General features: G+C 43.0%; 1 protein-coding gene across 3 annotated transcripts; it reads right to left on the reverse strand.

The window, feature by feature from the left end:
* Positions 1–28,758: 28,758 nt before the first annotated feature.
* epha4l (eph receptor A4, like) lies at positions 28,759–84,916 on the reverse strand. 3 transcript variants are annotated; one of them, XM_084350853.1, is made up of 18 exons: positions 84,656–84,916; positions 82,993–83,060; positions 79,868–80,531; positions 60,823–60,978; positions 53,605–53,940; positions 48,051–48,175; positions 47,748–47,907; positions 46,282–46,387; positions 44,314–44,372; positions 43,712–43,825; positions 42,958–43,143; positions 39,357–39,418; positions 37,641–37,850; positions 37,377–37,526; positions 36,779–36,975; positions 34,543–34,701; positions 32,068–33,311; positions 28,759–30,347 (listed from the first exon to the last, which is right to left on the reverse strand). In XM_084350853.1, the coding sequence occupies exons 1-17, from the start codon at positions 84,750–84,752 to the stop codon at positions 33,197–33,199; spliced, it is 2,964 nt and encodes a 987-aa protein (XP_084206979.1). In that variant the 5' UTR covers positions 84,753–84,916; the 3' UTR covers positions 28,759–30,347; positions 32,068–33,196. The 3 variants fall into 3 exon arrangements, with proteins under 3 accessions (XP_084206979.1, XP_084206978.1, XP_084206977.1); XM_084350852.1 differs by having other exon boundaries at positions 44,314–44,369; positions 46,282–46,393; positions 84,656–84,915; XM_084350851.1 differs by having other exon boundaries at positions 46,282–46,393; positions 84,656–84,914.
* Positions 84,917–144,179: the final 59,263 nt, after the last annotated feature.

Genomic DNA, 144,179 nt, shown 5'->3' on the forward strand with positions numbered 1-144,179 from the left:
AGATGTGGTTTCATGTTTAGTTTGGATCCGCTCTGACAGTGATTTACTTGGCTTCTGCTCAATCTCACATAGTTGTAATGTAACGGGATGTGAGTGCTAAGGTCAGTTCGTTAGCGCATATGTCTGCATGTTTTCTCCTTTTTTTGTGTATCTTTATTGTCTGCCTGTATATTTATGTGTTTACGTGCTTGTTTACATTGCTTTTTCACTTTGTCTCCCTAACCCCGAGTGTTTGTGTGTTTGCACACTTGTGTTTGTGTGTGGTTAGTTGAGGATGATGAGAAACCCAGTGTTTGGCAGGGGAGCCATTGTGGCCGCTGCTCTGTTTATACAAGTTTCTGGCAACGGTCTTTGTGTAAAGCATACCGTCCTCCTCTGGCCTTACAAACAGCAGCATACGCACACTCCTCTGTAGCTTTTCATTTTCACATCATTCACCATTGTAAGAATCCGCTGTAAAACCTGAGTTAAAAGCCAGTCGGATCAGGGCGAAGGAATTAGAATTAATCAATCTTGTTAAAACCGCTTATGCTTCACACAGCCGCAGGCCTTAGTCAGCGAATGAGTCACTCCGTTGTTTGTTTGATTCCACACGAGCTTTGCTGAAAGACTGAAGCAGGAAAAGTATTTAACATCTGCTGCATAATAAATGACAGCATCGTACTTCGCTAATTAAGTAATGGTCAGGGTTGAGTGTTTTAGAAATCAGCGTGACTCACAAGTCGAGATTTTAAAGACGCACTTATATACAAAGGTGTAGAAAGACATATGGGGGCTGCCACGGCTTTAGTTAAAAAAATTCAACGTGTGTTAATAAAACATATAAAATAATAATAACAGTCCATAATAATGTATGTAAAATGTATGTACTTTTGGTGTTTTGGGAGAAAATAATTGTAAACCTATCAGCTTCTTTTGGGATCGAAGTCTGCAACCAATCAGTCTTCTTTTCGCCCCTTTAGACCATAAAATCATTACTTATTCAGCTTCTGTTTGTGTTTTAACTGAATAATTTTTTGTCTTGTATAGTTTTATGTACCATTTCAGGAGGCCAGGCTTAGATGTCAGATACAAAGTCAGAATCGCATCTAAATATTTGGCTCAAAAACAAGACTTGACTTTCTTAATGTTTAAAAAGTCACTAGAAAAATGAACAAGGGAGTATTTTATCTTTGATTCCCACTATCTCACTTTAAAGATGTGTTTCTTGTCCAGTGCTCCATGCAAGACAAACTTGGAAAAGAATTCTCTACGAAGATTCAACTGAGAAAAAAAAAAAAAGACGTAGACGCCAAACAAACCCCTATCGTTGTGAAAACAACCGTCTTGCGCAAAAACGAGCAATTTTCACTCCTCATTGAATTCTCATTGGCTGTTTCTGGCTTCTGTTAAGAGTTGTGACATATCAGTTATTATACAAATCAAATATGTATTATTTTATCATAAGTAGTGTATACAAGTGACCACTGCAACCGGTCCAAACCAGCACTATCGTTGTCTAAACTGGAAAATTAGCTGCTGCTGGCCAAATTTGGTCAGAAATCTGACAGAAGCATGCAGAGCGTGTTTCTTTTAGCACTCTCAGCCCAGAATGAGATATTTACTGTTACAGAAAGGTTAAAAACTGTTTATTTTGGCGTTGGACTGAATTCAGATTTAAAGACAAGTCCAGAAGTAAATTCACTCAAGATGTACCCAGCATCTCGTCAGACAACACTGATGCATTCGGTGTCACATAAATGGAAATAAGCTTTGTCGTGTGGATCCAACCAGGTGACAGGCAGCTTAGTAAGTAAAACCTTGTTGTCAGTAAGGGGATTGTTGAGATAATGTAATAATCAGGACAAGGTGTTTACTGGCTTGTTCTTTTACAGCATGTAAATATTAGGAGAGGGAAAGACATAAACAGTGATCTGTGTTCTGGCGAAGAGAGGAAAAATCCAATTTCACTACGTTGGAGGCAGATTTGAATGTCAAGTAAAAATGTAATTCAGCTTAACTAGACACTGTCCAGATACAATACAAGATGTGCGCTCATGCCAGATAGAGAGGGGGATAATTCTCGGGGAGGAAGTGTTCTGAATCAGGAGCAAGAGCTCAGTCAGTACACATATATGAAGGCAGCATATTACAGTTTAAGATCCGTAATACGGAGAGAGAACAGTGGAAAGCTCTGTAAGCAAGGGCGTAATTTCCACTAGTGACTGGTGGTGTTTGGTGAGGCTGACAGCAGCCGACGTGTCGACCTCCTCTGTGTTTTTGAGGGGGGAAAAGACTTGTATTTGGATGCACAGTTTACAGTTTGTTACCATAATATGCTCCTAAAAGATGCAGTTTACTGTCAACCAAAGATAAGGCAGTAAGAGAGTTTTTATTTAGTCAAGATGTATGAAAACATTATTTATTATCAATTATCTGGTCTCTATTAATGAATCTAAATGGGATTTTAAATTCTAATATTGTAATATAAAGTTGGTTGTTTGATGTGTTGGGTGACGACAGTTAAGACTGCTAATAAAGACCTTATAATTCACACTGGAGGGCCAGAGAGACCCAGTGATGAAAGTTGAGTCTTCTGCAGTTTAGTTCTGATGTAATGTGCTACTTCAATTTAAGAGCAGGAACAAGAACACATAATTTAAATCAGCAGTGACACAAACTGCCAGAAGCACAGATGTGATGCAGAACAGATAAACAGATTTTGCAGTTTTATAAATATTCTACGACCGACAATGTTACAAGCACTAAATCCTAATAAACAAAGCCAGGAATGCAGCCTGACAGTCGTTTGTCCAATACTGTCCATCAATCCAGACATTAGGCTCACACTTATGCAGCATTAGCTGAAAAGGAACAGTATGTGGTGATTAGGCTGAGAGACAGTGCCAACTCCACTGTATGGAAGTATATTTGCACCCACCTATTTGGAGTGGAAACACTGAAAAACACTGAAAACAGGTCCACATATTGCACAACAAGTTTTTTATGCTTGGCTGAGGTGGAGAAGTTGGTTGATCAATAAAAACAAAATGTGGTGGAACCAGACAAATAAATCATGAATTTACAGGAATTATTTGCCACTGACGCTTCAGTTCTGGAGAAACAAAAGAGGTGCAGCAGACTAAAACATCAGATTTTAGTGGACTAACCCTCCACAAATTTATAATAAAACGGAAATGTCATATTTTCATAATTTCTTACGATATCAGATTTCCACTGGACGATTATCGTGGCCGCGATATTATTATGATATCTATAGATTTTTTTTTAAAATGTTGTAAAATGAATTTTTAAGTTTGTTGTCTATTTTGTCTCTTTTTATAAAGACACTCTTAGTACAAGGGTGGGGAGGTGGAGAGATCTTGAGTAGACAGTGAAAAGGCAACCAGAACTAACAAACAATGGGCCAAGAGCCCCTGACATTTGCCATAAATACAATCCCAACTGAAACAAAAACACTCCAGGGGAGGAGGGCACAGCCAGTTTGTGATGGTCACAGGCTGTAAAATAACCACTCTGGTGTACTGCGATGCTCTCACGTTCTTCTCCACTGACTCGAACAGCACTCACTTACCTGAATCCTGAATCCCTGCCTCGTTATCACTTCTTTGATCCTGCCAAACAGTTAACCAGGAGAGAGAACATGTCCAACGACATTACTTAGCTTTAAAAAGACAACTAAGACCTTAATTTAGCATTGCCCATGTCTGGGCCAGCAAGCTAACTGCAACATGCTCTCTCTGCCAGGGTGAAATCTGCAGGAAGGTGGATGAACAACAAGTTGGTGGTATTTCCCCTGCAAGAACAGAAATGATTTAAGAGGCACTGGATTATTTTCACAATATTATCAACGCAATATATCAATATTACATTTTACATTTTAAATATTGCTTATTGTCTATACCAGTTATTTTTAAAGCCCGTAATTATATTATATTTCCTTAAGTCACATTGTAATCAGTGTTCCTTTAGTTTAAATGCATTTATTTATTGTATATTATTTATTTAATTTCCACGTCCTGTAAACATTATGAGCACTGATGTAAGAATGTAGCCATCATCGGGTATGTGGTGTGTACTGTGGTTACAGGTGATCATGTATCTTTCTAGATAAGCTCATAAGAAAGGCATTGTGTAACTGTTCTGTCATGTCTGGGCTATTTTACAGTCCAATTTTAAGACGTTTTGTCTATAAATTTGCTTCCCTTTCCCTTCTATTAAAAATAAAATAGCACTGGGGAATCATAACAACCCTGGTTCATGTCCATCTTGTGACCTTCGTAGACTCTGTCTACAATTATTACCTGTCATTGCTCTTTACTGTTTATGCCTCTCTCTATAATAATGGCATGCGTTGCTCCCAAAAGAAACTGGCTAACATTACTGGCAGAAACATAATGTTACTGAAATGCAAGACGCAGCTTGTTAGTGCAACAGGTCAAATAGGTGGCAAACTGAAAAAAACACTGCGCAACATTCTGAAATGTCACAAACGACATGACAGAAATAAAGACATTTATGAACTCAGACATAGTGACATAAGACATTTAAAAGGGAACTTCATCAATTTTACACATTAAAGGTGCACTATGTAGTTTTGGGAAATCATAAGAGCAAAATGTCCACTTGTGTATACTTGCAGGAACCTTGTAAGTAGCCACCCTTTTTTAGCTTCAAGCTGTGTCCCAGGGGCCTTATGCTCCTTTGACAAAAGCCTTTTTATTCAGTTGTGCACACACCTTATTAATATTAATAATATTATATTACAAGGGTTTGAATTTCTTTTCCAAAATACATAGTGCACCTTTAAAGTGTGTTTACTGGTCTTGTAGTACTACTGCATATGTGGGAAAAGTAGTATAAAACCTTTTGTGGCTCCAGAGGAAGCTGCATGATCTGATAAATTGCCTCCAATGATGTCACTGGCTAAGTTGCATTGTGGGTAATATAGCACTATTGGAGTCATTATGGATGATTTAATGACGAATGATACAGCAGAACCAGAGATATTGTCTTTTTTTATTCCGCCCAATTTATCAGATCACTTTAATGTTTCAAATCGGTGGAGTTACCTTTTAATTATCTCCACAGATCTCTAAATGCATCAGAAACAACAGTCGGACGGTACAAAGGCTTTCATAAGTGAAAGACAAAAGCACATTTGAAGTGCTGATGATGTTATCAGCTGACAGGAGTGATCAGTAGCCTTTAATCCCTCATACATGATGTTGAGCTGCGGAGCGACTCAATCCGGCTCAGCAACCTCAAATCTGCCCCTGACCTCATTTGGATGAAAGCAGAAGTTACAGTTGTAATTGAACTGGCGCCCGCCCAACCTTGCTTTGTAAAACTGAAAAGAGCAGAGCTTATTAAATCGAGTCAGTTCGCTTCATGAAACACCCCCTCGTGTGTTCAGCCATGTAACGATTCCCCTGCCTCAGAAGCCGCTCGCCTTCTTCTCAGAAAGTCACCTTTCCTGCCTGCGCTGCTGACACACCTGTTTGTAATTGCCTCTTATTAGGGGAGTAATGTTTTGCACCTGTGCCACTCGGCAACACTCAGTCATCCGGCCAATCGGGGGCAAAAGTTGTAAAAGTCAGCCTATGAGGGACAGGGCTTGTAAAAGTCGATTAGACATGAAAGAGGAGCTGGGATTGATGCCGGCCCTTCAGGGGAGGATTTTGGTGAAAGGCTCTCAGAGCAGAACAGCTTGGATTTATTCCAGTGGTGAAAAAGATACGCAAGATGGGACAGATAAGTGTTTTGTCAGATGGATGTAGCTGAAAACACGATACTAGGCTGATATAATATTTCATATCACAAAGTTCATGTTTATTTCTCTCTTTCTGCAAGTGACTTTCAGATAGTGGCGGCTTCTGTCTCTGTCCGGTGTGTGTGTGTGCGTGTGCACGTCACGGGGGATTAACAGCTCTGAAGGAATGACAGCTTGGTGACAAGACTGAAGTTTGACTCATCTAACTTGCACTGTGATCAGTACGGTATATAAAATGCACACACAGAACAGAGATACACTATCATCATACTTCAATGGACCTTCACCCACACAGATAAAAGGGAATGTCCCACACACACACACACACACACACACACACACACACCCTCCTGATACGAGTGTGTAACAATCTGACAATGCAGAGTTCAGGCTCCTTCCCTCCCCCCCTCTTCTCTTCTTTCCTCCCTCTCCCATTCCTCCCTCATTCCCTATCTTCCCCCCCAGGACAGGTTCAGGGTGAGGGCAGCTGAGAGAGGGAGAGGATGGAGGGATGGAGGAAGTGAAGGTATGGAAGGAGGTGCAGCAGCAGCGGCAGCGGCAGCAGCTGTCCGCTAATGAAGTGCCTGGTTCCCACTATAAACCACTACTGACAGATATAGCCAGAGGATGTCCTGCGCTGTATGTATGATTATGTGTGTTTGTTAGTGGGTTTGCATCAGCGTGTGTATAAGTGAGTTAGCATGTGCATGAGTGGATTATGGGTGGACTGTGAGAAAGGAGGAAACGGAAGAGTAACAGAATGACCGCATGTCATCGGTTAAAGGAACACAAGCGTTGTCGTACAAGTATTTCTGACCAAATTATGTTGAGTGTGACAGTTCTTGTGCTATTGACTCTGCAGTCGCACTCCGTGTCCACTCCAGAGCTTATAAATAATTGCTTTTGGAGCCAAAGAGGAGCTATTAAACGTCAGAGTTAAGCTTCAGTCGTCAATGTTTAACACCAGACACCAGGCAAAAAAGTCTTTGTATAGTTATAGACCCTAAATTTAAACATACACAATTACAACATCGTGTATGTTGTGTTCAAAATGTATCTAGAGTTAAAGAACTTGTTTCTTTGCAGGGCTCGCTCTATTTTTAATAGACTCGACTGCTGTAATGGTGTCCACAGATCTCCCTGACGAGCAGGTCTCAGCTCATTCAGAATGCTGCTCTTCTGTATTATTTTACTCTTTTTAAACTATTTCTATTTATTGTTTACATTACTCTGTGTTTCTTTTATATGTTGATGTAGGTCTTATGTGCAGCACTTTGAATTGCCTTGTTGTTGAAAGGTGCTGAACCTTCATTTTCCCTTCAAAAGTGATTTTGGCCTTTTTCAAAATGTATTTACAATAATTTGACATTAACCTTGACAATGGTCTTCATTAGCAGATGGAGTTAAAAAATAAAATATATCCCGTGCAACTTCACATAAGTAGTATCACTGTGAAAGGCAACCACGATGGTTGTATGCTTAGTAGCTGCAACAGAAAATGTGCAAAAGTGCCAAAAAACATATAACATTACAAAGTTACAAAACTATTTGTTACACAAGACAAGACACAAATGAAAGTAGGATAATTTATGAAATAACAACCACAAGGAGTAATTTGCAGAAGGCCTAGATGAAAGTGGAGTTTCGGGTTTGGATGCGTTGCAGGTTTATGTAAATCATAACATGCTGTCAGTGGAACCACACAAAGAAATCCTCTTAAAAATTTCCTGGACAGTTGGATGGGAGCAACGTTGGCTCTGAATTTTAGCATGAAGTAGGAGGGAGGGGGACTGAAATCATTATCTTGCTAACAGTGAACAGATGCAGAGACAGAAGACAGAGGGCAGAGAGCAGAGGCACTGTTCTTACATTCGTGATTTCGCTTCTTATCATATTCTGGCAAACTTGTCAGCTAATAGAAGACCACTTGGACCAAACATTTGGACCACTCGCCTTTGATGTGACTTGCCAGATGCCTGAATTGCCTCCAAAGTGGACCCATAATTTCAGAGATTGTTCTTCTTGTGTGTTCAAGAATTGAAGAGATTAATTTTCACAGGCCTGCTCCCGGTCAGAGAAGAAGAGGAAAAAATAAGGCTCATTGGAGAAACACAGAATTCAATTATAGGACTTTACGCAACTGATGTTTTTAAAGAAGAAAAGGTCAGATGTAACTGACTGCATTGATACGAAAAAATCCTTAGTTTGCTCCATAGCGTAGAAAAAAAATAATAAAAATATCTGCTCCTGTGTAAAGAAAAAGAAACACAGGAGCTGATTCTGCATGTTTTCCCCTCAAAAAGTGAAGGGAAAGACCCAGAAGGGAGGTGATGGAAGGCAGAGTGAGGCAGACGGAGAAAAGGCGGTCACAGGGTAGCGGAGGGGTGTATATCACAGCGCTAGGTGCATTTGGAATTTACAGCGTGTGGTCTCCTGCTCTAAACGCAGATATTAAAATCATTACCGCTGTGTGTTAGCATAAGCTTTCCTCTGTGAGAGCCAAAGGGCTGTGTTTTATGGCTCTTTTATTTAGTAATCCACGGCGGTTTCTATGAGGCACAGTTTCCCCTCTCAGCCTCCCATTCTGTCTGCGTTCCTCTTATCAAAGAGAGCCATTGTGTACTTATTATTGAGCCTCTAATCCAGTTATCAATCCTGGCACCGGGGAAAAAAGTACAAACAGTTAGTTCTGAAGGTCGGCTCGCAGGCGAAAATGATTTAGAGACAACAGCATACGGAAAGACAAAGAGATAAAGATAATGGAGGAAAGAAATATTTGCAGCAGAGGAAGCATAGGCATATACTGTATGTATACGTACAATACAGAAACACACCCATATGTACACACACATGCCCAGACACCTTGTCCTCGGTTTAACAGCCTTGTAAAGATTATAAATAAAATGTGATGAATTTAAATGCTCCAATTGGTGTGTGTGCTGGTGTGAGATGGCAGTCATCTGATACAAGCAGCAGCACAGCCTCGGAGGGAGAGCGGCTCCATGTATCTGGCATTCCACTGCAGGGTAAATACTGAGTCAACGCTGCGTTTTATGTCAGGCCAGAGAAATTCATTACGTCTTATCACACATTCAGGTTTCAGGGTCAGTAGCAGAGCATAAACCCACACATGTACTCAATGTTTATTATTGTGCACTTACATTTATTACACTCCTACGTTTTCATAACTCGCATACAGGGCAAAGGCCTAGGCTGAAACTCTGTTTATTAAATAGGCTGCTATGCAGGAGTCTGCATGGAAAACTCATTGCTGACGGTCCCCGCGCACAAACAGAAGAAAAGAGGCAGAGCAGAGAGAGAAGTAGGAAAAAAGTAGCGGTAAAAATTGAAAGGGTCTTTTCAACCAAATTACACGAAACCCCCCCACATTTCCCACACTGTCTCTTTCCATTAGTGGTATCTAGTCCAGTATCAATACAAAGGGGAGGAAGGGAATTGTTTCAGTGTGTTTTTAGCGACACTACTTACGACTACAGAAATAGCTTAGAAAAATGTTGAAAGGGTGTTCTGTGGATCATCCAGAATAACAGGCAGCAGAGAACTGACATCTGAAGCCAGTCAGTTGTTTGAAACACAGCCCGGCTGAACGCGTCCTCTGATTCAAACAACCAAATACATCATTTGTAATTACTTTCCTGAACGACAAGACGACAACTTGTCCGCGCCTTCCGAAACTATTATACATCACAGTAAAAAGGCAGCGCTATGGTTTAAGGTGCCCTGAGGTTCATAATTGCACAGTACCACTGGCAACTGTCAGTCAGCGGATTAGCATGACGCTGGTGAATGGCGTCTCCTGCGTGATCACACAAGCATTTCCTTGTGCATGCATAATACAAAAAGATAAAAATAAAAATACAGAGACTAATGGTGAAACTCCAATGGGTAACTTGAAGGTTTGGAGAGGTTAAGGCACAAGCGACTTGGTAAGGGTGAGATAAGAGAAACTGTGGTCATGGGTAAAAAAAACAAACAATAAACACTGAGTCGCATTAGGAAACAGTGTCAAGTTACTTCCTCCACTGTTCTAGTCTGACTGCCTCTAGAAAATAAAATGTTTTAAGGCATTTGCTGGAGTGAGTGATACTGTGTTTTTGTGATGTGTCTGCATCACTCTAAAAACCTCTTTAAACCACCAGCTACTTAACCATAATTTAAGATCATATTGTACTCACTCATAGATAGCAACCACCTAAATATGCCAGATTTCAAATCAAGATCCATGCACTATTCCCTGAGAAATGAATGAAAATGTCCAAAAATGTCTCGCAATGTTAAAGAAAAAGAGAAAAAAAAATCCTGCATTGGTCCCTAGATCCAGATCCTCACCAAAAGTTAGTGGGTTCTCTTCTGGGCCGAGACCCATCCTCCATCCAAGTTTTGTGTAAATCTGTTCAGCAGTTGTTGTGTAATCCTGCTGACAAACTAACCAATCATTTAACCAATAAACCAATAATCGGAGGTAATGACCAACCCTGAACCTGACAAAACATCCAGAACTTGTCCTACTACCTTATTCTCTGATGGAACCTGTTGGGGTAGAGTTTGAGAAAATGATTCTGGGAAAAAGTTTTGAAAGTCTTAAATGAAATATTTTTCCAGTACTGTTGAAACAACAATTGAAGTTACATATCTCCTATTGAATTGCAGTAGAAGCAGCTCTTTCCGAGATATATATCTCAAAACCTGGACAAATAAACCCCCAACTCTCTGCATGACTTTAGGTTAGTGAGAAAATGGTTTTGTAATTTGGGTACCCTGACCCGTACGGGAAAGGAAAAGAGTGGGAAAATGAGATGCTGAGAATGAAAAAGAAAGAGATCATTTACAAAAGGCTTATTTCTCAGAGCATTCCAGACGTACCTGTCTGCTACCATCCAGACTGCTTCTCTCCATTGTTGCCGGTAAATGGTATGCTTTTTTACAGAGAGAGGCACTCAAGGCCACCGTAAGGAAACAAGTCTACCTACATTTCCCCCCTCCCCTCAGCCTCAGCCTCAGCATTTTTTTGAATTTACCTTAATGATCAAAGGATGCCAAGCTCCACGCTCCTTGACCAGCACAGCCTTGTCTTTTCTGGGTTGGAATACTTCTGAGACATCCTGCATTGATGTAATGGATCCAGGTCTTAGAGTTTGAAGGCTAAGGAGAAGTACTGTACTATTAGATACACTGCATTATTTGCTTGACTGTCTGTTGCATGAGGTAATTACTCCTCAAACTGCACATTAAGACCTCCCCGCCCTCAGACAAACACCCTCTCTATTGATTGAAACTGCTCACCTTGTGTCTTGCTGCTTGCGCTCTGAAGCCTCCTCCGTCTCGGTTTCCCTCGCACACACCGATAACTTTCTTGGCCTAGAAATTAGTTTGCTCTTCTGTGAATAGAGGCTCCCTTGTGTACAGGATGGCTTTTCCTCTGACTGCAGCAGATACCCTTGGCCCAGTTCATCATCGCATGCACGTCAACATGGCAGCCACGTAGGCCGTTTCATGTGCTGCTGAACATTACTGACTTCTTCATTCACTCGGAAGCAGGAAAACGCCCAAGGTATCGGACTGTTAAATCACACTGTAGTTGAATTAAAAGGTTTATAACTTGTATGTGTAGTTCACTGCTGGTGACCTCCTTAATGTATTTGTTAGCTGCTAATTATTGGTTATGGGTTCTACTCTGCAGTGAGTACTTCAGTTACTGGAAGCGCTGAGTGTTAAGGGGAGTAGAATTGGCAGAGATCTGCAGCTGCAGAGGTAGAAAGACAGGAGGAAGGGAGTATTTGTGCAAGTGTGCACTACTGCGCATGTGTGTACACGCTCCCTGACGTGTGTAACTGTGTGTTCGGTGAGCTGCATTCTGTGGTTTGCAGCTCCGGTGACTGATGTCCCGTCCTTCCTGTCTGCTGGTGTGGATTGATGTGCCCGACTGCACCGCACTCAAGGCCGGCACCGCTCTCCCCAAGCCCCTCCCTGACCCTCCCTTAGCCTGGCTTAGCTCTCATTAGCCGGAGGTGACCCTATCCCAGCACTGGTTGACCCTCACCGGCTCTCCTCAGCCGAACCCGACCCTCCTCAGCTGGGCCTGGCCTGGCACAACGCAGCCCAGCGGCTCTTACTGGGAAAAAGACGGCCGACGCTGAACCTTGGGGCCAGCAGATATACGAGCCCTAACTGCTTTTTCATTAAGCTGACTGTCAGTATGAAAAAGCCCTTTCTTTTACCTTGTTTTCCTTCTCCTTCCTTCTCTCTCCTCCTCCTCCTCCTACGCCTCGTCTGTCTCCCTAATACGTTTACGTTCAAGGACGGAGCAGTCGTTTGGTGCTTTACGGTGGAGAGGAGCCGGGCTGAAATGACGGTCTGTTCTACTTTGTGTGTGTGCGCGCGTTTGTGTGTGAGAGTGCACTTCACGGGGGGGAGTCGCAGAGCTCGAGGAGATAGATGACGAGAGAGGGATGGCCGTTGCGAGGTGATGACCTCAGTAGTGTGGAGATTTAGTGAAGTGTGTAAGGGCAATGCGTTCTTTTGACAAATGAAGCGGTGTGTATTTCAAGTCCTGAGACAGCACCCGTTCCACCACTACAGAGGCAAACAGAGTGTGTATTGTGTTGAAAGGAGAGTCCTCGGTTCATGCTTTCCTCTTATCCAAAAGTGCACAAGCAGCCTGACTTGAGTTTCAGTAACTTCATCCCCGCCAGTAAAGTTGTTGATGACTTTCAGCTCAAATATTTGATTCAGAGCCGTGTGCATGCGTCGCCTGTGCTTGATTTATTCCACAATCCAATTGGATGTAATGACGGTTCGATGAAAACCACACACGTGCAGCAGCATCCACTGCAAACACACGCTTGCGCGTACGACTGCCTCATCCCCGGTCGGCCCCCTCTAAATTCAGCACACATGCGAGGCAGACAATCCTCCTTGACATCTCTGACATGCTGCGGCTGTATAGCATTTTTATTTTTCTTCTGTCCCAAACAAAGACCATAACTCAGGCACCCTTTCCACTCCAGATCGTAAAGGCTGGGTGGAAGGAATGAAAGGTGGGGGGAGCTGTTTTACGGCTGGGGAGTGAGATGTAAATCCTCCGGGTCGTCAAAGCAGGGGCGGCTGGTCTGAGGAAGGCCTCCACGACTCTGGGGTACAACTCTAAACAAAGGAGGATCATTAAGGACCCCCCCTGCTGGTGCACCTTTATTAAAGGGCAGATTGCACTTGCAACATGGTGCACGAGCATGCATCTGCACTGACTCTGAATGTATACAACTTATTTAAGACGGAGCAAGAACAGTATATCACCCCAATGTTTGCCTCGAGTGCATCCTGTCTTCCTCCTGCATCTCCCCACTTCCTCTGCTAACTAGACGCGTTGGGTGACCATAAGTGCTGAGACTGTGCTGACGAGCGGAGTGACTGTATTTATGGCTCTTTCATACGTCCCGCATGAATTATGCATGAGGTCTCATTGTGGCGCGCAGAGGAGCGCAGGATGTAAATCGATAGGTGTTCACTTCGACTGACACAAATGATATCTCCCCTAAGCAGCTCCCTCATCTCTCTCACTCTCTCTTTCTCCCTCTTCCTCTGCCTCTCTGTGTCTCGCTGTCATTTTACACCTCGTCCCGGGATAATAATGTTTACCAATGCAACAATGCTCGCGCTTACAAAAACACATGTGGGCAAAACACGGGATTAGTACGGCTTTGTTGAATGCATTCATGTGTCGTTCAGAGGATAAACAAATGAATAAGTAAATTCTATCCATTGCTTGAAGGAAAAGAAGAAGAGAACAAGCTTTGACTGCAGCTCTTTTTTTTTCTTCCTGTCACAATGTAAGTAGAGTGTGTCTCCTGAAAGGGGAGAAACTGATGTAATGGAATGCAACAACAGTCCAATCTTTGGGTTCCAACAAAGGCTGAAAGACGTACTTAAGACCCTAATAACTGTCAAACACAAGCTTCTTGATAAGCTTACAGCATCTGGGAGTGGCTTCATGTCTTCTCTCTGACCAGCAATCTTCATCTCATGCACCCTTACACTGGCTTTACTTGAACACTTAAAGGTGCATATGTTGTTTTTATCTTTTCTTTGTTGGGCGATTTTTTGAGAGGGATTTAAACTCAGAACAGTAACATTTAGAATATTACTGTCTATACGAAAATGCCACGTGAGATTTGGCCTTTCACATGTGAATTATAATGTGAAAATGTGAAAAGAAAATAATGTCACTTGTGAATTTAACATTTTCACATATGAATTACAAACATTCAACATTTTTATGATAATGATGCAGACTCAAAAATACTTGATATTTCCGTAACTGAATAAACAAGCTGTCCTCAGAGGGGGGTAAATTCCCCAGAGCTGTTTCTGAACCTTGAAAGGTGGCTACTGAGAAGGGTGCTGCAAATATATACAAAGTAAAACAGTAAGAATTTGTGATATCTATGTAGTTTATTCAGTTTATCCATAAAAGACTGATAATCAATCAATCAATCAATCAATCAATTAATCAATCAAGATTTTTCTCCTTTCTCCAAAACTACACAGTGCACCTATAAAGCCACACATCATACTGTATATGTTAGGGGAGGGAAGTTGCTGTCTGCCACTGTGTGTTTTATCACACTGCCAGTGGAGGCAGCAATTTGAAAATGTTCAAATTGTACATGTGGTGGCTTTAGAATTGCTTTGGGAAATCATATTATGCAACACTTTGTTCGTGTATGCTTATATATGAAGTCTCCAGCACTATATCATTATTCTGCAATCTGTTTTGATGCAGTACTTCATTGTCTACTCTCTGCACTGTAATTCTACGACTTTTACGTCTTTGTATTCCGTTCATGTGGCTACTATTTGTTTTCCCAGAAGGGGAAGATCTCTCTGCTGTTGTTCTCCAAGGCCATTCTCCCTTTTCAGATTCCTTCTATGTCAATAACGTCTCCAAATATTCAGGGGGTCATAAACTGTACAGATTGTAAAATCTGACACAAACCACCAGCACCAGACAAACTACATTTAAAACTGCATTTTTTTTTTCTTCAGCAAAATCAGTTAATTCTCGGTCAATTAAATCTGTGTGATCTGATGAATCCAGATCTTAATATAGTTCAACTTTGTTTTCATGTGAATACACTGTAATGACTGTGCTGACCTGATGGAATGAAGTCCGAAATAGAGGCCATTATTTTACTTGGGTCACACTGTGCACATTTACTTAACAGTTTAAACACTGAGCCTTTGTGGAGCCGTTTTTATTGTGTGATTTGCAGACAGTTACAACAGAGGAGTCCATGTGACAAATGTGTTTCTTGACAAACCTGTGTAACCCACTGTCCAGGCCAGGAGTATCTTGACTGAAATTACAGACATGTTTGGTTTTACACTACGGGGCCAACAGGAAATGTTCACTTAGCAAGTCTACGGTATATTTAATTTCAATCTTTCTTCCCAGAGTTCAGTCAATGGAAACTTCTTTCTCCAGTGTTTATATGTATCATTTGTTTCCAGCACACAAAGGAACTCTGTGGGGCCCTGCTGACACACCTGTTTTAGAGGTCGGAGGGGTCATGACCTGCAGAGGAACTTTTGTATCTGTGAGTTTTATGCCTCATCCCATGCAGTTAATGCTGGGTTAGTTTTTCTAAATAGAATTGAGTCAGATTTTATGTTTTGTGTTTTATTTTCCATGAAGGGCCAGTGGTTTGCCTTCTTTATTTTGCTTTCCTTTGTTTAAGGCAGAGTTTTTATGCCTCTGCTTCTCATGTGTTTTTCTGTTCTCACACACGCACACATTCATGCCTCACACACACACATGCACGCCCACACACACACAAACACACGCTCCTAGCTTCTTAAACCCATTTCGAGCATTCTCACAGAGGCGAGTTGTCCTAATCCACCTGGCTTTGGCTCTCAACTTCCCAAATGCCGACATGAGAGCTGGTCATAACTCATCACACACACACACTTTCTCACACACACACACACATGCCCACACAGCGGCCTCTACTCCAGAGGGCTTTCTTTGGTGAGCCATCGGCGCCGTATTACATTAAAGGTCAGTTACTGAGTTTCCATTTTAGCTTCGCCTTCCGCCGGTAGCACACTGTGAGCCAAATAAATTGGAGGATTGTCTGTCAGGCCGCCTGTTTGATTTTCTCGGATGGCTGGGAGTGTTTGGCTTGGAGGTAACAACCTCTCTCAACCTCTCCACCCCCTCGACTCCTACTGAAGTTCCATTTTAACGCCACAGGAAAGTGTCATTATGTACGGCAGCTTAGCTCTGAAGTGTGATCGCGTCAATGAGTGTGTGAGGATTGAAATTTGACCATAATGATGTGATGGCTGTATGTGTGTCTGCATACTGTCTCTGTGTGTTTCTGGATTACACCATCAGGGCAGATTATCACTCAGTGCTGGTTACAAATGATGCATGTGTTGGTTAACACTATCCATCTATGATGTCATGGATAGCTTAAACTTAAAAAAATATGTTAGCAGTCAGTCAATCAGGATGGGTTGTCTTTGGGTTAGCATTATCCTGAACTTATTGTAAAGGTAGATTTTAATGTGAATTACACAGATTCACATGTGATTGTTTTTTGAATTTCCACATGTTGGAAAAAAGAAACATAGCACATGAAATTTGCCTGTGCCACATGTGAACTCCACATTTTCACATATTTTCCCATGTGCTATGCTATTGTCACATGTGAACATTGAACAAATTTAACATGTAAAAATAAAATAATGTCACATGTTTACCATATATTTTCATTTTTGTCACATATAAATGAAAATTTCCACACATGTATGGATAATGTGAAAAGGCATTTGTGAGTCTGCTATTTTATAGATTACATAATTAACAAAAATGATTTTAAAAAGACATAATATTCTATAAAACTAATGCAAACATTATCAATTGAAGGTTTAATTGTTAAGTTACAGCACCGGTTCATACACCACAGGGTTGTTGGGCCCCTCAACTAAAAACGCTGAGAGACAAGTCAGGGGTCTATTTTTAAGTGAACTGAATTCCACACAGCGAGCACACTTTCTTCTTCCCTTTCTCCCTCTACTCGCTGTTGTCCCCAATGGGCACGTTAATCTCCTCTGTTTCAGGGACTGAGTTACCCCTGCAGACACTTTATTTAGACTAGAGAGAGAATAAGCAGAGGTCGGAGGGAGGAGAGAAGTGTGGGTGACGGAGGTGAAGGGAAATACAAAGCAGTGAAAAAGAATTATGATGAAATTCATCACACTGATTAATCCGTGTGTGTGCATGTGTGAAAAATGTTAAAAGTCAAGTTTTCGACAACTAAAGAGTAACGTGCTTGTTTTGTGTATCCAACAGTGTTTTTAACAGTGTTTCATCAGCTCGAGGGTCACAGAGCGTTCTTGACCCACAGAGGAACAACGTAATCCTTCAAATGAAGAGAAAATCACCAGAACTTCAGCTTCAAGGCTTTCACATGACGACTGAAATAAAAATGAACTCGCTCACTCACTCACTCACTCAGCCATCACCTGGTTTACTGTAGGCCCATCCAACCCCAGCTCAACACAAGCCTGATTGTAACTTCAGATGTAAAGCCAACATGAATTGCTCCGTGGTAGCTGGTTAGCTACCACAGAGCACTTTGATCAGTCGCACAATCTCTACTCATGCTTTGGCTGAACTCAGTCAACTGCAATCCACACAATGTTGCAGAAAGCGATGTTTCAACTTGTGCACCTTCTTGATAAAATTGGAAAGAAAGCCGCTGTGAATAAACAAACTCGGGAACATATGTTGCACAGCATTCGTCCATTACCTTAATTGCTCCTGTTGAACATGGATGTTTGAGGAGGCGAGGATGGCTGTATCACAAATCTTCCTTCTTGGCGGAAAATATTTTGCTGAAGTCGACACCACAGGAGCACAACATGTTTCTGTTACAAGCAACCGAGTGTGGTGTCAGCAGCAATTCCCATCTCAAGTGAAGGCAGCGTAAAATTACTTGTGTGCCCTGTCTACGGAGCTGCACATACATGTCAGTGTCATCATAAATATAAAGGGATGTAGTCTGTCACAGGCAATGTAATATTTTATTTAATATTTATTTTCTACCATCTTTTTTACTATTCTGACCTGACAACAGTTTATAAGGGTATTGTGCAGCGGTATGGTGCAGCCCGTTTTAGCTAACTGCAGAGTGTATTGTGTGTGTGTTTGCATATGAGTGTGTGCGCCTCTGTTTGAAGTAGAAAAGCAGTTAAATATCAGACAGCGTGATGCTGTTTTTGACTTCCATTAATTGGCGGCATCTTCTGTAATGAAGGATCACACACAGCGCACAAACATATATTAATGTGAGAGCAGTGTGGTTGGGTAAAATTTGTACCTTTTCCTCCATCTTTCTTTTCTTTCTTCCTCAAAATGTTCTTATTGAAACCTTGTCCTCATACTTTACTGGCAAGCTGTAGTTGACTCTTGGGTTTTTTTTAAGAAAAATCACAATCACCCACGAGACCGAGCGCGGCCGTTGGACCCGAAGGGAATTGATTGGACCTCCGTGATTTGTTAAGGAAGATTTCTTGACCTAGTTTAATTGCCAATTAATAAGAGCAAGACTTTGGTTTCCCTGGTGATAGTCTAGCCATAAGTTCCCTAGATAGGTCCATTGACCTGCAGTAATGATGGTAGATATACAGCAACAGTAGTTATTAATAGGTGCATAGCCTTGGGGTTAACCAGACTGGATGCAAAGCTGAGCTGAAAATAAGATTTCACAAACTTTAAATCTTCTGGAAACGGTGCATTTCATGGTATTTCATTAATGTCACTTGAAATGATTAATGCCCTCATACTCCCAGGTAAACCTCTACTTGTTGTGTGACCCATGCCATGTTTGCTATCAGCCCTTTTATAGCTACTTAATTGACTGTGCGATTAGTGTCACAGGTTCATAAAGCGTTAGCAGGCTGACCGCTGAACCAAAGCATGACGCACTTCATTCAATTAGCCTCAACTGTAACCTTATTATGACCAAGCCCTGACTCCATCCGTACATACTGTGTGGTCCCACTGAATTTCAGTCAACCAGTCAAACTCGTCACAAAAACACACACACATTATTCCCACACCAAAGAGCTCATGTAATGTGCGTCTGCTGTCGGGATTCGAGGGCAAACACGAAGCTGAAAAAAAGTCGTGCTGTGCTAAGTCTTACACAAACTCGCACTCACTAGAAATACACAAACACACACTCCCCCATTACACACACACCTTAACTACTCAAAGGGTTTGCTATTTTAAACTTTTATACCCGCAAGCACATTTTCTCACAAACATACACAAACACACTGTTCCTCATTCCTGCACACATATTTTTACTGAGTCTCCTGGGCTGATTATACATGCGCGCACACACACACACACACACACAGTCACATACACACACTGCAGCCGACTGGCCAGTCAGCCCTTAGTTGTTTTTGGACTCCGGAGTCTAGTTAGCAAAGGCTAGTATCAATCATTTAGCCAGTGGAGAGCAGCTCAGTCGATGGGGTCGTGTATGGGTGAAGAACCAGGCCCGGCCCTAGAATCGCTCACTTCGAAGGGGCTTAGAGGAGCCCTGGTGGTGGGGGCTGGAGTTCAGAGATTGAGTGATGTCTTTAAATAGGGTGTAAGGAGGCAAGCTGAGAGAGGCTGGATGAAAGAGCTGCAAATAAATATGCCAGCAAACACCAGCCCGCGACTAGCCCTGCTTATTACACAGCTTTATTAAGTACTCAATTTTCACTGTCTAAAGAACGCATGCTGAGCTTTGTTATTTCTGAAAAACACACTCCTGCCTCACATCGGATTGTATCACTCTGTTGTCTCTAGTTCAGTAGTTTTTGTTGACTTTTAATCAGAACGAAAGGTGAGGAAAATGGCAGGAAATGCCAATTTATTAAGTCATTATTTTTCAATTTATCAGTAAGGAGCTGGAGCCAATCCCAGCATGCATCAGGCAACGGTAATATTCAACCACCCTTGAGAGCTGTAATAGTTGTAATAATATGTGTTATTTAGAGTCTCTGGTTAATGTAACCTGGATTTTTATGGATTGCTGGAGGATACTGGAGTGCATGAAGGAAACCAGACTCCAGTAAAATGAAGCGTTACCCACATTAAAGGCTCCATTAAAAGATATGCGTTATTGGTAATGATTCAACCAAGACCGCCCTCCCTCAGGCAAGACGTTAACGCTTAAGGCCGACCGGATAGTTACAAGACTCACACTCAGTTTCATATGAGGAGAGAACATGCTAATTGATGGATCTGAATGTACTAGCAGAGTACTGCAGGTTTGTCAACATGTGCATTGCTGACTTCAGAAAGCTGCAGGGCATTAATGTATCGGAATTTAATGAAACAGGAAGAATAACTTATAGATCAATGCAGATCAATTACCGCCCATGCTTCAGCCAACTTTTGTTGTTCTTGTGATTTAAATGAATCTGCTTGCTGGAAGGCCCTCTGTCTAAAAGGCCCATGAAACTCAATTTCCACCAAAATACAGTCAGATGACCATGTGCTCTGTGCTTGGTCCCAAAATGCGAAACAGACAGGTATTTTCATTACTTCAAAAATTTGCTACACCAACCAGTACAAGCGGCACTCCAACAGTTAGGTAAAGCAGAATGAGTGGGTTTATGATGTGTAATGCTTACATTTTACATTGCATATGTTTTGCTTTATGCTATTTTAGTTGATTATTATTATTATTTCATTTAATGTCATTTGCTAGCTCCACGCTCTATTTAATCCCTTTTACGTCTGTAGGTTATTTGTTTGTTTGTCTGTTGTTGTCCAGGTCCGAGTCAATGCTAACGTTGATGCTAGCGTTAACGTCAACTTTAGCATAAAACATACAGCGACGCAAGCGAGCGAGCGAGGAAAAGTGATTAGAATGTGTACTTTTCTATCAGCCTGTCCTGAAGAGCCGCGAGCGATATCGCTCCGTCCAGCGATGTCGCTCAACCCTGAAAAAATCGCTGGCTCTGTCTCTATCTGGACGACATTTCGCGGCGGTGTCCCGCCCCTAAACACTTCTTATTGGTTGAAAAGTACACACTGCTTCCTGTTGACAAGCTAGTTAGCAGAGAGAGGAGAACAACCGACTGACCAATAGAATATACTCGTGACAAAATCGTCACGCTGCATATCAGGACACCTTCGTGCGAGTTTTCGTTGCCGTTTCGCTCGCTCGCTGTATGTCAGGACGCGGTGTTACAGTGGTTTCACGTCAGCGAAAGTCAGAAAAGTCACCTGTAAATATAATCTTCCATTAAAAAAATCTAAATCTAAACAAGTAAAGGGCGGAGGGATTCAGGCTGCCTACTGTAATTTATCCTTTTGATCCAGCCCTAAGTATGTAATGTGTTTATTGTTTTATGATGCAATAAAAACCAACATAACCAAGAGTAGTATTAGTATTGGAATTTCTATGGGTATTATTGCATGGTTGTAATACATTTTTAATGTGAAATACAAGACCACATTATCTTATATCATGCAAACACACATATCCCTTGTTAACAAAAACCTGCCGGGCACGAAAGAGCTCTCACATACAGACGAGCAGGCTGTTTCATACTATATTTCTCTCTTCGTGATCTTATCACGAAATGTCGAACCAAAATCCCCCGGCATGGGTGCTATTTTAATTCCATTCTCCAACCTGCTGAAAACAGAGGATTAAGACTGGTTGGACCGAGTGTGCATTTTCATGTATGTCCACACGTTTGCATGTGTGTGTGTGCGTGTGTGTGCTGGCTTTCATGTGTTGCAACCCACATGTGAGCAGTGATAGGAATCTTATTGCTGTCAACGGTCCAAAGGCCAACGCTGCGCTGAACAGAGAAAATCCCTGAGCCTGAGCTCTCTGTCTCCTTTAATCTATACTCCTTTTTCTCACCGTGGGGCTGAAACCAGCACATGATGGATGGCCGTTACGTTACAAGAAGCCTTTTCTTTCTTTCTTTCTTTCTTTCACTCTGTCATTCCCCTTTATTTATTTTTTTTACTTTTTTGTTCCAACTTTTCAAAATAAAATAAAAGTTAGAAAAGTGGTTTGGGGGCAATTGGAAAGAGTTTGAATTGAATCACCAGGCTGTCTCCAAACTTCTGCTTTCATCTACAGGTTTCTTTTCACTTCTCCTTTCCACTTTCCTCCCTCTGTCTTTCTATGTATACATAACTGTCTGTCCATCTCAGTCTATCAGGCAGTTATCAAGGGGATTTTGAACACTGCTTTCACTGTGATAACCAGGTTTCTGCTTGAGCTGATAGCCTGCTGGACCTTCATCAGGCCGCCGTCCAGACACAGAGGGGGAGGAGGAAGAGGAGGGTGGGGGTTGACTTGATTAACCTTCATCTCGCTGCCGGAGATGGGAGCCAAATCCACATCACCCACTCGCACACACACTCTCCCTCCTTAACTCTTCCAGCTTGTGTAGAGAGGAGTCCAAGACAAGAGACCGGGTGGCTAGGGAAAGTGGTTTGCTCTAGAGATTAGCATGTTTGTGTGTGTGTGTAGATTTAGCTGTGCTGTGCATGTGTGTGATCAGCTAGGTCAAAGGTCAGCCTATCAGGTGGAGCCAGCACTGTGGCCAGTGGATCTGGATAAGGAGCAATCGAGTGGTCAAGTAGGTGACCTCCCTTCGCCTTCATTCGGGAACAGGCCACCCTGCGGGACCCTTTGGCCCGGAGGTGAGATTAGTCTGGTGGGGCTGATAAAGCTCCACGTTCTCCCAACAGACCAACAATCACTGAGGATTATAGTCCTGGAGAGGGACAGTTTTCCCACACAAAGCAGGTGGGGAGAGACGCAAAGGCCGGCTACTCAAAGGCTCTTATTGTAGTTTGGTTTGGTGACTTTAGCCTTGAGCGAAAAAACAATTTAGGTTTGCTGCAGTCGTCACTGAAGAGAATAAAGTTTGGTTTTCCCAGAAAAGCAGCTGCAGTATGCGTTTACTGGTTGCGTGTTAGACCACTACTGTCTGGCTTTGTCGCATATGTGTTCCCAAATGTTGTCCTCCTAACCTTTAGACAGATGTTCAGGACCATGACGTCTTTGAAAACAGTCATGTTTTATGAGGTGCTGACTAGTGAGTTCATAAACAGAGAAACCCTCTCTCCCACCTCATCCAGATCTCCTCTTAAATCCCTTTATCATCCCTCCATGTCCAACTCCCAGTTTGGACTCCCAGCCAGGAAGACAAGAGTCTACAGCCATGGTAGCAGCTCTGTGAGGCTCTACCTAGGCAGTGTTGTTTTGAGAAATATGGTCATAACTTACTATCCAAGGCAGTATGTGATCATATGATCCCACAAATCCAACTTGCCAGGCTTCAAGCTATGTGCTTGCGGCGGAAGACAGTGGTTGAACCAATCAGTTACCTTTCCTCAGTGTGACGACCAGGAGTTTATCATGTTATAGTAACAATTGAAGGCTTTTCTCGATGGAAAAAGATGATTTCGCTATTTTCCCGACTGGCTTCGGTAAGCGCTTGATTTACCAACTGCCTCTGCCTCTGGCACGTCAGGTCAGGTCAGGTCAGGTCAGGTCATAAACCAAGTATTGGGCAAATTTAAGTCTTGAACTGATGATGGTGCTCGATGAAAGGTCAGAGGAGAGGTTTTTAAATTCATCATCTGGGGACAATGAATTTCTGTCGCAATTTTTTGTCACACTCCATCCAGTAGTAGTAGTTCATCAACATGAATGCCTAATGGTTTTGGCACTGGAGGAAAAGTCAAGGGATCACTGCAGGTGTTACAATACATCGTCTGGGAGCCGTGAATATACCAAATTTGATGGCAATCTGTCAAATAGTTTTTTCAGTGATCAACAAACTTACCGACCATCAGACCTATACTGCCATGCTGCTAACAAAAAGTATCGAGAGACAAGTAATTTTGAAAGTTCTTGATACCAAAAACTCTACTGGGACATTTTATTTCTTCAAGATGCCCTTGCAAAAGAAAGCACAGCTCTCCTCCGCTTTCTTTGAAAAATCCTCATTGAAGGTTCTCAAATAGACATCTGTTAGGTATGTGTTTTTATTATTTTCAAGCATCCTTGAATAAATCTTCTCAGATCTGCTGCCAATTACTTGTTCTCAACTCAAACACTTTCTTTGCTTTGTCTCTACAGTTGTCACCCGTCAATCTTCACTCACTTTCCTCCTTTATCTCCCTTTTCGCTGTTTCTTTGTCACGCTGACTCAGAGTTCTGTTTTCCCATGTTTGTTTTGTTCCTTGATTCTCATTCGTCTCCCGTTCATTTCCATTACTCACAGGAGACTCTGGGGAAAAAAAAAAGTTGCCTTTAGGCCGGGTTGCATCCAAGAGAAGGTGCTTCTCCCGTAAGTGCTTTTTCATGTTGTCGGGTGTTTGCCTGCGATAGTTTCAGCCTCTGGTGTTTGCTGAACCAAAGCTGCGTTTGACGGCTACACAGACACCGTTTGACTCTAAACCGAGAGATTTCAAACACGGCTAAATTAAGACAGATCCTGTCATGCTGCCAGAATTTACTTCTCTTTTGTTCCAACATAGACATTCTTTAGACCCTTTATGGGTATCGCTGCATATGTGTTGTCCATCAAAAGTCCTCCGAAGTAATACCTCACAGACCAGACACAAGGTCAACTCTATGCTGGAAGCCTCTCGATCAATATGCTCAGACGTTTGAGAGGCTCTGCCGAGCTATTTTCCCACTGAAGCTTTCAGCTCTTGTTGTTTTCTTCCCCCAGCTTTTCTCTTTTTTCCCCTGTCAGATATTTCCCTGTACGTCATAACAGCAGTCAGTTTTCCTCTTAAATTGTCCTTCACCACAAACAAAAATGCCAACCATTCACCTGGAGAGTTAAGAAAAAGAAAACTCAGAGCTGTCTGAAGCATCTGGGGATTAAGATTGAAGCGTTTGGATTATGGATTATAATAATGTGTGGATTTAAGGCTGTACTTAAGAACGACAACACAAAGGACAGAGTAATCATAATGTCAGTGTGAAGGGTGTTGCCCCATTGTGATTGGCTTAGAGGACGGACCAGGAGGGGTTTTATCTTTCGAATCAGGAAATTGAATTATGAAAGAAAGTGACCCAATGAAAAGGGTTGAAGTGACAGTACGGAGCTTCCGGGGTTAAGCCAGTTTGAAGGGCTGGCACTTCACCTAAAGGTTTCTTAATTAGATTGCTTGACAAAAGCACTGAGGCTTTTAACAGCGTGTATGTGTGTGCGTGTGTGTGTTCAAAAGATGATCTGAAGTGATGGTATTGTTGTCTCTTGACTCGGTCTTCATTTTAGCCCCTTTGTGTGGCTATAAGTGTGACAGGGTTTAATGAAGCTTGATTGAGATATCACAGCTGAGACAAGTTTTAGACGACGAAACGAGATGAGACGATCTTGAGAACCAATCCCAAAGTGCGTTCATTTCTATGAATGATGTGCATCAACTTGCCTTGCATCCAGGCAAGAATTTCAATATTGTATGATTGTGCAAAACCCGGGATTACATTCAATTCCAGTCATTTTCAAATTCTTGTTTTCTAGTTGCACATTGCAATTATGTAATGTTTGAGGCTAGGGACAAATTGTGGCACTGGCAAATAAACTATCTGGTTGCAATGTGGTCAGTAGGGATGTTCCAGTCAAGTTTTGTTTTTTGGCACTGATGCAAGTCTCAGTCGAGCTACGACCTGAAAATGAATGATAGAACTCATTTCATCCTGAGAGATTTCTTTTTTACCCAGTATACAAAATAAAACTATATCTGTATATACATAGCAGCATAAGCTATGCAATCATAATTAAAGAAGATGTTAGGCACATTGGAATAACAGGTGTAGCATACCAAATTGAGTATGTTTTTCACAAGCTGCTTCAACCAAAGGCTGAAGGTTCTGGCTCAAAATCTTAAATGTACGCTTCTGGCATGGCTTTTATTAAACTGTAATAACTCATCTCTATTCATCAAAATCATATATTTTATTTTTTCCATGAAAAAATAATTTCATGCCTCAAAGGGACAGTGAACTCCAAAATCAAAAACACATACTGCACTTCTCCTTTTACCTCTACCTTTGACTGTGTTGGTTTGAGCAGCCAAGCTTCAGAGATGTCGGCCCAAGAATTGTCTGCCTTCTTTTTATTGTAATGGAAGTAGATGGCACTCGGCTTGTGGTGCCAAGTAAATACATTTGTAAAACTCAACAGCAATGTCCCTTTCTCTATAATGACAGACCTTGTGAAGTTTCATGTAGGAGGTATTTTCTTTCTAGCAAACTACACCAGCCAACCGTTTCACACACAGAAGGAAACATGCATCTAGTCATTGACGAGAGGCATGGGTCGTGACAGCACAGGATGGAAACATTAATGCTGTCCTCCTCGGCTGAGCTGTAATGTTAGCTAGCATAGTTAACTCTGCTAGCCTTCCATCAGTGACATTCCTCAACATCCACAAACATCCTGTCAGCATTGGACATGAATCATGTTACTTGGCAGGCTATTGATGACTAACATTATCTAGCACACTGCGGACTTGTTGCACAGTCAACTGATAAAACACAAGATAAGGTAAACTTAGCAGTTGACCAGCATGGCAGCTCGAACTCTCTGTATCCGCAGGATAAGTGAATGGAACAGTTTCAGGCTTCAAAATAAGTTTTGTGGCAAAACCAAAATGTAAAACCTTCAACACAGTGCTCTGGAAAATGGCAACTGCAAACCCAAATTTTTTCCTATCTTAGATTTGCAGAAATTGTCCGACATGGATGTAATACTAGGCTCGCATAAGGCACATAACTGAACCTACCTTGGCATTGATTATAGATCTGAAGGTTCACATCAGGGGTAGATCAGCTCAGCAATTATCCAAATAGTGGATGATCTTTTTTCCACCGTCTGCGCTGTATTTGTACCCATTAAATGAGATGATGGACTGGAACGCGAGAACATTTTCTTGGTTCATCTCGCTGAGAGATTGAGGTAAAAAAGAAACGTTTTACTGACAGAGGTGTTGGATTGTGCTGATTTTTGAAGGCTTCATTCCAGCTGAGTAATGGCCACTACCTGAACTTTCAACATGATTCGGCTTACTTTGGTTTGCCAAGTCAAGCATACAGCCAGCTTTTCCTTTCCATGTGACCTGCACTCAAAGTCTCCGTCTGGGTTTCTTCCTCTTACTTTGTCTTTTTCTGTCCTCCCATTTTTATGTGCAGTCAGAGCTGAGTTTAGCACTTCTCTTTGTCTTGCTCTCCCCATCTATGTCTTTCAGCATAACATCCACTTCTTCTATGCAGAAGTGCTAGCAGCAGGCCTCTGGGGATGAAATGTTGGTGTGTCAGTCTGTTGTTGGGTGGATTGGTTGGTTCACTACTTTGGCATCAGACTGAAATATCCGCAGGACGGATTGTCATCAAATTTAGTACAGCCATGGATGGACCCCAGGGGACAAATACTTATGACTTTGGTGATCCCCTGACTTGTCTTTTAGCACCACCATAAGGATTATATTTGTGGTTCAAAGCAACATATCTCGACGACTTTGGGATGGATTGTCGTGAAATTTTCTGCAGACATTGAGGTCCCTTGTGAAACATTATTATGACTTTGGTGATCCTCTAGTCAGTCTCTCGCACCTTTATATCTACAAGATGGACTGACACAAAATTTTGTACAGACATTCATGTTTCAAACTACTGTTTTTCCGAGGTGCATATGAAGAATGGGCCTGCATGCTTAACATAACCCTTGTCCATATATTTTTTTATTACCTCCACCAAGGAGGTTATCTTTTCATCCGTGTCCGTTTGTCGGTTGGTTTGTCAGCAGGATTGCACAAAAATTACTGAATAGCTTTCCACAAAACTTGGATGGAGGATGGGTCTCGGCCCAGAATAGACCCCATTGATTTATGGTGCAGACCTGGGCAACTACAGGAATTTTCTCACTTTCTTTAACATTGCGAGGAGAGTGTTTTTCAACATTTTCATTAATTTCTCAGAGAAGAATGCATGGATCTTGATTTTTTTTTAAAAGCAGGTGTATTTACCTGGCTTGTAGTTATTAATTTCTGAACATTCACATACCATGCTAAATTGTCAACAATCTAAAAACCAAACTTTCTCAGTTGGGGGCAAATTTATCAGCCTTGCTAATCTTCTTTCGTCTTCCCCTCTAAGCTTGCCAACAATCTGTGAAGGAGGCACACTTTCCCGTCGAAGCTGATAAACATCTCCCACTAGAAACTTCAGAGCATTAATGTATGCGTGCCTTGTGCTGGTGAGTTCTCAGGAAATGTGTAAAACGCCATTTGGCTCAACGTTCGCCTGAGCTCCATTTCTAAAACTGTCCTTTGCCCACAACCCCCCTCCCTCCCGGGCTCTTATCAAAGACTTAGGACAATCAGCGGTTTATCGCTGCTGGAAATGAGTGGAGGAAGCAGATGCTGTTCTGATTAAACACACACACACATCAGCACACACACATGCACCATGCCAAGTGAGTGGCGCTCACTGCTACTTCAAGGACTGACAGGAGATCGGGGGCCAAGTCTCGGAGTCCGCAGTCATGATAACTGCTGAGCGTGTGCTGCAGAGCGGACTAACAGCCAAAAGACTGGCCCTTTCTTTATTTTGCGCGTGTGTGTGTAGGTGTGCCTACCAAACACAGAGCGACAGTGAAAAGTAGAAGGCAAAAAGGAGGCCAAGGAAGTGATTGATGCGCTACCTTTGCTTCTTCCTTCTGTTACGTAACCCTTCCATTATATGCAATCACATAATGCAGTAATCAATGCATGATAGTTAGGTAATCAGATCTCCTCTACAGGCATAATGACAGCAATAACTGATGGCAACGCTGATGGTCTTTGCAACAGACGCCCAAGTGTGTGTGTGTGTGAATGAAAGGCAGGGAGATCATCATATGGTTTCTACTTTATTAAGAATGCACTTTGGCACCCCTTTATTTTCTTCACTTTAGGCTATTATTTTACAAACTAGATATAAAAGGACATAAATAAATGACATAAGTTACATGTACCTAGAGCTCCTTGACAAAAAACAAAATAAAACCAAAAAAAAAGGCCAAAAAAAACATAATCATGTCAAAAAAAGTACAAAAAAAAAAGATTGAGAGAATGTTAGATCTACATGGCTAGATCATATGGCATCGGAAGGCATACAATGACAAACATTAACTCTTGCGTTTTTGTTAATTTTTTTTTTCTTTTTTCAAATCGTCCAACATTTAAGTAAAGGAAAAAAGTATTTTACAGTACATTCTGGTTTCCTTCTCCTTCCCAACATGTCTTGCATATTTCCAAACAGGTCCTTTTTCGATAGATAAAACCCAAAAGAACAACGCATTGCCAAAAAAAGGAAAGAGCAGTAGAGCTGTATTAAGGACGGAGGTGTTTTTGTATTATATGAAGCGTCACTTACGAGTTCAAAAACATTCACATAAGTATAGTTTAAAGAGATAAAGGAACAAAAAGAATATAGTCCATTGGGTTAAACCTGTAGCTGTATGGTGCTCTGGAAAAAAAAAATCAAAATAACCAAGTTTTCCCTTCTTAAACCCCTTTTCCTCACTTTTCCGATCCTTTGTCGTATACAGATGTGCCGTCTTAATCTGCTTCTATTTCCACAAAGGAGAGATATGGTTCTGACTTTTCCTCCTTCTCTTGTCATCAGCTCGGAGAGTCCAAACTCTCACCGGTGTTCGGTGTGTTTCTACGCACAGGAGGCCTTCAGTCACACGTGTCCGTCTCCGTGTGTCCATTTGCAAGCCGTCGCAGAAATGGGTTGCATTCCAGAAAGCTGCTTAATAAATGCTGTTTGCTGAGTGGAGTTCGCACAACGGGAGCAACACACCTCACATCGTTTTTTAAGATGCCACAGAAAGCAATAAAAGTCCAAGGTTTTTCTTTTTTATGTCAAAAACAATACATCTCTGTTATCTCGCCTTCCTCCACAGTGGCATGAAAACAGACACGATTACTGATAGTACTTCAAAGACATTGTCACTCATACAGCTAGACACACACACACACACCCTCACACACACACGTCATCACATTCGCACGCTCAATTCAAACGTTTGTTACTTTACATGCAGACAGAACGAAACAAGTTTTGAAAAAAACAATCAAAACAAAAAAAATCACAAAATAAAATGAAACTTTCAAAATAAAAGTACATCATCCGCTGGAGCAGGGCTTCTCAATTATATTACATTCTTCTTATTGTCTCTTTTTTATGCTGTTAAATCATTCATAGTCATTCCAGTACATTGCTGGGTGGCCACAAGCACGCGCTGGCTAGTTTGTCAAGCTGAAGTGTTGTGACGGCGGATGTCCCAGACGCTTGGGGATGGATTTGTCATCTCGGTGTCAGAGGAGACTCCAAGTAGAGGAGGGAAAAGCAGGAGGAGGAAGACAAAGAGGAAGAGGAGGAAGAATTCTGGTCGGAGCGAGCAAGGCCGGGATCCTGTTTATGATGGACGGCAGCAGCTGGAGAGAAAGAAAATGGGGGAGGAAAAGAGAGGCTGCATCAGTCATGGTGGTTTTGAATATAAACATTTCTACTTGGCGTCCAGACCCGACCAACAATACAGCTCTCCAGCTCCAGCGCTGATGGAACATTCGGCTCATCTGCTAAACAAAATCGAATGCCAGCATCCAGAAAACTGCAAAGGGCCGCCCCACAGGGGGAAAATATGGATTTCGTGGCAACGATGTATTAACTTGTGCGCACCACATGCTGTTGTGTATACATAATACGTGAAACATGCCCTTGACTTATTGGCACACATCAGAAGCAAAACCAGCGGACATTAAACTAGCTTGAGTATTTGATGAATCCTGTATTTATGGATTCAACAGCCAGTACAACCGCACCATGCCAACTGAAATAAATCCTTTGTCTCCAACATTCCTCATGCAGGGATATCGTTTAATTAAAGCACATGAGCATTCCATATGTATTGTTTCATGTTTATAAAAAAGCCTTTTTACAGCATACTGTATTTTGTATTTTTGAATTACATGAGGTAAAAGTATAAATTATAAAAGACCGACTGCTTTATACTGTTTTTTAATACTTAGTCAATCGGCTTGATATAAAAAGGATTTAAAAATTATTAGAAATATGTTGATAAACGATTAATAGTGTCATTTTTCAATTGGAAATGCCAAAAGTTTGCATATTTTAGTGTCTTAAATAAAAAGATTGTATTCTTATTTGTAAATCATATATGATAATAAATTACCTTTGGGTTTTGGACTATTGGTCAGATAAACAAGCAAAATGAAAACATCGCCATGGCTCTGCAAAATTCCAAATGGGATTGTTTACTATTTAAATACATTTACATTTAAAACATTTAATCAACAAAACTCGTGATTGAAAAAATACTTAATGAGGCAGATCAATGAGGATAATATTAACTGCAGCACCTTTCAACACCATCACAAAGTACAGCCTCCAAAATGACAATAAAATAAAATGTGAACCTCTGAACAGCAAAACAGATCAACTGTAGAGCTGCATTGATTTTAGCCAGTTTTACAGTACCTAATTAACCGGAGATCAAGTTTTAAAAATAAATCAGATAAATCAATGCTGTGGCATAAATTAAACTAATTATAGAAGTGTAATGTGAGATCAGTCTTGAACTTGCTGAGTCACTGTGTTCATTTGTGTGTAAAAATGATGATCATCTACTCTGACAATAAAAAAATCTGGATCAATCAAACAGTGAGACAATATGACTTCTATGGAAGACCTTCCTGCTGCCATGACAACATATCGGTGTGTTGGCTCAAGACGCCCAAAAGCAACTTCTTTACTTTCCTTGAAGGTGTTTCCGAGCTCTGGTGGGCTCTGTTTGGCTGACTGGGAGTCAGCAGCTGATTAATTCTTCTCATTAACATGCCAGCAGCATCAGGCCTGCAGACTGATCACAGACCAGTAGCTATTGATCTGCTCTTGCTGCCTGAGGTGGCGCGACCCGCTTGTTAATTAACACAGTTTCTAGAGCTGAAGGGCCAGTGATGAGAGTGAGAGGGGGTCTAATGAGTCTGTTAGGCCCTCTGTGGCTAGACGTAGTTGTTATTAGAAGCATACTGCAATAATAAAGGGAGGTTTAATCCAGTATCTGTATCTGTTTTGTTTTAACAGGACTTTTCTGTGCTGAGTCTAAGAAACAAATAAAACATTACTGATCCTCACCTTGATGACGGTTTGAGTAATCCTGTGCGTGTTTTCTTGTTATTTTCTTGGCGATGATGATGATGCTGATGATTCTGATTCATTCTGCATCCATATTGCCTTTGTTGCATCCTTTTGTCCAGAAAATCCTGCCAATAAATTCCTTCATTGTGGCGTCCAATTTTAGAAAGCCAATTCAAATGGTGCAAACAGCTGTCCATCAAAGACGGAGAGGAAGAGTTGGTGGGTCCGACAACAGCGGGGCGCTGGGGGTTTGACTCAGATGGGGAGATGAATGGAAGAATCCAAATTGTGTGTTTATCTGGGGTGTAGGAGGGCATTTTTGGGAAGACAGGGGAGTGGGAAGGCTCCTCCGGAAGATCAAAGACATTCTCAGCAACGTCCTGAGGGCAACAAAATACAGCGTTCTGGGAGAAAAACAAGGCCAGAACAGAGCAAAAAACACAAAAAGCTCCTCAAAATAAGCCCTCCCTGCACCCGTCTCCCCTCGGAATCCAACCCTCAACCTCTCAGAGATTCACTGTTTATATGTGACGGTCAGGATCCTCCATTTTGTCTGTGAGATATCAAACAGATCCAGCTGAGAGAGAACAATGGTGGCCGGGGCAGCCAGCGAGTCCCACAGAAACAATTCATGTACAATAAACATAGTCACAGGAAATCAAAAAAATCTGCTCCACGGATTATTCCAGAAAGAAAGTTCCAGAAACAACACTCTGCCCCAAGAAGAGGAAGAAAAGGTACGATTCCCCCCTCCCTCGCTTCTCCTTCCAGACCATTAAAGGCACTCCAGATTGGCCTCTCGGAAGCACTTTTCCAGCCGTCCCTCCATCTCTCCATAAATGCTGCAGACAGAAGCGTCCCATTCTCCAAAACAACAAAAAAAGGGCAAGGTAAAGGTCTGATTTTTTTTTTTAAAAAAGTGCCATTTTCACCACTTTTTTTCTTCTTCATCAACATCTTCTTTTCTTTTAGATCCAATTTAAAGTGCATGGATGAGGTAAACTATTTCTTCATAGTTTATTTGTCTCTTTTTTTTAATATTTAATCTTTTTTGTTATTTATTTATTTTTTTCATAAGAAACGAAGTCGATTTGCTTCCTTTTCCTTTTTTCTTTGTTTAAATCTCTCAGACGGGAACCATTCTGCCCTGCATCTGTTGCATTTGGGACAGCATTCCCTGGACGCTGGTCAGGATCTTGTTCTGGTGTGCTGCCGAGGAGATGCCTATGCGAGCCATGTCCCTGAAAAGGATGGGGAAAAGAAGCCTTTTAGGACCGGGGACAACAATAACAAACACACGTAGGCCTGATCCACATAATGAATTTTACAGCCTTGCAGTGGAAACTGGCCTGACAGTTTAACTGCTGAATAAGGAATTTCACCTGCCAACACAGCAATTCTAATCCTGTAATCTTAATGGGTGAAGAATGAAAATATTACAGACAATTGACAGACTGAGAAACAGTTAACGCATGTAGACTTTGCAAAAGATGTCAGAGAGTTCATTCTGCTCTGATCATACATTTCAGATTAATTTATTTGTCATTATGCAACACAGGATTAAATACAAAAAAATGATACAGACTATTTAACAAAAAATAATCAAGTCACAAAAATGGATTGTTCATGGTGGAGGATGAGTTCAGGGATCTCACAGGAACTGAGGAGGAACCAAGCTGCTCTGTAGTCTGGTGGTACGGCAGCAGATACTGCTGTATATTTTGCCAGATGGCAGTAGCAAGGAATAGTTTGACATGTCGGGGAATACACTTATTTGCTTTCTTGCTGAGAGTTAAATGAGCCAATCAATACCGCTCTCATGTCTATAAGCTAAATATGAAGCTAGAGCCAGCAGGCCAAATACTTTAGCTTGGCTAAAGATTTGAAGCAGAGGTGAACAGCTCGCTACATGCTGGAACTATGGACGGCACTTAACTCTCTAAAAACACTGCCTGCTATTTTTAAAAAATGAAATAAATAAAAACAGAGATGCCCTTCATGTGGACAGGATCTAACTGGTATCCACCTTATTCCTATAGCTCCTGTGATACCTTGTGCAAATTATGGGCACGACTTCCAGCACGTGCTGTCACTGAACCAGAACCAGCATTTACCATGGCAACACGACGCTAATCCCCTTTTTTTAGTGCGATCAGTACAGCATATCATTCATTCATGAAGATGAAGGGTTAGCAACTTACAAGCTACTCCTAACACTATCATTTATAAGTGTAATACTTTGAAAGTGTTGAAAGCCTGGAAAGTGTCGCTGGTACATCGTTTATTATGATACTTTGTTATGAGGCTAGTTTCGACTACCACCTTCAGTTTCCCCAGTAGCCTCCCTAAGTGACCTTCCCAGAAAACCTGTGGCTACGAAGAAGTGTGTTGCTGTGCTGGCAAGCCTACAACTACTCCTTTCTTCTGCCATGCTTCTCCCTTTCTTCTCTCACATTCTCGCTCTCTACTCACTCTTGTGTCATGTGGACCACGGCCTCTGGAGTGGTGTAGCCGGCGGCGGTGAAGTTGTCGCTGTATCTCTCCATGCCGATGGCCTGCAGCCAGTCCTCCACTGTGCCCATGGCCGAGGACGCCTCGGGGCTCCCAGGCTCCAGCAGGGTGGTTTTAGGCCTTGCGGGTGGAGGAGAGAAGAGTGGAGGATTAATTTCATGAACGTTTCTTAGGCCCTACAGAGGTCGTCTCAGCTGCCAGCTTGGTTCTGCATTTACAGTCCGGGATACGCTTTAACCCACAACTTTAATGTGTGCAACTGTCTGTGTGAAGAGAAAATAAAAGTCACATTCTGTTTAAGTGCTTTGACTTGAAAGGTAATGATCCACTTTCTCCCACAGCCTGGAATACAATTGATTCATGACAACTACAGCGACGACAGCTCTCCGGGAATTAGACTTTCTGTGATTCCTGACTGTGGCGCTGTGCAGTAGTATCAGGAGTGCATGACATATACACTTTGTGCGATGACAGAGAGCTACCAAACTGTAAAATGTTCCATGCTACATTTCTCTCTAGCTTTTCCTCCTGGATGGACTCGGGTCAGGTTCGGCTCTGTTTTGTGTCCCTGTTTTTCAGGTCCTAGCAGAAACCCAGCCAAGTCAAACACAGTTCCTCCTGGGTGTGACCGACACAGTTAGTTAATCCTTATTTTACAGAAAACACACAGCCGGGCACAGCTCGGTGAATTTTACCGCACAGTGGAGTTCCTCCTCACGTTTAGATATTCACCAGCAGAATAACCTCCCTATTTTTTCACTTCTTTTCCCCCGTCCTTCCATTCTGTTGAGCGTTGCACCAGCGCCGTCAGCCATGAAACATTTACTTGGGGCCGGCGAGTCTGAGTCGGTGGCGGCCTCGTCCTGCTCCGGTGCCTCTCTCACTCTCACACACACTCTATCTCTCTTTACTGTTCACTCTTTTTTTTTAAGTAGGATGCTGAGTTGAACTGTGAGTACAGGATGTCAGACTCTTTAATAAGTCATCTCTACTCAGTAGGTGGAAAAGATTATGCGTAGCGATCCCTTTTCACAGACACCTCACACACACACACACACACACACACACACACACGCTCTACTTTCCCCTTCCCTCTTGTAACTGTAAAAGCTGCATTTATAGGATTCAGCTCTGCTAATTACTCCACAAGGGCTCCCCTCTCGCTCTCACTGTGTCACATTAGGTGTGTGCGACCCTCTCGCGTGCACTCACACACTCGTTAAACTCAAACAGACTCCCACTGGCCTGCGTAGAGTCTGTAAACACACGTAGGTCATTCTCAACACGTTTAGCCGCTCGAGAGTAATGGTGTCGGAGCTGCAGGGTCATGTTTGTTTTTAACTCGGCGTTACATCGTAATTCTCCCCCCTGTTAGAGCGGCTACATTCCTGAGTGTACAGCACCATTAAAGCTAGCTTGCAGAGAAATCCATTATGCAGGGTGTTTGTGCTGAAAAGAGCCACATGTTGCTGGTAGATAATGTGTAATGGTGACTGTAAACAGAATGCGTGTGTAATTCATTGTGCAGTGTATAGGCTGCGTATGTGTGCCTATGCAACAACTTTCGGTTTGAGAATTATTTCTGGCAGAACAGTCATGCTAACATCACACTAATTAATGCAAAGAATATGTGTGATAAACTTGTATAATAATCATATTCTTGAATAATGTGACCCAACACAACACATAAAACCTTCAGAGAATTTATCACAATTTAAAAGTTTGTGACGATTACAACATATTTCCCTGACTGAATAAACTGTAGTTGTATCCAGCCTTATTATTATAGGGACTATTTCTTCAGTGAAAAGGTATTTCAAAGAACACTGTTCTGCCCCAAATAGAAGCTGTAGAAAGTCATACAGGCATTAAGTGGAATTAACATATATTTTCTCATTACCTAAATGTAAATATACATATAAGTTTTAATCATTTTAAATACATTTTTTATTATTTGAAAACTCTCCTGAGACACTTCTTTTTCGTAGTTTGAAGAAAACATGGGAACTCGATGTGTGACTTTTAAAACAATATAAATATATATTTCAAGTCATTGTTGTTTATTTTTACAATAAAGAAGACTTTACCCCCTCACACTTGTAAACTGTAAAATAATTAATCAGGAATGGTGTTGTATCTGTCACTCTCCTTTTCACCCTGTATCTATCCTGCCTGTGTCTGTATCCTGCCCTCTCACCTGACAGCGCTCTCTCCCCCGGTCCTCTTCAGGGTGTTGGGGTTGCGGATCAGCTTGTCCAGCATGTTGACGATCTGCCCGAACTTTGGCCGGTCGGCCCTCTCTCTCTGCCAGCAGTCCAGCATGAGCTGGTGGAGCGCGACGGGGCAGTCCATGGGCGGGGGCAGCCGATAGCCCTCATCAATAGCCTTGATCACCTAGACAGGACATCAATCGTTGCTGTAAGTCACTTTGTTTCGGAGTTTGTTTGTCTCGAGCTTTTTTCCACGAATTTTATATCCATAGCTTAATTTTTAATTACCTAACTTTTGGCACCTACGCAAGATATTTGCTTACGCACAAATAAAATTCTTTATCATCATTAGTGGAGCTAGAAATTTAAATTCAATATGTAATGAGAAGAGGGAATATACTGCTGCTGTTTTATCACCCCTGCAGGTAATTTGATTATATAACCCAGTTAAAATGATGAAGTATCTTTTAAAAATGTTTGACAGTACACACACAACTGGGAATTATTGTTTGAGCTCTAGTATTCCACCTAATCTATGCTGCGTGCTATTTATGATTGTCTGCATATAATTATATTCATACTTACGTCTTGGTTACTCATGTCCCAGTATGGTCGCTCTCCATATGACATCACCTCCCACATGACAATGCCGTAGCTCCACACGTCGCTGGCCGAGGTGAACTTCCTGTAAGCGATGGCCTCCGGGGCCGTCCAGCGGATGGGGATCTTCCCTCCCTGTAATTGAAAAGATGGGCCGATTAATGAAAGCTGACAAAGCCGACAAGTAAGGTGACACGCAGACAGACCACTGACTCAGTCAGACACATGCTCGCCTGCACACACACTCACCCTGGTGGTGTATGCCGCCTCGGGGTCGTCCTCCAGCACTCGGGACATGCCAAAGTCGGACACCTTGCACACCAGGTTGCTGTTGACCAGGATGTTGCGAGCTGCCAGGTCGCGGTGAACGTAGCTCATGTCTGACAGGTACTTCATACCTGATGCAATTCCACGCAGGATGCCGACCAGCTGGATCACAGTGAAGCGACCGTCGTTCTTCTGCAGGAAAAAGGAACGTTTAAAATTTTGTACATCATATCTTGTTGTTTTTGGAATGTAACATTTAATTGCAAATGTCTCAGTAGCAACACATCAGCAAACTCAGTTTTATTAAATGGTTCGTAACAGACTGTGATATGCTATGAAGACGCTTTAAGAAAATACACAAACGTGGAAACTTAATTACAGCCTAGATTGTTTGGGGGACCGGGACCACCAAAGGGCGTTGAAAAATTAATTTCCAGGGGTCCCCAGATGGATGTGGAAAAAAAATAAATGACACATTTTAGACTGGGGAACAGTTTTTACATTACATTGACTGTACCAGCGATATCATTTGCCTCATGTATATTTGTGAAAGTCAACCTTCTTTTTTCATTTTGGCCCTTTTATGTTGTGAGTAAGAAGGTTGAGAACCACTGGTATAAACAGTTAAGGAGGCTCTATATTTTGTAGCAATTTATACGTATTAATAATCTTTTTATTGGCCCTATGTGAGCAGGTTGCAGTCTCTCAGTTGCCTATACAAGCCTGTGGACGATTTGTTTAAGTCGGTTAATGCTGCTGGACTGTGGATTTCTTTGTGAAGGGGTTCGGGTGAGACAGTCCCAAGGATGTGACTTCAGGCACGTTCTCGAGTGTCTCGTCTCATTGCCTCTCTCCGCTCCGCTAACACAGAGCAACAGTAGCTAACGTTGGTTTAGACATGGAGTCCGCTAATATAAACTAACGGCTAACCGGCTTCCAGCACAACATAGAAGTTCCAGAGAGGCCCTTTGAGGAGAGGACTTCAAAACACAGTGTTACATACCAGTATAAATACACTGAGAAACAAATCCTTAAAGTGTGCTATAAAACATTTATAAACTGTTTATAGTCTAATATAAACAATAATTCTAATAAATGTTTTTTAACACACTACAGCATATTATAATGTAGCTGTAAGCAACACTTTTAAGTTTACATTTATTTTTGTTAAATACACTGTTAAGATTTTATTAATGGCATTGAGTTATAAAGCATTTGTTGACTGTCTACTTGCCTGTACAAATCATTCTCAGGCAGGTTTACAACTGTTTATAAATGTGTTCAAATTTATATGGAGTTGATTGATATATAAACGTCCTTACATCTGCTTACACCTACGATTGTGCAACGTCATTTATTCCAAGACTACACAACTTTTCAAGTGCCGCATATTCATTTTAACATTCCTCTGTTTACTCTAACACTATATACAGTATATTCATTGGATAAAGTAGCTAAAGCCCAACGCGTAGTGAACCCTGGAGGCACCGAGGTGAAACCTGCGCCAACCTCCTTGTCGGAAAAACAGTAAGTCGATCAAGGAGAGGATAAAGATTAGGGCGAATGTTTGTGAACGAACGCTTGTAATTTGGGGGGGGGGGTGACATTACAGCGATAAGATGGGATCAGCACAGCTACAGTCGTATCACACACTAACACACATGCACACATGTGTGCAGACAGAAACGCATGACTGACCCTCAGGAATGCATCCAGCGATCCGTTTTCCATGTACTCTGTGATAATCATCACTGGCTTACCTAGAGAGAGAGAGAGAGTCAGAGAGAGAGGGAGGGGGGGAGGGAGGGAGGAAAAGAGTGAGAGAATGAAAGGCAGATGATTATGGAGGTAAACGATGCACATCACAGCCCGACACAGCAGGGGGGTTCTCGGGGGAATGAGTGTATGTGTGTGTGTGAGCGTGTGTTAGGCCATCCATCTCTGTCCCGTAGTGATTTAATTAGCTCAGTGTTACGGTTGCCCTGACGTCCCTCTTCTTTCCCTGCACATGCAAAGGCATCTCCACTGAAACAAAACACCACTACATACACACACACACACACACACATACAGACAGACACCATCTTGTGTTTATGCAAATATGAACTGACGTTGGGCGCATTATCCAAAGTCTCATCACAGTCACCCACCCAGAATCTCTCTGACTCCCTATTTATGTCACTCGCTGTCCCTTTGCCCTCTTTCTCCTCTGCCAACTTTCGACGCATCTGTCACTCTCCTGCTAGCTCCTCTCTATTGCTCTCTCTTTTTGTCCCCCCTCTCTCATACTCTCTCTCACTCTGCTTTCCCTCCGATCTCTGCCACTCCTCTCTGGCCTTTTTCACCCCATCCCTCTGTCTTCTCTCTTGGGGGAGCGTCTGTGTCTTTATCTGAGTCGGGGCAGGCGGCGGGGAGGGTGGACGTTCCCTGGTGGGTCTCTGTCTGTCTTTGTCTCTCAGGATGAGGGGGAATAGCAGGCATGAGCAGAGGAGTAGAGAGATAGAGAAGGAGGGAAAAAAGCAAAGCAAGGGAGGGTGGCTTGTTTTTGTCCCAAAATGGCAGCAAGCTGGTGCCTAACCAGCCATGGCAACAACACATGCCCAAAAGTGCTGCCACAAATTTCTCCTCGAGCAGCGCTGTTCTTTGCGTTCCATTTCAAGTGGCACAGTTAAGGTAGACTTAAAAGCTTATTGCGTCTAAGAAAAGTGCTGACTTAAACCAAACGCCTTGAGGGAACGTTGTGCGAAATCTCTGGTGCGCTCCAGCAGAATGCCTGAAGCAGCAGAGAGCCAGCCGAGCGGTTGGCAGCTGAGGTCTTGAAGGTGCAGTTCCTCCACTCCACAGCAGGCCTTTCGCCATGCCAAGAGGCCGTCAGTCAACGCCTTACCCGCCGCGTGATTGGCACCCCATTAATTATGGGGTGCTCCGGCGATGCCCCAAAAAGAGGAAGTGGAGTTAAAGTTGGGGGAGAGCTGGGGCTCTCTTTGTCAGCCATCTTTGTTCCCTTTGTTGCGCGCCTCTGCCCCGGGGCCGTCGGTGATTGACAGGTCCCCAATCAAGTCTGAGGAGCGTCTGACCTGCGACCTTAAACTCTCGCCTTCCCAGCCCCGCCCTCTTCCTCCCTTCCCATTTGCATGCTAATTCCTTGTTTACTGAATACGCCCCGCCGCCTTTGGCAATGAACTCTGGGCAAGGGCCCCGCCAGTGGGCCGATTATCACCTGCCAACAAAACAGGAGAAGGGGAAAAATGCAACAGGGGGACAATATTGGGGGAACGCTGGGCAAACGCTCTCCAGAGGCCCCGACGTTTGCGGCGAACAAAGATCTAGCTTTTAAACGCAGATCTTTTTTAAAATTAGCATACTTACATGCTTACTTTATGTAAATTGGCTGTTAAACGTATCACGTCTGATTTCAAGCTCTAATGGAGGCTGGATTTTAATTACACACTAGCATGATAGAAACATTAAGTATACAGGCTCCAAGATGGTGGACTACAGCCAGCAGTCTTCAGCGAGAGATTTTTGCACATTTATGTATTTCAGTGCCTATTTGGAGTTCCTCCATAATTAATAAGGCTTAATTGGCTCTGTTGGACATGCCAGCAAACGGAGGCCAGCTTGAGAATTCCTTTTAACTTGATTGTAATGGAGAGGGGAGTGCAATTCAAATAATGGATTTTTAATAGATTCCACTGACACACTCAAGTGTAAAGGACTAATTTGCCCAAACCTCATGTCAGGCTTTCAAAAGTTAGAGCGGAAGGAGGTGGAGTGGGAGTTATCGGATGATCTTCTTGCTTCTTGGCTCGCCATGCTCTCACGTCGGCTGCTGTCACCGCTGCGCAGCTCATCTGCTTCTCCTTCATCTCTCGCCCTCTGTCTCGCTCCGTCTCTTTCTCTTCCAGCCTCCGGTTCAGTAGTTCCACCACCCTCTGCTTTCTCTTTCTGTCGTCCTCACTGTTGTTCTCTGTCTTTCCTCTGATCCATCAGCTCCTAACCACCTTCCTGTCTCTTTCTCGCCGGATCTCTATTTGCACCTTTCCCTGTCTGCCACTCAATTCCTTCCCCTTCCTCCTGCCCATCTGTCCGACTTTTCTCTGTCTTTCTCACTCCGTCTCCGCGAGGTCTGAGAGGTCATTCCCCGTGCTGAGAGGTGTGAGAGGTGATAAGCAATTCTCTGTGCTGCTGTTCACTTTCAGCTCCGACTGGGCTAAGTGTGTGTGTGCCTCTATCTGTGTGTGTGTGTGTGTGTGTGTGTGTATAGTGTCCAAGAGCGAGAGAGACAGTGTTATCTAGCAGGGATAGGGCCAGGCTGTTGTGTCACGACACATTAAGGCACTTCATCCGTCTAACCCGAGCCGAGGCTGGCCATCAGCTATGGTAACACTCACGCACACATGCATACAATCAAAGGTGCACAGACGCCCACATGTGCTGACAAGACATTCGCACATGCACACACACACACAAACACATGTAGCCTAACAAATAGCACTGGAGGGTGGTGTAAAAGGTTGACAGAAAAAGAGAGTTGGAGAGGAGAGGGTGCCAAGGGCAGAGGGAGGGAGATCTGGCTGGTGTTTTGTGGCCATGCAGCAGCAGATAGAGGAGGGATAGGGTATCACTCCCTAACCCCAAACACATTTACAGCTGACACCATGATTAATGAGCCCGGTGCCGCGCTACAGGGCCTGTTTCTGGACCCATTAGACCCCCTCCCAACTGGCCAGCTACTTCTCGCACCGCCCCCCCCTTCCCACCAACGCTAGACCTCGTCCATCTGGACAAAGCCCACCTGGGGATACCCCGGATGGGATGTCCAAAAAAGACACATGTGCACAAATACAAAAACAGGTACCCTTGAACATACGCATGCATAAGTAGTTGTAGGTTTTTAGACTCTGCAGCTATGCAAGCACTAAAACACACAACTGCACACACACCTTCGGCTAGTAAAGATCGGTTTGTCCCCGCACTCGCACTTCCCCAATGTCACCCAAAAACCGCAGACGTGGTTTGTAATGATTTATTGTTACATTTTTTAAGGGACACAGGGGACGGCAGAAATAAATGTCCTTTCCTTGTTATTATAATATAATAGTCATTGTGTGTAAATGGGTTTGTGTGTGTGCACGTTGAGTATTATTGCAGTTTCCTGTGGCAATTTCATCTCTCCTAAATAGTTGCATTATTCACTCAATTATGTTCTTTCCATCGTTCATAAATTAAAAAAAATCATTCCCAGCGTTCACCTTCCTGTATGTATAAAGTGAACAAAATCACATGCTTGACCTACATTTGGTGACCACGCCCTCGAGGTGAATGATGTTGGGGTGGTCGAACTGGCCCATGATGCTGGCCTCGGACAGGAAGTCCCTCCTCTGCTTGTCGGTGTAGCCGGCCTTCAGCGTCTTGATGGCCACGCAGATCTCTCTCTTGCCCGGCATCTTCAGGCGGCCGCTGCACACCTCGCCGAACTCCCCTGAAAAACACACGGCCGGGTTGAAAATGTGCAACGATGATACGCAAGCACTCTGATACTAAACTGCCCCGGCTATTAATCACATCAAAGATGAAGTAGGCGATGGTGTGTGTTTGTGCGTGTGCAGGTTAGAAGGGGTCCACTTCAAACATTGATCAGGGTCTTTAATCCCTCACTCCCCTCCTCCCCTCAGCCACCGGAGCAGAGAGAGAGGGGAAATGGATATTGATTCTTCCTCTTTATTATTTTGTCATTGGATGACTTTTCTCTGGCCGTGGACAACATATTTAGCCACTCCTTATTTATTTATTTTTTTACTCGCTGACCTCTCTAGAAGCAGACCAAATGTTATTGTCCGAGTTGTCCTGAGTTTTTATTCTCAAGGAGTGTACATGAGAGCGGACACAAGCATGAATCACTGAGAAAGAAGCAGAATATTTGCATGAAATGAATACCAAATACACTATTATCCCATTAGCTTGATGCTTTTATCCAAACTATGTTATAATATGCCTAACTCCAAAATCTCCCAATGACACTGCACTCTGGAAAATCAAAAGCTCCTCACCGATGCCAATAACTTTCTCGATCTTGATACAGGAGGCGTCGATCTCTTTGGCAAACTCGCGGACGGCTTGGTTTGGGTCCTCATAGGTAAAGGGGTCAACGTATATCCTCACTCCTGAAGAAAGAGGTTTAGAAAGAAAGGGAGGAAGGGGGGAAGGAAGGAAGGAAGGAAGCGAAAAAAAGAAATAAGGGAGTGAAGCAGTGAAGGTTAATTCATTCTGGCAACTACACTCCATCTGTTCTTTATTTCCATCATGCTGCAAGCTACACCGCCTTCCTCTGGAACCTCTACTCCTCCTTCTCCTTTCTTCTCTCCAGACCTTGCTTCTCTACCTTCATTGCTTTTCATGTCACCATGGCCGACTCCGATAAAGATGGAGCTCATTAACTTGAGATTTTTGTGGGACGCATATAAAAAATGCTGATGACTTGATAATGAGGTGTTTGGAGCATGAGGATGCAAGTACATTAACTTCAAAACAGTTTTTCGCTCCATTTTATGGGCTTCATTTGCGGTTTAGAGTGCACGCACATGAGCACACCTGACAGCGCTAATGTTGTTCAATTAAAGAGCATGTAGGCGGAGTGTTATCTGTGAGTTACCTTGATGTAAGTGCTTCTCCTCGTCAGAGTCCTGCTTGGCCTTGCTGTACTTACTCCTTCTGGGGGCAAAAAAAGCAGGACGGTCAGTCACAGTGGCAGCAGCAGCACAGGTTTCAGGTTTGTCAGGGAAAATGTGTTGGAAAAAAACACAGCTGAGCATCTGCATCTCATGTAAAAACAAAAAATGACTTAAAAGAGAAATGTGCTTATTATCTCCATTATTAGGTTATGGATGCCTGGATTTTGTAACTGTCTAATAAGAAGGGGTTATCTTAGCTTAGCATAAAGGCTGGAAACAGGGGGAAACAGCTAGCCTGACTATGTTCAAACCTCCAACGCTCACTAATTAAGATGCTATATCTCATCTGTTTAATACAGATGAGTACAAAAACTGAAATGCAAAAATTATATTAGGTGTTTTTCAGAAAATCCAAAACTGCTCATTTAATATAAACTATATATAATCTACATATTAGTTTAAATTAGCTCCTCTTTGACCAGCTTCATCATTAAAATGCTGTTTACATTGGGATGCACCAGTAATAATAATCCTGAAATGTAACATATAAAAGCAAAACGAGTACATTTACTTTGATAGTCTAAAAATATTTTCTGTGATGATAATTATGTGCTTTAAAAGTAAATTGATCGCCTTTTACTTGCAGTGGGGTATGTTTACATTGTGGTATTACTACTTTAAGTCAAAAGTATCCTTCAGCACTGAAGGTTTCTGAAGGGCACCGAGCATATAGCAGCAAATCAATCCCAGAGAAGATGCACTTAAATCCCTCTGAATCCCCCAGGCAGCCTGACACCTGTGCTTATATTGATGTGTCGGGGTCAGTGGTGGAAATGACCAGATGTGCGAGACATTGTCCTCCTCTATGGTTGTGTAATGATGGTAAACGGCTACGTGATTACAGTCCCTGCCCACAATCACAGGATGGCCGCAGCAGCACAATGACAGTGGCCGTCACATGCATATAAAGAAGGCAGAGACAACCACCTGCTTGGCTGGGGAGAGAGGCAATCACATGGAAACGGGAGGACATACACACACACACACACACACAATCAACAGCCCCCTTCACTCGCCATCATCCTCAACACCAATACACACATGCAAACAATGATTTGGTTTCCATATAAAAAGGCACACACACATAAGGGGATCAGCAAACGCCATAAAAGCTAAACACACATGCAGGAATCAACACACAAACCATTAACATTCCCCTTCGCACAGTGCCGCCACACACATGAAAACAACACTTTTTTACATAAGGATATGCACACACATATACACCCCCAACATGCACGCACACACACGAGGGGGAGTGTGGTTAACACCCTGAGGTGAGGCAGCCCCATCTGCATGTAATCCCATCTGTGTGACGGTGCTTTGTCCTGCTCGCTGGTTAACACCCTGAGATTGGGTCACTGCAAATCCACCTGATGCCTCTGTGTCTGTCTCTCTCTGTATTCTATCTCTTACTTTTCATTGCCTGCTTATCTCATTGTCCACCCTCCTAGCCCTCTCCCTCTCTCCCTTTTTTCTCCTCTCTCTCTCTCTCTCTCTCTCTCTCTCTCTTTCCTCACGATGGTCAGCAAGGCGCAGCGGGAGAAAATAACCAGCGGCCGGGATTACAGCCACAAGCTGAGAGATAGAGGGAGAGGGATGCGAGGACCGGGGATGGATGCAGAGGACAGGGAGCGAGGGGTCGCTGATTGCATCTCTTCAGCTGTCGGAGCTGTCAATCACGTCTCCGGTGTGGCGAGTCATCACTCATCCGACGTGAGCCAGTTGCACTAGCTGTCTGGCTGAGTGTGTTTGTGTGTGTGTGTGTGTGTTTTCAAGTGACATCCATCTCCTGACAGCTACTTTTCCCGGTGCTAAGCAAGACGTCCCTCATCTGGGAGAAAAGAGGGAGAGACAGAAAGCAGACGGGACAGAGGGATGAAGCTCACCTTCGGCTGATGACGAAAGCGCTGATGAGGATGATGAGGAGGACCACACTGCCCACCACTGACACCAGTAACACTGTGGAGTTGGCCCCATCGCCAATGATGGGAGCTGGGACTGAGGGAAAAGGAAGTAAAGATGGGGGGAGAGAAAAGGAGAGGGGAGTTGAGCGAGGGAAAGAAAAGAGAGAGGGAGGAAGGTTGGACGGAGACAAAAAGCAAAGTCAATATCACTGCGCTCGATCGAGTCGCCGCACATGAAAGAGCCAGTGTACATTCTGTGTTTGTCACTGACGCCCTCCCACTTCCTCCCCAGGTCTCTCTCCCTATATGATCGAGAGACAATGACTGCTCATTAGAATGTGTGCTTGACCGTGTCATTATCATGCGCCGCTGTCTCCATCTGCATTACAAAGGGGACATCTGGGCACACAGTCTATCCCTGTAATCCTCAATGTCATAACCTCCCATAAACAGTTAGCATCATACAGCACACATGATATTTACTGGATATGCTAAGAAAAAGTTTAATGTTAAGCTTAAGTTAAGTTTGTATGATTAAACATTGTTTTTATACTGGATTCAAAAGTCTTTGTTTTGGCTCTTCATTTGAATTAATTCCATCCCGTTGGAGTTCATCCCAAAATGTAAATTCAGTCCCCATCTCCTACTTTGTGTAGGAAAAAGCTGCAACGCTGTTTTGCTGTGAAGCTCCAGAAGTGTTTTGTGAACTACAAAACTTTGCCTGACTTTCCGTTGGCATGGGGGTGAGACGTTAGTGACTGAATTTTTATATTTTCAAACTTGTCCTTTAAAGTTACATGTCAGACGTCAGACTGTCTGACACTATTTTATATATTTTGTATCAGCTTGTCCCAAAAGTTTATGTTTTATGTGGTGTGCTCCATTGCATCAAACAGAAATATTTTATAACTTTTGGACCCTCACTAGAATTCAAAATTAACAATCTTTGGCCGCACTGCCTGAGTCTGTAACGACTGATCAGTGAGGTTTCAGAAGCTAATTTGAAATTTAGTCCACCCACATAGGGGGGGCCTGTTACTGTTATTATCTAATTAATTGATGAATACTGATGATTTGTCTCATTTTAATATTTACTAAGGAGGGAAAAAAAACAACTTCCAACTAAAAACATCAGAAACTGTATCATTCTTCAGAAATCCAAATACAGTAGTTTGAACCCTGTCTGGCACTTCCACTGAGACTCATTGCAACTTGAATAATGGAAGCTACTCAAGTTACCAGTCAGGTGCTGGAGCACAATATCATTTATCTTTTATAGATGACAGATATTTTGATTAATGACTCTACAGTGAAAGAGAGACACTCGTAAAAGATGCTATCATTGCGGGCTTCTGCAGAAATGAGCGTGATAGAGCTGCCATCGACACCTCAGCAGTGCACTGATGTCATCAAGTAGAGCTGAAAAGAAGCGGAATGGCCGAACTCACCGGAGTTTGTCATGAACTCAAACGGGCCACTGAATTCTCCGTAACCGGCCGCCGTGCGGGCGCGCACATGGAACACGTAGGAAGTGAGAGGGGTGAGACCTTTGATGTCCGTGTTCCTTGATGAGGTTTTTATGATTCTGTAACTTCTCTCATTTTGGTCCTGAGGATAACAGATAGTGGAGGACAGAAAAAGACACATTAAGAGACAACAATCAGACGTTCTTTTCTTACAATCTGTTCAAACATGTTGCTATTTTGGAGATTATTTTTTTTTCAAACTACATTTCCCATGGGACTCCTCACCTTCTCGTAGTACTTCACTTCATACTCCAGGATGACCCCGTTGGCTCTGTCAGGTGGCTGCCAGGCCAGTGAGATGGTGTGTCTTGTGATATCCTTGGCCTGGATGGAAGTCACTGGCGAAGGGGCTAGTGAGATGATCAAAAAGAGACAGAAAGAAGAAGAAAAGCTATTTAGTCCACTGATTTCTCCCAGTCCTCTATGTTGTTTTCAGCCTTGGAGACACCAAGTCTCTTTTGTGTTGTTCTCCTAAATCCCCCACACTTTTCTCCTGCTGGGAAAGTCAAACAGTGTGCCAGGCCACAAGGCAATCACTTCCATTTGTCTCTGAACTTGGCTACCATTCAAACATCTTAGGTGTTACAGAGCTGTACGGCCACACAGCTCAATTGCCACAGCTAGAATGTATGGCAATACTCTATTTCTGAAATAATGGTTGGCATCAATAAAACTGATCCAATTTCCCTCAGCGTCTCAGCCACTTTTCCTACAAGCTGGCAAAAATAATGTTTAACTTCATTTTCTGCAGATACCCAGGTCACCCTGGGAAAGCTTATGCTACAAAGTCCGCCTGGAAGAGCTCGAAATGAGCTCAACGCCTTTGCATTTTTTTGTCTTCAGGAGAGCAAATCAATTGGTTTTCATTAAAGCGATTTGAGCGATCTTATCTCAAGTCCTTTTGTGCTGCAGCTGATAATGAGGCCATATTTCAAGCAGCCGTGCTATCTGCGTTCAGACGCCTTTAACATGTGAAGGTTAAAGCACAGATAATGGCTTACACTCGTCCCCTCCCTCCAGCGTGTCGCTGCTGCACAAATCAAACCTCTATCTTCGGGGAGTGTGACAATGCTAAAATTGGGTCATACACACTCTTGACGCTACAAAGAGAAACCCATAGGGGTAGGAGAGATAGTGTCGTAAACAGAGAAACACTCTTGTACAGATTGAGTTTTGAGCAGACCAGGAGATATATGGTGGAGCAGGTGGAGTTATAGACCGAGGAACAAAAGGTTGCGTGGATTAACACACAACTCAGGTATAAAAAGACCTAGGAGACAAACACACTCACACACCGGCACTTTGGGTGTTCTAGCATCATCCTCAACAACCAAACAACCTCACTCATCCACACAAAAAACATTTCCAATAATGCCATGGTAGCGTTGCATTGTGGCGCCTGCTTGTAAAAGGACCGAATCTTTGACCTCTGGCCCTCAGTGATACTGTAACCTTACTCGTTCCAGACCATCTGCCTTTTAAAAAATTACAGTGGGATGATTAATGAGGGGTTCCCGGTCCACCGATTATGATTGGATTATCTATGACATTATATACATTCTCATCACTTTGACCAGGGGCTCCAGGGAGCCTAGCCTCCAAGCTAACGCTAACAAAACCTTGCTTTTAGCCGGGGATTGAGTTCAAACGGGCCGGGAATTCAAGCACCAGCCACGGATTGAGTTTCAGCGGGGTGAAGAAGCGGCGGGAGGAGGGGCTGGAGGGTTTGCGACTGGTGGGGGTCGAGATGGAGAGGGATGAGATTGCAGACATCTCTTGGTAAATAGATTAACCCAAGGTTGTGTAATCCTGTTGGCCTAATGTGTTGCGTCTGCGTTAAACAATTAGATGGCGGCCATTTGTATCCCTCCGATCAATCTTACCCGGCAGCAAGAGCCAATTTGAAGGCCCTCCTGGGGCTGAGCGAGGACGCTCTGTCTCAGTAAGAAAACCCCTGAGGGGTCACAGGCCTCCGTTCCCTCATGGTAATCCACACATCCATCTTTCCTCCAAAGATGACAGATATGGCAATTTAATCATGTTTGCCTCCTCTTGTTGCATTTTTATTTTTCCCTCGACTAACGTGAGGATAAAGATGAGTGATTTTCTGAGCGGTCCCTTCTGAGGCTCCCTATGTGCGACGCCAAGGTTAGAACAGCTCAAATGCAAAATAGGTGATCCATCAAGGCCAAGTTTTATGATTTGTTGAGGATAAATTAGTGAGAGGAATGTTTCAAAGACAGAAAAATGTAAAATATTGGACAACCATGCAATGTACAGAGCTGATGCAAGACGAAACCTGGCGTATTTATCCTGAATAGAGAGGAGTTTAACCTGAGGCTGTGACTTGGGCAGACCATGCTAGACAAGCTGGCACCTCTGTAGATGAATTTAAATATGTGGGGCAGATCTGTAATTTCTTACTGCCTCCTGAACGCGTGGGTTAAAGACGCTGCTGGAATAATAAGTGTTAGATGCAATGAATATTCAGATCTCATTTCAGAATTGTGAGCTCCAAAAAAACTCTTTCACAGCCTGCAACACTTACACACACACACACCAACACAGACACAAACACACCGCAACACAAAGGGCCTCATTACACAAACAGAAAGATAGAAATTCACATAGAAAAACACACCTAGTCCCATTATCTCACACAGACAGTAAAAAACTCAATCACACCAGATATGCATGCATTATAATGAGTGAAACCTGGCACAGGCAAATAGAGTTCTGGATTGAGTTTGGTTTAAAAAATCCCCCTCCCGAGACAATAGTGTCCGTTTCTCGCAGACGCTTCTGAGGTTTTCTCTCTGCATGAAGGGAGCAAGTTTGTCTTTGCAACCATGTTCATCACAAGCGTCTGTGTTGCGAGGAGCAGCTGCGGTCGGCTCGAGCATTTGCGCGAATATGTGGTCGATTACAGTTTGACATTAAAAGAGACAGGGGCCGCGGTGCACATGTGGTTGCCAGATTAGAGCCTGGTTGCCAGATTGGAGTCACTGGATTTTGCCGCCGCTAAGGAAAAATAGCCGAGGAGGGAACAGTTTTTCAGGGTGTCAAGAAAATGGCTCCTGCTTACAAGATCCGCCCCCCCTCCCCTCGTCTGTGAAGCCTGCTTCCATCTCCCCGAACGCATTTCCACATGTACGTCTGTCCGATTTGCCAGAGATATGGAAACTCACACACATGTGCGCTGACAGACGTGCCCACACACACACTCGCTCTCATGCACTAATTCACTTTTAGTCACTTAAGCCTGCCAAGTATTTTGTATCGAGACATAAACACCTCTCTCTCTGACTCTCTCTTTCCCTCTTTCTCCTACACACACACACACACACACACACACACACACACACACACACACACAAAGTGCTTGATCCCATAAAGGGGGGAAAAAAACATCCATTTACAGCCAGGGGTCAGTTCAAAGCTTGGACATCCCCCCTCTCTCCCCTCCCTTTCCTCATGCAGTCCGGGTGAAAGGGTTACACCCCGGCCGATTTACGACAGTGGAATTGTTCATGGTGAGACGTGGAATCTGACCTCTTCTTACACACACAAAAATGCATGCTTGGTCACAGATGCATGCACATGCAATCAACAGCACTCATGGACTCATTGTTGTCTTCCAGCATATTTCACCTTCATCCATTTTCCTCTCACAAAAAAAAAACAAAACATAAGCACTCCTCCCTTCCAACCTGCCTACCTCACTCCTTCCTCTCTAGCCGAAATTTGAACTTTTATGGAAAGGCGGTGGCGGGGGTGTCTTTTCCACAGCACTTATAAATCCTAATAAATCTATCATAATAAATGTGTAATCCACGGTGTCTGGATGAGGGTAGGCGATACAGAGAGAGGGACAGCCACAGATGACTGGCTGGATTACCAGCGGCTGAAACCAGAGCTTCCAAAGCCCCTACCAAGCATTAGCAGGACGAAATCCAATCAGTCTGGAGCTATTCTCTTGAACACGCACACACACACGCACCACAAATTAGTAGAGACGTGCACGCCCCGGAGACACATAGAGGGCATTGTTTAGGAGGCAAATGTTGATCATCTCCGTCCATGAGCGTACAAACATTCTGCGTCGCACATTTTCTCGCTTTTAGCCAAGCATGCGGTCAGTTCTGCACATGTGCATACGTACACACATGCTCACCATAATAGAGCTTCCAGCTGCAAGCGTCATGTAACTAATCCTGGGGAACAGTTGTGAAACATGCACCAGTGACGAGCCAAAGGCAACATCATCTATATCTTACAACTTGAAGTCAGCAGATTAGCCTCGAGCAACCTCAGGGGGACATCGATGTGTGGGTGTGTTATCTGTCTCTGTATGAATCCACGTGTGAGAGCGTGCACTTTGGAGTTTTTGGTGCAGCCGCGCATCAGCGTGTCCAAGCTGACACCATATTACGAGCCCACTGCCTGGACTCCGGGGTGTGCTCCATTACAGCTCCCACACATGCCTGTCTGGCAGGACTCACAGCTCTCCCACAGGCAGCACATCCATTCATCTCTATCTTCCTGACCCCAGCTGATAAATCAAGCCACGGTGCCCTTAAATTGCCAGTCCTAGCCCTATTCAAGATATTCGCCTTTCCCAGGGATAGAAATTAGTGATAAAAAAGACACAAAAAGGCACTTAGCTTGCCACCCAAGAGCAGAGTAGTAAAGAAGACCAGAGTAATGATCGGCTATAAGTGGAGGAGAGCAGGGAGGGATGAAGAGAAAGGGCCAGGGTCGTAAAATCCATTTGCACAACAACCGGTTACAAAATGGCTAAATGACAAAACAACGGGAGGCTTTGAACGCACCCCCAGGCTAGAGGGCTCTTCTCCAGCTCTGAAGGAGAGGCTGTATTCATGGGTGTGTTCTACTAGAATAATTACACACACATACACACACGATCCAGCAGCATTTGTAATGAAGCCTCCACAGATCAATACAACTCATCTAATTCATTAGCTCGAGAGCTAAATATAGCCCTTTGCCCCTATCTTCAGCCTAGGCTTCTCGCGCCTAATTATGCAAAACTCAAGTGAAATATTGTGGAAAATGATTTCCCACTGCAGATGATCCATCATCCTCCTCAGTAATCATCCAGCCTTCACCCAAATTATTTACAGCTTTAATAAACATGTTTTGACACGCAGATTGCCACCCAAAAAAAGTTCTTCAAGCGCTCAGTGTAACTTGTGCTCTGCATCAAATATAAGCCGCCACAGACAACTACAAAGCTTCTCTACCACCATGCACTCCTTCCTTTACATAGTCACACAGACAAAGTCAGAAACTAACTTGGATTTGCAGGCAAACCACTGGAGAGCTGCTAAATTTAGTCAAATACTGCACGATGAGCGTGATCATTTGATGAGCTCAAAGGCTCCAGGACTGCTACTGAATGGACCTTGAGGTGAAACTGTACATGTGATTTGCACATTGGGGTCCATCATGACATGTTCAATATGGTTAAAAAATATATTGGTATGTCAATATATCGGGCCGATCAGTGTTCCCCACTTCCAGTCAGATTGACATAACACTTATTTACTCTTGAACAAAATCAATGCTACACTCGTGGGAAGCCTTTAGCCTTCTTTGATGTAACACCTCTGGTTAGCTATTGGATTTCCACATAAAATATGATCCAACAAAAGCAGCACTTAAGGATTTCCAGTATTGGTCCAGCGTGACTTCCTTTATCTGTCCACTTTCCCAACCTGAATCACCCACTCACTCAAACCATCATTGGTTTTCTTACCGGCCTGGTTGGTGGTGACGGTCACGGACACTGCCTGTTCCGGTCCGGGGCTTTGAGGCGAGACTCCATTCACTGCCCACACCTCGAAGGTGTAGTTGGTGTGGGCCTGCAGCTCGTTGATGGACACCCTGGTTCCCTTCAAGCTCAGCTGCTGGGGACTGAAGTGGATGCCGTTGCCGCAGGGCTGACAGCGCCGACCGTCGGGTCCGCAGCGCTTACACACCACATTGTATGTCAAGTCCTGGCGTCCTCCTGTGCTCCGGGGCGGGCTCCACTCCAGGTTTACAGAGGTCTCGTTGACATTGGAGATGAGGTGGACAGGCGCTGACGGAGGGCCTTTGGATGAGGACGAAAGGGGAAAGAGCTGATGTTATTACCAGTGGTGGTTAGGAGCCAAAGTACACAGTTACACTGACATTCATAATGGTTACTACTGAACAATGGTGTAAAAGGAGAATTTCTATCATCACATGAAACACTAAATTCAACAAATTGGTGATTTTAATATTTACAATAAGATTGCAAAAAGTCTCCACTGGGTCGGGTAATTGATTCTTTCTGTACATAAATACATATAACAAAGATGTAAATGTATGTGTGTAATTGACTGGGTAGTCCCTTTATTGAGAGCTGAGGCTTCTTGAATTCCCTTTTAATGTCCCGTCCATTACAGCGAGGGAGGATCCAATTTCACCTCAGTTAATTCAGCACGTTAACTGAAATCCAATAGCCCGGCAGATTTCTTTCCCATTCATATGTCGAATCAGCTGGAGGTGGCAGAGCGCCCGAGCCTGCTGCTAACAGAGGGGCTTTATGGCACCCACTCAATAACTTTAGACCAAGTTTGCTTTGGACCCTGTTATTAACTACCTGCTTTGATGTAAAGCTGCTGTAGTCTTACATGAGCAGCGGCTCCAGGGAAATGTGACACAAACTCCACTGCTCATCAATCCCAATTTACATGTCAGCTCTATTGTAATTAATGTGTTTTTTTGCGTTGCTTTCAAACATAAGCGACGGTAATTGACTTAACTCTCCCGCTCTCTCTCTCTCTCTCTCTCTCCCCCCGTCTCTGCTTTCCCTGTCTCGCTCGCTCTCTCTCTGACTAATGAAGCGCACGCGAGCGGGCTGGGGGGATCGATGCAGGGTGAAATATGAAAGCTAGTCAGTCCACAGACGAATCATTTCGCAACGGAAATTAATTATCAGTGTTATTTTTGGAGGAGCGGTGTGGCAATGAGTGATTTCACAGAGACACAGAGAGCGGCAGAGGGGACAGTGTGTGCGGAGCGTGTGGTGCTCGCCCGGAGGAGGAATAAGTGCGCTCTTGTGCGAGAGTGTTGCCGTATTAATGGAGACGTGGAAGTACAATTTCATCCGGGATGCATGCGTCTTCACAAGGCGGTCATAGTGTATGTGTAGCATTAGTCTGGCAGATAGCGGTGAATGAGCGAATGTGGAGGGGAGGAAGCTATGGCTGTGAGGAAGGAGATGAAGAAGGACAGAAGGGGAAGACAAACACCGTCTGTTCATGAGGAAGCAGAAAGCCACTGATTAGTATGGAGGGAGCAGGTTTGGATGGAGGGAGGGAGGGATTGAGGGAGGGCCAGAAATGGGTGTTGGCGGGTGAGGAGGGGTATCTGTTGACTGAAAATCACCTAAAGGGGCTCTGACAGCACAAGACAGAAGGGGTGAGATGAGAAGATGCAGGGTACATTGTGTTAATATTAGCATCACCAGACACAGACTTCGATGGAAACCTATTAATAAATTCTCATTAAAAACTATGATAAAGCACGGCCCCCCTCATCCTTTTCCCCGTTTTTCTCCTCCTCACCCACATTTCCTCCCTCGCTCTTTCACCTCATTCTCCCTGTTAGCTTCTCAGACAATGGGAACAAGTTACAGATGGGGTTTCTAAATTAAGGTGCCTACACCCAACCGTCATTATAATAGGGCCTTTGTCAGTGTGCTAGGTTCAACTAACCTCTGCTCCCTTTCAATACCCAATAATGTGCTGTCTCAGATGCGCCATAAAGTCATTACTTGGCTGTTATCTGGACGCACGGCGTCATAAACTTAACAGGACAAAGGCAATATTAATGTCACCAGGCAGTGTCTGAGATGCGTGTGCTATTGTTCTTCTGTTCTTGTCCTCACAAGGGTGAAAAAGATGAAAATGTGCTTCCAATCCAGGAGATTTGTTATTTCTCACTTGCAGACTTGAATAAAGGAGGTTTGGGGTAATAAAGTAATACAATCACAGTTTGGGAAATACACTTACTCTCTCGCTGGGATTTAAATGAGATCAATACAACTCTAACGCTTGTATGCTAACTATGGAGCTGGAGCCAGGAGACGGTTAGCCTAGCTTAGCTTAGGCAGAGGTAAATACTTAACACATTTAACAAAGAAGATATAATCTGTTCATTAGTGAGCTTTAGAGGAGTTGGTAGGCAGATTTGTATTTACTTTGGCCAGAGCCAGGCTGACTAAATCCGACCTTCTTCTAGCATTTTATGCTAGGCTAAGCTAACGCAGCCTGGCTCCAGCTTCAGTTAGTATACAGACAGTGGTGGAGAGTGGTACTGATCATATGGATAATGCTACATGATGAGCATGATCATTTAATAAAACTCTACTTTTAATATTTATTTTCTTTAAGTCATCTTCTGAAAGTAATAGTAGCCTATGTCCTAAAAATGTACAAAGATGTTTGAGTATGTGTGATGGTGTGTGTGTGTCATCACCTCAGGATTATTTTTGTTTGTTTGTTGCTATGGAAAGAGTTTCAACAGCACTATATAACTTTATGACTGTATAAAGTCTTAAACACATTCCAGTGCATGTCAGTGTTCCCCCCCGCATTCCACACACACACGCGCGCGCGCGCACACACACACAAACTACCTTCGGCTGTACCTGTCGCTCTCCTAGAATGCACCAGTGGGAGCAAGGGAGCGTGGGAGAGCCGTCGGCTGTGACTGACACTCGGTAATTAATCCTGGGAGAGAGAACGACGGGGGGAGACGGCAGCGCAACGCTCGCACAACCTTTGTACAACGTTAGCTCAACATGGCCTTAAAATTCATACTCCTTACGGGCGGAGTCCAGAGGGAGACTTACAAAGTTTCTCGTGCAGAAAGTTGCTGATTTCTTTCCCCCTCTCCTTTTCCGTTCGTTTACAGCCTTGCAATTTGCTATGGGCTTTATTTATTTCTTTCCCAGCGCTCCTTCGCTTCCATCGCTCCCTTCTTTAATCTGTCTTTCTCATTTTTACTCCACTCCCAATTCTTCATCTTTCCTCTCTGCACGGTCTTTCCTTCCTCCCCCCTCTTCTCCTTCTTCCATCCCTCTCTCCTGATGTCTCTTTCTATCAGTAATTGTTAGCCGAGTGTTGCGCAGGGCCGAGGTAGAGCGCAGGCTAAATTGGCCATAACATCGACCCCGCTATTACCATCCGGCTGGGATTCATTCAATGCCCCCTCGAGTCCTCCACGACCTGCGTTCATTCCTCACTCCGTCCCTCCCTCTTCCTCTACCACACTGCTAAGAAAACTGGGGAAAATCTGAGAAACACATCAAGGGCCAGCAGAAACCCCAAAATGGAGAACACCCCCTCCTTTTGACCTGAACGCAGTGGAGTAACCAGCTCCCACGGGTGTCTGTCCCTGGTCCTCATTACTGCCCTGTGGTCTTTGTGTGTGTATTTATACTCACCCACATGTATTCATGTGTTTTTGCATTGAATATATTTTGATGCTAAACTTTATGCTTATAAATAACTAAGCTGGGGATGTTTTCAACCTGCTGGCTCTATGAAAACAATTTAGTGTTGTGTGTTAAAATAATAACTTAAATATCTGGCTTTGTATTAGACGGACTATATGCTAAAAGTTGCAGGTATCAGGGCTTAATAATCTTGACAAAAAAGTGAGATTTTATTTTTTTTAAATGGTTTACAAAGACATAAAGAAGCAGTAACACAAAAAAAAGAAAGAAAACGTTGACAAGCCAGGAAACACAGACACAAGACGAGAAACATAAAAATAAAACACAAAAAAGTGCTAAAAAAAAGGCTGTTACAGGAAATATAACTATTAAACTAATTAATCCTGCCAGTTTCCTCTGGCAGATCCGAATGAAAATCCAATCGCTTGCCTCCCAAAGTGTGGGAGGCAAGCGATTCAATTGGCTCCGGGTTTCTAATCTGGAAAGCGAGTGTTTCGATCGCATGTATCACACATTAAACGGCGTTCAAAGGAACAATTGCTGCAAAAGAGCAAAGTTGCAGGAACGGCGCTGACACAGAATGCGGCAGCAGATACAGGCCTGCACACAGACTGTCACACAATGACGGAATTACACAACATCCAGTTTTAATCATCATCTTGCATCGCTAGACTCCGAGCTAAGAGAGGGGAAAAGCGTTTTCAATTACCGATACACACTCACACACACACACACACGCACGCACACCAATTACCAGAGATGCTGGCTCTTTCCCAGCCTGACCTTCAGCGAGGCAAACTGGGAAACGACTTTAAGAGATTTTTTTTTTTCCTTCATCTGCTCGGTTCGTGACTCTGACTTGGTTTTTAAGAGAAAGAGAGAGAGCGAAAACAAAATGTGGATGGGGAGTAATGTGTGAGTGACAGCTGTAATTACAGAGCTCTAACATGTGGGTGAGAAGTAAAAAAAAATGTATGAGGAAGGAAAACAGCAGACGACAGACAGGGTGGGAGTTCAAAGATCAAATGTTGACCGGCTGACGAGGCGGGGCAAAGGTCGGTGAGAGAGTCCAGCTAATGTTCAGTTCCTGGCTGCAGAGTCAGGAACGTAGCGGAGATGGCAGGGCAGGCTCCAGTAAAGTAAGCCAAGTAATGAGCTTTGACAGCTGTTGCTCGCAGCAGCCACACTCAAATGCCACAGTGACTAACAGGACAATGGGGATGAGCGCAAAGCTCATTCATTAAATGAGTAACTCAATATATTAGTGACGTGACAAAATGGTGAGACTGGAGACGTGTGACCAAGTAGTGAGTCTCATTTAAATCCTTACTTTAAATCTGTAATGTCACAAAAAAATATTTGTTTGTTAAATGTTAAAAAACTAGAAACCTTCGGGCTGCGTTCCTGTTCCACTGCTGCTTTCTTGAAAATAGATTTTTAAGGCTCTTGGATAAATAAACTAATAAATTAAACACAGGTGAAAATTGTATTAAAGAATAAATACAACAACATTTCAGGTGAAAATCACATTTAAAAATATAGTTTGTGACACTGTTTCAACACCGGTGTGATTATTTTTTAAATTCTGAGAATTTGCAGTAAAAATGGAGTAATAATGAAAATGGTTAACCTTATTTATTGGTTCTGAAGACCATGAACTCCCACATTGCTGACATGCCTGAGAACAACGTATTGTTGCAGGGCTGCAGCTTATTTTAATTAATAATTAATAAAAAATTCTCAATGAATTGATTACTGGTTTAGTCTATAAAACATCACAACGTCATGGTGATATCATCAAATGTCTTACTTTGCCCCAAAACCTACAGATCGATTCGCTTGATTTAATGTCAGGCAAGCCAAAGCTGCAACTTCTTAAAAGCCAGAACCATTAAGTATTTGGCATCATTGCTTGAAAGGATTTATCAATAACTAAAATCATTGAACTTATAAATTAACCAACTTACTGTAACTGCTCTACAGTGTTGCTCTTGGACATATTTTCAAATGACCAAATACCAATTTTGGTACTTTCTATTGGCAGTTTATAGGAAATGAAACCAACGAGTTATGATGACTGAAGTTACAAAAGTTTTCCCATTTGCAACCTTTTTTTAGCGTTGGGAGAGAAAAAATATCTCACAATCAGCACTTTGCAACAGAAAAATACCCAAAAATCAACAATCAAGGACACTGCAGATTACCATCTTGTTCAAGTTCCACATTTTCATTCATTCCTGATCATGAAGATACGACACAACAGAGCATGTTTATGATCTTGCACAGATACCGTACGGCAGGGGAATAATTAGAGGCCGTCCGGTGTTGTTGCTGCTCATACAGTTAAGTGTTAAGGAGAGGTCGGGCTGCTCATCTGATTAAATAAACTGCTCTGCTGAGTGATGAATCCACAGGAACTTGACAGATCATTTGGGCCTAAAGTCAAGCCAACTATGAGCTCAGCAACTTAACAGATGTTTTGGTTCTTAAAGATTGTTTTATGACACGCACTCACTCATACACAAACGTCTGTCGAATGCAAGCATGGATGCTGTTATTTTCCTGGGAAATTAGAGTGCAGGGATTTAAGTGTAATGCGGGTTTTTTTCTGTTTGTTCTGTCTTTGTGTGTATTTCTGCCAGTATGAACTCCCAGCGCCATGACTCAGACAAAGAATGAGCTCTAAAAAGGAAGAGGTGTCATTAGGCGGCAGGATTGTTAACAATATTTGTTATCACAGTCATGGTGAGTCAGGGAGGGGGGATAGGAAGAGCCAATGTGACAGCGGTTGACTCATACAGCTGGATGGAGCAAAGTGGAGAGTGAGAAATAAAAATCTAACTTTCCTCAGCTCGAAGCAGTCCTGTATATTCTTTCTCCTTGGCACCTTACCCCCTTTTCTCTATCACAACATCTTATTCATTCTCTGCAGACATCTCCAGTTTTCCATTTGCCCTTGTTTATTCCACCTTTTTTCGTCACCTCCCTGCGTCTCCGCTAACATTTTATCTCTATTTGTCTTCTCTCCAGCGTTCTCGCCCCCCTTTGCTGTTTTCCAATCTCTCGGTGGAAGACTGAATCTGGGATGCGGCGGTTTATACCCTCATTAGTTCTCTGTCACCATGACTGATCACTAAGTACCACCTGGAATCAAAAGACACCTATTAAACCAGCCGCCGCCTGCTTTATGTGTGTGCAGAGAGACTGTCTCTGTGTGTGAGGGGGTAATTCAGGTTGACATTGCATGAGAGAGAGAAGGAGAGAGAGAGAATCGTGACCATGTTTAGGCAAAACCAATCACTCTGTTTACGCGCTACGTGTTTTTTTTTCCATAACTACATTGTGTAAATAATACAGTATACATATCTTAAGCTGTTAACAAATCACTGTAAATCACAGCCCGCCATGGCTTACTGCTCAATCATAGTATATCATGTATTCCTATGCATTAAATGTACTGTATGCATTACAGGTGGGTGTACTTACGGGTGCAGGGCATGGACGCTGGGTCCGTTTCGGAGCGAAAGTATCCCTTGTCGCAGACGCAGGAGGTGGATCCCTCCCTGACGGAGTAGCTGTGTAGCGGACACTTGGCACAGGCGCCGTCAGTAGCCAGAGCGCGGTAGTAACCAATCTTACAGGCTGGAAAGAAAGCAAAGACAGAGGAGGGTAGGTTTAGTTATATGTGACATCAACAGGCAATACCAGCTGTACTGTTTTAACATGAGATACACGTATATCACCTAAAACACCTTTGAACTAGAGAGGAGCGTTCTAGAGACAAGACTGCCATGCTCATGCTGGCAGCTCTATAATTAGGCAAATCAGTCCCTCTAGATAAATGCTAACATCAGCATACTAGCCTGCTCACAAAGGCAATGCTGATGTTTAGCAGCTGTACTGTTTATAGATTTAAAGGTCCCATAGTTAGCTCATTTTCAGGTTCAAATTTTTATTTTGTGCGCCTACTGGTCATCTCTCTCAGGCCTCAGCAGGCGCTGGCTAGTGTTTGCTAAATGAAAAATCACGACATCAACAAAGTCATTAGGATGCATCCTCCGAGGACAATGAACATTCAAAATAACACGGAAATCCATCACACAACTGCATATTTTATTCAGGAAAGTAGTTTAGCCGAGAGTGAATGACTGAGCAACACACATTGCCATCTCTAATAAAAATTTGTAAGCTACATTAAGAATGAATATCACAAATGAAGCTGATTTTGGAGGCTGCCTCAGGCTTTGGTAATAAGGAGATGTTGCCGTAGCATTGCACTTGACATCAAATAATTGTTTTTCAATGGAGGAGAAGAAGAGAACTCTGTGATCTTGCCCATTTCCCTCTAATCAGCAACAAGAAAACAATGTCGCTCCCGGAGGCTTCTACTTCCCTCTCCAATCCTCCCTCCCTTTGTCTTCATCTTCCATCTTCAACTCTTTCTCCCCTTTCTCCTTTCTCACGAACCTGCATTCTATTATCAAAAACAACAGGAGTAAAGGGTGCTATATTTCCTCTGACAAAACGACAAGCTCAAATAACTGCCTCTTGTATTTCTCACAAATTTAAGCTATGCTCTATTGGCGTGATTTGGATCCACAATGAAACCAGAGCCGTTGGCATTTCAGACCATTTAACAAACAAATGCCACCACACTTGGCACACCAGGTGCTCTGTCACTCTCACCAGACTGTTTTCACTCTGTGGGGCACAACACATACACACACCTACACACACACACACACACACACACCTCAATCCGAAATGGTAACCTAAGTGACACTTTTCCTACTTTTGGCGACACAGTGCTCGCCTTTCCTTTGAGTGACAGTTTGATTGGAGGGCTCGTGTTTCAAGGAGTTTCTCCCTCATCTATCCGTTTCTATAATGGCCGGGGAAGCCTAGCGGAGTTATATTTCACCCTGTGAGCGCTGAACCAGAAGAGGAGGACAAAAGAACAATTCTCTGAGAGGTGCAGTGCAGACAGTCGCGACACCGATTGGACCAAATAACCTGTCAATCAATGAGGCTGCCGTGTGCTTGGCAGTGGGCGGCGAATGGCATTGGGGCCGGAGGGTCGGTGGCAGAGTGGGCGGTGTGTGTGTGTGTGTGTGTCTGTCTTGTTATGATGTAAAAAGACCCACTGGAGACAGAAGGGTAAATTCATACCGAATATAAATCAGATAATTACACACTTAAAGTCTGAAGGGGTAAAGAGATCCCCCCCTTCACACACACACACACACACACACACACACACACACACACACACACAGAGTCTCGCTGTATGCAACCCAGATCTAAAAGTGCATTTGAAAAGCATTATTTCAATACCACACTCATAAATACATCAGGGGATCATACATACAAAAGAACAGTCATATAAACAAACTCCCACATGTGTTCACCACACTAGAAATCAAATCAGTGCCTATCCGCATACACCGCAGCGAGGAGGAAGCCCGTCCTCCAACAAAAACACACATTCCACCAACCGCTCGACATGCTCACACATACGCACAGAGGAGGAAATCCACAAACCCCCTAAAATGCTGGGAAAACCCTCTCCTGGAGTCGCAATAAAGCGAGGCTCTTTGCCCCGCAGCCGCTCTTCTCTTGCAGCTGGATTAGCGTAGCGTGGCGTTTACCGAGCCAGGCTAGCTGCTACCTGCTGAGCCTTTCTTTGCACGGTTCCCACTCAGTCAATCAGGGCTAAATCCCTGCCGCTTCACTCGCTAACGCTAAGCTAAGGGTCCCTTTGATTGTAGCCTGCAGGGGTGCGTGAAGCCTCCGTTTCTTTTCTTCAGAAAAGGGCGAGATTAGTCGGGAGGCGCTTTTTGTTATCTCTCTATCTTTGAAGCAATCTTTCAATGCCCAGTCACATCAGCAGAGACAGGGTGACACTGGGATTTTGCGGCTATTGTTTAAGAGGTTGTGACGGCTCCAGGTGACAAAACACAAAGTTGCTGTTAGGGTTTGTACATGTGCGCTGACCAGGAAAAGTGTCCAGAGTTGAGAGCAGGGTCAACCCGCTGTTTGTGACTGTGCCCCCTTGCTAAAAGCTGGAGAGAGAGTTAATTGAGTCCTATGCTTCACAGCCTTTGGGCCTGAGCCTCTTTTAAAGAGACACAGTGTAAGAGGCTACCTCAAACTGTGCACGGTTGATGAGTTTTTCGCTCATCAATTATTAAGCTGTCCCAGACTGACCCCAGAGCCCCCGCGGGCTGTCCCAGAATCCTTTGCTCAACTCCAAATCCCCGCTTGCCATAGACATGCTCTGGCATCTCAATCTGAGGTTGGGTACACTAAAAATGTGTTTGAATGTGTGACGTCAACATATGAGGGCTTGTTTATAGCAGCTACTGCCCCGCAGAAAGGAACAGTCGGGGGAAAAGAGAAGTCGATATCCAAGTTAAACTGGGGAATTTGCTTCCTATTAGGAGTGAGAGCGTGTGTGTGTGTGTGTGTGTGTGTGTGTGTGTGTGTGAGTGTAAAGGAAGAGACCGCAGTAGTGGGTGGTCCAAGAGACCGTGGCTTCAGAGAGGAATCTCCCTTAAGACTTGCTGGATTTATCACTGTCCTGGCCAGCCATGGCAAACCCACACGCAGACGCAAATACAGACACACATGAACACACATGTATTTAGTTTTTATGGGATCCTGAGCTGAGAAGCCCTCATCACATCCTCTCATACAGCTCTCAGAGTGTCTAACCCAATTTTTCCACACCATCTTTTTTACACTGTCTCTTTTTTCGCCCCGTCGCTCTCTAACTCGCCTATATATTTTTTTTCTCACTCCCGTTCGCCCTCTATCTCTCTCTCCCACTCTCCGAGGCTTTCTCTCGGCAGGCCTCCTTTCAGACAGAGAGGGGTTTGTCAGGTGCCAAATCCCTGAGCTGAGAGATCAAAGGCAGACAAAGAGACTGGTGACTTACTGTTCTATTCTGGAAAGGCAAAAAATGGAATCCCTCATAGACCGGGACATCGCATTCTTCCCCCCTTTTCTCCCCCAGCAGCTCTTTCACTCATTCAATCCTCCTCACTGGCTTTAGTCTTTTTTTCCCTTTTGTCAGTCTTTCCCCCGCCCCATCCCCATCCCTGTTGTCTCTAAGCTGAAGCACGTTTGGAGGAAAGGGGGCAACGAGGGTGGAGGGAGAGGGTTGTGGGAGTTAATGAGTAGTTTTGTCCGTGTGGTGGGGATTCTGCGGGCTGAATTGGTTGCACGGCGCGAGGGGAGGGGAAAACGGGCACCTCTGTTCAAGACAAAACCGTCGACGCAGCCATCTGCAAAAAAAATAGGAGTGCACAAAAGCTAATGATACAATGATAGCTACCCACACGCGAGCCAGCTGAAACCCGGATAAGTTTTCCTCTGAGTGGCAACAACCTACACACCGAGCTTTTGAGCAGCCACGGATGCTCCCTACACTGCAGCCAAATAAAACCACATCTACCCACACACCCACCCACTGCAGCCCACCTTGAGTAACCCGCACGCAAAGCCTGATAGGCAAGCTATTCTGCAGCCTACACAACAAAGTATCCAATACACTGGGGACTGAAAGCATGAGAGCAAACTTGCGCTACAATAGCCATCCAAAAGCCCCAGGAATATAACACCCAGCACACGGCTCACAATAACTGGGCCTGCCCAGGCAGAACAATTGCCTCTCTTATAATCAAAAAAGAGAATTAAGTTCAAACTCTAGCATTTTCCCTCCCTTTCAAGGCTGCACTTTATCTTCTTTGGGTGATGAAAACTCGGTCACTCTTTTTAAGTCACAACAGACAGTGAGCACTCTTCAGAGGAGCAGTCAGAGGCGTCCTCACAAAGCTGCTCTTTCAAAAAACCAAGCGATCAGCTTTCAAGACCCGAGGGCAAGGAAAGTCTCTCCTTCTCCTGCACCTTGAGGAGCCAGCGATCTCTATTCAACCTGCCTTTCTGGCATATCCGTCTGCCTTTGTGTCTCCTCTATCTCTTTTTTTGTTTTTTTTTTACCTTTTCTCCCTGTGGAAAGCAGTTTGTTGCTCAGGTGAGACTCCAGCTAGAAGGATTACTATTCCAAGAGTGCTTTGCGTATACCTGGGAGCTGGATTTAAAAAAAGAAACCTCTCAAAGTCTGGATGTATATCTTTGTCTATTCCCACTCAGATACGCATACAGACAATAAAAGACCATCAGCATCAATACACCTGAGCCACAGGCATATTAGCAGGGATAACTAGCTGCTGACCGTTAGCATCTGTCACTGGAACAGCAGGAGAGTGGAGCAGGTTAACTCATTAATTCTGTCACTGGGGGTTATTAATTACCTCCGGCCCTGACGCCGACATGCAGCCACACGGCCAGCGAAACCCATCAGTGTGATGGATGAGGGACACACGGCTACCGAAACTGATCACCATGATTGATGACACACACTCGTCGCACATCTTGACCTTGACCTACAGGGGAAAGGTCCCATACTAGTGGTACCATCCCTTGAAAATGCAAAAGCAAAAAGTCGGGTGGTGACATCTGGGTTGACACCCTTACTGGTGTTAATGAAGGCTAAGAACAAAAGCCAGCGAGGCTAACGATGTTAATAACACACAAGTCAACCTTGCTGACAATCACTGCAGCTTTGCTAACGGTGGCCAGTGCCAGGGGGTGCAAGAGTTGCCAGCAGTTTGTCTGTCAGGGCCGGATGATTTATAACTGTATTTTCAGCAGCACCAATCCATCACACAAGAGCCACCCACGACACTGCCCTAATTAAAATGTCTGTACCTGACACATAGGAGCACCAGCCAAAGGAGCAGACAAGCAAAACACATAGTAAAAAGGAAAATTACAACCAAAGTAGAGCCCGAGAGCAAAGAATGGTAATATTCAGTAAAATGTGAAACCCATCAAAATACTTTGGGGCAACGAAACTGTCTTTTTCACTAATTTCTTGTCATTTTGATTCAAATTCAAACCAGAGTGCTGCCTGAAATGTGCAAGTTTACAGCATTTTATGTGTAGAGGTTTGATTTTTTCTTCCATGTAGGTCATCACAGTGTATAAAACCTTTCTGAAACTGTTAACAGCGACTATCAAGGTTTCTGTCAATATACAGGCCTAACGAACCATTTCCTGCCCCAATTGAGAGCAAGAGTGCACTGAGGTGCCACCTATATTGTTACTGCTTGGATTGCATAACTGAAAAATTGAAATATTGTTTGGAGACTTCCTGTGGACGAAGGTCTCTGCATTCTTACTGACACGTAGGCATCAACTTCCTCCTGAATTCCTCTCGCCTGGCCTTAAGAAGGAATATTAGCACAATGGTTCTATCGCAAAAATCTAAAGTATTCCACCCACCCACCTCAGAATGGACGAGACCACTCCTTCATGGCTGAATGTAAGGAAAAGAACGAGATACTAAAAGAGAGGACGGAGAGGTAAGGCAGCAAACACATCCATCTTTGTTTGGTGAAACACTGTTTGACTTGGCTACGTTGGTTGGGGGCCACTCAGATTCCACTTTTGCTCCAATGCCAGGTCCACAAGGGTGGTACCGCCCAAAGCCGGGCAAGGCGCCAACTCACTAAGGACCTTTTGTGACCTAAGATTTGCACAGCAGGTGGGTAATGGACTATAATTCAAGGCAAACAAGACAGAGATATATACACACAAACAGAGGCTTACAAACCTCTGCACACCTGCATACTCTCAGGTATGCACAAAGCCCTTCAAAGGCCCTCTGGTCTACGCAGATGCACTTTGCAATACCACGCATGCATGAAAACACACACAAACACACCAAACAGGCTTTGTGTACGAAGGGTAAGCACGGGTACACCAGCAGAGCAGGGACGATGGGAGGTAAACAAACTCAGTCAAGGTATTGTCTTGGTCCAATTTCCCCGAGGTCTCCAGGGGCCCCGAGTCTCATGTTGGATTGTGTGTCCGCATGTGTGTGTATGAGCAGACAGTGTATCTTGCATGCTTTCCTGACATTGTTGCCGATGAAAAGAGCTGCATTTCAATTCAATTATGAAAAAAGGTGGCAGAGAGGTGGGAGTTCGGGGAGTATGCTAATGTTGTTGTGCGAGGGGACACTCACGTCGGCGCACACACCGCTAAACAATCGGGAGAGCCGAACTATTCTACTCACAGCGAGTCACAGAGAATGGGGCAGGAAAAGGGAGGATGTGTGAGGAGAACACACAAAAACACCCAACAAGAATAGATAGGGAGGAAGAGGAAGCCATCGGGAAGCAGTCTCAATGGGGCCTCATATCAAATTCTGTAAACAAGTGTAAACCACGTGTCGCGCTGTAGCACAAATACATAACAAATCACTGAAATGCCCCATAATGCAACACTTTGAATACAATAGTTTTGTGTTAATTGTACATTTATTCATGGTTGCATAGGTTATTGTGACATTGTGATATTCTGCATCATAATGTTGGGTTTACAGGTTTTTTGTTGTGGTAGATTTTTTTAAGCTTAATTGATGGTTGTCTGGTCATCATATTCACAATACACATTTAAAAAATAAAGTTATCAATATAATTTGTATAGATTCCCATCTAGGCTTTATTCTAATTTCACAAAATATTGTTAATAACACTTTAATAACACTAAATGTACACGGTGTGATTTTCATACTTAAATCCTGTTTGTTGCTGCAACCCAATTCCCATCAATTTCTTAATTCGAACCCACTTTAACACTGATTAGCTCTAACCAAGAGGAACTAATCAATATTATCAGAGCAACCAATTACACAATTCTTGTAACATTATTCTTACACATACAGTTGTGTGCATCAGTGCACGCATTGCTGATCCCATGTTGCCCTTACCTAATTACAGTTTGTTCACTTAATTACAGTTAATGATACTGGGGACTGCAGTGTGGGTGCCCAGTGTGGGTTAATCAATAATTATTGAAAACTGAGAGACAAGTGGAGTAAATTTAGGTTTTTAATAACTTAATAATTCATCACTCCGTTTATTATCCACCTCTAAAACGCCTCTTAATGTTTCCACCCTTTCCCACCGTGTGTGACCTCAGGTGACAACAATGGTACCAGAAAATGTCTGTATGGTTAGAGTATGATGTCATTACCACAAAGCTGTATCACATATACCTGAGTGAAAATGAACCTTTACTTCCATATCAAGTTGTCTGGTATCAAAATCAATATAGAAACAAAAAGGATAACAATCGCCTACAGTTGGGGATTTTTTAAAAGACAAACAACCCAAAATGAAAATCAGAGATTGTGTGTTATTTTATGCTCAGCATAAAGAACACAGAGGACAGACTGATCATGCCTAATGCCTGATGTACCTAATAACTACACAGAACACCTTCAAAATGCACTGAGCACAGTGATTTTTACCTTTAAAGTCTCTGTCAAAGTGAGTTTTAATGGATTTTACTGCATCCCTAAGGTGAACGGAATAAAAAAAAAGCAAAGCACTTTCAAACGCACCACAAATACTCAAATTGAACACACGTGTCAACACTTAAGTTTGCAGAAACCTGCGTACAAAAACTTTAATTACCAAGGTGCCTGCGGTCTCGGGGGCAAGTTTAACATCAACCTTGTCGGTTTCTCAGAAGCAGCTCCGTGGGTTATGAGGAGGGGTTGGGGAGGGTCAACGTATGAGTGAAAAGGAAGGTATTTTTAGGTTGTTTGTTTAGGTAATCTACTTGTAGCTCCCAGACGACAGCCTGTCTGGGGCCTCAAAGCACCTTCTATTGTGCATGTGTGTGTGCGTGAGGGGTGTGTGTCCCTGAGAGTCCCTGTGCACACCATCGTGTCGCTGCAGTGTGTGCGTGAAGACATGCAGTTATAGGCACTGTGTGTGTGTGCGCGCGTTCAGTCAGGGTACATAAAAACTTTCCTGGGTCACTAGCTCCTCAACAGCTCATGTCAGCCCAATGACGGTCTGCTGGTCTCCACTGTGGCTGTCACTGCTTTAACCTTTGACCTCTCCTGGTGTCACTCAGGCCTCACTCTCTCCAGACCACTTTCCCCTTCTCTCTCTCTCTCTCTCTCTCTCTCAAAACAGCATCGAGGTCACTGCTGTCGTGGAAGTGATACCCCTTCCACTTGAAACTGTGTCGGCTCCTGTTCGCATGGTATGGCTTTGCATGATGTGTGTGTGCATTCCTAAGTTAATAGCATATATGTGTGTGTCCACAAACTTTGCCATAGGGTGTATATATATGTGTTGCCCTCCCTAACCCCAGGCTAGTTGAACCTGGCCTTGCAGGGGGCCTGCAGGGTGTGTAACAGGAGCCGGGGGTTAATGGCCGCTGCTTAGACAGGGTTACTCTGCTAATGTGTAACGTTTTAGCCGTTAGCTTTGATGTGAGGACAGACACACAGGCTCGGCGATGATGGGAGGAGGCAAACAAAAGGGCCGTGAGATTCAAATGCACAGCAGGCTTTGAAGTAAGTGTGTGGGCACCGCTGGAAGGAGGCCAGCGTCGAGTTTCTGGGTTATGTTTTGTATTTCTTGGACTCCTCGCCTTTTTTCGCTTCAAGTATGTCTGCTGCTCTCTTCCTGCCTTCGCTGTTATCTTACCTTATCTTTATGGTTTCTTTCCCCACTTAGGGTGATGCTCCATACTTGGCAGCACCCAGTGCCCTGCAGATCTGCCAAAAATGTGCTCATGACTTTCTTTATTCTCTTGCTTAACGCTGCCAATAGTGTATCTTTACACATCAAACACAAAGGATCTTTATCACAACCAACAGATAGCTCTATTTGTCATTTTAAAGGTCAGTTCTGTAGACTGTAGTCCCTTTACTCTGGATATTGTGCTATCAACAGCTTTCATAGGTGCTATTCCTTCAGTAGAAAGTGGTTCTAATGAAAATAGTTCAAAGTCAAGTGAAACAACCCTACAATACACACAGGTAGTGATATTTACCATAATATCAACTGCAACGGTAGAGGTCGTGACACGACCGCACTAGGCTTGTTCAAAGAGCGATCAGCGTCTGTACCCATAACCCCCCACTTCACCTTTCACATCCCTAGCCGTTTATCAGGCTCACTAGACAGCAGTCAATTCATCTTCCTCTCTCCTTTACTCTATACACACACTCCCTCCATCGCACACATTCACGCTCTACTTAGATATCTACGTGCCTCCATTTCACTTCCTTTTCTCTCAATCTCAATCCTATCTGTCTTCCTCTGTTTTCTCTCCCCTCTTCTTTCTTTCTTCTTCCCCTCACATTCCTCCGTGGTGTGAGCCTTCAATGGATCGCGTCTTTTTTATTCCTCCTCTCCTCCCAGCAGTGTTTGACAGCTCGCTGCGGATCAGGGGGGATCAAGGTTTCTAATCCCAGAGACGTGCCCTAGCATGGACACACCTCTGCCTTTGGCTGGAGATCTGCAGCTTGGGATCCCTGGTGCTGCAGGACCTCCACATCCCCAAATTAGATTTCAGCTCTCCCACAGAGAGGTTACACCTCACAGGCAACCCCATGAAGGGTTTGGTACACATGTAGTTTGGATGCCCGTATGCATGCACATGTATTCGCAGCTGGAGGTCAGCCGACTGATCTCAAAGTTCTGGAGACCACGTATGTGTGTGAGTGTTTATGCCGAGCATAAATATATATAATATAAATATTTCTTTCATGGGACTAGTTGAGCATTTTGGGGTATGAGCTGTTTTTTGCCCTGAGTGACATGAAATGTTTGATACTACTCTCATGTCTCTATGCTATTTATGAAGCTAGAATCAGCGGCTGGTTAGCTAAGCTTAGTATTAACGCTGCAAACAAGGGGTGCCAGCTAGCCTGGCTCTATCCAAAGGTAACAAAATCTGCCTACCAGCACCTCAAACGTTAACAGTAATCAACTCGTTATATTTCATTACTTTGACTCATCAAAAGCTGAAGCGTGAAAACTGCATTACCCTAGTTGTTTCCTGTGTGTCCCGCACTGTTGGCACTATTTGGCCCTTGCTGGCGACTTTTTGGCCAGCTGAGCAATCTGTGAGAGAAATCGCTCTGATTGGCTTTTCAGCTAGAGAGAAATGGAAGAAGAAAGGGAAAGCCAATTGATCCTGTCAGTGCTGGCCATGATTTCACCCATGTGGTGTGTTTTCTTCTTATTTCGGCAAGGGACATTTGCAATATTTTTATTGGACATATTCTCAATGAGACTATGTCTGTTCCTAAACAGTAGTGTGAAAATGATACACAACAATGGTTTGTATATCTCCAGACCTGAGTCTTCCAGTTTTTGAATGACAAATACACACTACTGCTACCTGTTGGCATGGAGAGTTATTTCCTCTCATGCAGGCGCAGATCTTACAAGCTAGCTGCTTACTGGATGTAGTCTTTGCGGCATGTTCAAGTCTAGCTTTTTGGCGAAGACGAAGGTGTCGCGAGGCAACGGTCAGCCTTTGTCGCCGCTAGATCTTTGTTGTCGGTGTGATGTCTCATCGAGAAGAAGCCGTTCAGAGTAACAGTCGGCGCACAAGCAAATTTGGAACACTTCGTTGTTGCAACACAGCAGTGTGCCGCAGTTGTAGGATTAATTCAAGATTGACCCAGAAACTCATTTAAACTGCTGAATTCTACAAAGCAAAAACTTTAGCTTTAGTTCACCATTAGCGACACAAGCAACAGAATTTGAAGCTCTGTGATTGGATCTTTTTGACCTAAATGCACCTTTGAAGTCCCGATTTTAGACTTCTCTTCTCATGATCTTATGTAAACAGGCTTGTACCTTCAACTGTTAATCAACGAATCAGCTGTTTTCTAAGGCAGCTGCTCATTGTCTGTGGTGATGATTCAAGCCTTGGAAATGCTCCAGACTCATCTAATATTGTCCACGTAGGACTAACCAAAATGCCTCCTCCCACTTCACAACTGTATTGCACGGACAGATGTCCTCGCAACAACCTGTCTGTACTCCTCATTCTTCCTACGTAAAAATCACACATACTGCGTGTGTGCCTGCGTGTGTGTGTGTGCGTGTGTGTGTGTATGTGTGTGTGTGTATGTGTTTTTTCCAGGGAGAATGAGCCAGTGTGCCATTTCCTCCACCACCGTGATTATAAAAGGGGGATCTTAGCTCATTAAAATGGGCACTGTGTCCAGTCTCAGGGCACATCAGATTACAGAGCGGCCCTTTATTGCAAGGCTTTTTGTCATAACCCCTAACTGATTGCCACGGAGCAGCCTTTGATTTGGCCACTGAACTCTGCGCCCCCTGAGAAAAAGGACGATGACGAAGGAGAAGAAAAGACCACCTACTATCGGCTCGGCAGGATGGAGGGAGCTTAAGATAGAAATCAGCGGGAGAAAGAGAGAGGGAGAGACATAACATTTTCAAGGTGTTTGCAATCAGCGTCCCATTGTCACCTCGTGAGGGAGAGTTGGCCGTCCATGTGAAGAGCTGCAGGCCTGCTTTGTCTCCGGGCTTAGATCGCGCAACCCGATTGGAACGTTAATAGAAGTTTATGATACAGCATGTGATACGGCTGCTGCGACAGATGCACAGAATAAATATCGGACAGATAATGGTCGGGACACACACACACTCGGTCTGTCTAAACACACACACCACCCAGTCCTCGCGATCAGTAACACATTGCTCCAGATCAAAGGGATTTCCGTGCAATGGTGAACCGACGGATGAAGTGTAGAAAAAGCACGGTTGCCAGACTGGAACTAAATCTCTTTCCACTTCACTTCCCCCCGTGTTTTTTGTCTCTTTCTCTCTCTCTCTCTCTCTCTCTCTCTCTCTATACCTCCCTCCCTGCCTCCTCATCTCCATCTCCTCCGCTCTCCTTGGCGAGAGAGGTCTGTTCTCCCTCTCCTCTCTCTTCTGCACAAAGACGGTGGCAGAGGCCCTCTTTCTCTTTCATAACCTCCCTCTCTCTCTGAAACAATCCACCCATGCCCACTTGATCGCTGTCCACTTCTCCCTCTATCCGTCTTTCTCTGCCTATACATCCGTCCATCTCCCTTTACAGACTCTGCCCCCTTCTCTCCGTCTCTCAGCTGAGGGAGAAGACAGGGTTTTGGAGGAAAAGGGGGAAGAAAAAAAATTAAAGTGAGCGACGGAGAAAGACAGGGGGCAAGAGAGCAAGAGGGAGAGTGTGCAGGAGTGCAGCAGAAAATGGAGGGAGAAGAAGGGAAACAGCCGGAGGAATGGGGGAACGGCAGGGACGGATAGAGGGAGAGGGGGGTGAAAGGACTGCAGGGTTGTGTTGGTAGAGAGCTGGGGTATTGATTCAGGGCCTTTTGACATGCTAATTTGCTTGCTGACTGCTTTAATCGCTCCCTCTTCCCATCGCAGGCTTCAAAGAGAGGATGCTTTTCAAAAGGATGTGAGAGGAGAGGAGAGGAGAGGAGAGCAGAGGAGAGGAGAGGAGAGGAGAAATGTTATCATCCTTTTAAACCCCTTCTTGACACTTCCACAGCTATATGTTCCTGATGCCACCTGACAGCCATGTTAGTAGCACTATAACAACATCCATTTTAACAGATGATGTAGTGTCCTTACTCGACATTACCGATTAATAACGGACTGTTAATTATTCAATTTGCACTAATCTGGTAATAAAAAGTAGGTAATCCTCGCTGTCCGAGGAAAACCTCACACCTCCAATTGTTGTAGTTTTACCTCTTTTGGATAAAGCAGCTGAGTGTTCCTTTTTGGGTTGAAAAGTCATTTTAAACTGAATGTCTTTAATAGCAGACATGTTGGAGATACATCATGTGACAGTATATTAAATTATTCTTTTCTAACAGAGTTTAACAATAGGAAACAGAACAACCTAATTTCACAGATTCCATCTTTAATTTAACTTATTTTCTTCATGATGAGGGAAAAGAGTAAAATAGCATTTTTCTGGAGCTGTCTCACCATTTCTCCATCATTTTTTTGTTTTTAATTTCCAGTCCAGTAGCTGCTTCATTTCCACTGTGCGCTGCACTGCAGGACAACAGCGTTCATATAGAGCAAAATCTAAAAAAACGTATGCATTTTCCGAGCATAGTGTTATTTTTGAGTATGCATCATTAAGTAATTTTTTCTAATTAAACAACATAATTAAAAGCTGCTGTGTTAAAATAGGGCTGGCACACAGCTTGATTTTTCTTCTCATTTTGAGGCCATCTTTTATAATGCCGATTTATTCCAGATAATTCACAATGTGTATAAGCTCATTTCAACAACTTAAAGGGCAAGTGCAATGATCCTACACCACTGAACACCGCCGTCAAATAAGAAAAGCTAAACATGGCACTATGACAAACACATGTGCTGGAGCCATTCAGCATCCTATTTGCTTTACACAGTGGCAGTTTGTCAAAGAGTTTTCCTCTCTAGATATTATTTTATCTCCAGATATTATTTTGTCTCATATCCAGCACTGGAATCTTGTTTCCCACAAAGGCTGGAATAGTTCTGCTTATTTCTAATGAAGTTTGACGAGCCTCTGGCATTTTCTTGAAGCCAGTGTCAGTTCCTTGAAATCACACAAAATAAAGCACATAGCTCCAGAAAATTCCTAAAAGGAACTTGATTCTCAAAGGGAAAAATGAGCTATTAAAACTCAGTAGGGGATAAATGAGTTAAAGATGGGTACTCGTGGCAGCATATCCCCGCACAGTGCAGTGTAGCTGACACTGTGGGAGCACTATAGCCATCAGCCCCGGGTCATGCTCGATCGCCGGTGGCTTCCTGCCCTGAACAGGGCACCGCAAGGGGAAAGAGAGACGGGTGATGAGTGTTGAGAACTGCAAAGGGAACAAACACTGAGGCAGGACGGCAGCCCAGGCAGGAAAAACATTTCAGCACCTCAGCTAATGACGGCTGAATTACCACTCCCCCCCACCCCCTTCATCTCCCTCCTCCACCCAGTTAGGGGTAGGGGGGTGGCAAGAGGACTTTATTCATCATGTTAGGAGCTCAAGAAGAAGAACAGCATAAATGTGTATATATAACAAAGCAATTATTTCAGCAGGAAGGGGAGGGTGGCAGAGTTTTGCTCATGAGACATTTTGTCCTCTCTTTCTGTATCCGTTGTTCTTTCCTGCTCTCCGTTGGTAATAGATTCCTCGTCTCTATTCAGCAGCACAAAATGAGCCTCTCTGGTGGCACTGAGAGTGATGAGTACATTCACCTCCATTCTGCTGCGCTCTGCTCAGCTCTGAGAGTGTGTCTGTGTGTGCTAACAGACTAAAGCTTGTGTGAGTGTGTGTGCTATACATATTTATGAATGTGTCAGCGTACTTGAGAGTATTACTTAACATGCCCTTTTTTACACGTGTGTGTATGTGCCTGGGTTTTTGTATGAGCATGCATGCACGGCTGTACACATGGGCGCGTACATTTACTTATTGGTTAATGTCACCTAAGACATCCTTCCCTGCATGTGTCTGGTTTTTCATTATTTAGGTCCGTGTGCACACTCACACACTTGCGAGTGTGTGCACCTGAATGTGTGTTTGTGGTAACAACGAGGGGTGATGATGTTCTGTGCGCTGCCTCCCTCCCAACAGTGAAGGTAATCTCATTATTCAGCCCACTTCCTGCTGCTGCCACCAGAGACAGGCTGACGAACACTAACCACCTCGACGGCCGGAGCAGAGAGAAGGAGGAAAAAAAGAGAGCAGGATAAAAAAGACAGTGTGAACGGGTGAAAATTGCTAACAGAAACTTGGCAGAAAAATGTGGGGAGATAAAAGAGACATATGAAAAGAGATAGAGGCTCAAGAAGAGCTGTTGAAGCAACAGGAAATTTGAAGAGACAGAAGACATGGACAGAAAAAACAAGAAGAAGAAGAAGACGCAAACACTAAATTTGTGTCTTTTCAGAAAAGAGGAAAGAAGAGGAGGAAAATAGCAAAGGGAGAGGAAGAGCAAGGGACCGAGTCTGTATTTAAAGCCATCAGGGACCAGCGGGCTAAATAGAATTACGTGGTGAATTTAGAATGATGCTCCCAAGCGCATATTTAACACTGTCAACAGAGGGAGAGAGAGAAAGGAGGACCCAGATACACACACACACAATGAGTGGAGCAGGGTAGAGAAACTTCATCCCTAAAACCTCTTAATCCAATATGAATGAGAGTCTCCAGCTCAGCGAAGACTGCTGGGAATAGAGAGGGTGGAGGGGGGTCTCAGGTGAGGAAAATGCTTCGATCACACACTGCCATCACAATCGGGTAGTAAGCTGCAATCCACACACACGAAAAAAGAGGTTTCTAGGTACAATAACATGATATAAATTAAAAGTGATTTGTAGATTTACTGGTGTGCATGTGTGTGTGTGTGTGTGTGTGTGTGTTAGTGCGTGTTGACTGATGGTGAGGATAGGCTGTTGGGTGATGGTTATCAGCTCAACCATGAACTAGCATTCTGCAGTGTCAGAAAGTGTCTGTCACCTTCACGCCTCAACCAAGCTTTATCCTCAATAAACACACGAATGCCAACAACTACAACTTGAAAGGAAAAACACACACACACAACTTGATAAATTTCCTGACACACACTGTTGCTCTGCATAGGCACAATGGCTGCCAGAGCACACGGCGCTCAAATGTTCCTCACACTCGACAACCAAAAAACTGTGAAGGTAATTATCATTTCCCCATAATGACATACGAAGTTCTCACTAATCTCTCCCACCCACCCCTCCAACGGTAGGAACCCCCTCACCAGATGAGGAGCGAGGGGACTCTGACCCCCACCCTTCATGTGTGTGGGGGGAGGTGGTTAACAGGGAAAGGGATCCCAAATGCAAACAGACAGAGCCCCCTCTTCTTAGATCAGGGGGCCCCTTGGCCCTCAGTGCCCTCGTAGCCCCTCTCGCCTGGGCCCAGGGTGTACACCCTGGCCACCCTTGGCCTACCTCGAGCACACACACCCCCACCACAGCTGTCAAATCCCTGACGTCTTAATCAATCCTGGATCCACAACGCTGTCAGACACAGCAGTAAGATGGATGCAGAAGGGGATGACCCCTGACCTCTGCCAGGGGTGGAGAATACAACTCCTACATGCCCCATCAGCCCCCCCACCTCTACCTCTTTCTCCCCCCAAACATTGCCAGCCTCAGTCGGCTCCACTGCTGCCCCAAACAATGATGGAGGAGAGCCCATTCATCGCAGGCTGGGAACCAGGGGCCAAGGTGCCCTTGTAACCCTGCACGAACACAAGACAAGCACAGACACACAAGGATGCAAACACACACACTTGCACGCACACAATTGGGCTTATGTGCACCATAGAAAACCTTTAAAAAGAATGGTTTCAGACCAAATTAAGAACAACGTGTGAGCATAGTTTGACATATCTTCATAAACTTTTTAAATATATTGACGATATATATAGAATATATATGGAAGAAATATTCAAACACACGCAAAAACCTTACCTAAGAACTCTCCCTTGATATCCACCCTCCCTCCCCCAAAACTGGCTCCTGTAGAAGTCCCTTGGTCAACATCTCCCATAGAGTCTGTCACATTGGAGAATATTAACTAGCTCATCAGTGCAACTGAAGACTGGCAGTGGCCAGCACCTTTTAACCCTTTAGTCACTGGAGCTGACCCACACTGTCACCCCAGTATCCACGAGCATCAAACACAAAGCATGTTCTCCAGTTCCCAATTCAAAGGGAATTGTTAAGAAACTTCTCGAACACTGTATGAAAGCTAAAAGTGAACAGAGTGGATGTATTGGCACTGTAAAGTCAAACAAACTCCGGCAGATGCAGTGATATGTGAACTAAATGGATATATTGGCTTGAAAAGCAATCCTGCCAGCTCACAGGCTGGCAGACACTACGAGACTGCATTAGTCATATAAAATCAAGCTTTCCAAATCCTTTGTTGCCTTCTTTGGAGAGTAACAGCTATTTATCTCGACTGAAATTAAAGAGGAGCGATAAGAAGTATATATCAATGGTGCAAGGAAATGAGAGACATGATACACAGTATGAGATCAGGGTTCTCATTCTGATTTGAAATAAGAGAGGTTATTACAGTAAATAGCATGATAGAAAGCCAATCCAGGAGAGATTTACCTAAAGTCTGTAACTAACTACTTTCTGGTCTCCTTCCCTCAACCCTCCGTCTCTCTCTCCTTCTTTGAAGCCAACCCTGGGGACAGAAACCTGGCCGGAGCCATCTGAACCCAGCGGCAGGGGAGATGGGCAACAATCCAAGAGAATTCTTACAGCTCAGATGATACTTTGTTGGACAAATACACAAGCAAATACACACACAAACCCATCTGTGGCTACTTGTGCCCCTTTGCCTCCCCACCCCCTAGCAGCCAGTGGCACCCCTAAATCACCAGACCTGCTTGTCATGCAATTAGTCCTTTAAGATAAAGGCTCCCTCATAAATTAGGAGAGGTGTATTGGTCCGTCCCCCTGTTAATCACCCGTGCCCACCCTCTGACCCCTCACTGCTGTGGCTCACTGCTTTTTGTGTGTGATGGTGGTGGATGGCTGGTGGGGTACACCAATAAACCATCGTGACAGAATTGGCATCCGCTTGTCTGGCCAGCTGACAACTGCGCTTTGGCTTGGCAAAATGCTGCATGTGATCAACAAAGTAGCTGCTGAATACAGCTAGATGCTATCCACAATTCACTGCTGCATACCATAAAGTAAAATCTACTGACTGCAATGACAGAAGCAAGTCAAATTAGGGTAGAGTCCATCAATAACACCATTTATCATAACAGCCTGAGCTCATCTATTGGCATGTTTTTTCTACATAGGCTATCTGGGCAATGTTTTGAATTCACCAACATGCTGAAGGCTCTATAACACTCCTGATTTAAAAAAATGTGGAAGGCAGCGCTCTGCACTGACCTTAAAACCTCATCAAACAGTCTGATATAGGATCACAGTGAGCTGAGACGAGAATAATCGTCTACGAAGGTCTATTCCCCCCTACCAAATAGCACCATTTCAACCCCATCTCACAGCTGTGTGTTTTCACTCTTCTGATACCTGCTTGGAATGATAAACTCTTTCCCTCTCCTTCCCTTCCTCTAAAGCTGTCTATCTCTTATTCCCTGCTTCGGGCTCCATTGGGAATAAGAGAAAGTGCAGGTGGGGGTGAAAGACACAGCAGTAGAGCAAACCAGTTGGAGCCCTACCCTCCTCTCCCAGTGTCACCAATTCTCCTGGGATGCATCCCATTGCACAACACCTCCCAGTGGGCCTGCTAATTACTCCATTTACAATCATCATTGCTTCTATCACCCAAGCAGGCACTGGAACGAAGACTACGGAGAGCGGTAGAGGGAGGGGGAAAAAACATATCCAACAGAGTGTGAGGTGAGGTGGGTGAATCGAGAGAGGAGAGGGAAGGACAAAGAGAACAAAACATGGGGGATAAAGACAAAGAGACAGAGCAAGAGGGCTGGGAGAAATTAAAAAATGTACGATACTGAGGCTGGCCAGGTTCGAAGGGAAAAAGTGGTTTATAAATATAGAAACAGTCAGCCCCAAGAAACAAGAAAAGTCAGTCCTTTACCTTGACATTCTGCATTGCGCTCCTCGTATCCAGGGTTACACAGGCAATTCCCAATTGGCACCAGCCACTCTCCGTCAGCCCCGCAGTACATCTTAGGAACCTCCTTCTCCTCTGAATTATCCACACATGAGCCACGAACCTCCACAAGTGAGGAGGTATCGGCTCCAGTGATGGTATCGGGAAACTGGGCCAAGTTACGCACAGCCAAAGGACATTTCTTGTAGAAGACCCTGACGGACACAAGCGCAATGCATGCTCCAACATCCTGGAAGGCCAAATAGAAGCCCTTCCGGGTCAAGGCGCCCACATCCCGGACCTCTGTGTTCAGCTTCATGATGCGATCGCCGATGTCCACCTGAGTGAAGCTCTCGTCTGCTGCAATGGTATCAATCTTGCCAAACTGGTTTTCACGGATGTAGCGCTCCTTGTCGTTGTTGGACTCGTAGTAGTAAAGATTGAAGGTTTCCTTGCAGGTTCCCATGACCCCGGGGAGGCTGTTGCAGTCTCGGAGGGTGAACTTGATCTCTATGTAGACGCGCTGGGCACCGCCTCGGGGGATCCAGTCAGTGCGGAGCCAGTTGTTCTGGTTTGGCTCCATGACGTTACACACCTGGTACGTCCGGATGGGAATGTTCTTTTCATCCATAATGCTCACTTCCTCCCACTGGGGAAAGGACACAACATCAATAACGTTACAAGGATAAACCTCTGAGCTGCAATCTGCAAAAGAATTCTCTCTGTTGAATTCCAAACCATAGATAAAGAGCAGCAGAAAGATACCTAACGTTGTCAGGCACACTTGTTAAAGGTTAACAACTTCAGAGAAATATCAACTAAATGCTCTGCTACTTAAAATTGCCTATGTAAGTACCACACATGACTGAGAGCCTAAGCCACGAAGGAGAGATACTGTGCAAAAGAGCATGCGAGAAAGATTAGTCAATATTTGAGTCTCAGCAGAGCAATTAATTGATGGCTAAACTTAATGCATATTTTATGAATGGCACCTAATAGACTTGTTAGTTCCTAATATAGAATCATAAAGATATTAATATTCATGGCTTCTCCTCGAGTGCGAGAAAGGAAATTTGTAATTAGTTCTATGCCTCAGTAATGCCTACAGTTCAATTACTTGGGGAATGGTATACAAAATCCTCTTCACACACACACACACACACACACACACTGAGAGACCTGTATCTTGAAAGAAAGAAAACGGGATTATGTGAATGCAAAAACTAAAGGTCTCTGAATCAAAGCTAATGATCTAATGTGTGCCTGCTTTACATCAGCATACATAATGGGGACTGCGAGGCAGACGCACACATGTTCACTGCTGTTGTTAGTACGAACTCGCAGGAGAGAGGGGGAGACACCGACGTGGGGCACACGGATTACGTTATCCAGCACGGCCTGGCTTATTTTTGCCGGGAGGGAATGTTTGTTTTACTTATGATAAAGTTCCCCTCTCCACAGATCACTGTTGAGCAAATACGAGCATGTCTTGAGAGGCTCAAAGCGGTGGGTTCCCTTAAGTTTTTCACCGTGTGTTTTAAAAAGAGTCTTTGACTGAGCTGGGCTGTAAACAAGAGCAGACAGGCCTTTGGCTGCCTAGTTTCAAACATTTAGAAAACGGTGCAAAAAAAAGTCAGAATAGGACAGTGGAAGACATGGGTTATGCTCCAGATTTGATTTGACGCCTTATCATATACAATCTGGTTTAAAGCCTTATATCCCCGGAGGAGGTCGGGATAATGCTAAACATGGCTGCGGCTGTATGATTTGAGAAAATGTCTATCATTCCCTGCTGTTCCATTCCACTCTGCTCGCTTCCCTCAGCCCCCCTTTTGTTGTGGAAATCAAGCGGCGCTGAGATAAGGCCGCACCTTTCCCCGATAGCAGGGAAGAGGGAGAATAAGGCCAATTGGTCGTAATGAGGGGGTGAATGCAGGCTTGCTGGGGCTGCCAGGACCCTGTCAATCACTTGTTTGTGATAAAATGGTCGAGGGGAGGACCTGAGTGCATAACCGGCCAAGTTCATTGAGAAAGGCTGACGGGTAGAGCCTGCAACAACTGCACGAGGTGAAATTCTGTTCCCCTGGGTTCATGTTCATTAGTTGACATGACTGTTGCTAATTTGCATTAATTTTCATAAAACACGAAAAGGCTCACTTGTGTATTTCTGCCATTAGAGCAGATAGAAGAATACCTTCTGAATGAGAAGTACTATTATTTGTTTAACGTGAAGAAATATTTATTTGAGTAAATTTGAGCCATTTCTATATGATCACATTCAGACTTGGTTAAGGCATGGTATGTGCCTACCATCTTCCAAACCACCTAATGCCCATGACACACCGTGGCCACTGTAGGCCCGACTGCAGCCCCCATTCTTTCTCTTATCAGAGCCACAGTAGATTTCCCAATTAAACCTAGGGACCACGCATTCGGTCGACCCTATTCCCCCTTGTTTTATAGCAAGATCTAGTCGTCCTGCGGCAAGAGCTGAACCCCACTGCACTTTCCCCCTTATTCATCCATTCCAGAGGACCCTCTCTCAGCTGCCAAGTTCCTCTCTCTCCCTCTCCCCGACTCAATGGTGGAAAGGGATATAAAGTTTCTCCACAAAGACCGATTCAATCCACCGTCTATTCAGGAAACCTGACGCCCGCTGCAGTATCGGCCCCTGCATCTGACCATTACAGAGTGGTTAGAGAGAAGGGAAGCGAGGAGAAAGGGGAGCAGGGGCAGGGGTTGAGGGGGGTGCCTATAGACCGGTGCTTCTCAAAGTGGATTCCGGGGACCCCATGGGGCCCTGGAGGGAGCTCCAGAGGGTCTCTGTACAACATTCAAACGTACCCGTGTTTTAGTGTAAGATACTGGAAATGAAGGCTTGAGCCTCACCCTGATCTTAATATCCCTACAGTGCAGACAGCTGCACAATAAATCATCTACAAAGATATTCCCATAAAGGGCTCACCAGGACAGGATCTTATCAAAGAGGGCTGTGTATCTATTTGGCGGTCCACTCCAGAGCTCCTGCCAATAATGGATATTATCTCTCCATTTTTGCTCAATAGGAGACCATGCGTCCTAACAAGGGGACACTTCTTTGCAGTACTTACCCCTCCTTCTGTCGGGTTGGCGACCCATCCCAGCTCCCCCTGTACGGATCTGGAGTCCAATAACGTGACTGGAAAACAAGAATAGGAGAAGTGAGCATGTAGTCTCAGTCCGTCCATACAACATCAGCATTGGCATGTATAATCCACTTGAAGAAAATGGGTTCCTTTTCCCCCAACCCAAAAAAACGGTCTTAATGAATTATTGTGACATTAGAAAAATATCCTCGTGATGAAAAACGGGAGGCCAACGCGTCTCACCAATGATAAACTCGTAATTGTCTTGTTGTGCGTATTTCCCAAAGTCTTTTTGATTGATTTTCGTTAACAACGAGGTTTTTTACAAATGACAAATGTATTCCCCCTGTGTCTTTGGAATAATTGTTTTTTTTCGTTTTGCTCAGCATCGTCTTTACGCGTGTTTGATGTGATCTGAATCAATTAGAGAGCCGTCTGCATAAACTTGGTCGCTGAAGAACAAAACGCATTTTAAATGTCCCTACCAGACAGACAGGCTGTAATATCAAACATTTTCTCGGGGAAAAGTCAAAGAAGTTACCTGGAGAGTCATTAATTTAAAGAATATGTTCGACTGAATTAAATGGCACGGAGGCGTCTCTATTTTTAGGGTTGTTTTGCACTCGTGCCATAAAAAAAAACGCTTATTCAACTGCTCGGTATCAATAAATAAATACGCCCGTTATGCAAGTCCACGCTATAAATTATTAGTTACAAAAAAAGACTGATCCACTTTAAATGTTAAATATTTGTTTCATATTTAACTTCAGCCCGTGAGGCGTCATGTGTGTCAAACAGCGTTTCTCAGCCGAACAGGGCAGAAACAGACATCAGACCGCAAGACACAGACTGGATCCATCTGATGAGGTTGTTTTAAATAAAATAAATAACTTCTTTCATTAGTGTTGCCACTGGAAAGTAGGCTATAACCTGTATCGGGCCTAACATTTGGAAACTGGATACGGTGCGCCCCGGGACGCTGCGCAGGGACCTCCAGTCCCGAAACCGTCTTGTTTTATGAAGGACAACCCGTGGCTCGAAACATGTTGCAGTTTAATGTTTGCTCGCTTCAGTGTGTGTAATTTCACTTTTAGAATTGGGTTTCCCGTCATCCCTATCCATCACCTTCCACCAAAACACACAGTGACAGCAGAGGCGATCACTGTGAACAATTGTGAAATTGATAAAGAGCTGCTGGCTGGTCACATTTGCGAGTTTCCCACTGACTCGCAAATGTACTTCAGTTCTGTTCTACGGGACGTTTCGGCAGAAGCAGAATTATAATGTCTTTTGCGCTGAGATATGCATGACCTTTTCTCTCCTAACAGAGAGATCAGCACGTATCGGGGCTACAAGTATTCCTGATCGCAGGCTCTCGGCAGCGGGCACGATCCAAGCCCGAGCCGAGAGCAACACAGCCAATGCGCATTTGGACAGGCACTTCTCATTCCAGTTCCGTTCACACAAAACCCCGCAAAAGTCACTGCGTGAAGGTGTTTTCGCTGTTTTCCAGCATTAAACTCATCGCGGCTCCGCGCACTCGCAACAAGGGGCCACGAAGTGAGGCTCCGCTGCGCAAACACACACAGACACGGAGCGGGGATGAAGTCAGAAGTCCACGGCAGTTATTTTCTCCCAACAACCTTACCTTCATTTGGGGGGTATATCCGTGACGGCGAAACAAGTGAAGAAATCCCAAAAACAAGAAAACTGGCCGTGAACAAAATCCCTGCCATGAGTGCCATTTGTGTCGTTGTTCCGTTTTTCTCTCCTCTTTTTCTTTCGTTGCTCTTCTCTCAGGTCCTGCTCTCTCTCTCTCTCTCTCTCTCTCTCTCTCTCACTCACTCACTCACACTCACTCCCTCTCTCTCCCTCTCTCTCTCTCTCCCAGTGGAATATGGATTTGAAGCGGACAGGGGAGAGAGACGCAGCGAGCGCACCACAGCCAGGAGGCGGGTCTACTCTGTGCGCTCTGACGCGGACCCCGTCAATCCATATAGGAAACGTTGTGGAGGGAGGGGGGGCAAATAATCATTAACTACCCCCCCTGCACACCCCCAGACAACTCACTCTCTCATTTATCAGTGGACTGTATCGTCAGAGACCCGACGAGTTTGTAAAGTGTGATGTGGCATTTCTCCACGACATTTTGCCATGTGGGTACAGAGGTGATGTAAAACTCACCGCGACTCTTTTGAGTCACAGACTGACATTACACAAATAAACTGCGGGGGAAACATTCTGTTAGTCAACAGTGAAAATGAACGGGACGTGTGTGTGTGAGAGAGAGAGTGAGTGTGTGCGCGCTGCCTCGATTTCATCTAGAGCTCTGAGTTTGTTTAGGACATAAAGTCTGCCTTCATCACTGCTTCCTTAACTCCAAATGCAAACCAGAAACTGCTCCTCAACCATATACATTTATATGCGTAAATGCAATGCGTCAGTTTTTGTCCTCTGTGTTCCTCGGCAGCCACACTGTGCTGATCCTGCATGTAGTCTGGCTCCAGTCAAGCGCAGCGCTGTCCAAGGTGAGCCGCATCAGACCAAGGTCGCCACCTAGCGGAGATATTGACGCCTGTTCTGCCTCCAAAATTGGATTAAGGAACAAGCATGAGCATGACCTCCCTTACATTACATGGTATTGCACTTTGTGAAATTGACAATGCCCGTTTTGTGATCGTTCTGAGCTTGTATTAGATTATTGTCACTTTGCTATTATTCTAATATTATCAAGGCTTGATCCGGCAGGACGGCTGTTATGTGGAGCTGCAAAAGGTGAATGATGTGCAGGAATTGATGTTACTTCTATAGGTTCTCCCCAAACAAAGGCTGTATTGTTCGTGTTTTAGAAAAACCAGCTGTGTCCAGGTTTGGGGTTTTGCCCAGGGTGCTCTCACTCTTTTATGTCCTCCCACACAGGTCTTCTATTGCTCCCAGGAGATGTGCCCGTTGCAGCGGCAGGCAGGCAACCTTTCACTGATCTGCCGAGGAGATTGTCACCGTGTGGGCAGGTTAGGGCGTTCTGCATGACCACACAACTGCAGCCAGCGACTACAGATAGGTTTTCCACAACCACAACCAGCACCTTTATGATATTGTGTCTCCTTTAGAGTGGAATGTGGCCTTTCACAGATTACAGAGACTGATTCAGCTGGAAAACACGCACCCTGCTGGAGTGTCCTTGGGCAAGTCATTGGACCCCTATCAGCTGTCGAGTTGATAGTCAAAACAGAATTCCATTGCATGAATCCAAAAAGTATCTCATTGTTGTTATTTCAGTTATGTGAAACTCTTTCAAATTTAAATGAAGCCGCATGAGTTTTGAATTTAAGCGGCTTCATTTGTCTTCAGAAACCTGTTTGTGATGTTGAGACAGAGCAGGCTATAAGACGTTTTCCCTCACTCAGCAGGTGTCTTGCCTCTCGACTCATTACAGCGGCATACATATGAATATGTCTTTGTGTGGAAATATTGTTTGTAGCCTCTAGCATGCACGTTTGGCAGATCCCAAGCACTCCCGTTCCCATGCCTTTTTTGTAGCTGTCACACACCAACCTCAGGCTTCCAAGACTTGGCTAAGAAATATTTATTTCTGTCCATGCAAGGAAACATCTAGGAGTTTTCTCACAGGGGTGATCTCACTGCGAATAGACCTGCCTTTGTCTGAAATGCTTCGACGGACATAGTGTGGCTTTGTTTTTCCCTCGCAGATGCCAGTCAAAGAAAGAGACAGTATAGTGTTTTTATGTAGGACTGGTCTGAGAAGTCAACTATGAAGTCCTGATCTTGGATTGCTCAAGGAAGTTCTGCCAGGTCAAAGAGAATGAGGCTGATTTAGGAATAGATGGAGAGATGTGTGTGGGTTGATGAGACTCTCCTGGGATGGGACACTGTGCCTTTGAGGGGTTAAGGTCTCTCCTGTGGAAGTATCTCTATGGGCGTAATGAAGCAGACAAAGCACCTGGTGCTCAACCGAAATTGGCCAATTTACCCCCAAACATTGATTGTCCAAAACTACATCCCCAGATAAAGGGCACTGTTTTCTCCCCTGACAACAAACCTGGCAACCCTAAAAAGCCAGAGGGGGACCTGGAGGGCCCCTTTTGATCTTAATCGACCAATGGCGAAAACGTTTCTTGGGCTAACGATGACGGGCCGCGATGGTGGCCGGGACAGGGTGCGAGTGGGCGGGTTGTGTCTCTTGTCTTTCTTTATTTGTGTCACAGTGTTTTTGATTGATTACACTCCCATCGTTTCCTTTATCTTCCTGTCAAACCACCGGCTTTTTTTTCATGGAGGGGGGGACGCAAAGCGGCCTCCCCCACTCCCTTCCACTACCAGCCCACTCCGCTTTCTCCAGATGGCATCCGCTGCCCACACATCTGCATTGTGTGCCAATCATGCACACCGACTCCAAATCCTTTGTTTGAGCAGACGCGCACACACGAGCTCACTCAAATAAACTCACACAAACTTGTGTTATACCACGATTTACTGATTTTTGGGACTCCTATTGCCTTTGATAAAAACTGGATATCATTTGTTATGTCTCGCTCTAACATGGGGGACTTTTTCACTCAGGGTGTCAGTCTGTGAAAGTATATGACAAGCTGTTTTTCAGAACATTTTCTAACCTAATTAGGAAAAAGTTGTTGGAAAACACTGAAATAACAGCCATTGCAAAAATAAACACCTTCTGTTATCCAGCAACAAGGAACCGGTGTGCTGCAATACTTTGTCTTTTAACTTCCCATCAACACCTAAAAAGTAGGGATGTGTCGCTTTACATCACCTTGCACCTGCATTTCAGCAAACATTTGAGACATTTTTTACAATAGGACTACCACAGATGGAGGAAAATCAACAGCAGCCTTGCAAACATCGACTACTAGCAGTCATAGCTGTGCTAATTAAATCTGTTCTACTGATCAGCTAGTTGTGTTGTTGTTATAGTTAAAAAGGTGGTTAGAAGATTTTGTAAATGTAGGCATGTTGGGGATGTGACTTCTTGAAGCGTACATGTGTTAGTGTATATTAATAGAAAAATATGACGTGTGCTCGTGCTGACCCGACCACTTCAAAGCTTGTACCGTAGACTGGTACTGTATGCAACACCCAATCAGTATTCAAATGCTTAAATGCTTTGTTTTGGCATTTTTGTTGGTTTGTTTGTTTGCTTCCTTAAAAAGAAAGCAGATGCTGTGTCGGGTGCACTGAAAAAGAGGCAAAAGGCTGATAAGGAACGAGAAACAGAGCTCCTCTATGGCATTTAATGAGGCTGAAATCCAGCACATATGAGGCCCACAGTGCACAATTCTCACTGAAGCTTTGAAGCCCCCAAAATGGTATTCAGGACAGGCCTAGTATCTGCGTGATGGGTTTCTGTTTAAATATGCCTTCTATTATATTCAGTATGTACAATATTTTAATGTCTTCTTTCATATAATTTACAACTATTTTGATTTTTATATAAGTCTATTTGAGATTTTTGTGATCGATGCATATATTTCATATTTATTGCATTTGCAGATCCAAATTTGGAAGTATAGTTTGAATTGTGTATTTTGAGAATCGTTATCACAAAATCACACCTGTCAATACTGAGTCTATCGGCCTATTTGGAATTTGGAAACAGTATGTGTGGTGACAATTTATAAAAGTAACTGACCTGACAAAGATCCAACTAGGATCTAAATTTGTTCACTTTGATATAAATATATAAAATAACTTTGCCGTTTGGAGTCAGTGTGCAGATGTTACTCTTCATTTATGCTAATTTCCAACACCCTATAACCTAGATGTGATATGTACATAACTACAGTCTTTGTAACAATTTCATATTACCATGCTGATGAGTTAAGCATCAGCTCATGATGACAGAAACATCAAGCTAAGATTAATGATCCGATGTCTTCGGCAAAAGTGGTGAACCTGTTCTTCCCCCGTGTGCTTTCGAAAATTAAAGTAGGCTACAGGAACCAGTCAGGAGCCAGACTTTTGCCTTGTGTTAACTATAGTGGGTGATAGCAACTGGAAGTCAGGACAAAAGTTGTCAATTGAATATCAGCATATACTGTTGGCTACCAGCCAAAACCCATCAGATAATTCCAGCAACTGTGACACATCCTCAGGAAGTGCACCACAAATTTATTGTCAACAAAGCAAAACCCTTCAACCATCCTCCCTCTGCAACCTCTCCCACCTCCCTACATACAGTTTAGACCATTGTTTCAAATAAAGCCCCTAAAGCCCCTCCTGCTGGCCTGTGACCCACCCCTCAGGCTACAGCCCTGCCCACCGCCTTCGGATCCCCAGCTCCATGCGGTGTTCCTCGGTCCCGCAGTCATGAAGACAGTCCCTGTAGGTCAGAGCGAGTGGGAGTCTGAGGAGACCTGAGCAGAAAGGGAAAAGGAGATCAAAGGAGCAGCAGGAGAGCAGCTCTGAACCGGAGTGTCAGAGAAGAGATAAGACCTACTGAACTGGAAATATTGCTCACACCTACATGAACGCTACATAAACATGTTTTGAGTATTACAACGTGATAGCACTTGTTTTTATCTTTGCCTATGATCATCCAAATCTCCTGAGGAAGTTTCACAGTCACATAAATCTGTCGTTAATTCTGCCGACTCATTTGAAGTCCATTATTATAACATGAATTGCTGATGATCCAATTCAAACTTATAAATCTGTCATCAGTGCTACTGTATTACCTCCAGAACTCTCTATGCCTTTCTTTATCCGTTTTGCCCTCGACTAGTTCACAGTTACAGCACTCACATGTTCTGCCCGTCCACTGCTTCCTCTTTATCTCCTCAGGAGCCTTTGAAAATAACATAACGTCTGACTCACAACATGTCTGCCTTTATCTACCGAACCGCTGCTGACCACTGACTTTACTTTTCTATTTACATTTAAATGTAAGGCACTTGTTAGATGCTGTCCTCCAGAGCGATATACAGTCCTGCTTAGTATTCAGGATTAAGACAACACCGTCAGTCCGGCTGAGGCTACACATATGTTGGCAATCAGATGCCCAGCTCTCCTGTGGTGTACGGACTTCAAGAGATAAAAATAAAACCCTTTTCAATACATCTTTATGTGCAAAGTCTCTTCCTGTGACATTTCTAAACAAACGGATGTAGGCATGGCTGTCTGAGCAGGTTGACGTATAACTAGGCCCCATCCGTCTTACTCACTGTCGCTATACCTTTCAAGCTTGCATCTCATGGGGCACTTAATGATCACATAGTAACAATGGCAAATTTGCTACACAACATGTACACTGTAGAAAAACAAGCAACACAGATTTATGCTTTATTATCGATATTTTAAAACTGTATGCTAAGGGAGATGAGTTTCTCAAACATAACCCTTCCTAATACAAGTTAAATTAGATTCCCCTGAGTTCTTGAGGCCTCTGTCTTAACTCTAAACTCTAATATTGTGGCACCTTGGCTCTCATACAGTGGATGGTCCAGTCCTGAACAAGTACGTAACTTTTAGGTCCGGTAATATCGTGAGCAAATGAAATGCCCCTTGCATTTAGACATAAACTTAAGTTATCCTTGATAGCAAGTCTGTTATCTACATTTAACCCAAACTATGTATTAGGAGAAATATGTAGCACCTTGGTCAAGCGTGCATGACATGACATGATTGGATCACCCTGAGAAAATCCACGCAATCACATGGAGAGCATGCAAACTGCACAAAGAAAGTTGGGATCCAAACCCAGGACCTTCTAGTTTTGAGGGGACAGTGCTAATCAAATTGCTGCCCAATGCTAACGCCCAGTGCTGTGCAACACTTAGTTAAATAATTATGTTAGGTAGTAAGCTAGTTACTCTGGCTAATGCTTAAGTCAGATACACACAGTTTAATCGATCCCTTATGCTTCCTGCTCTTTTGTCTTTTGCTTTAAAACAGATAAAGACACTACCCTTGGATACCCAGGATCGCCCCACGCACACCACTTCAACATGTTAGAGAAATGCAAAGCTTCACAGCCCTGTTGTGACTGCTTATGGTTATGACAATGATAGGACAATCACTGTTTGAGAGCAGTGTTCAATGAATGAACACTTATTCTGGCGAATGTGTTGGTAAATACAGTACAGTGAAGACCTTTTACATGAAGACACCACAAAAGCAAATTTCTGCCTGTGTGATACAACCGAATAAAAAGTAAAAAGATTGCCACTACTCACAAAAAAGCAAAAGAGTTATGTTAGCTCTGAAACCCTCCAGCATCCGTCGACCATTCGGCATCCATCCCCATGCCCCATGCCACGTCGCTGGCTGTTCTCTGACCTATTGGTGCCCCTGCCACCCAGCTCTACCCCCTGACGGCAGTGTGTCAGTCAATAAGCATCACGGCAGGTCCGGCAGCGGAGCCCAGCAGGTGTGAGCTCTCTCTGTGGTTGTGGAAAAGCAACCGAGCTGCAAGAGACCCTTTGTGTCATTTCAGAATTACCTGAGGGTTTACAAAGCGGACTGTTGTAGCGTGTACCTTGTTGTTTACCACCCTGCATTTTCCAGTCCTGAGTTGTTGTTCTGGGAAATGCCACTGGTTTGAGACTTGACAGCAGGAGGTATGTGCTCACACAGAGAGGTTCTCTAATGCCACGCTGTAATATAACTTCCCTCATCGCGACGTATCGAGGTTACAGGCTTTGCTCCAGCAAGTCTGACAGAAAGTGCAACTGAAATGTGCATTTAATGGAAACCTGTATTTCTCTGGCTGTGACTAAGGTGTATGATTTACAAGTTGCTTTGTCTTGTTATATGAGGCGTAAAGGTAGCAAAGTTATATCAAAGTCACAAATTACTCTTTGTCACCGCATGAAAACCCACTTATTCCACTGTTTTGTCGTAGCAGCATCATTTTTGGTTGTTAGGGGCCTGGGTAACGATCCAGCAAACTCTCATCTGGCTGCCAGATTAAGCTGCTGCCGACAGATGCATTTAGATGTCGGTGGCGGCACAGTCACTCAACGCTTAAAGCATCAACACGAGCTACAAATCAGCTCCAACTCGAGGCAGCTTTAGAATTTTTATGTAAAAGATTACATGCAAAAGACATTTGGCAACCACTAAAGGGAAAACGCGCTCCCGGGGAGATGATTTAAGGTCTCAAAGTTATTTTATGGCCTGGTGTCAGGCACTTCGGAGCACCTCCTAATCATCACGCTTATAGAAAGACAAGGAGGTGGTGCAGTGACGGCATAAAGACATGGAGGGCATATATGCCTCCATGTCGGACATTACGGTGTTTGTGTGTATGTGTAGAAATGCACATGTGGATTTTTATATGCACTTAAAGGGCAATTCCACCAATTTTACACAGTGCAGTGTGTTGTATATGTGCAAAAAGTACTATGAAGGCTTTTGTGGCTCCAGAGAAAGATGCATGTAATCTGATTAAGTGGTGTCACTCAGTGGCTAAGTTGCATTGTGGGTAATGTAGGAGATGGGAAAAAATGCAATATTTTGTAGTTCTGCTGTATCAATGATTATTTATCTTCAAACTGTCCAACAGTGTTGTAGGGGTGTAATGCTAAACCAGTGGTTTGCTTAAAAAGCATGGTGCCTACATAACCTACAATGCACCTTAGCCACTGATTGACACCACTAGAGGCTGTTTATCAAATTACATGCCACTGAGTGTCATAACTGGCAGCAGTTCATCAGATGACATGCAGCTTCCTCCCCAAGACCTGTAAACACTCTAATATGTAAAATTGGTGGGGCTACCCTGTCATGTACAGAGCGTCTCTCTCTCTTTCACTCTAATATATAGTTGTAATTGCAAGTTTACAACTCAGAGCGCAGATGTAGACACAAGCGTCACAGTCACACACAAACTGACACTTGGCTGAACCGTCGAACTGGTGATGGAGTTTGTGTTCCAACTGATGTCATCTCCTAGTTTAGTGAGAATCAAGAGAAGGCACAGAAGGTGGTGGGAGTTTGTAAGAACACAATGAGCATTTGGCCCTTCAGCTGTGACTCTCAGACCAGTTGCATCCATTCACAGAGATTTGAGATGTGTTGCTCAACACAAAGCTCCAGGTCCATTTGAAAACAGTCCCTCTTCCTGTTTTCAGCCATAAAGCACTCAAACTTTACTGCCAAATTACAACCCTCTGTCACAACACGTAGCGCATCAGAACTGGCAAGAGGCCAGTGAATTAATGTGGTGTAATTTATTGATGTTAAATGGCTGTGCTGTCTTTAATTGATTGACTCAATTAATCTACCTATTTATTAGATTGATGCCAATGATGGAAAAAAAAAAAGAAAGATGATAGAAAGTCACACCTCATCCACAATCTGAGGTAATCTGGCACAGGGACAGTTAGAGTAATGCAATGTTATGAAGCATAGTGTGTAAGGATTCGATTGTAATGGTTTAGATTTTTTCAATTATATGAAAAAAAGCCCCAATATTTCTTGTTGTGATGCGATTCCATCTTCTACTTCAACAAAGTCAGAATTGAATTTTACTTGTCTACATCATTCATTTGGTATTTGTGGTGTGTGCCCAGCAGCAGTGTTTGGATTCAGTGTAGAATTCTGTGTTGAAAGAGATGATGAAATCTCTAATGCTTTATCTTTAATTAATGAATCACTAATTTATCCATCTGTGTGACGGAGTACACTAAAATCTTAACTATGGTTAGAGAGCACATATTAAACCCACTCTGTACTTTGCTATCACTGCAAGAAGAGTAGGTAATCTTTGAATCTTTCTCGGATGGCCCCTGTCTGGGCTGAACAACAGAGAACACACAAAGATGCATTTATCACGGTATCACATGTCAAAGTATCAAATTTTACTAGCTGGGGCATTTTCCAAGATGAAGGACCATTTTTTCAAATACAACTTTCCTATGTTGGCTCTGCAAAGGGGTTCTGCATAGCAGTTGAGAGTCGGGATGGACCAATTCATTCCACTGGATATTGACTTTATCAAGCCAGATGTGACTCATCGACATTAAATAAAGTTTCTTAATCGATGTAATATAAAAATGTGTGTTTCTACTATCCTTTACATTGATTTTTTTCATTCAGTGAGTTATAAAAAATAATTGGAGATAGTAATACCCTGACATTTGGGAATAGGAATCAGCGTCAGGAGAGCAAACAGTCAGATCAGTGCATCAGTAGTTCTTGTACAAAGTGCATGGTGGTAATTTTGAACAGAGATGGTGTTATTTGTACTTCACACTTTCATATGTAATATTTGTCTGTTTTTTTTGTCATTTTAAAGATCTTGGTCAGGCTGGGTCATCTTTTGGTTTGGTTTGACTTAGGGCAGAAATATGCTCAACGCAAGTACATGAACACAAATGACAACACCTCAAGTGAACATACACAACATGCTCGTTTATGCACAAGTGGAGGTCTCAAAGAATGTGATTTTCAGGTGACACACTGTGACATCAATCTTTTGCGTGGCTTTAAGCTTCTGTATTCTCATGCCTGTGTGGCCCCTCTTCTTGCCTTAAGGTCTCAGTCTGCTTCAGACAAACTAGTTCCCACAAAGTGTCAACGTGTTTTAAAGACAAACGTGTTTTTACCTGCTCTGAATGGCCACACTTTTGCGACACGAAAAGGCTGTTGGTACAGAGAGAGCTGAGATTAAATGCAACAGAACTGGAAACTTATTGGAAAAATCTCTTCTTGAAGGCATTTATGGTGTTGCACTCAATTGTATACTACCTTTACATGTCTGGTAATATGACCGATCACTATAAAAAAGTTGAAATGATAGTCAGATTGCCGTGTACAAAACCCCACCCATTCTCAGTCTCAGGTGGTGTTTGACACTCTAACAAGCACTTTGTCTGAAGCTCATTAAAGCCTATATTCATTTTGTCGTTGCATGATATGATACATAGTTAATTACAAATAGCTTCCTCTGGGCTCATATTCCACACATTAATATGCTCCGCTTTGCACTGTAAGGTGCCTCCCCGCAGCTTTAAATAACTGTCTTTAACAACAGTGCCTTATGATTATAATGGACTCATTTTTTAACTATGCATAAAATCTCGTAACGCACGATATGAGTCAACATTATAACCTCTGTCTGTTGTTCCCCAGGGTGAGCTAAATTAACTTCATCTACTGGTTCACTTCAAGCTGATTCACACACTCTGCAGGCTCAGCGAGGCTGCACAACATACAGTATATAACTGAACATCATTTACGCTCCCTGTTCTCCAGTGAAAGTAGAAAAATCACCAAATCTGACATTCTGACAAGATTCCAGCAAAACCCACAGAGAAGGAGCCTATCTAATCTTGTGCAGAGACGCTAAGGTAAAACATTTTGTTCAGACCAGCTATTCTTTTTTCTCCCCCCCCCCCTCCTCCTCCTCCCAGGGGTGGGCTGTATTTGCACCATGGGTGTTGATGGAGGAGGTGGGTGAGGTAGGGCTGAGCATGGTAATCACCTAAAGGTGGGCCGGTTGCTATGGCGTCCCGCCGCTGCACAGTGACAGCAGCTAGAGCTTATTGAGTTGCACAGGGGAGGAGAGAGCTGTCGAGCTGTCGAGAGCTCTGAGGATAACACACACATACACACAACACAGCTTGACTTACTATACCTGAGAAGACCTTCTACCAGCTGCATTAATCCTCTGACCCTGACGCCAGCCTAGATCTAAACCTTTGATTAGTCCTGTGAAAAAAGTAGAGAGGGACAGGCAGTATGTATCTTTTCTTTCAAATGAAACAGGTTCTCGTTAGGAGAGGAGTACAAGAACACACACTGGGCATGGGCACACTTATGGCGAAGCAGACATGCGACCCGCATGTCCACGCTCAAAAACACATCCAAAGGCAAAAACAAACTCATTCAAAATAAACATATTCACCGAGAAACACAGTCATCCAGAGCAACTGACAGCTGCCCACATATTTGCTTGAAATAAGCGTATTCAAACACACACACAGATGGGGAGAGAGAGAGCGAAGAAGCGAGGGAGGGAGCGAGATCCAGTCACACCAACCGTCTAAAACACACAGCAGCACACTTGCAGCTTGGGACAATATGTGCTGATAACAAACTGCGCCAGCCCAACACCAAATATCAAGCTGAGGAGCTGTGGGCTACAAATGCAGCCTGCTGTCTCCCACTGGACCCAAACTAACACAAACAGTCAGCGAGACATGTGCTGAGAATAAAAAGAGAAGAAGAAGAGGTTTATTCTGTCAGAATCCAAACATGCACGCTTATGCACGTGCACACACAAATCCCTAATATATTCCCCACTCTTACTTTGATTCTTATTCAGATGATCCCTCCTTGCACACACACACACAGACACACACACACACACACACACACTTAAGCACACACAAAGGTAGCACCTCAGTGCCAAAATAGCAATTACCAATCCGGTGCTGTGAGATAGGAGCTGCTGGCCCCCGGAGCAGCCGCCTGTTATTACTTATGTAAATATCGCGTGGCAGTGTCTCGATCCAATTTGGAAAAGAATGACAGAATGTATATGTATGTGTTAGTGCTCAGGAGGTTTATATGCATGGGAATGAGGGTAAAAGTAGAGTGTGTGTTTGTGCAGTTGTTTGTGCTGTGTGCGCACTTGCGAAGAAAGAAGGTATTTCAAGTCATTTCAGTCTTGTTGAACTGGGAGGCAGAAAGACAGCCAAGATGTGATGAAGAGAGATCTGTACATTCACAACAGAAATGGGTTATTGAAAGAGAAAATGTTTTGAAAGAGTGCTTTTCAGCCCATCTGGAAGGAACGGCTTTAAGAAATGAAGAGAAAATGAGGAGAGCTTTCATGTCAAGATGAGTCCCACACACTGACGCTCACTTGCAGTCCTTTTATTTGCAGCGTTTTGGTCCTCTGACATTAATATTGACAAAAACAGCGATGGTGCCATATACAGTACATATGAACACAGCACAGGATTTTTTGGTTTGCAGTCAGATGTTTTAATCCGAAGCACTTGGCTATTAAGAAATTCAGGTGGGGAAAACACGTTCCAACTACGGTATTAAAATAATCGAAAGTGTCAAATTAGGCTAATTCCCCATTGTAGTTTAGCCTTTAGCATGCTAACATTTCTTATATAGCATTGATTGCAAAGTACAGCTGAGGCTGATGGGAATTTCTCTTCCTAGTCCCTAGAGTAAATGTTGGCAATATACGTTCTGCAGATATGTTGAAACTTCACATTTCTCCTTGTTGTAACTTTACTTTCTTTAGGTCCAATTCATAATTTTATGTTGTGACAACCCAGTGATTATGATCTGGTTAGGTTTAGGCACAAAATACTGTTGGTCATGGATAGGAAAACATCATATTTTGGCTTAAAATTACCTGGTTCATCACCAAAAACACAACTGAAAACTGTCCTGGGTCTCAGACGCACTTACAAATGTAACGCAGTCTCAAACTGGGGTCACTGGTCTGGCAGCCTTCACACCTACCTGTGACTCCACCACCATCCCCTCCTCTTCATGACATGAAAGAAAGCTCATATATATATAATGAGAAGTGATATAACACACATTGTAGAAATATCAACATGGTTTATATGTAGGACATGTAAACATTTGAATGTATCCGTAGTTTGCAGGAACGTTAACTGCCAGCATTTTATTCTGGCGGCGGGGCAGAAATTTCTCTTGTTTTTTAGGTATTTGGGCAAAACCCAAACTTTTGCAGGACGACCAACGTTATTAGAATTCATCCTGAGGAGAACGTGAATGTCTACTGGAAAAGTCAGGGGATCACCAAAGTCAATTAGTGTTGATTGTCATTCATCTTCCAAAATGTATGGCAATCCATCCGACAATTCCTGAGAAATCACATTCATCACCAAAGTGGTGAACAGACCATCCTACTGACATCGTCTTCACAAACCAACTAAAAAATCCACCTGGCAAACAACAAAAAATCAACACAAAATCCTACATTACGCATAGTCACAAAATAGCATTAACCACAAGCAGGAGCGTCTGCGCTTACGTTAAATAGATTAAGTCAACAGTAGCTGGCCTAATAATTGACAGGCTGCTGTTTGTCTCAGCTCAGACAGGTGGATGATTAAGAGATGCCACCGCTCTCCTTTCACCACAAACAAGACCCCATGACCTTTCCCAAATAAGCACAGTCAAAGAGCACTGCATTAACTGACATCACCGAGAAAGCCAAACATGAATACAATGTTGTACAATAACCCATTAATTGAACACCAATGCCAAAGACAAAGGTTGTAGAGAAAAGATATACCTCATGCCATACTGCTGGTCAAACTTGTAGAAATGAATAAATCAATTATAAATGACAACAATATACATGCCTTATAGGTTATTACAAGAATAGGTAGTTACCAAGGTAGGACTAAGTCATTGTTTTGAAAGACACAAATGTGACATTTTGACCTTGCATAAGTTGTGTGTCTGCTGGTTTTCCCTGCCAAGCAATCTTTTCTGCTTGTGGAACGTGATTAACTGCTAGCTGATTGATTCATCCATGGTCCTTGTCAGAGAAATTAGTTAATTTTCTCTTTGAATGATTAACAGTAATTTGAAACTTCTTCCAAGCAAAGTCTCAAATCATCAGTGTTTGAAAAAGTTTCAAACCTTTTGTGATTTTGTCAGTGTCAGAGTTATCTGTCGTGACTTCTTGGTGAGTAACTCAACTTCACAACACTTAAACTTGACTTAAACTTTGTTTTCTGTCACGTCCTTGTATCTGAACATCATTCTAAAATTTAAACTCATATACTGGCAAAAAAGGTATATCACCCCAGTCCTATTTTTAGCATCCTTGTATAGCCTGCTGCACAGTCCTGCACTCTATCTTTGTACAGCAGTGAGTAAGGCTGCATTAAGCCACTTCAGCCACACTGAAGCCACTTACAGCTAAAAGCAGGTGGGCTTCAATCCATCCCACCACTATATGTACGGATATACCTTTGGAGTGGAGTCCCCTGTGTCCCCCTCGCAACCTAACCTCCGCAATAAACCCCTGTCCTCCTCTCCATTTCACCCTCAAAGGTTGCAGGTAAATGGGGTAATCTCCTGGCCCATCGCCCCCTCTCTCTGGATGGATGAAACTCAAGTCCCCCCCGTCGCAGCATTTAGCCCCCCATTCTGCCCACTCCCAACAAGGCCCACCTATTTCTCTCTCTCTCTCCTTCTTTCTCCTTCTCTCTCTCTCTCCCTCTCCTCCTATCTAATCACAGTCCATTAGCCGCCCCATTAAAATTCTTTTGTCCAATTTGGGAGGAATGCTACCCTCGTGGAAAAACAGAATGAAGCCACAATAGGGCCTTTTCAAATCGTGCTCGACTTTTATTACTGAGAGTCGCTGAGGAGTGCCACCCACCTCCAAGCACTACTATGTCTTCCAGCCCCGTCCTGTTTGCTCTAGATCTGTGTGTGTGTGTGTGTGTGTGTGTGTGTGTGTGTGTGTTTCAGTTTGGTTAAGAGAGAGAAGAGAGAGCTAGATATTTTATATGTATGACATGGGGAATTGAATGTATAAGGAAATATAGTATACAGCAGACAGTACTCTTTATGCTGCATAAAGATGATGGATGCTGGTAGATGGTGCTTGATTAGTGATCATTGCTTGTTGGCTTCTTTTTCTCTTGCACTGCTGCATAATGTGAAACATTAGTATACAATTGTCCCTGTTTGACCAAATAGTTCCAGGTACTATAGTACCTTTATGTATGGAACAACAGGAGGTCTGCTTAGGAATTCAACTCGGTGACAAAGAGTCCATTTTGTGCATTTCTGTTTGCCTCTCAATGCATCCAACTAATCATGGCAAGTAGGCAAATTGATTATTCTTATTTTTTGTATATACTATTAGGGAACAACGATGTTGAACAAATTAGACGAATGGATGTAAAGAGGACATGGAGAGTCCCAAAGAGAGACTGAAAAATTGAACATACAATTGAGGAGCAATTCATGTTTGGTTCATTTGTTCACTTGCTAGCTCTCTTGATAATCTCTCTCTCTTTCTCTTTGTGTTGTTTGTTAGCTCGATCTTGTTCAAACCAACTTCTACAGCATGAACTAGTTTTTGGCGACCTGCATTACGAGAAATGTCCACTGCTCATGCTAATATCAATAATCGCCGCACCCAGTGCTTGTTTGCTGTGCAAACTGCGCAAAGTTTTTAGTAGCCACATCTGTGCGGCTGTTTACAGCTGGTACTAACATCCATCCTGAGTGATCTGATCAGAGGTTGGCAGCTCTAAGCACAGGTGTAAATGCACCCAAGCCACAATGAGGACGGATTCGAGATAAAATCACTTTTCACCACATTTGGTGGTCCTCGCCACATGTGACCACATTCTTTTAACAGAGTGGGCGTGAATGTGTCCTGGGCCACATTGAAGGAACGCCTGCTCAACTGACCATCACTGGGAAACAAGAGAAGGAAGAAGAAGAAGCCCCAACAACAGGCAGTATGGATTACCCACTGTCTGATTTCTATTGTGTTGGCTAAATACAAATTGAGTGTCTGGGCTCCTTAGCAGCAGATGTTTGTGAACATACTGTTTTAACTGATGTAACAATCAAACTAGTAACTGCAAAAGCCCCAGACTTCCTTAAAAATGCCATTTTATGAATTGTTGAGTGATGAGGAGCTCAAAAAAACGTGTAAAAAAGCTACAGCACATTGTTTATCATCCGTAATCATATTGTAAATTCTGCATTAAATATAATACATTCAGTTGTTTCTTTCCTTCTAAAATGTATCAGTGTGTCTTGGCATTGCTTTGCCAGCCAGTCTGTTTCTGCGTTTAAAGTCCGTCTTAGCTGCCAACATTTGGCTGCTGTAACAAATAGAGTTAACAGTAACCAAATTTGGCTAGTTCTTTGTAACCGGTGGAGAAGGTGCCCAGACTCCCTTAAAAAGTTGCCCAATTCTGTGAGTTGTTAGGTGAGGGGAAACTTTATAAACTGTGTGGAACACTGTCTATGACAAATTCTTAAATATTTGGGCATTCCTGAAAATCTGGCAAATGTAATACATGAAGATGTTTCTCTCTTTGTGTACGAAGCATTGTGTCGATTTGTCCAAGCGAAGTGACAAATACAGAGCGGGAAAGTGAGATCTGATCAAAAGTGGTCAGTCCACATGTATTTCCGTAACAAACCTTGAGCTGTCCACATGTGATGGGATCACCTAGGCTGAATGTTAATACCAGGCATAAACAACCTTATTGAGCTCCACCAGTAAGTGATGTTCAGTGCTGTAAGGTTTGGATTGTGCTTGTTCATTCGTATGTCATGTTGTCCGGAAATCAAAAGTGTTCATAGTTGTTCCACACAGCCACATTCAAAGGAGTGAAAAGCTGGCTGTCATAGAGAGACAGTCTCTCCTGGAAGACATTCAGAGTGTTTTGTCACATAAAAAGTGAGAGAAATTGTTTGTGTCGGGAATGGGAAAAAAGAGAGCTGAGAGAGAGAACCCCAGCGCCTTTCTCACCTCCACACAGCTGGCCAATCGTGGTGTGAAGTGGGTGTGAATATTGGATTTTGATTACATAAATGGTTGGACACAGTCCACCCAAACAGATGTCAGATATTGGAAAAGTGTGAGGGAGGGGGTTTTGACAGCTATTTGACCAGCCACAAGCACCACTGACAGAGTATACCTATTGGCTCCTTCAATTCCCCAATGGTTTCTAAGCCACCGTACTGCCTCCTTTTTGGGGCCAGGAACTCTGGTTGAATAACAGGTAAGGTTCCTGAGATCTGAAAATGGTTCTTGGACTCATGGAAACGTTTCTGTGGTGACAACAGGCTAAATGACTTCAAACTTCTGAGTGGGAAGGTCAAGATTCAGCTACTGCCTGTGACCTTTGTCCAAAGCAGGACGTTTTGTAGTAACCACAGAACTCTTTTAAGGACTTTCACAGCAGGAACCTACATCCAGTTTTGGTTCCTAGTTCTTGCCAGTCCTTGTCCCTAAGGCAGTACATTGCAAAGGTACAATCAGGGTGGAACATGCAGTCTGTTACTATACAGTAACAAATAGGGTACAACATATATTCAGACTATAAGCAAGCGCTGGATGATACTGAGTATCAATATTAAGAGGTGAGATGGGAATTTCTACTAATGACATTCAAACAAAGTAGTCAACTTTGAACAAGTAAGAAAAAAAAAATACACAGATGAGACATCAAAAAAGATAACAAACAAGAAATACTAAAACTAAAACTTAAATTAACTAGGCAGTGTGTGTCCTATATAGTTGACAATCAAAGCCAGAAAACGTTTAGCAAACATTAACTTCTGTGATTGTCTCTTTTAAAGATGCAAGAATTTTAGTTCAAAACATTCAAAAATTTAAGGATTAGAATATGCTGTTTTAAAATTTTTACTTAAAACAAATGTGGGCAGTATATCACTGGAGTAACTGCTAACTGTAGCTGCCCTTTGCTAGTTAGACTTTGTACAGATGGCAATTTGATGCTGTTACTACCATCACTACTGGTTCAAGAGGCGAAACACAAATGACCCCCTTTGTACCTTACATAAAGAACAGCAAGGTGGAATAAAGTGCAACAGCCGTGTGTATAACAGGCTGTGTAAAAGGGGCTAGTGAGTCACTCAGTAAATTACAATACAAAAAACAACATAGTGGCTGTGTTGTTGTTTTGTCTCATGCATAATCTGTGTCTCAAACGAAACTATCGCTCTTTAATCCTTGTTAATTTCCCAGATATTCAGCTACTGAAACAGGAATGTGTAAACATTTTTTAGTTTCTGATATTGTTTGAATCGAGTTCTTTGGGCTCGGTCAAACAAACCAAACATGGTTATGTGACCCCACATGCTGTCTGCTTGTTTAAAACTGACTCCTCACTGTGCTTCAGTAAAACAGACCTGACATCAAAAACCATGCTGCAAAAAAAATCTGTCTGGATTGTGCCCTATAATGAGGAGCTGTTTGAATTGTCGGGCCTTATTTCATGCTCAGTTATTCCATCAAACACTGCACTGAATTGATGTCATGGTTTAGTGAGCGTCTCACTGCTACAACTATTTCGACAGTGCGACGTCTTATAGCGTTGTATTTAGAGTCACGTAGTCATGTTTGCATCCACAGTGATATGGATGTCTATGTGCGTTTGTCCATCACAGACGTCATCGGCGAGACTTCCTCCAATTCCCTTTTTGTTCATGATAGTGTGATTAATTGGTCAAAGATCTGACCAGTTGGTTGAATTACAACTTGTGGCATCGAGATCAGCCCAACAAAACGTGGAATCCCTAAAAAGTGGACGAGTGAGTGAACCAGAAAGTACACACTGTTATTTGACTGGCATACAGACACACTCAGGCTTATCTGTCAGCATTCTGGGACACAGGCTGCAGACGACAGGCAGGTATGACAGGCCAAGACACAGTGATAACAGATAGGACTGGCCATTCGACAGATGACATGTGTGTGTGTTTGTATGTGTGTGTGTGTGTATGTGTGTGTGTGTGTCGCTAGAGGAAGAATTTTAACCACCCCATGCTGTGCATGTAACAGTGAACATGAACGGGGGGAAATAGAGAACGTGTTTAAATGTGACTGTATGACTGTTTGAATGTGTGTGTAAGTGTGTGTGCATGCATGTCATTGTGTGTTGCTTAAGGGGGTAGGCTTCCATTACACCTTCCACACGGTAATTACTAAAATGAGGCCAGCACTCACAGGAGGGGGGCTTTCCATTACCAGTTGTATAATATGTAACAAAAGGGGGCATGTGATGTGTGTGTGCACACGTGTGTGAAGGCCTATCATAGCTGCTCTGAATAGTGTGTATATCACTAATGCTCAGTGCTTTAGGTGTTTAGCTGTTTGTCCATTAACATAACACTTTCCAACAGATTATAACAAGTAGGCATTAAGTGGGATAGGAAGGTGTGTGTGTGTGTGTGTGTGTGTGTGTGTGTGTGTGTGTGTGTGTGTGTGTGTGTGTGCATGAGTAGGTGCAATACAGCAGTATGAATAACCCCGATGTGAATGCGAGTGGGTGGGAAAGGTGCAAGACAGGGGTGAAACGGGGGGTGGTGGGGCTGCAGGCAACATTGAGAGAAATTCTCAGCATTTATGCGTGTGTGTGTGTGTGTGTCCTATATACTGTAAGCCTAGATGTAATCCAGAGCAGGAAGCGGGGCAGGGCGTTACAGTAGGTGTTAAAGCTCCACTGCTCCCCTGAAACACTGCTGTTGACTGTTTCACTCAGTGCCCGCTAATATGGAGCCCCTATTGGATTTCAGCACTGCGGCCCACAGAGCGCCTCCAACCGTCATCGTCGGGGCAGAAACCAACCAACCGTTAACTCAAGGTCGCTCTGCGCTGAGACGCAGCAAATTCGCGAGTCGGTTAGTTTTTTAAAAAATGTGAGATTGTGTGCAGCAGTGCAGAAATAGCTAAATGATGAAGCAAAGTTTCTGCAAAGCGGCAGCCTTGTTGAAGAAATAATACCATTACAAAGTATGTTAAGACACAGCCAATTGGGTTTTGAGCACATGTGCTAATTCTACTTGTCTCCTCACTGACTTGAATTATTACAACATAAAAGGTTTCACAGCAGATGTTTGGAGCTTGCATTAGAGACGAGGGCTTGAGCTCCATATGGTTATGTTTTCCTACGACATTCATCCCAGTTTTGTCTACTTTTGACAATAAGGAAATTGCATGTCATGTTATTTCCTTGCTCTGAGTGCCGTATTGCTGAATCAGTCGAAAAGAAGACAATGTGATACATCACAACATGTCAAGAACTTCCTGTAACACACCCGTGCTGTCCTAAGAAACGTTCATTTGCTTCCCTCACCGATGACCACGACACAGGAACCTGGCTGTCTCTTCAAAGAACAAGACACGTCAACACCAGTTCTCTGGCAGGCCTGTCGGACACAGTCTGTCCCAGCAGGCAACTACCTGTCAACAAGATCTCAGTGCTTTATCACCCTCTCCTCCTTTCCCAGACCTCCCATCCCCTTCATTTGCTGATAATGTCAGTGGTGCAGTGTGTATTGGGGTGTGTAGGTGAGAGCAGTCCTGTTGGTCCATCCTGCTACTCTTCACTCTCTTTGATGATCCTTCTTGTTTTAGATGGGCAGTGTTAGCTGGCTCTTTGTCTTCCTGTGCCACACATGGGCTCCAGATCCAAGCAACTACACTTGACTAATTGGGGGATGTTTATTGAGTGAAATGAGGCCATTCAACTGAAGTTAGAGCAGTTCTGCCTTCCCCACTTTACTGAACCACAAACTCTTACATCAGCACAAGATGAATGGTACTTGAAGTACTTATAGTTAATTCGAGTATTTACATTGTATACTACTTCTACTCAGCTACATTTAAAAATGACATTTTTTTATGCATTTGTCTGATAAACAACAGTTACTAGTTACTTTACTTATTAAAGTTTTCCATCAAAACCTTTTTGAAAGTTTTCCTTTCCTTTCCATTCATTTAGTCTATGAATGTGATGTGAGAACAGATAGGAATGGTGCCAGGCTGCCAGCCTGACTGGACCGCCAGTCAACCTTCACTTCCCAGGAGATGTTGTGCCCTGCAGGCGGACAAAATTGCATAGTGAGAGCGAAGTTTACAGGGAATCGATCTAAACACTGTTGGTGTCATTATTAGCCATTACATTGTGGAATCAACATCTTCCTTATAATGATGAGCCAAAGCAAAAAACTTGTTAGGTTACACGTATATTGTTGAATTCATCTCCACTCAGAATGGATGATCATTCATCATGTGACCATAACACGTGCTGAAGCTTGTCCTTCAAAACACCCAAACAGACAGACAGAGCTAAGACCAAAGCCGACCTGATCCTGGGTCAGACTTCCACTTGCTGTCAGACGAGTGTTTATTGGAGGATAATTGGAGGCGGTGGGAGGGCGTAAACAGAAGCACTTGGAGATCAGTGAGGACTAACGGCTTGATAACGAGCCGAGCATTAGAGCTGGTGTGAGAGCAGAGGTGGAGGTGGAGGGAGCCAGCTGACGTGAGGCTGTTTCTGGGGCAAAGTTGGCCTGGTGTTAGCCTGGTACCACCCACCCCTGAGAAGATGCACATTCAGCAAAAGGACAAAGTCAACACTCCTGTTAATATTACAAGAGCTACTGTATTTTAGAAGTTCACAGGAGTAGTACCATGTCCTAGTGTTGTAGGAACAATGGCAGTATGTATTTGTTCTCCCTCAGTAGACAGTATAACCTTCTCTTTGCTGCTGAAATGACCCACTTTCCCCAGAGGGGTCATTAAAGTTTTATCTCATCTTAACTGTTGGAAAAGTTGCTTTGAAAGCATAATATATAGCTCATTAATTTCCAAAGAAAATACATGAGATTACACTATCTTTTCTATAGAGAATAGTGCATGAAATCAGCTTTTCCTCTGACTTATGTACAGCCAAGTGGCTGTTACACAAGAGGAATGTCAGCCATTTATATTTCTATTTCCACTATGAAAATATTAAGCAGCATGACATCATTGCCATTTGTCTTTACTTTGGAACAAGTAAAGGAGGAAAGACATAAAGCAGATTAGCAGCTTGACTTTTAAAAACTACATAAGCACTCTGGTAAAAAATGTGATTACGGATACACTGTAAGTCCCACAATAACATTTATTTCACAGTTTGTTGAACTTGATGTGTTTCCTCTCTCCACCACTGCACTTACTTGGTTTATTGTCTTACTGTTCATTCATGTATTTGTCAGGTGAGAACTGATCATTTGAAGATGGTGTCCTAACTTTGGTGTCAATAAACACATACAGGCTGGCAGGATGGCACATAAATCTTTGTCTCTCACTATCATCATTTGACCATGTGACCTCAGTCAACAACATGTGCACATTTTGAATATATGCCTGAAACATGATTTCCCTTTGTTTGGTCTGCGTGTGACACTCCACTTTAACTATGCAGAAATCCTTTCCACTCACAAACTGAAAACAAACAAGGGAAAGCTAGATGTTTATTACAGATCGTATACACCTGTAAGAGAACAGTTTTTTTTTTGGTTTTTTTTTTAAACAAGATAACATTTTTAAAATTGTGTTTTTAACCCTTTAAGATCACATCTGTGGTCAAACTGTGCACCTATTTAACAATATATGTCAAAAATCCCCAAACTGTGTTTCTTTGTATTCTTACATGAAAATCCAATCTTGCTTCTTCCTGTAAAACAAAATGTGCTGTGTGCCTATATAAGCTTGAACCAAGCACTTTCAACCAATAATATCGCACCATCCACCAATCAATCAATCTTCAACGTTTCCCCAAAATATCATGGTTATGGGCCCATTGGCTACTCACTTTCAGGAAAGTGGGACCTCTGATAGTTTCAGATTTTACAGTGGACTTCTTCAGGCACTATGTGGAGCATATAACTAGCTGGCTCTTTCTCTCCTTGATGGATGATGCTAGCATGCCATTGCTACACTCCCATTTTCCAATGATAAAATCAAATTCTTCACAGTGTTATTTTCCACCTGGTTTTCCTGTTTCAATCAGAAATAATTCACCATACGAAAGCCAGACTCTTTTGAAAAGCAGTTTGATCCAGACTTTAAAGATTATCCGTTAGGCATTTTAACCATAATAGTTCATAGAAAATATAAAATCATTTACTTTCTTCCTGAGATTTTGGTCAGAGACATTGTAGAGAGAGAGACAGACCATTTAAGACATTTTGAATAGAAAAGTTTGTACGAGCAGAGATGGCGTTTGTATGACACCTGCCCCCCGAAAAGCCAATCGTCAACTTAGCAGCCGAACGACAACAATCGCATTGTTGAACCAATGCGAGCAAGATTCACGACAGTTTGACCGATTTCATGTCACTGCAGACGGACTTCTAATTATCATGGAGGAGAGGAAAGCACGCTAATGCACAGGATTACCATAAAAGGTGAGGTTATTCAAAGATTAGATATTAAAGATATCAAACTTTTTTTTTTTAAGTGCTCTGGTGGGATGAGATAACGTTACACTGCAGCGCTCTGTTTTGAGCCATAAAAGAAGATGGTGTTGTGAAACCGTGTGCATGTGTAGTTAATGTATAAAAAAAATATATCTGGGCAAAGTCACAGTACTTTTTAAGTTTTTTTTTTTTTTTTTTTTTCAGATTTGTCTGGCGATTCTATACAGAGTCCAGGTGACGAAGTTCTGGCCCTGTCCCCATTCATTTAGGTCGGGGCCTGTTCTCGTTAGCCTGAAATAACTGCCCTTGGGAGTTGCCAAGATGGCTGCTGAGTGTTAAGACTTGCCTAAAAGGACTTTGCTTGGATAACTGAATTGATACCACTCTCATCTCTGTCTCATAAATATGTATCTGGAGCCAGCAGCTGGTTGTCTTAGCTTAGCATAACAACTATAAACAGGGGGAAACAGCTAGCCTGCCTACGGCACCTCTGACGGTGCCTAATGACACATGACAAATAGCATGTTATATCTCATTTGTTAAGCCCGTTCAAAAACCAACCAAATAATCATTTCACAAGGAGAGGGTTATGTGCTAGACTACAACTTGGCCGGGATCAGTTTCCAGGCAGCCTGTAGAGACTCAAGGAAGTCACTGGTCCAAGCCAAGAAATTGTCCGAAAACCCTTTATAAACAACCCAATTGCAATGGCTTCCTGGACCTCTTGAGTTTTATATTTGTGACCTCTTCCACTTCCACAAAACGGTTACATCAATTTTGGTTTGATCGCTCTGACTCCACAGTTTTTCCTCTAAAACAATACTGCAAAAACTAAAAATAGTCCTGAGCACCAGTTAACAGCTCTTTATAAATGTATCTGAACACTCCTGCCATAAAAATGGTATTTAAAAGTTAACACAACGATATCCCCTCTCAATCTCAAGGTCCATTTAGAAGCAATTCTGAAACTTTCGATCATATTAGATGAGCTTTGGGCAAGAATTCATCATGTGCTCAGAAAAAAAGACAGACATGTCTGAACATTTATGTATATTTATGTGGCAAGTGAGCAAAGTCTGTTGTTGAAGACCATGTGGTTTGACTGAAAACTTCAAAACAGCAACTAAATGGACCTTGAATTGACATTGTTTTCGTCAATGTTAAGTAAATAAACCCAAAAAGCAATGTACATCTAGAGAGTTCAATCCCCCTACATTTATCACTGACATGTTGAAGTTGTCAGCCAAGCATTGGAAGCCTGAACAACCTATAGGGCTACTGCACATCGAGCCACATGTGAAGCATGAACCAGGGCCTTAGGCAGCAGATTTTCAAATCAGGCTTTGTTATTGCAGGGGGCCAGGAAGGAGAGCAGATGCTTCACTCATTCAATCATGCATGTCACGCCCCGGACTGCTCTCTGGCTGCCGAGCTGGCTGAACTTCACTACTGCCACCCCTTTTTCTGTAGCATGCACTCTCTCTCTGGCTGTCTGTGTTGGTCCTCACTTAATGTGTGTGTGTGTGTGTGTGTGTGTGTGTGTGTGTGTGTGTGTGTGTGTGTTGCGGAGAAGATACATCTGGCACCGGGTGCTAATCTAAGCCAGGTGGTGGAAGACCCCATCACTGTTGTCATGAATGTGACAACAAACTGCCAGGAGCCTCACACCCCACACTGACCTCACAACAAGAAGGAAATGTGTGTTGATCTCTTCTTGTGTGAATGTGTGTGTGTGTGTGTGTGTGTGCAATACAGATAATTGAATGATGTTTTATTGCTCCACCCGAATCTCTGTGTGTGAACGAGACAGAAAGCAACTCAGCAATAGAAATAAATGTGAGTTTTCTATGTGTTTTGTGTGTGTGTATCCTGGATCTTCCTACCCACAGAAGCCCACCCATGCTTTGGCACATTGAGGCGATCGGGGTCCTGGTGGAGTGTCAGCTGGTGACAGAGGGCTGTTTACCTACCATGACGGATGGGAGTGGGGTCACCAGAGAGACAAGCATTTCATCTAACGCCACCTTTGACCAGTACACACACACACACACACACACAGTCTCCATCCATCTGAGTCTGCACTCAAACAATGTAATTGATTGATTCATTATCATTTCTCCTTTCCCCTAACTTCGCCAACATTTTTCTACTAGATAAATATCCTAATAGTGAACATTAGAGTATAGACAATGTGTTAGCAAACAGTTGCCTATTTACACATCCAGCTGATACAGAGAAATATTGTTACATTCATTTGGGGTCATGTTTCTTCCACCTGATGAATGTCAGTATTCACGCTCCTTTTAGCTCTGTTTTGGTCTCCATCTAATCCTGTGATCTGGCTTTTAAACTGCTAACTCCACCGATAGGGAGTGGATTCCTATCTGCAGAACGAACAGGAAGTTAGCTTAAATGACAACACAAACACTTGAAAATGTCGTAAAATGCTCATAATGGTAAAGAAAGTGAGAAAAATTTCCTGGACTGTCCTTTTCTCCGGATTGGCACCAAAAGTTGATGGGATCTATTCTGGGCAGAGATCCATCTTCCATCCAAGTTTGGTGGAAATGCGTATTGTAGTTTTTGTGTAATCCTGCCGACAAACCAACAAACAGACACAGGGGAAACCAGACCTGAACTGGCCTCAGCGTTCTGCACGTGCACCACTGTCCCTGCGCCGGGCATTGACCCGGAAGTCGTCCATGGCATAAATCCGTAGCAGGATGCAGGGAAACACAAAAGAAGACGACGACGAAGAAATTAATACAATAAATATCATGTAATGTACAGCGCCAAACAGTCATCCATGTTTTTACCGTTCGCTGTGCAGCCTGTTTGCCGCATCTTAACTTGTTTGGTATGTGAAGTAATAGGTGAACCGGGTGAAGGTCCAGTAGCAACGAGCTGAAACAATACATATCGCCACCTACCGTGGTGAAGTCAAACATATATTCCGTCAATAAATTGATTCTCCCCTAGTACCTGAATACTGGGACAATGGCAGTAGTCCAATTAAATGGCCTAATCGAGCTATGATCATAGCTCGACCAAGTGTGCATGGAAACGTACTGAGTGACACCAGAGAGTTGACTGTAAACAGTGCTCACTAAAAAAGAAAAGGTGCACCGTGTATATTTGCATCTACTCTGTACTGTACTTATACTGTGTGAGAAGGCCTTCTGACAGAATGGAGAGATGGAAAACACTCTTTGTTTTGTTTTGTTCTCCACCACATGCCCGATCACCATGCTGAAGGTTAACACACATGCAGGCATGCTAATTTAGCGCAGCGCTCTCTCCTGTTCACTGTCCCAGCTGGGTCCAGCAGAGTTAATGCTGGGAGGTGAAAAGCTCTTCGGGCATCTGGCCTTTCAGACAATAGGGTAATTACAGAGGATCTCACAGAAGGAAAGGACCCTAAACCCTGTCAGCTGCAAACACACACACACACACACACACACACACACACACACACACACACACACTTGGAAACCACAACAGTCACCTACCACAGAACCAGAGATGGTTTTAGTGGCTGGTAAGTTTGTGCACAGGAGGAATGCAACTAAGCCACATTAACCATACAACAAAAAAAATACATCTGTCAGATTCAAAATAAAACTCTGACTAGACTGTGCTGTATAAAAACGTGTAGTAAAATACGGGAACATTTTTGGGAAATATATTTTTAGACAGAAAGAGATGGAAAGAGAGACAGAGAGAGAGAACTTTCACATATAACCTGAGGCTCAGAGCCATTAAAGGAAACATTGTGGAGATAATTATGTAGATGTCTCTGCTGGTAGTCTATATAAAACATTAAATTTATACCCACTTCAGTGACCACTTAAGTACTGAAAGACAAGTTCTGCTCCCTGCAGTACCGATTCCAACTCTATGAAACAGATGGAAAATAAGCACTATAAACAAGCAAAATCAAAAAGCTCCGCTCTGTTAAATCCTTATCGTATATACGCTCCAGTTCAGATATGGTCGTCATACATATATTTTATCATCTTCAACATTACAACAGGTGGATAACATTTCATGACTTTCTGCTCAGGATCATTTGTTGAGTGCTTATCATTTAGGAAGTAGTGAGTGAATGGGGGAGAGATTTCAGACACAGTAATGGCATTAGGTTATATAAGTCAGCTGCCCTCTTCCTGTTGGCAGAGGTTGTTTCATTATCTTTGAAAAATGGTAGTTTTCGGTCCTGCACTGTCGCACACACCAGAAGTTCCTCTGCACTGGCGTCAGCCACAGTCTCCAACAAAAACTAACAGTCCACGGTGAAACTCCCCGCAGCACAGTGACTCAGTTTTGGTTGGCACGGTGGGAAATGAAAGCACAAATACTCCGGGCTCCCTGTCTGCAACATCCTGACTAGCAGGGCTGCTGCTGTAGTGGCTGCTAGCCAGGCAGCAACACAAAGAGCCTCTGCCTCTGTCTTAGCTACGTCAACTCAGTGCTGCTTTGACTTGATAACATAAAATATGGAGCAATCGCTCCTGTTGACTGTGCATGTTAATTGGCAACTTGATTAGGAATGCAGTTCTTAGCTCTGATAACAGGCTGAGAGGGGTAAATAAAACTAATCTCAGGCCACATCCACACTAATACATTTTCATTTTAAAACATTTTACACTTGACGTCGAAGTTACTCTGTCATTTTCAGACCCCTAAAAACACAGACTTTTGGAAATGCTGCTTTTAGTTTGAAAATGCCTGGATTATGTTTCAATGTGGACGGTACCAGAGACTTTTGAAAACAATGACACCCATATTCACTACCTGATTGGGTCTAAGCAGTGACAACATGACTTTTCTGTAAGAAATCAGCCTCTATAGAGCCCCAACTAAGGATGCAAAGAGTAGCACCGTTCACAAATATGACGACGACGACTAATAGCCACTGACATTATTATTATTCTGTCAATATTGCGAGTACTTTAGCTGCTGTCTTTCTTTAACATCCCTCTGATGAATTCAAGCAGTCTGTGCAGTGTACAGTGTTGTGTATAGTTTGTACAGTCAATCTGCATAAACATCCAAATTGAGCTGATTTCAAATCAGGCATCTAATGACCCGGTCACTTTCCAGCATATGCTTGGGGAGTGACGATTAGCACTAGAATCAGAGCCTGCAGGTGGAAGCTGGTGTCGAGATTTATTCAAACACTAAATGATTGTTTCTGATTATTTCTTCAATGATCACAGTGAAGCAGAAACAGCATCATCAACATCTCAAAAGGACAGCTAATCACAAGGGGTGTTGGTGTTATGTGAGTCCAAGGTCACTCCAGTTCTTACTCAGAGGTCGTTAAGGTTGCACCAGTCTGGCCAAACCCCAAAACCAGCAGTCTGTGTTTGCATTTTTCTGTTGGCCAGAAGCCCTTATTTTACTGAGTGTGCTTGTCTTTTCCTCAATAAGTGTTAAATCCAAACCACTTTTGCTGCATTTTAAGTGATCTAAACACATATTTACATATATTATATTTATTCATCTAATCGTTGACTTATTTTGCTTTTGTACTGACTCTTTTTTTTTTATATATCGCTATCCCCTTTGCTGCTCTAACGCTGCAAATTTCCCCGCTGTGGGATTAGTGAAGGATTATTTTATCTAGTATTATCTGTCTACCATCATTTATTGTAAAAATAGTTTGATTACAGAACCTGCGGTGGTTTTTAAAGCTATAAATGAACATTTTAGCAGAAAAAAGAAAGAAAGAAAGAAAGAAAGAAAGAAAGATTATGAACTAATCCTTTACTATTTTCTTATGTGCTCATTATAAAGAAATCATCACTTCATTTGCAGCACAACTGTCAAATCTCTCATCTCCTAATAAGAGCTTTGGAGCTGATGGCCAAACAGAGATGACAGCCCCTTTGTGTCTCTAAACTGTCTCCCAAACAAATCCGACCGACTCTCCATGAAATCCATTCATGGAGCCATTAACGTAATTGTGTCGTATGACATGTATGAAATCAACAACAATGCTGCGCTGCCTTAGCCTATTTACAGAGTGATGGACTGACAAACTGATTGGGGAAGGGGACAGAGAGACGGGAATGGAAGGGAGGGGAGACGGCTGCAGTGACAGAGGTTTGTGTGGAATAAAGACAGGTGGGTTACTCAGAGATAAAGGGAGGTTCTGCAGTGCCTCTTTGATGATGACAGGAGTTCTGTGACAATATAGTGGTAGAAAACAAGTCTCAGATACTACAGCCATACCAGTGGCTCTGTGAAGCTATACAGGGACAGTAGCAGCATAGCCCCATATATGAATATAAGCTATTTTTTGATTGAAAGTTATTGTGTATGTTTGTCGGTGTGTTGGCTACTTCTGTAGTGCTGCTGGTCAAAAACAACAAACAGTCTGGTCTTTGCAAATGGCCAGATGATTATTTGCATACAAAGCGGGGAAATGAGATCCGATCACAAGTGCCAGGCGTGAAATGAACAGATGTACTTAGAGCTGTCCACTTGTGATCGGGTCGCTACATCGCTAACATGCTCACAGTGACAAAGCTAACATGCTGATGCTTGGAGGCGATATTGTTGAGCATGTACACCGTTTTCATTTAGCATATTAGTATGGTAACTATGGTCGCACTAAATTAGCAAATGTAATGTTAGCTTAAAGCTTATTCTTATATTCATAGAGAATTTCAACATCTTGACAGCAATCAATAAATCAAAGATGCTGACAAATAAAATAAATGAATCCAGTAACTGTGGCTGTAGCAGGCCTCTGATAAGTCCATCCTATATGAAACAATTGGACAGGCTACCTGTCTGTCTACCTACCTAGCCTACCATTGCTACTGTACTTACCTGCCTGCCTGCGAGCACTCTGCCTCATTGTGCATGACCAGAGTCTTCCACAGGGCTAGGCGGATGTAATGCTAAATCTAATAGCATGCTAGTGGCACAAGAATGGCAGAGAAAGTGCAACCAAAATATCCCCAAACTAACATTCTAGCTTGACAGTGATGCATATTAACTTTAACCATGTTCATTGTTTATGTTCATTATGATAAAGTTATGTGTTTTCTTACATGTGAGTGAGACATGAGGTAGTTCAGTGTGATTAGCGATTATTTGGTATGACTGCTAACTCAGTATTGGGTAGCCTTTATCAACTGAGGCACGTTTGTGACGGCTATTTTGATTGTGTTTACAAAATTGTGGCATTTAATTTGTTTATGTATTTATTGGTCTAAAAGCTAAGACAGGGTGATGAACGTAGCAACTTCGTTTGGTCAGAATATCCACTGTCCGACTCGGTCTTCATGAGAGTACACCGAGTTGAGCCAGGATAGACAAACGACGTGACAAACAACGATGGCTGCGCCCATAATTGATGTATTTTCTTTGTATTTGTACCACGTTGGTCGTTTTAATGTCGATTTTAAATGCTCTTACACACTTGATTACATTGCTGCTTTAATCCGGTCACCAATTTATGCATTGCACGGTCTTGCTGTGCCTGCAATACAATGGAAAGTGTTTTCAAGCTGGTTTGCTAAATAGGCTAATGTAGCTAACAATAACAAAACAATGACTAGCTTTGCTACTGCCCTGATGGCGTCCATGTTCTTCCGACTTGTCGTGTAGCGATGACAAACGGGAACGCTAAAAATGCGACAAGCCCAGAAATGACGTCACATTCTCGCGTAAGAGCAACTCGGGCGAGTGGTCTCCCATGTAACTGGAACGCAGCAATAATACAGCCATTCTCTCCTTTATGTCTAATTAGCAAATAGCAGTCTTCAAAACATTCAGGTAGCAGCTTCTTGTTTTTAGCTGGCACTGACTAACTTTTTTCACTGGTTGAAATGACAAACTTCACTGGTGGCCAGTGACAACTGTCACTGATGGTTTATTCTGTGAGTAACTTAAAAGCAGGATGGCATTACACTAGCATATCACATCATAACAATTTCAGTTGTTGGAACCTCCAAGGTAAACTTTTAGTCATATCGTATCAATAATTTAAGCTGCTGAACACAATAGTTTTGAATCAGGACTTTCAGTTTTTGACTTAAGCTTGTGAAAAATAATTGCATCAGATAGATATTCTATCATGTAGGTAAACATAATTATCAGATTCGGTATTGGCAGATACCATAAAGGATCAGATATGGCTCAGAAATTTCATTGGAACATCCATATCTGTGATTTTTCCAAAGTAGCATCCATAGAGCCATGAGAAACAGATTAAATGTGTTGGTTTTTTTTGTTTGTTTTTTGTAGAATATTAAATTAACAGCAAAGATTTTAGAGAATACTGAAGAGACTTTGAAGAATCATCTGAGCATCACTGTAGAAGGAACATTTCTTATGGGGGGTTTGTGGCACAAAGCAAGGATTTGGCAAACGCCTACACAACCAATTCTTTGATTTGACATGAGAACATTTTGTAAAGGATTGTGAGCCAAAAATAGAGATGGAATACAACCCACAAACTGAGGGAGCATGTGTTTATGTGCATGTGTGTCAGCATGTTTTTCTTGTACTCAGTCATGGACATTCTGAATCTCATGGACATACAAGGTACATAAATCTAAAAAGCACAAAAATAAGAAAGCCAGCCAACCAAAGAGCCGAGCTGCCAAAGACGCAGCCCCTCTAAAATGACACAAGGTCAAAACTGAATCACAACATCTCGTGTCCTTGTCACATCTGTGTCACGGGTTAGAGCCCTGACAGCAGTGCAGCGGTGTTGCGCCTCCGTTAATGATAACCCAACTCCCTCCCAGGGTTAAAGTCATTTACTAGGCCTGTTCTCCCGCCTCATTGCTCAGTAACAAAACACAGCCGCTATCCCTCAATGGCACATAACCCAGAGTAGCAGAGACAGGTCATATTTATCACACTAAGCCCATGGTAAATGACTCAGGCCAGAACACTCTCTCACACACACTTTTCCAGTACATGATCAGTAAATTCAGGAGAAACACTTGTAAAAAGTAAAACATGCGAACACTGTGTACAGCTGGAGTTTTTCCTTTATTATTGCAATAATTTGGGCCTGTAAAAAAGCTGCCAATTTTATTGCTGAAAGAGTAATAACAGCATGCAGCGGAGCATACTTACGTCAGCTGGTTGTAAGTAACGCTGTCTTAACCAGGGTCAGATGAAACTAATTCAATTTCCATATCAACTTAATCTATTTGCATCCACTATAAAGACAATTTGGGATGTGTTTAGTCTAGCTTAGCACAAAGACTGGAAGAAGGGGGGGACATGGTTTTCCAGCTGTGTCAAAAGTAAAAACAACATTAACAATGGCTCTGTTCCAATTCGTGTGCCATTAACCCATGCCAGTGAGCCAGGACAATACTGGCTCAACCTTAATCAAAGGCAGCCAATGTTAATGTTGTTTTAGCATACACGTCTGACATTTCAGAAACTGACAAGCTTGCTTACATTTTCATGCTAAGCTAAGCTAAACACTGGGATGCCAGTCTTCTCTGTGGATAAGATGGCAAACAGACATAGTGTCCTAAACTGTCATAGTGTTTAATGTAAAGTAAGTTTACGTATATTTGAGATAAATGTTGAGCAACATGATATTTCTTGCCTTTTGTATTTTAGCATCCCACCAGGCCCCACTGTCACATGACCTCTGCTTCTCTTACTGGGACACAATACAGGAAGAAATGCAGATGAAATTAGGCTCTGAGTGAAATGGATGCAAAATAGTACTTCTATATGATTAGGTACAATAAATGAAATTAACTGTTCTACACTTCCTTAATGTATGCATATTATTTTACTCCTTTTCTAATGCATATCTACATCTGTTGCAACTAAAAAGAAAAAGGGCAATAAAAACGACTACATTTTAGACTCGGGTACCATAAAATGGTCCATAAAACTTGCTGAAATGTTTATTGCTTAGCTCTTCCTAGCCATGTCCATGCCCCAAACACTTACCTCACAGTATTAACCATGCTAGGGATGGCAATGTGTGCTCTGTCATTTGTTTCAGAGTCCAGGCTGAAATATCTCAACAACTTATGAATGCATAGCCATGTGACAAAGAGAGGTGGCTACTTGCCATCAGCTGAAGTAAGTATGGAGTTTGAGATCTTGGTCGGTAATTATTGCTTGTATTTTTTTTTTACCCAATATCTGAGAATTGTTGGACTTCATTCCTGTTGTTATTTGCAAAGCATTACATTACATCCAACTTCTCTCCAAAAACACAGATTTGAAGTGTCACCATAACATTAAAATACACTCTGTTCGTCATTCTGATGTACGAGTGTTTTTATCGCAACAAAAATCAAAGCCCCGCCCCTCGTCTAATACGGACAGCGATATCTCTAAAAGCCAATCTGCTACCGTGTGTTTGCTCTCACTCTCTTTCACACACATTACACTGTATCCACAAGTCCTGTCACTCTCTTCCCAGGAGGCTGTGTTACAGTCCTGTATGTCAGTGTTAACTGCAGCCATATGGCACTTCATAGAAGAGTGGCTGTGGGTGTCAGTCACAAACCAGCCGTTGGGGACGGGCCCACGGGCCACTGACAGATGACAATTACCCGCCATTAAAAACCCCTGCCAGAGACTGAGGTGGTAGCAGAATGAATATTTAATGTTCCAGGGGAAATGTGCATTGTGGTATAGAAAAGGATAATATAAGTGTGTTAAGTATGTGTTTATACACAAACAACATAAGATTTATAGAATCTTTGAATGGGGTTATGGGATACGTACTATCTCACACACAGGCACATTATTCTTTCCTACATTAGGGTTGCTTTGGTCAGAGAACCTTCTCATTTTCTAATCAATAATGCAAGTATTTATTACACAGATTGGAGAAAATGTGTGCGAAAAATGTGCATGAACATATGTCTGATCACAGCTCCCTGTGGTCCACCCTGAGGACAACAGAGAAACAAAAGCAGCCACGTCTTCCTTGTCAGAGGCCAAGCGTTCCTTATTGACATCTTCTGCCTCTTCCTCCCTACTGTCAATCCACATCCCCCACTGAGCTGCATCTCCCAGCCTTATTTAACATCAGAAAGGACCCAACGTCTTCAGTGCGTTACTTTAAGTCTCACGAGTCCTCCTCAGTCACTTACCAAACACTTAATCACGTTTTGGGATGTCGACCCTCTTCACCAATATTACTAATCCTCCCGAAGCCACATAGCTTTTGTCTTGTGCTCAGGCTGAAGCTTAAAGAGGCTTAGAGCCATCCTGAGAGGCAGAGGCCGGGTCTCTTGAAGTCAGACTGAGCCCCCGTGAGGAGTAAAGTGTTCAGGGGATTCCCAATTACTGCAACATTATGAATTGGAGCATAGAATTCACTTCATTTAGGAAGAAAACCCAGCAGCATGTGTGTGTATATGCACGAATGCGCAGATATTTACAATAGATGCAGCGTGTGTGTAAGAGCCGAGCAGTGTGTAGCGCCCAACATCACGCAGAAGGTAATCAGTCTTAATTGGCTCGGTCTGATTATTATTTATTATCATTTCCTCTAAAGCTTTTATTCAGCGGGCCTCTGGATACACTCTCAGGAAACAGCTCCTAATTACTAATGGATGATGACAAAATGCCGAGGTCAGCCAGGGTGTGTGTGGAGAGGGGGAAAAGAAACAAAGAGGGTAAAAGTGTCTTTTTTTCGATTTATCAACTACTTTATTCCAAATACACTCAGTGTCACATGTTCACAAGTCCTCAACTCAACAGAAGGTGTTCTGTTCAGCTGAACAAACCCAACCTATATGGACCAAACACTCTGCTGCATTCATTACCTCACTTATCCCACTTCTTCTGACCTAATTCTAATTAATGACGAAACGTCATTTTCCGACTGAGTCGTTTGCTTTGCTTTTTGATTAATAAAAGAACCAAATGTCTGAAATCTGTCTGAAATCCAAGCTGTTTAGATGTTTATTTAATGATGTTTCATTAATGTTTCTTTTAATGTCCGCTACAGAAGATAATAAAAACAGCATATTAAAATAATGCAGGCACTTTAAAGTTATTTCAAATACTGTGTCTTTTCAGTCAAAACTGTGGAAAGGAGCGATAACTGTGCTTTCCTTATTGCCAATGAATTTCTCACCTGCAATCCCAAGTGGACTCAATACACACTGTGCTCTCTACAGTGACAGAACTTTTTGCCCAGCTCCATTTCAAACTTAATCATTGGTAAAGATACCTGGTAGCACATAATAAGGCTCTTGATCAAACATTGAACAATGGTCTAACTTGGCATGGATACAGTGTACTTCTTATTCAAAGGGAAAGCCTTTTAGTGTCATTTGTACCATCTTCCGCCCACAGACTTAACTATGTTCAGCCGTGAGTAATGTGAGTCTAAAAACTGACAGTGTGCTGTGAAAAAGCACTATTTAATAGATCATAAGTACATTGTCTTATTCTGTTATCAAGAGCCTCTTTCAAACAAGCACCTTGTTACATAAATGTGATGGTAAGTTAACATGTTGGTCTCATGTCTGAATTAGCGACTTCAGCCACATTTACTTAAAAGGTCACGACAGCAATGTTTGGTTCTGAACAAGTCTGAACTTAATGCCTTCACAATCATGTAAATGCAACAGCAGCACAGAGATAAATAAGAATAGGAAGATTAAAAGAGCTTTTCCACTCAAAGAATCATCATCACTTACACAAAAAGTGTAAAAATCTGATAAATAGACCATAAGAGCACAATAAATGACATGTTTTTCATATCAGATCAGTCCCTTGCAGTGTGGAGGCAAGAGGTAAATATACATTTTTAAAAAATCAAAACTTGTTCAGCCACAGAAATACTCAGCGAGGGACTGGATCTCTGTGGTTCTCATCTCTTCCAACATCATGAAACTGTTAACATCTTGTAAATGCTAAATACCGCGTGTGAGCAGATAGGAACTGAACGAGTCCCAGCTTAACACCTTGTCCTTCTGTGCTGGCGCATTGAAACCAGGCAGCAGAATTAGCCTACTAATAAATGATGAAAGTGTTGAATTAAGGATCATTGTACTCCCACTGGTCATTAATTAAGGCCTTGAAGATTTTTTTTTTTTCAAATCCATCTGTGATGCACTTTGTTAAAGAACAGAAAGCAATCTGCTTGCTTGATGTCATAACTTTCCGACTCATTGAGACAAATGTTGGGCGAGCATTGTGCCTCTCCCCATAAATGTTCTCTCATGTCTAAATAAAGGAACATTAACATAAAAGACAGTAATGCCTGAAGAGAGAGAAACATTACTTTAATGGAAGGAAGCCAGGAATGTTACATATTCCAAGTCTGAAAAGGGCTATAACACAATAAAGCCGTATTAAAGTAGCAGAACTTTGAATGAAGTTTGGTTTAAGTATTTTCTCGTGCAAAACAATGCTGATTCTCCCCCGACCCCCTCAGCTCACCAAGCCAAAGCTGACAACAGAGCCACCACAGTTCAAACCTCAATCAAGGGGGTTGGTGATCTTTCAGGTACACCCACGGGTAGCTTAGGGACACCCTGCCGCTCTGTCATTAAACATCCCCCCCCACCCACCACAGAACACAATCTTTTCACCCCACTGAAAGAGGTTCCAGGCAGTTGGGTAGACAGGCCTGCTGGGATGCAGGAGTAGTGGGAGGCAGGAGGATGTTGATTGAGGTTGTGCGTGGGTGTGTGTTCCCACCCAGGTCCCCTGCAGCTAAAAGTACATAGGCTAATTCTCTGTCAGCGGTCCCCCTTATGCCCATGTACACAAAGAGGCACACACACACACACACACAATCACATTTGTGCCTTACCCTAAAGGTATCCTTATATCCTCTTGAAGATGGGTGTTAAACTGACCATTGATTTGTTCTTGCTTCTCCCTCAGTGCACATCTTAATTCAGCTGCTCTGTTTGTGTGTGTGTGTGTGTGTGTGTGCATTCCTTTCATTCACAGAGATAAGAGTGGCCTCCAGACATTCTTGATGCCCCCCTGCCTTGCTCTTCTCTAACCCAACTTAAAATCCATCTATCCCTTTATTTCTGCTCCACACTCGCTCCACTTGTCCCTCCAGCCCCTAACACACACACACACACACACACACACACACACACACACACACACACACACACACACACAGTGACCGTAGTGTTGACTTCATCGTTTTTTTCCCACTTTCTTTTGTTCTCTCTCTCGTTGTTTCCTCATCAATTTACACTACATTACAGTTGCCTTGATCCTTTGGCCCTGGATAAACACCATCTATCAAGGCAGGCTGATGTTTGCACCTCTAATTCAAACAGGAAAGTCAGACTGGGGCTGAAAAATGGCATTCCTTATGGGTGGGAGAAGAGTGTGTGTGTGTATGTGTGTGTAGGGGGGGAGCATGTTGTGGTAGTTATGTCACGATCCCATCAACTTCCCTGTCTCTCCCAGTCTGACCCGTGACATACAAACACTCACAAACTGGCGCTCGGGATGTCACACTTGTGCACACAGTCATGGTGTCTCTGACACCTATGTGGATGCTCGCACGTGCACAAACCCACACAACCTTCTCTCGCAAACTCACATACACACATTTATACTTGCGCATTGATCCACTCCTACATGCACTTACACGCACACACAAGCGTCCACTGTCCAGGTGCAGAGACTCCCACTGATAAAGGCCCAGCAGGTCAGAGGGAGTCTCGATAGATCTGCTGCTCTGTCTAATGGATGTGTGTGTTAACATGGGAAGTAACACGGCTGCACATCTAAACATTTACAATTCTGACTGCAGAGGAGAGATTGATCGCTGCTATTCTGTCTGCACGCTGCGCTTCTTATCACATGGAGTTAATTACATCTTGACCTGTCAGATGAGAAAGGTGACATCACAGTTTAGGGCTGGCATCAATCACTGGAATGGTATTGAAATGCACCACATCAGAAAGATTAATTACACTCCTGACAATCCAGTAATTAATCTGACATATACACATACAGAAACACGTAATCAAAGTAAATGATGGGGCCTTTTAATTAGATTAGATTAGATTAGATTAGATTAGATTAGATGCAGTTTCATTTGATACGATGTCTCATGATCTCTGTGAAGTGTAATTGGTTTATTGCAGCAACAAATAGTGACAGAATACAGGAAATAAAGATCAACAAGTATATGAGAGCATGCAGACAAATGACATACAACAATTCAAACTGCAGTGATACAAATGATATACATGAGTGCAGACAAAAAATATACACATTACTTTAGATTTAAAGCTGCACTAGTCCATATTTCTAAGCTAACAACTGACTAAATTAAATGTGTAATGTGAACAGTGTCACTAGTAGTGACAAACACAAAGAACTATCACCCTATTGTGTGATTCCCCTCAGCTTTAGTGCAACCCAATTGCCAGAATATATCTTAACTTGGTACCTTTCTGCAAAACCCCAGATACTTTATGTTGCAAATTCACCACTTGGTAAGGGTTGGGAAAACATCATGGTTATGCTTCAGATGCCTGTTCTGTCCACAAGATCACAAATGGAGATGATCCAACCTTCTGTGAAAAATAGTCTGTTTTGGTCGCAACAAAACAGTTGGAAATGTCCCAGGGTATCCTAAAAATTACCCAGTGGTGTGGTCCACCATCCCCTCCATCTCTTGATGTGAAAGGTGGCTAGTAAGCATATAATGTGAATGTGTTATGCCATGTTTGGTGAAAATGTCAACCTTGGACGTATCTGTGGTTTGCAGAAATGCTAACTGCTAACATTATGTCCTGGAAACTGGGTTGTTTAGTGTCTTGGTTGTGATTTTTCAACCCACAACGTTAATGTTTTCATTCTGTCTCACTGTTCCCATGAACACAATGGTTTCCAGTTGTAGCAGGCACTAGAGAAAGAGCTCCACTGTTCACTACCTGCCTAGTACCAACAAGCATAGTAGTAGGGTATTTATCAGAGTTAGAGGCGACCAAAACACAGCTAAAAGGTGTTTATGTTCATTGAGTTACTGGAAACACCGAATCACCAAATGAATGCAAATGTTGCTCTGTGTCCACCACAGATCCAAATGAAGTGGCTTAAATAATCTGGCTTGTTTGAAAACTCATCAGTTACTTTGGTAAGTACATTATTTATCATAACTAACACAAATGGTATATGAAATCTGCCAAATAACTAGAATTGTGTTTTTTATGCCACTGTATTGTTGTTATTGGGAAAGAATAAGAAAATGGAAATAAGTCTGCTTTTTGTATCAAAGTAGGCTGTATCAATAATAACCTGCAATAATTTTTTTTTACACAAATGACTGTCAGATAAAGTAAGATGTAAATAAAACTGAATTAACCCGGTCTTGACAAAATCAATATCACAAAATGCAATGTTTTTCAGAACATATCATTAAAGGTGCACTATGTAGTTTTGGGGAAAACATTTTAATCAGAACAGAAAGAATCTTCATTGACTGATTTTTTTTTATGCCTAAACAAACTAAATAACAAACTCTCTGTTTTCATGACTGAATAAACAAACCAACCTTAAAGGACAACACAATTTTATACTGTTTTACTTTGTTTATATGTGGCGGACCCTGACACCTTTCTAGCTTCAAACAGTGTTCTGGGGACCTTATTTTCCTCTGAGAACAGCTTGTTTATTCAGTTATACTGTAGTTTGTACTAATTTCCTCATTAATATAAATGTTAAAGATTGCAGTGGTTAATGCTAAAATGTAAATATTAAAATTCTGAGTTTGAATTTATTTTCCAAAATAGTGCCCCTTTAAGTAAGTGTATCAGTGTATGTCTTCTTTTAATAGGGACCCAGCAGGAGCAGATATATTACACAAGCCTTTGCTTTCCCAACAGAGCTTCCCTTATGATGGTCCACTTTTTAGAAACTGCTGCAGATGCCAGTGTGTCTGTGAGCACTCATTGTTTTGACACTGGCATCCATACTGGTGGTTTGGTAACAGTGTCCCATTAACATATCGCTTGACAGCCCTGAGGGATCGAGGGTCACCTGGAGAGGAAAGAGGACACCTGCAGGACTGGGTCAGTGGAGGTGAGAGGTGAGGGGTTGCAGATATCGTAGCTGCGACTGGGTGAATTCATTTTCCCTGCTTTATGAGGCACATTTGTCTCGGTGTTGCGGTGTGGAAGGAGAACTGTCAGACCACCCTCTCTCACCAGACCTAATTTCCTGACTTACCACCAAGCATCACCTACAGGCCCAGTGGTTGTGTGTTGGGGAGAGAAACAGAATTGAAAATGTGTGTTTTTTCCAGTTCACGTTCTAGTTGTTTTCCACAAGTGAGACGGAGAAATGTCTGGAATGCTTGCGATGAAAGACTTTTGTCAGCACACCAAGTGCAAAATAATGAAAAACGTTTTCTAACCACAAGCCACTAAGTATGCTGCACTTTAACAGGGGTTCACACGCACTCACATTCACACACAAGCCTCGAGCAGAGACTAAAAAAGAGAATATAGAGGAGCAGGAGACTGTAACCTTGCCTTGAGTTACTGTTGATTTTATAACTTTGCTGTGAGCCCCTCCCATGCTAAGCTGCACCTGTGATTCTGCGGCTGTTGGCTGATGAGCCCACTGATAAGTATATCTTTTCCGCATCTTATCCCTCCATGCTTTAGAAAGACCAACTGTGTATCGCTGCGCCCTTAGGCCCTAAATCCCAAGCTCTGTCACCCTTTCACCTCTGTCTCCCACGGGACTCCAGCCTGCTCTAACCAACTGGACAGGAGAGTCTGAGGCCGAGACAGCTATTTAATTGACCCATCTGTGAATGAATAGGGAAACAGAGGGGAGCATTGCTATGGTCGTCAATAATAAGGGCAGCCTCTGTATTATCAGGCATTGATTATGTGCGAGTCATCATCTGAGGCCGGAGCCAACTCTTGTTCCGCTTGCGTTAGCCCATTACCCTGGATTGAATGATGAATTACTGATCAATAGAAAGTGCCTGATAAATCCCCGATCAGGATGGCAACGAAACTGGGTTTTATTTCCTAATTCCCCTTGATGTAGTAGTAAATCTAACTTTTTATAGGCTCTTTTTTTTTTACATCTTGCAGAGGGTGTTTCACTTCAGTCTTGGCAAGACTGGGTACGAACCGCTGCTAAAAAAAACAAAAAAAAAACTGTAAAACACTGCTTAAGCTGTGATGTTTATAAATAAATAATTGGCAAAGCACAGTGAGGAAGAGTGGGGGGGGCTGTAATATTTATGATGCTGGTAAAAACGTGTGAAATATCACCATGACGACATGTGCGGGAGCTTCATTTGCTTAAGTGATCGGCGAGCTGAAGATGAAATAGTGCAGCAGGGGCTGGGAGTTGGACCCTGTCGGGGGCAAACGCTGCCCGCTGGTTTACCCACAATTCCTGTAGTTGATTAAGACACCCCATCCTCCTTCATTACATTAGCTCATGAACTGTAGGGCCAATTAGAAAGATTAAAATCATAAAAGTGCCCGCAGCACATCCTTCTTCTTAAGGTTTGAGCAGAATTATGTTGACCATGGGCGTAAATGTCCTCATTAAAGCATGATAACATTAAGTTCCTCGATGCCACCTCCGAAACAGTTCAGGTGGCATTTCCTCCATGCCCTCTCCACCTCAAGGAGAGCCCGGCCCCGAGCATGTAAATGTAATTATCCAAATGACTGAGGTAACCTTTAACATTGGCATAATCATGTTGCCGGTGTCCCATTTGTACAATTTGTAGCGGGTAATTACATATTTAAATTCTGCTTGCCCTTGGATGCATAAAGCTACAGATAGAGACGTTTGCTTCAAGCGAATGTGTGTGTTTCAAGAGGAAACAGGAAATGGCAAAAGCTTCATCCAATGCATCCTTCCCAGCGGGCTCAAATGTAAACACATTCCAATCCTTTCTCCTCCGGGTACGCTCCAAAGAGAATAATTTCAATCTTTTATTCATGCTGTTTAATGTAACCCTTTAATCTGGGTGGGAGCCCAGGGGGCCTCTAATCCAGGAGTGCCAGCCGCCTGGTGTGTGCTGTATACTGCTCTGAGTACATGAGCCCCTATTGTGGTTCCAATCAATCACACACTCATTACACCAGCACTATAAATGCCAAGGCATGCCAACAGCCGTGCCCAAGGCCCCAGTCAGCAGCTCTTCCAGATCATGTTTCTGCCAGGCCTGCCAGTGTGTGGGCATGATTGCCACCTTGCCAACCAAGCTATACTGCTGTGTCAACATGTCCTGAATGTGCCAATGCTGTATTGTTATGATGCATGGGTTCTGTCTGATGCCGCGAGGCAGCGGCACACAACAGTGCTTTCAGGCTGTAAGAGCCTTCTGGTAATGCCAATGTCTGTTCCAACCACCTGTGATTATTCGTTCTCATTTGCCTGCCAGCAAGCTGCCGCATGAATGGAGAAATGCACAATGGAATGATGGGGTATTGTCAGATTTGCATGATTGGCATTTTTATTCATAAGGTTTGTCTCTGTAATTCAAAAGTAAGAGCAGGTTCCAACACCAGGGTTCATCTACAAAGGCTATCGTCTCAGCCGCACGCTTTCCACGGTGGTGATTTTCAAAGAGGCATTTGTTTCTCATACAAACTTAAAAACACTAAAACTTTATTTGCTGCTTCTTCCCCATTGACTATCGTTGTTTCAAGAAGCATTTCAGCAAAGTGCCAAGCACACATCACACCAATAAACCGCCGCCCTCTGAGCTGAAATGCTGCTCACAGGAGGCTGATGGACAGAGGGGAGTGCAGGAAGGAGGTGAGAGGACAAAAGGCAGGGTCCCAGAACATTTGGACCTACCTTTACCTCCCACAGCTGTCTAAGAAAGAATACTCTGCCTAGTGATGACCTTTAACCCCTCTTCCTATTGGCCAACAGGCAGTACAGTCAGATATTTACCAGCTTGTATTTTGATTGCAAGAAAAAATCCCCAAGTATTTCATATAAAAGATTATTTTTGTTATGGTTATAATTATAATAACAATGATAATAATAATAATAATAATAAATTATTATTATTATGCTAATCGCTAGCCTAATATCTAAAATAAGGGGGGTTTTATGCTTGGAGATTTTCAATGCCAGTGTTAATGGTTTGGGACACACACTTGCCATTTCTCACTAGCTGCAACACCCAACTTCCTATAGTCTGGGTTAATGTAATTACTGCTATGAGCTGCCATTTTTCACTGTAATTCCATGTCACGTTAGCTACACAGTGCCAACAGATGTGTGTCAAAGATGTGGCATGTAGTGCAAAAGTTTTGGGACTGTAGGAATGTGTGCCATATACAAGTTCTCTAAACAAGTAATTTTTGCTAGAAAGAGAGATTTTTCTACATTATCTCTAAATACTGAAAATATACATATATTTAACTGTTGGTTGGACAAAGGAAGCAATCTGAAGACATCGATCACTTTGGGCTCGATCACTTTGGGGAGATGTGACTATTGCTAATTAAAAATAAATCAGTGAAGCCATAATAGTGACACACTGTGTCTGAATGACAGATAAAAGAGGTTTTATCATGTGTATAAAATTCATGACTTGAATGTGGCACAGTATTGATTTAAAAAAAGGTAATTATTAGAATATGTATATGGTTAATGGAAATATGGAAACTGACTGAGAAGGACATTTCATTAAATTTCACTGAGAGATGCCACAGGGTTAGTTTATAAAATCATAAAACTCTTACTGAATATACAGCATAGCAACACTATTTCATCTGCTGAGGCATGAAATTATATCACTGAACTATTGGATCTGTGTACATTTCATCTGGATGAACAACGTTTATACAGGCTGACTCAGGTTCTTCTTGACTCAGCCAAGGTTTAAAATAGAAAATGTAAAGTTAGAGAATGTAGGCTACAGTATACTAATGCAATTGCTCTATAGCCTTTACCTGGTTTATAGCACTAGAGTTAATGGTGCACCTCAATGACAACAATTTAAATGAAATGGGAAAGAGTCCAACAATGCATTTGGGGGTTAAGATCAATGTGGGAAGCCTAAGAAGGCTGACAAAAATTCTTCCAAAAGCAATAACCACTGCAATCAATACATACAAACCCATTAACACAATTACTATTACTGCCATTCCCTTTTTTCCCCATTACAGCGTTGTACTTTGTTCCTTTTCAGCCTCCAACCACAGGAAATGAGGTCAAGTCTGACTCACATTCATCTGTTCTCTCTAAAGTTCATCTTCTCGCAGCTCTTCCATCCCAGCGGCAGCCCTCCAATTCTTCTTCATTTCTTTCTCTGTTCTGGTCACCTGTAGCTTGTCACCCCCTGGAGGCCACTTTGGGTCAACTCACACACTTACTGGTCAATTGTAAATCCCCCCCTTAGGAGAGGAAACACAATAAGCTTAAGAGGGTTATTTTACCACTTTTGTCTTACACTAAAAGCAATTACAAGTCCTTACAGCTACTAGAAGTCTTCATTAAGAACACTGGAAGCCAACAAAAGTTGTTTGTTTTTTTCTTGATAATAAAGATTCAAGCAATTCATAATTTATTACCTGCCCAACATCTAATTATTGTTTGTTGCATGCACTCATGCAGATACATACATAGGTAGGAATCATAAAAGGTCTTTCTATTATTTATTGTTTATTATTTAAAGTTGACATGGATATTAATGGTCCTACTACTACAGGAAGTTTATTCCAGAGTGTGGGGTCCCTGACCCTTAAAGTTAGAGCTGGGAACAGTATGAAATAACTGTTTAGTGGATCTAAGACCATCACTTGACTTATAAGGTGTTCAGTGATATATTTCACACAGGGAACATTAGAGTTGTGCTTGAAAAATCACTTCTCAAATGTATACAAACCAAAGATAAAAGTATGAATGACCTTCTCTATATGACTTATTACCAGGAAAGATTTTATTTTGCATGTGGCTGTCGGCCTGTGGAGGCTTGAAAAGCTGTCTTAGCCTGCTCTTCAAACCATTCAGTGACCCGTCGTGTCCTATATGGAAGCACCTGCATTTGCAATGTTTCTAAACTTTCCTCCATTTTGTGTCGCATTTGTTTATTCAAATTTTACTAGCTTTACTAGACCTGTGCGATATGGCTGAAAAGTCATATCAGTCGATATTGACAGTTATTGACCCTTTTTTAATGACCTGTCTTTTTTTAAATTATTTTCAGAATAAGTAATCATTTATGTTAACTCAACAATTAAAAAACCCACAAATAAAATTACATAAATACATAAAAATACCGTCGACCACTTTGGCTGTCGCAGCATCAGTGTCCCTGGGCTCGTAGGCAGAACAAACAGGCCAGGTGGCGGAGAGGTGGCAGCCAGAGCTGGCCTGTTTGCTCTACCTAATGAGCCTGGACGCACTCCGGCAGTGAAGAGCGGCACCGGGGGATGTGTGACACCGAGAGGGGCAGCAGAAGACTGGGACAGAGGCCGATGAGGTCCATGTGTTTACTGGCGGGGCATATCAGACCACAAGCAAAGCAGACATTACCAGAGGCACTGTGTGACCTGACAGTTTTACAGGCAGAGTAGCTCTGGTCTGCACTGCAGTGGGATCCATAATAACATCTTGCTCCACACTCATCTGTTGTTGTCAGTCACAAGGCGATGGTGCAACCGAACTACACACCTGTTAAATGATTGACTCTTTGCATGTTACTCGTAGCACCTAAGGATTTGATAGGCTGTTTATGAGCCAGGGTGTAGACATAGATTTGTCATTGGTTTGCATGTAATGCATACACGTGAAACTATTGAACTATTTTCTTTTTTGTATCGATGACGTGTCTCTCGATGATACATATTGCTATCGTTTTATCGCCCAGGCCTAAGCTTAACATTATTTTACTGATCAACTGAATAATCCTAAGCCTTGATTTTTCTCCTCTGTCTCTTTGCCAGTGCCATTTGCAACTCTTTATAAGACATACAAGTGGTGTCAAATGTTATCTTGATGATAACAAAGGTTTGTATAACTGCAGAGAGGTATTTCCTTTCATGCAGGCACAGAACGTTTGAGCTTTGATGACCGTCAGCTGCAGTCTTTACGGGGTGTTCAAGTGCAGCCTTTTGGCCGAAACACATGGACACATGAGGCGGCGCAACAGTCAGCCTTCGTCACAGCTAGTTCTTTGATGTCAGTTTAGTGTGTCAGGGACTTCAGTGTCATAATCACCAATTGAAACCACATTATTTCAAAGTTTCTTTCATTCATTTTGTGGGAATTTTCTCTGAGATCAGGTGCTACAGACAGCTCGCTTTGTATTCTCAGGCCTCTGTGTCACTGGACAAAAATCAGGAGAGTGTAAGCAGATCATTTAGCCTGGTTTATAGTGGACCAATGCCACCATTGATTAGTGTATTTGTCTTGGCCAGCCCAGCACTGGCCTAAATCAACTACACCATACAGTATGCATTAGGGCTGGAACACCACTGCAGAGATCAGCCAAAGAGCAGGTGACTGAATTAACTATTAAAAATGAAGCAGCAGTACGCGAATAGCAATAAGGCTGATAATACAAATAACACAAAGCATTAGGCCTCTGAGCCAGGGCGAAAACCAGAGGCCCATGTGTTCTTCCCCGGAGTGCTCGTCATATTGACCTTCCCACAGTGACAGAGATTATTAGGATAAGCATGGCTGCAGCGCTAAAAGGAACGCTGTTAAGCCATTTTGCTGCAATGTTCCCCTCTGCAGCCTCCTGGCATAGAGGGATATTGTAGGAGAATTCATTGACATTGCTCTTTCCATATTCATGCCTTTAGGACCCTTCTTGATTGGTACTATTGTCTCTAAAAGTGCCTGCTGCAACTGTTTTATCATTTCAATTTAGCTGTTTCACCTCCTGTATTGTGTTTAACTGCAGCTGGGAACGTGCCTCGGCTTTGCCAGGGGAAATCAGTTGAATTCCAATATTTCTATCATTCAGCGTGAGACTGGCAAACGGCTGAGGTATCAAGGGTGCAGACAATGTCAGCAGAGTTGTATTGGCGGCATCCTGCAAGCTTGCCAAGTCTTAGCCCGGCTTTAATGGGTTTTCGCTCAATAACAATGAAGAGACAGAGAGCACCATAAAGACAGAATCAGCCAATCCTTTCGGAATCTTAATCAGGACGAATACATTTTAATACCAGCGGTTGCGCTCATAAGCCTGCTTTCGGTGTCGAGTTCTAATGTGCTGCCAATCAAACAAGTTGCAGTCATTTACAGTCTGGCAAGAGTTTGGGAAAATAGCCCGGAGCAGTTACAGTTCACGTTTGCTGTATGGGGCTTTTTCTAATTACAGTCGCTGAGGAGGAAAATATATCCCAAACAAGTCTCTGCTGTAATCGAACCCAGAGCAGCCACACCCAGCTCCAACATGCATGAACAATCAAAACTTTCTTGTTAGTTTACATGCCTTGGATGACATATCAGGCCTCGGACAATCAATCATTCCATATATCAGTGTAATTGAGTGTTACAGAGAGGAGGGTGCATACACTGTTGTGACTCAAGTAAAACTATTCATGCATTCCTTTTCTTTAAACACTTAATTATTGATGTTGCCATGGTTGGACAGTTGAAGCAGCTTGTGTGCAGACTCAAGGCACTTTAGCAGTTATGACATGTGGCATGCAAGATACATATATATAGTATATGAAGAGTGTACAAATATAGGCAAGCAGGTGGTGCGAGCTGAACAGCAGATGCTGCATTGCATGGCCAAACCATGGGCTGCTGCTGGTACAAAGTGGGTTAGTGGGTCGGAGGCTCCCGCTGATAGGAAACATATACTTTTCACACACGCTAGCTGCTCGTATAGATTTTATTTATTATCTTCAGCCCTCAGATGTTGAGTCAGCGTACAACTCCAGGGCCAATAAAACATTCACACACAATGGTGAGAGAGAAATCAAATCCGATTCGAGCTGGATTCAAACTCGTAAAAGAGAGTTTTTGTGCTTTCAGTTGTATAACATAAAAGGGTAAAAAAAAAGAAGTAATGTCAAAAGAGGGGTATAAATTATCACACACATATAACTCCTTTGTAAGTGACTCATGTTTTTCTATTCAGGGGTCGTTGATATATAAAAAGTTTGCCTTACCCTGACGCTGTTGTGGTATTAAGGAGAAAAGTTCCTGCTGACTCACGCTTTGGGGCAAATCGTCTGACAGGCAGACTGTGTTGAAGCCTCGTCAGCAAGGACATACACTAAACTGGAGCTCACTGTGCCTGCTTAGGGATGATATAAGCACTGGGGGAAGCAATCAGTGTGACACTTTGACTGAGACTCTTAGACAGATTGCTTCTTCGCTTCCAGGGAGGTCAGATCTACATTTCAGTGCAAAACAACACATTATTACTGTCTTACTTTTTCTGTCAGGCCATGTTTTGTTACTTTTGTTGTTACTTCAGTTTCCTTGTTCCCACAGTGCAGCCACGTCCCCCATGCAAAGCACAACATGAGGCTGCATTGCAATCAGTTTTTTGGCTGGAAAGATTGAAATCTGTGCTTCATCCACAATTGATTATTGCCTTATGTGACTGCTGAACATCTGTGCAAAGTGGTGATTTTTGAAAAAATAAAAATCCTTGCTTTTTGATTCTGACAGACTGGCACCATATGCTGATCATTATTAATTAGGTGATCCACTGGCTTATCCTCTAGAGCCACCATGAGGTTCACATTTGTGGTTTTGAGTGAAATTTGAACTATTGGATAGATTGTAATAAAAATGTGGTACAGACATTCATGCTCCACTCAAGAGTAATTGTAATAATTTTGTTGATCCCTTAACTTTCAATCTAGCACCATCATGTGGTCTAAGTTTTAATTTGTCCAAAACCTTGGCTTATGACTGAGCAGCATTCCCATCAGCCTTAGCTAGAGCTGCACATTAATTGATTAGTTAGACTGGCAGAAAAATAAATCAGCAACTGTATTGATAATCAATTAAATCTGTTTTAGTAAGTTTTAAGTAAAAATGGCAAACTGGTTTGTCACACATAGTTTTAGGCTGTTGGTCAAATAAAACATGCAATTGAAAATAGATCACCCTGAAACCCCCTGACTTGGTTGTGCAATGCAGAGCCGGTCCCGACCTCCCTGGGGCCCGAAGCAAAATTCTGATGAGGGGCCCTCCTACCTGACCTGTGAGCCATGTAAACCTTTGCCACTGCAGCACAGTCACACCCCAGTGCTTCCACTATCCTCCCTCCTTTAAAAAAGCACACTCCATCTGACAGAATAAAAATAACTACACCTATACAGGAGAGAATTAGGTTTAAGCAGGCAATATTTATTGAATAGTTGTAACCAGTGTCTTGTTGGCCAGACGACAAGCAAACAACCTTTTTGAAATGCTTGTTCCCTGAATGGAGTTCGGATCGATCAGAGCAATGCTGTTCTGAGACACATTTCCAAAACTTACCAGGTAGTCTGACTTCCTCGCTCACTTCCTTCCATGGCATTATGTTAGCACACTTAATTGCTAAATTAAACATTATATCTGCTAAACATCAGCATGTTAGCATCGTCACTATAAGCATGTTAGCCTGCTGATAGTAGCATTTAGCACAAAGCACCACTGTACCTAAGCCTCACAGAGCAGTTAGCGTGGCTGTAGACTCTTAGTGTTGTTTTCCTTCATATAAGCATCTTTGATTATATTTGTTTCGTTTTTGTTCCATCTTTTGCATTGTGATCCGGTCGATGTATATACACTTCAGTTGTAGCACTTGTAGTAGTTGCTGTGCAAGAGTAGAGCTGAAACAAACAGGGACTTTCAGAGTCATGGTCACCTGAGGAGCTGAATCTAGAAAAGCTAAATAATAAGTGAAAACCCAAATGACATTCAGTAGGTCATCAACGTAAACAATACCTGACCTTGTGATTTTGGCCATTACACCATCTTACGTAGGTAATAGCCCACAGCTTGTTTATGTAAAGAGCGTGAGGGAAATCAGTATCCGAGAGAATGAGATGTAAAACGCTGCCCCCTCCTCCTCTGTTCTCCTCTCCTTCTGTTTTAAAATCTCCTCCAGCGTGTCCCCTCTCAGTTGTATGCTGAGGGCAACAAATTGCGGCGAGACCCATTTCCCCAGTGTTTGTGTTTCTACGGCGAATTGCCTCATCTGTTAAAAATGGGTAGGTGATGCATCTGGAGGGATGAAACATTTATCGGAGGACGATTTTTCATTAAGGCAAGGAGAGAGCCTCCATCAATATTTCAATGGCCCTGCCTGCGTGGCCACAGTGTGTCAGTGTGTGCAAGCCTCCATGTGTGTGTTCCAGTACGTTTTCCAATGACCAGATGTCCTCACAGGTAGAGACAAAATCCGTCAAAGGAAGGACAATGTGGCAGTTCTCACTTTTACGAGTGAGAGGATAGATTTAATTTGAAGGTTAGAATTAAGACCAGATTTAAGGAAAGATTTGGAGAGTAGAAGACGTAAAGAAACAAAAAAAAGAAAGAAATAGGTTAACCTGACTTGTTTTAAACATAAAAATCAAATTGTATTCTCAGAAAGGATTCATGTAAGCCTGCACTTGTATTCCTCTTCCATCGAGCTCCGACTATTCCACCATTTCCCTAATAATACAGATATGTGTGTGTCTGTATAAGTCGACCCTGCCATGCTTCTACACGCTCACGTGCGTTCTCTCTTCCTCTGCCTCCCTCTCTCAGACGTCTCTCAGAGATGCAGCTCTCCCTGCGTTTTGCTTCGAGATGGCTGTTGTAAGCCGCTCTCCTCTGAGCATTTTCAGCTGTCACACTTTTTCAGAGTTCACGGCGCCGGTTTTAGTCCCTTGCATCAAATATTCATAGAGGGAGAGACAGGGGAGGCAGGTTGGCCACGTGCTCTTCTGTCCTCCACCCATCTGACTTCCATCCCTCTCTTCAGATGCCCCTTAAAACTCCCTGACTCTCTGGCTCTCATCCTTGTCCTACCCAGAGTGAAACATCACTAAAATATTCCTGTGATATTCCTGTTTGAATGTGTCTAAGATACATTATTTGTATGTTTATAAGTACCATATGTTCATGATATTTCTATAGAAGTGTTCAGATTATTTACTGACAGAAACGCAGTAGTAATGATTACTGATATTTTGGGCTGTTTGGGCGTAGCGGGACAAGCTGTAAACACAATATTTCCATATTATCACTTCATAAGGTTATAGTGGTGCATGTTAGCAAACGACCGCCCATTGACACAACCAGCAGGAGACAGAGAAACATTAGCATTATATTATATTATATTATATGTGTTTCTGGCTACATAACACATCTTGGCCCAATATTGACTCTCCTTTAATCTCTTGTTTTGGTCTCCACCACCTTGCTTTTGAACTCATTCTTGCCATTCCATGCTTTATTATCAGGTCAATCTGAGAAGTACATTATCTTTGAGGTTTTATAATCATAACATCAAAATAATGCTCACCAGCTGGTCTACTGTTTGGTGCTGGACAGGAAGTGTGTGGAAAAAAAACTGCCTGTGGATGGAAACAAAGATGGAAACACATTTGGTGTTCTGTAAAACCAAAACGATGAGCTGACAGATATAAAAAACGCTCCACAGAGCTGAGGGGAACTGAGTCAGTTGATAATGTATGTGTGGGCCCTTACACATCACCATTGTATCAGTTGTAATATTGAATAGTGCAGCTTTAAAATTGAAAATACAGATTATGCAGAAAGGCCATTATGTTTGATTATTACTTATATTATTGGATGCATTAATGAGGAAGTAGTATTACAATGTTGTAGCTGATTAAGGTGGAGACAGTTTTGCCCTCTCCATATACTTTATTTGTGTTTAACCTGCATCATGTTTGATCAGATCATATGAGCTTGTGTTCATATAGTGTGTTTCAACACGCGCTGTCATATTCACACATTCATGCATTGATGGCCATGCAAGGTGCCTGCTCATCAGGGCTTCCCAATCAAAGCACCACATTATGTCTATGCCCAGTCATTCACACAAAATCACACCAATGCCATAGGGAGCAATTTGGGATTCAGTATCTTGCCCAAGGACACCTCGACATGCAGCTAGAGCCGGGGATCGAATCACAGTGGACGACCTGCTCTACCTCCTGAGCCACAGCTGCCCCATATGATTAGCATGTTGTCTTTAAAGTGACTAATAACTGTCAGATAAACGTAGTACAGTAAAAACTACTATACTTCCATCTGATGTGGAGTAGAAGTATAACGTTTCATAAAATGGAAATACACAAAGTACAAGAACCTCGAAATTCAACTTAAAGGGGAAGTCTGTTATTTTCAAACCTGGGCCCTATTTACATGTTATGGTGTCTAAATGATTCATACTTACCAAAGGTTTGGAATCGGTCCAGTGGATCACCTCAGCTGGCAGCTGACACAAATGCAATAGCTGCAACATAATCCTTCGGGGAAGCTCTGACCGTCAAAGTTACGTCCACTAAAAGCGTTTGCTTCAGCCACTGACAACATCACAGAAACAATTCCTACATAGACAACCAGAAACACAATGGCTCGAGAAAAAGTGTTGCTCTGAAATGCAGTGTTGTGCTTGTTCACTTCACTTCACAAGGACTAGTTCAAAGTTCAGTTCACACAGAATAAAATGAACTAGTTCACATTCATAATTCATAATTCATAATTTTGAATTTGAACAAAGCGTACATTCCCCATGTTCATTTTATCTTCTTTTTCTTCTTTCTAGCTGCGCCGAGCTACTCTTTTCTAATAGAACCTCTAACCCATCCATCCCAGCGCCCATATTGTTGGGGCATTGTATCGCTTATATCAATAAAAAAGTAATATTTAATAATATATAAGTAATATATATGTATTTTTTATTACATTTACTGTCATTTTAGATGAGGACACAACATAAAATATGTCATATCTGACATACTAAATACCTCACGTTAGCAACTTACCTTTTTGCTGTTGTGCTGATAAGGGCTCCGGTGTGATCTTATCCCTTCGCTTTGTAAACCAGCACTGAGCTGCAGCCTGAAATAGATTTATAATGATCAATCCAATGGTGAAAGTCTGCTTGTGATTAATGCATTTTCTGTGTTAAACAGTTATTGTTGTTGCTAGCATGTTTGGTAGCCTTTCATTGTCAGCTCCATGGGCTGCGTCTGTCGACCAATCAGAGACTGTGCCTCTAACTGAGATCCTTTGTTGGGTTATATAATATGGCCCACCACTGGATTTGAGTTTAGTGAGCCCATTGTAGTTTTGTGATTTTTGCATAATCCTTACAGTGTTCCTATGGGATTTACATCGACACCATCATACAGTGCTTTATGTTATATTTCCTCCTATATCCCATAATAATCTGACAGGGACTTATAGTGAGTTTCTCATGGCTCTATTTTGCTTTATAATTTCTATGTAAGAATGGATTGGGCAAAGATCTACTGTCGGCCCTTATTGATTCCCCAAATCCTATTGCTCACTGTATATTCTGTATGTCACCACTTTAATATTTCCTTTCCTTCAAGAACAATATACAGCTGCAAAGGAGGTGAGTGACAGGGGGTGAGTGTGAGGGAGGCTCTCTCCTTCAGCGAGCAGAATATATGCGTCCTCACAGCAAGATTCAGTCCTATTTCGCTCTCCTTCACTTTCAGCTTCACTTACGACGCATCATTTTGTTTTGTCATCACATGCACATCATGTCTGAAAGAGTCAAAGTGTTACACCGCTCCTTAATGTTTAACTTAGCCAGAAACCTTCTGAAATACACATGAGAGCATGGGCTGTGCATTTAACTCCCGCCTGATGTGTTAACTGCATGTGAAGTGTGACCTACACATGACACGCATGCCCATACATAGGTACAGAGAGTATGCTATATGATGAGTGGACAGACGGAGCGATATAGGAGTTGAAGTATGGAGATATGAAATGTGAGGGGGCGAAAAAGCGTGAGTGGGAGTGACAGAAGTAGAGATGACATGATGTGGGGGTTAAACACACTGGGTAATGGAGAGATGAGGGGGGAGACGATGGGAGGGCGTATGAATATTTGATCTTGCGGTGAGAAGGGGTTGGCGAGTTGGGGAGGGCCGTCCCAGAAGTCCTTGTGATGAGTGGCGCTGTAAAAATATTTACCTTAAACACAGCACTGTGGGACATGAGCAGCAGGGAGAGCGAAAGGAGTAAGAGGAGGAGAGCTGTGATGTCTTTCCTTCTTTCCTTCCTTCCTCCCTTCCATTTTACCTCTCTCTCTCTCTGTCGTTGCTTCCTCCTTCCCTGCTTCCCATCAGATAAAGTGGGTCAGCATTACACATCAGTACAACACGCCGGAGGGAAGGAAGGGGAGGATTTAGGCAGTGAGAGAGATAGATGGGGAAGATGGGAAGAGGTAAGACAGAGTGCAAAAAGAAAAAGGCGGCGCAAAGAAAGAAAGGTGAAGAGTAATGTTTACACATAGACACTGAATGGCAAGAGGTGGAGGCGGGTATTTGTAGGAATGTGAGAAAGAGCAGGGACGGAGAGGAGGAGGGATGCAGAGCGAAGAGGAGCATGGAAGAAAAGGCAATGATTAATTCATCTTTATGTTTCGGTGGGCCGCTAGCAGCGCGGGTCTGGCGGCTGCAGGCCCTAAGAGGCTTCACATGATGGAGAGTCGGCCATTACCATGTTTAAAGAGTCGCCTCCCAACACTCCTCTCATCGCCCTCCCATCCCCTCATGCTCGTTCCTCATTTAGATCCCTGGGTTTATGCAGTTTTGTTTTCAAAGTGTGGGAGACGATGAAGGAGGAGAGCCAGGGGAGAGGCAGATAGAGGTAGACGAAGAGATTGAGAGCAGGATTAGCTCAGCCATGTGTCAGCCTGGGCCTGTGGGTGTATTTACCCGTATCCAGTATCTGTGAACACATGTTTACCCACCTCGCAGACATCCGGAGGCAACCTCGTCATATTTCCCTCAGACAGCTCAGCATGCCCCACAGGCCAGCGTGACATCAGAGCGGGTCAAAATAAGTCACCGACTGTTTCTCAGTCAGGGCAGAGAAGTCGCTGATACAAACACAGGTGATAAAAATACATAGTTTGTTATCTTGCAAGAATAGATTTAGTGACGCTAAACGCAGTATTTTATTCAGTTTTTATTAGAGGAGCAGGGGTAAGCATGGGGATATAAAAGATGCACTTTGGCAGTAAAGGGTTAGTTCACCCGAAAAGATGGTTATTCTGAATGATACACACACACTTCACTTTGAGCAGTTTTCATTGGAATTTTTTTCTAAAGAAATAGTCCCAATCTGTGTTCTGTGGCTCACCCAGAGTAACAAGGGCACTTCTTTAAGGACAGAGATGGAGCTGCTGAATTTTTCAAATGTAATTTTTCACTGTGCTGAGCACCACAAACATAATTCCCCTCACCTCTGTTATATTGAGACGGAGGCAAAGATCTCCAGGATGTTAGAAATACTGATTCCAATTCGCTCTTCTTCCTCCCAACACTTTTAATGATCATATTTATTCAATTATATTTTCTGTCATTTTTATTTCTCAACATAAAGTCTGTTCCCATATGTATAAAACAGTGATGAATTACTGTTTAGGGCCTTCATAGGGCTGGGTATAGAAACTCAAGCCAAAATGTATCCACAGCGCTGAGTATCAAAAGTGTTCAAGTGTGAGGACTATTTAAATAACAAATGGGAATGGCAGACTCCGCCACTGAAAAGAAAACTATTGAATAAGGAGGTAGTTACAGAATGTAAATATGTTGCAAAGCTACTGTAGAAAAAATATTGACACTGTGCCCCAAAAATGAGCTTTGAGCTTTGAAAATCTTACAGATCACACAGTAACTTTAAACACTGGCTCATTAATCATCGATCTGATATGTCGTTACCCAGCCCTATTCATTTATAATTTGTTGGTAGTCCGATTTAAGCATACTGAAACTAAACACACTGGTGTGAGTCGGTACATTTTTAATTAAGAAATGCAAACTGCTACCAGATTGCTTAAACCCCTCAAATTACCTGAAACAAATATTGAGGACATGATGCCAGTGGAAGCTAAAGCCCTGCTCAGACAACACAACTGCAGCATATAGAACCAAAACAACCTAAAGCACTTTGAGAAAGTTTGTATAAATAAATAAATGAATAGTAATTTGGGTAAAGCAAACCTCTGTTGTTTACAAATGAACACGATTATAAAAACCTACTTATGATGTATGTGTGCTGAAATCATTACAGGTCAAACCAATTATTCCTTATTGATTTTTCTTAAACATCAACGGGACCTCAAGAAGACAGTTTGTACGCTCCGTCTAGTTTCCCCTCCTCTCTGTTTACCACTACATCACCTCTTCCACTTTCTGTTTAAGCATCTGCCAAGACAAATCCAGCACATCTAAAGGAGCTGAAACTGTGCAAACACTTGGTGGAGTACCTTCGCCTGATGCCATCCAAACCCACCCAGGTCCCCTATAAGTCTGCCAGCCTGGATGAAAACATCAGGACCTTTTTTCCGGGCATTTTCAAAAAAAGAAAAACTACAAAGCAAAGAGGTCTTTTTATGTCTGGCGCTGGGACACCGTCATGAGCACGTCGCTGAGCTCCTCGTCGACATCAAACGGTTGGCAGAGGCTTTGCCAACCAGCTGGTGCAGATGGCCGGACTCAGACGGGACATTCTAATGAGAAGCAGGTAGGGCATTAGTAGTCTGGGCAGGGTGGCAGCGCCCAGGAGACCACGGCAACACACACATACATGCAGCTCCAACCAGAACTATGCAAGGAAGAGTGTATGCATGCTTAAAGGAGTGAGGAGGGGAAAAGGAAACAAAGATGGGCCCTTCACAACTTATTCTCTGCTGCAGACATACTCACATATCCACACACACACACATGCACAGATACTTAATCATCCCACAGCCCAGCGAGGCAGCATACCATGTCAGAGTTAAAACAGCATAAGACAGGCTCATATCTCTGTTACAGTGCTGGGAGGTTGAGGATTCTCTCACTCATGGGTGGAAAGTGGGGGTTAATCGGTTCATCAGCTTCAGTCAACAGCAGGATCCCACTGCCCCCTGCTGGGCTTACTGGGTTAAAACCTACCCTGCCATTAAAGACAGGGAGGACTTGTAAACAGAAGCAGGAGGACCATGCATGCTAGCTTGTGATCTTCAGAATTATTCACACTGGATGTCCGGCAGCCACAAACATTTGATAACGAACAATTACCAACCACAGTGTCACAAAGACATATAATGAGGTTCAAATAGGTACAACATGGAGGTGTATATCTGCCCAGAGGCATAAGAATTGACTAAAAGAAAACAAAGTACAAGCTGTGTTGAGAACTTTGACTGAGTGAAGATAATCCAGTGGTCGAAACAATAAGAAATAGGTCCTCTAGTCAAAGATTTATCATTTTTGTCATAAATAGACTCAATCTGTGACACTTTTTCTGTCTGAAAGCATTTAGTGCTGAGATGTTGGTGACCCTTCATCACTTTCAGTGTTGTACGAGCATGAAGAGAGTGGGAGAGGTGTAGAGGCTGGGTGTGGTTAGGGTGGAGTAGGGAGATCTGTATGAACTCAAACAAACTGTAAATCTTTTAAGTTAGTTTGGAAAATAACTCTACAAGCAGCAGACACATGGATAGTAATGCTATTACAACACTTTCATATTAAATGAAGGATTTGAGAGTTAAAGGACGTCAGCATCGTCTGTGAGGTAACGATGATGTCATAATAATGTCACCAGCTCTCCCTCTGAAGAACTGCTTTCTGTGAGTTAATGATGATGGCACTGATGATGTCACCACTATTTTCTGCTGGAAGTTTTAAGTTAGACCTGTGGTGAGCTTACAGGTTCAGATCTCCTCTCTCAGAGGAGAGGGCTCGGTTCTGGAGCTCAGTGCTGAGCCTACTGAAGGTTCCAGGGGACTCCTGTCAGCCAGAACAGTTTAGTTCAGGATCTGACCGGCTTTCCTCTGAGCAACATGAGCTACCAGCACTGCTCTGCTGGCAGGGATCTGGGAGGGTGTTGGGTGGGTCAAAGTATGAAATCAAATAATCAAATCCAAGTAAAACCCAGATTTGATTGATAATAATGAAATATTGCTGACAACAGCAGTTGGAGTTGAGGGAAGCTTCAGTGATTCCAATCACAGCAGTTCCTCTCATAACCAGCAGACAGGTTAATGAACAATGGGTTGTTGAGTAGCTTCAGTAAAAAGTAAGGTTTAATTGTGTTCTTCTGAGTCTGTTGGAGCAGGTTCCTGCCTGTCTCGTCCTTAAAAAGCCAAATGAGCCATTAGGTGAGAGGAACTCTATTAGTATCAGGGCTGGGACAATATGATACTATCACAATACTTGGGTGCTGATTCAATATGTATTCTGATTCAATATCACATTTTTTTTTTATTTGTGTTTAACACAAGCCCTGAGAAAGTGACATCATACACTTCTAGAGACTGTAGCCTATATCATGAGTCATATCTCTGTCAGTTAATCCCTCTGAGTTGTATTTCTCCAGCATCATTGCTGCACAGCATTATATAAGTGGCAAATAAGACTTTTTGAGGTAAACTGCTAAGTGTAGCTGTTCCTGCTCATCGAGCTAATGCCATAAGTGCCCCTGAAAACTGCACACTGCACAAATGTTAACAATGTCAAGTGTCAGCATTTATTAGTTAATTTCCACGGAGCTTGGGAAATGTTTTCCTTTGACTATGAGCACAAATGCCGCTCTATGTAAAGCATGTGACTTACCATGGATCCTTCATAAAGATAATGTAATCACGGTCACAGTGCTATTTTCTGTTAGCACATTCATGGTAATCTTCATTATGATTTAGCACTGAGCTAACACATTAAGTGTTAGTTATAAAATCAATTCAGGAATCAGAGAAACAGATTCAGGCGTCAAATAGGGAAAATAAACACTATACGAATATATAATCATATAATATATGAATTAATTCACCCATTCCTAATTCTTACAGAGTAAATTCTCCACCTAAGAGATTCCAACACTAGTATTTTGCAGTGTTTTGATCTGAAATGCTGTTGGTTGGATAGTATTATAGTATATTGTATTCCTAGTACTTATCCTATCGTATCCTAAAAGCATGAAGTCCAATTATAAATAACCTAGAATGCTTTGAGACGCTTCTGGAAGTTGGTTTCTTCCTGTGGTGTTCACCTCCAGTGGTCTCACTCTGGCTGCTT

This window comes from Pagrus pagrus, assembly GCF_965226575.1.
Source record: "Pagrus pagrus genome assembly, chromosome: 4".
Lineage (NCBI taxonomy): Eukaryota > Metazoa > Chordata > Actinopteri > Spariformes > Sparidae > Pagrus > Pagrus pagrus.

Coding starts and splice junctions, on each gene's coding strand:
- epha4l (XM_084350851.1), bottom strand. CDS start 84,752: ATGGCACTCATGGCAGGGATTTTGTTCACGGCCAGTTTTCTTGTTTTT. Junction 48,176..53,604: donor CGTCACCACCAACCAGGCCG/GTAAGAAAACCA, acceptor TCATCTCACTAG/CCCCTTCGCCAGTGACTTCC. Junction 46,394..47,747: donor TGAGTTCATGACAAACTCCG/GTGAGTTCGGCC, acceptor CTTTTCCCTCAG/TCCCAGCTCCCATCATTGGC.